The 121896-nt window shown below is 40.3% G+C and overlaps 1 protein-coding gene and 1 long non-coding RNA gene across 8 annotated transcripts; one reads left to right on the forward strand and one right to left on the reverse strand.

Moving 5' to 3' along the window:
• Positions 1-35880: 35880 nt before the first annotated feature.
• On the reverse strand, positions 35881-45253 carry LOC116591377. Of its 4 annotated transcripts, none has more exons than XR_004285984.1 (4): positions 44534-45253; positions 42649-42696; positions 39274-39450; positions 35881-38519 (listed from the first exon to the last, which is right to left on the reverse strand). It is a non-coding gene; the product is annotated as an uncharacterized LOC116591377 (long non-coding RNA). The 4 variants fall into 4 exon arrangements; XR_004285983.1 differs by having other exon boundaries at positions 39274-39434; positions 42621-42696; XR_004285981.1 differs by having other exon boundaries at positions 42621-42696; positions 44534-45252.
• A 64-nt stretch (positions 45254-45317) lies between these two features.
• FRMD6 (FERM domain containing 6) lies at positions 45318-119597 on the forward strand. Of its 4 annotated transcripts, none has more exons than XM_032344215.1 (14): positions 45318-45466; positions 83002-83246; positions 88261-88351; positions 91645-91748; positions 93195-93271; positions 95457-95643; positions 97616-97771; positions 100811-100876; positions 101725-101793; positions 104468-104642; positions 108710-109045; positions 110569-110700; positions 114592-114683; positions 116593-119597. In XM_032344215.1, the coding sequence occupies exons 2-14, from the start codon at positions 83148-83150 to the stop codon at positions 116875-116877; spliced, it is 1869 nt and encodes a 622-aa protein (XP_032200106.1). In that variant the 5' UTR covers positions 45318-45466; positions 83002-83147; the 3' UTR covers positions 116878-119597. The 4 variants fall into 4 exon arrangements, with proteins under 4 accessions (XP_032200106.1, XP_032200105.1, XP_032200108.1 ...); XM_032344214.1 differs by having other exon boundaries at positions 83046-83246; XM_032344217.1 differs by having other exon boundaries at positions 83046-83246; positions 91645-91724.
• Positions 119598-121896: the final 2299 nt, after the last annotated feature.

Raw genomic sequence — 121896 nt, forward strand, 5'->3', positions numbered from 1 at the left:
ACAACCATCTCGGCATCAAGTTCCCTACGTCTCCAGCCCGGCCCTGCCTTACCTTACCGCCATCTAATGCATTATACAGCCATTGCGTTTTCGATGATGCCGCTTAATTCTTCTCAGGTTCCTTTACATGTATTTGCATCATGTTATTTGTTCCAACTTTACCTAAGCAGGCCTTTGCTGCATCCAGCAAGAAAAATAAATCACTCCCTCTTAATGTGTTTTTGCGTGAAGTATTTAGAGTCTGTGTAATTACATGGCTCGTCTCTTACTCCAAAAGATATATGTTCTATTTAAATATATATTTTCTCTCTGGGTCTTTTGAGGATGCTGAGAGAGAATTTATGTCATCTCCTAAAAGGGACTCTGGTGAGACACCATACCCCCATCAGCAGGAAAGGTACTCGATAGACGGAGACTGTACAAGGTTTACTCTCTTCAGCAGCTGGAAGAAGCCTCTTCTATAGCAAGGCCGCCTCTAGAGTTAGAGGTAGTATGTGGGCCTTGCAAGGATTGGTAACAACATGCGGGTTATGTTATACGTTTTGAGACATATTGATAAGGAGAGCACCTAGAATCACAAAATAGTTTATTCATCTATAAAGGCAGTTAAAGTGGGTATGTTGGAAGGAGCGAGAACTTCTGAGTCCCAGAACTTGTGTCCTTCCCACTGCTGATGCTGGCTATTCTGAGCTACTCTAGAGTGACTGTTAATTACCCATTTTCCACACTGCTGTCTCCAGAGGGTCAGAGAAACCAGTGTCTTCGCTGAAAATTAGTAGTAGAGCCCGAAGTGAGATGGGTCAGTTTCCAGAGGCTGGGGAAAGCATGTTCCCTCTGGGGTAAGACAGGGGCCATCCTCTACCACACCTTTGCCTCAGTGAGGGGCCCACAAGTCCTCTGTGGAAAGTCAAGAATGTGGCATTAGGTCTTTGAGCCCCTCGAAGCACCTCCTTCTGGTTTGGAGGAAGAAAGATCTTTCCATTCCACACACATACTTGTACTCTCTCACACACACAGGCTCACACACATTCAGTAATACATCTGAACCTTCACAAATGCTTGTGCACACCCATACACACCCTTATAAGCACGCATACGTACACACAGGCGGTCACACATACAAACACACACATGCACATACATTCGAACACACACTTACACACATGCCACACTGGCTGGCACTGAGCATGTCCTTTCCAAAGAACTATTTCTAGCCCCCAGCCCTCTCCCACCCCCTCTGCCCTAATGATACACTGGCCTGGGGCTAATATCTAGGGACCCTGGCTCTCCTGGGCTCAGTCCATAATTATTCCTATCCCAATAGCTTTAAGACTGAATCTCCGAAACCAGTGCTGGAAAGTGGGAAGGCTGAAGTTCTGGGGGGGTTGGGGGGGCGGACAGAAAAAGAGTGTGAGTCCCTTTCTTAATCCATAAAACCGTCAGAGTGGAGGAGCTCCTCTTCTCTTCTGGCTCAGAACGCACCATGAAATTATCGATGTTTGGTAGGCACCTTGTGGTGGAAAGTGTACTATGCATGCAACTGAACACAGAGGGGGCACCTGGGGCATCATCCCTCACGACAACCAAAGAAGGGATTGGCATTGATCCTGAAGGGCCCATTTTAATCTTGACTGACCACAGGGTTCATCTCTCACTTACTTGTTTTCCTTATAACTCTTACTACCTTTATTTATTTTACTATATTTCATTGCCCACGAATCCATGATTATTGTGGTATTGGGAACATTTCAAAAAAGGACAAGTCAGGCTAATGTCTCTCCCACATACGGGCCCCTCCTCAGAGACCACCCCTGTCAGCAGGTAGCGAATGGTCTTCCAGACGGCAGACTGTCTGGACTGAATCTTTTCCTGTCCTAAATGGTCCCCATTGTCTTACGGCTTGCCATTTTTTCCCACTTACTCATATGCCTTAAGGGGCTTTTTATTAAGTGATTTTTTAATATGCGACAAGTCCATAAACTCCAAGGGGGTGCCCTCACCCCCATTTCTGCCAAGTGCCACGCTGCGCTTGTGGTTCTGCCCAAGACTCCTGATCCTGGGCTCCTGCCTTTTCCCATCTTCCGGGGACAGCACTCACTTTGCAGTGTCTCCGGGCTCCCGCGTGTCTGCTGTGGCCACGTGAAGGAAGCAGAGTCATCTTACTGTAATTATTTGAGGTTCTGGGTAGTTTTCTGGGCATCAAATCCAGTAACACGAAACAGAAGAAAACCATTATGCCCCAAACCCAGCTATTGACTCTCTCCCACAGAGCATTTTCTGGGAAAGGGAGATGGTAGTGATCTGGGAAGAGGATTGGCCACGATCCTCAGCTGGGTCCCAGAGCCGTGAACTGCAGGGAGCATGCTGGGCTCCCAGCAGGGCCTTCCCAGGAGAATGGGAATTCTCACCAGGAACGCTAGCCCGGCGATTCAGCGACACAGACGTGACCAGACCTGCCCCCCTCTCAAATCCCAGTTCCATCTCTAGCTCTAGAAGCTGGGTCAGATATTTATTATCTACACACCTTATCCTTTTCATCAGAACCATGGATGTAGTAGAAATTATAGCCATCTTGTGAGGCTTTTGTGAAGCTGAAGTGCGAGAATTCACCAAAAGTGCACAGCGCCTGGCACATAGTAATTCCTCATGAAATGTTAAGTGCTGAGTGAGCTTTCCCTTTCATCTCTGAGAATTTCCTTGGTGGTTCCACCCGCTTGTGCCTGCCCCAGAGAGTCACTCTTTCTCTGTTCAGGCAAGCTTACAATAGCTGGCCCCCTGCCAGCCGGTCCCGGCCTGGCCCTTCCCTAGGGGGTGCTCCCGGGGATTTGCCCTCATTCACCTTTTCCACAAACTCAGAGCTGGTGACTCCAGTTTCCTCTCAGCCTCAAATCCAATGAAGCTCAGCTCTACTCATTCGTGTGCCTGTTATGCATTCTTTCAGGCCATGCGTATGTTAGCACCTCCCATGTGCCAAGCACTATGGTAGGTGGTAGTGGTAGAGACAGGTCCCAGCTCTGAGGGAAGCCCTGGATTTTGGGGGTCTAGAGAGCAGGAGGGACATTGGCTCTATTGTGTGGTGGCAAAGACGTACTCTGGTGAGAAGGCTCATACAAGACTCCTCAAGGAAGGCCGTGCCCATGGGCTTTGCAGCAGAGCTCTACTTCCTGGGAGATGTCTCCAGCTCTCTCTTCCAAACCTCCCTTTGCATGCTTGATGTCATCAATTGTATTTTCAATGATCAGGTCTTCTGCTTTTGTTCTGATTATTCTTTTATCCTAGGGGTTTTTAAATAGTGTATGAGAGTCAGCTAGGCATGACATTTGGACAAGGATAGATTCCAACAACTGGAACAGGAACCTGGTTCTGAGTGTACCAGCCTCTCAACTTTAGGTTCTCTGTAAGATCCAAGGAGACCATTGGCCAGGCTGATAAAGCAAGTCATTCACTTCTTTATTCATTGCATCAAAATGAGTGTGACTTGCTGTTGCAGATTATGGTTTGGGGTGGTGAGAGGCATGGTCGGTGCCTTCAAGATTTCACCAATGCGTGGAGGGAACCAACACATGAACAATGAAAACCCCCAGGGGAAGGCTCCACATATGTCAGTGTATAGACTGATCAGGAAACCACTGAGGAAGAAATAGGAAAGGAGGCAGGATAAGGGGGCACAGCAGTAGAGGTGATTTTATTGCTGAGTTTTAGAGGATAAAAGGTAATTCCCAGGTAGGGAAGGGGCCAAGGAAGTGGCAAGGGGGAATGGCATTCTGGGCAGAGAGAAAGGTGTGTATTAAATACAAGAGGTATTAACGAGCTTAGGGCCCATTTAAGACTGGTGAGAAATTCCATGACTGGGTCTTCCTTCACGGAGCGGTGGAGACTGAGAAGGACCTGGGACTCTGCAGAGGTCTGTCAGTCTGGGCTGTGCAGGACCTTGACTGCCATGTTAAGGATTAGGGCTTTTGGTTGGAGTTTCTTAAACACTTTTCTACCGACCCTTTGGAAACTATGATGAAAATTATGAACCTTCTCATCCCCCAAAATGTGCGTGCGCACACACACACACAAACACACAGAGTTTCAGAATTGAAAGGATCTGAAGCGCATTCCCATTCCTCTTTTGAGTTAGGCAGTGGGGAAGCTCCAGAAAGTTCTAAGCAGGAATGTCATATTCAGATGGAGGACTGAGTCCCTGCTTCTCCACCTCCAGGTGTACGTGGCTTCAGGGACAGCTTTATGCCAGCTTCACATCCCTACAGGCCACCTTGGAGTGCAGTGGCATGGAGGTGGACGGTTCTGGGCAAGCTCTGACATGTCCTTGCATTGGCAGCTATGCCTCCTGTGACTTGCACTCAGGCTTAGTCAGTCCCAGGGCAGCTTCCCAACCTACAGACCCAGGGCTGACGGGTGTCAGTGCGTAAAGGTCCCAGCCTCCCTTTTTCCAGTATACGATCCCTCCAACTACTTTCTGTGTTCCAAGAAATTTTTAAATCTCTAATAAACTGATAGCCCCCATCCCCTGCTCTTTTTATACCTTAAAAAAAAAAAATCTTTCATGTGTAGTGGCGGCTATCGAGAGGAAAAAGAAGTAAGTATACTCAGTTGGCAATTACCAGCAAGACATCTATCTGTTCAGAATTTTTTTTTATTCCTTAGAGTGAAAAGTTTTAAATATAAACATAAAATAAAGTTTAAAATTTTAGACAAATTCTAAATTGGGGCTGAGCATTGAAACAAATTAGAAGCAGAATGGTTAAAATCCCTAAAACTGGATTAAAGATGAAACAATTTAAAAATCACTTTTGATTGACCACTTTTGATTGACCAAATACAATGCCATGTGCCCAGTGTTCCATTATAACATCCTCTACAAAAGTCAAGATATTCAGAGTATGTGCTATGATCCTAGTTTGTGTAAAAAGGGAGTAATGCTGAGTCCTCCTTTTGAAAAGGTGTGTATTCCTCTTGGGCCCAGGGTTAAAAATGGTTAAACACTCCGCAGGACTAGGAGACCAAAGTCTTCCAACTTAACACAGGTGTTTGTTTTTTAAGTGGTCAGTTCATGGAAAAGAAAATTAGGAGAACAGGTTCATGGTTATGACCTTGACTTTCCCACTGACCTATGGTTGCGGCTTTGTGTAGATAGAGTCAGATTCTCAAAATCCACTGGCTTGCTTAAATACGGGCAGATAGGAGAAGGTGGATTTGGGGCTTGAGGGTAGGAGAATGTACGAGGACAATACACTTACTGAGAAGAAATTGAGTAGTCTTTTATTGCTTCTTGGCGCGGTGATACAGGAAACCCACATTTTGTGGTCTCTGAGCAGGATCCCCAGAGAAAATCATGGCCAGGAATCTCTTGGGAGAGGTGGAAAGGGAAAAGGACTCTATCAAGGTACAGAAAGGAAACACAAATGGGAAATAAAGAAATTTTTAAATTTAAATTTTCCTTTAAGTATCATGGGGTCTTGTTTTGTTTCCATTGTTGCTGCTCTGTTTTGTTTTGGTTGGTCTTGTTTTACCAGAATTTCCCATAGAAATTTATAGAATGACTTATGAAAACCTCTCCCAGCCTACAGAGAGAAGGCTACTGAATTATCTCATCGATTTGTGGCAGGGACTCAATTCTTCCTTTACGGCTTTCGAGGACATTGAAATCATCAGGGCAAGGTTTACAAAGACTGATGCTTGCCCACCTCCCCTCCCCCAGTTCAGATTCTGATTTAAACTCAAGTGCGACCTGGACATCGGGATTTTGAAGACCTTCCCAAGAGATTCTAAAGTGCTGCCCAGATTGACAACCACTGTTTTTAGTCACTACCCCTCCTGTATTAATGTGCACGCGAGTCACCGAATCACCGGGAGATGTCCTTAAGATGCAGATTTGAATTCAGTAGGTCGGGGTGGGGCTCCAGTATGCACTGATAATGAGCTCCCCCGTGTAGCTGACGTCCCTGGTCCAAGGACCCCATTTTGAGAAACAACAGACTAGAGCTCTCTGAGGTCTTTTTGTGCTGTTAATTTGATCGTTCTACCATGTTGTTGGTAGATTATAAAAATATAATCTTTGTGTCTGTTGAAGAACTCAAGCAGCCCCCCAAATTTTAAATAATCAGTGAGACAAGGGAAGGATGGCTAGGCCAAGTATAAGGAGACCTGAATTTTTGTCTCCTCTTGCCAGGCAACTAGCTGTGTGAACTTCGGCACGTTGTTTAAATTCACTGAGGTCTTATTTTCCTCTTTTGTAAAATGGGTATTAATGGAAATGGCTGCTTCAGAGGTTATCATGAAGATGAGATGAGGTAGCGGGCACTCAGTAAATAATGACTCACGCAACCTCTGAAGGTCTTGATGTGCCCCTCAGACAATGCCAGGGGAGATTAGAAGATCTCCAAGGATTCTTCAAACTCTACCTTGTGAGGGTAGAGAACTATACTTTTGGAAAATCCATAGAAACAAGATTACTTGACATTTGTCTAGGTGTCAAATACGTTCCTACAGTTCTTAGCACTGTACCAGGCAGCAAGGACAAGACAGTGACTCAGAGGAGCTCACAGTGAAATACTTCAGTACAACAGGAGATGTGCCATGATGGAGATGTGTGTGTGTGTGTGTGTGTGTTTGTTTGTGTAGAGAGAGAGAGAGAGAGAGTGCTTGAGGACCCCAAAATACATGTGGTAGGGATGCTGATAATGTGGGACTTGAAAGGGAAGCCAAGGAAAAGGCGTTCATGCAGCAGAAGCACATGGGCCAAGGCTTGGGAGTATGAAAGAAGATTACATTTGGTGGGGCTGGAGCGAACGTGGGGTGGGGGATAAATCGTAGATGAATCTGGGATTCGGACAGTTTATGGAGGGCCTTTTTGGCTACAATGAAAACGTTATGACATGATCTTTGTACCGGGAGTACTATAATCAGATCTGTCCCTTTAAAACGAACTCTAATGGGACACCTGGTTGGCTCAGTCCGTTAAGTGTCTTCCTTCTGCTCAGGGCATGATCCCTGGGGTCAAGTCCCGCATCAGGCTCCCTGCTCAGGGCAGAGCCTGCTTCTCCCTCTGCCTGCTGCTCCCCCTGCTTGTGCTCACACACACACACACACACACACACACACACACTCTCTCTCTCTCTCTCTCTCTCTCTAGCTGACAAATAAATAAGTAAAATCTTTTTTAAAAAATAAATAAATAAAATGAACTTTAACAACCATGGTGAGGAAGAAGATCCGGAGGAAGGGAGGTGAGGCGGAGGTTACGACAATAAGTCAGGCAGTGGGTGACAAAGAAACACAAAAGGGTATATTAGAAACACCAATAGGCCTTAATGACTGCTTGTGTGTCCTGGCGTGGGCAGGGAATGAGAGGAGGAATTCAGAGGTGCCCGTGACCAGACAAAAAGTGCAAGAGGAGCAGGACTGGTGTGAGAAGTCCTAATATATTCGGTGTTTACGTGGAGCGTCCAGGAAGACAGCCCAGATGTGTGGGTAGTTGTCCCGCCCAGACCAGAGGCAGAGAGATTCCAGAATCCGTGTACTCGTGGAGAGGTGATGGGTGGGTCAGTATTTGTCTCTGAAAACACTAGCAGTGTTAGGAGTTTCCAAGGCAGCACGTCTCTCATTGCAGGCCAAGGGGAGCCTTGCCTGCCTCAGAGCCCTTGCTGGCGGGCTTTACCCCAGGTCCACTGAAACTGGGTCTGGAAGATGAATGACAAGCGTGAGGATTTAGAACTCAGCAAGGCCCTCTTTGCCCTCAGCAAGCGGGCCCCCTGATGAACTCACGAAAGCTAAGACTCAGTACCATCCAATAGAAATGTAACATCCACTACATAGCTCCTGCTTTTCTAGTAACCATATTTTAAAAAGTAAAAAGAAACAGGTGAGACATTTTAATAACGTATTTTACATCACCTATTGCACACAAAATATTTTAACGTCCATGTTTGTCACTCTAATAATTGTTGAGATATTTCACGTTATCTGCAAAATCCAGTGGGAATTTTACCCTGACAACATACTTCAGTAGAGGCTACACTGTTATCAAGTGCTTAATAGCCACGTATGGTTACTGCATTGGACTGTGTTGCTATAGATCTGTCCCACTACTCCACCCTGAAAAACATACACACACAAAGAATTTTCCTAGAATTCCAGGCATTCCCATAGCTCCTGAAGTGTATATATGCTTGGTTAGGAACTCCTGATTTTAGAGATTCAGGGTTTCTGAACACTGATTCTAGAAATCCATGGCTTTCTTCGATAACATGTTTAATTCTAAATATTCTAGTTACACAGAATATAAAGTAATGTACACTTCAGAGTGGTAGGAATTCATTCTTGCAAATTAAAGAAAGGATTAAACAAAACTTTTTAGTTTGTAATTCTACAGTATACTGTCTGCTCCCCAAGATGGATTTTTACGTATTCATGGGACACTTTTGGTGGCAGATCTAGTGTTTACCCTGTGGATATTGTTTCTAGGCCAAAGTAGAGTTATGTGAACATTTTCTAAGTGGATAATTTTAAACACGATTTATAATTCTGTACATTTTTAAAAATAGGTTTTGGTGGTTTCTTTTCCCCCTTTTCACGTTTATGTACAAATTTCAAAGAAATGGCCTGAGGCACTATTTCCTTTCCAAATCCTATATGCATCCTTCCTTTAAAGCAGCACCCTCGGGGTACCTGAGTGGCTAAGTCGTTGAGCATCTGCCTTTGGTTCGGATCCTGATCCCAGTGTCATGGGTTTGAGTCCCGCTTCAGGCTCCCTGCTCAGTGGGAAAGCTGCTTCTTCCTCTCCCACTCCCCCTGCTTGTGTTCCCTCTCTCGCTGTGTCTCTCTCTGTTAAATAAATAAATAAAATCCTAAAGAAAGAAGGAAAGAAAAAATAAAGCAGCACCCTCATAAAAGCTGCTTCTTTCTAAATCTCAGGCAGAATTATTTTTAGAGGCAGCATCATGTTATATTTCAAAGAATGACCCTTCCTGTAAGTGGCCTGTCGGGATGATTTGGTTGTGGTCTCCCATAATTATAGACCTGTGCCAACAGTCTAGGGACCATCAGCATATTTCCAAGGCCTCTAAATCAAGGGCATTTGGTTAATTGCTCACAGGTGTTTTCTTGTGCTTACGCATATGTGCAGCCTATGAATTTTACAAAATTTGGTAGAGAGAAGGGTCGTAAGGCTGAGGAGTTTCTTCAATTTACTGAGCTAATTAATCAGGCAGGGTAGGGATTTGGCTCCCCTGTTGAGGGAGCTCTGCACTGGAAGGCTGACTGAGGAGTAACCTATACTTTTGAAGCAGAGTTTAAGCAGAAAACAAAAGGAAGCAGAGGAAAACTTTAGTAAGCTGCTGCCGCTTAAATCTCAGTGGCGTGGCCCAGCCTGTTCCAGCTGCTTTGCAGAGATAGGTCAGCTCTGCCCCTGCAAAGAGATGGTGCTAGATTCTAAAATAAAGCAGACCATGTTGGGGTATGAATTTTAATTTCTTAAAACCATACATGTAGTATGAGCCACAACTGTTCATTCTTATTTCAGCTGGCTACTAATGATCATTATTGTTGACTCAATGGCCTTGAAAAGAGTGAAAAGTGTGGCATGCTGATCAGAGGAATCCTATATTATATTTACTTAGAAGTTTATCCTAAACAGGTAAATATGATCTTATTGGCTTAACATTAAACCCCAAAGAATATCCAGATAATTGCCCTAGGTCATATGTATGGCAGTCACTCATGGGAATAAAGGCAAGGGGGCTGGGTTACATGAAATGTACTTACAGCTGGTTAGATCACTACCTTCTGCCCAAGAAGTTAGGTGGAAGAGGGTTTTCATCTCTGTTAACAACAGCACCTGGCTTTTTGTAGGCATTCACCTGTGCTTGTTGAACTGAACTATGAATCAGTTCGACAAACACAGGTGAATGCCTACAAAAAGCCAGGTGCTGATGTTAACAGAGATGAAAATCACATGGTTCCTGCCCTCAAAGAGCTTCAGGTTTGAGAGAGAAAAACAGAGAATGTCCATTGAAGGTACTAAATGCTTGCAGAAAAGTCTGGATTCAGCCGTTGAATCTGGCAACCTTTCATGGAGAGAGGAAAGCGACTGAGCCCGACTAGGGAAGGTTGGTAAGAACTGGTCCGGCTGAGAAAGCTTGGTTTTCAGGGAGATATTAGCAGAATATGAAGAACTGAGTGGAGAGTGGATGGATGTGAGGCTGGAGACAGAGGGATGAAAAGATGCAGGGCTCTTATCGGACATGGGGGTGACTTAAACTTGCTTATCCTCTGAAGGGAAAGACCCAGTAGAAAGGAAGAAATTAGAGACAAAAGCAGGTCTTGGAAGATTGTAGGCAACATGTACAAAGGATGGCGTTTGCCTCGAGCTCTGAGACTGGAAGGAAGGGCAACAGAGTGGGTATAGAAAAGCTTGTGACAGATTTGTGCTTTACAACCTCACATTTTCTGATGAAGTAGAAAGTGACATAATCTGCTGGAAAGCAGTGGGTCTAATCCTTGGTCGTACACTGGAATCATCTGTGGAGCTCTTCACACCATGGATGCTTGGACCCACTGTTAGAGAATGTGATATCATTGGCCTGGGATGCAGCTGAGGCACTGTGAGTTTTCGAAGGTTGTGGGGTGATTTTAATGACTTGTGCAGGTTGAGAACTACTGGCTCAGACTGGACTAAGGGGGTTGAGGAGTGGAGTGAATAGGTTGGGAATGGCTGCCGAGGGGAAAGGAAAAAGGAATTGAGGACAAGCAAAATCAGTGGGAGTCCCTCTTGAAGACGAGGGAAGTCTTCAGATCCTAGATTTACGAGAGCCCCAATCTGCAAAGGCTCATTTGTTTTTTCCCTCCCAGCTGCAGTGTTATACCAGCATGGGAGGCTGGCAGTGGGACTGGTCCTGAGGTGGAGTTTACACAGGCTTGAGGTACAAGAGAGGGGTTAGGTCATCTCCATGCAGTCTAGCCTGGGCTTAGAAGAAAGCGAGACAGGGAGCAGCCCAGCCTGGTTCCTCCGTTTCTCCCAGTGGAAGTTCCCACCAAAAGAAATCTGGACAAAAAAGAAAAAACAAACAAGTAAACAAGGGTCTGGGAGAATCAAGAGGACCAGAGGCTTCACCACTTACATTGCTAATTGCTGAATAACCTGGAGAGGGCTGAACATGCTTCCTCTATATACGTATGACATTACATGGCAAGAACACATTTCATGCCCATCCCTTTCTGACCCTTTCATGTCCATGAAATAAAAAGGCAGGACGTGGTTTATGAGGTGTATGTCTTTCCCGTCTGTCACAGGAGGCTTCTCCTAAATCCCAGGAGTGCTGTGGGCCTGCCCCCTTCTTTTCCACAGGGATGGGCCACATTTTTCTTGCTAAGGCAGTGGCCTATTATTGAACCATTTTGCATGTACACAGTGAGTCATTGTTCTGGCAGAATTCCCTGCTTTCCACACACATTTTTACCTACCTTTGGAATGTGGAAACACTGACCTTGTATATGATGGCCTGGCAGAAAAGTGGCTCTGTCAGAGGTTTTCCCACTGAAGAGCCCCAGGGAAGCAGGGAACAGAAGAGAAGAGAAGAGAGAGGTTAGGGAGGGCAGTGGCAGGGGATGTAGAGAGAAGAAAGAGAATGATGACCAAGAGGAACGGAAATCATTCTACTTGAAGTGTTCCTCAGTATGGAACCTAACCTGGCTGGGTAAAGCTCAGTATGTTAGAACTGTATTTCAGTAAGATGACCAACATAAACCTATACCTATTACGTTTAAAAAAAAAAAAAAAGACAAACAAACAAAAAACAACCCAACAAATATTTAATATTATGTGTGTATATATTTGAGACCTTAGACAAGTTGCCTAACTTCCATTTCCTTAAAAAAAAAAGGATAATAATATTACTCACCTCACAGGTTTGTTATAGGGATTAAATGAATTAATATAATGGGAACACTGCTGGGATATCATAAGAGAGCATTAAATGTTAATCATTATTATTGTTTTTCTATATTAGGCAACTCTGAACTCGAGGACCTTAAACCACTTTTCCTACCTGATTTTTTCTTTTTTTTCTTTAAACCTGATTTACTGGGGCACCTGGGTGGCTCATTTGGTTAAACAACTGCCTTCAGCTCGGGTCATGATCTCGGGGCCCTGGGATCAAGTCCCACATTGGGCTCCTTGCTCAGCTGGGAGCCTGCTTCCCCCTTTGCCTGCCACTCCCCCTGCTTGTGTGCTCTCTCTCTCTCTGACAAATAAATAAAATCTTAAAAAAAAAAAAACAAAACCTGCTAATATCTGTGAAAGGGGGATACAGTCATCTTGTCAATAGGTTAAATTTATTAATTTAGGGGTATATGATACCCCTGTATTTTAAACTGAAAAAATGCAATGTACAAATGCACTACCATAATGATCCATTTGTTCACACGTATTTATTGAATACATATTAATGTATTAAATGCCTCTCTGAACTAGGATATACATGGTATCTGCCCTCATAGAGTTTACAGTCTTCAGGAGAAGTTAGACATTATATATAGTACAATAAAAATATATCATTATGATACAATATAAATGCACAAATCCATAGTCAACTGCGGTGAGAGTATTGAAAGAGAAAAGCCAGTTATTATGTATAAGAATAACAATGGTAACTACATGAGTTCGGGTACCAAACTTTTCTGAGGATTGACATTCAGTTAAGACCAATCTGAGGATGAAAAGAGACTAGTGAGGCACGGAGTGGGGATAAAGGGAAGAAGGAGGAAATGTGGTATGTAGGCCAAAGGTGCTAGAGTTCAGGGAGCCAAGAGAAAAGGGGCAAGAGATTTAGACCTGTGTTAAGGAATTTGGAACAGCTTGCCCTTGTTCACTCATTTCAAGGGTTGTTGTGTTGCTGTGAGCAGAACGGATGGGAAGAGGCCAGTGTGGAGGAAGAGCAACCAGGTAGGAGGTTATGGGATGAGTGGTCCAGCAAAGAACCGATGGTGGCTTGGGCACAGCGGAGTTTATAGATGAGAAGCAAAATAGGCAGAGTCAAAATATAATGTGGGAGTGAAATTGACAAGACTTGGTGATGGACTGAACATGAAGGTAGATGGTGCAGCCAACAGAAATGAGGAAGTCTGTAGGAGGAACACGTTGGGTGGAGAAGATGATTACCTGTGATTTGTTTTCAGAATCGTTTAATTGAAATGCAAATTGTTAAGTTCATCACAATCAGTAAATAATTATTATGATATAATTATAAATGTATCTTTTATGAAGAACTGGTAAGGTTTCAACTGATGCAGATATACATAAAGTAATATTAAGGAAGCCCAGAGGATCCTTGGACTCCGTATATTTAAAGAGTTTCAAAAGACTGATTCTGCGGCCAAAAATATAATCAGTCATCTGGTGGTTTGGGACTGACTATTATTTTGACATCATTTAAATTTAACCATAGAAAGCTGCACTCAAAACAGAAGTTTCTCATGATAGAAGTTCTATACTAAGGGGTGCCTAGGTGGCTCAGTCTGTTAAGCGTCTGCATTCGGCTCAGGTCATGATCTCAGGGTCCTGGGATCGAGTGTCCCATCAGGCTCCCTGCTCAGTAGAGAGTCTGCTTCTCCCTCTCTCTCTGCCCCTCCTCCAGCTTCTGCTCTCTCGCTCACTCTCTCTCTCAAATAAATGAATAAAATCTTAAAAAAAAAAAAAAAGAAGTTCTGTACTGAAACTTCTTGGTCTTGACTCTGTAAAATGAAGTGTCATCTTATATTTTATATTAAAATGTGAATAATTCTAGTCTATATAAAAGCTGAGCAATATGAAGGAATGCTCATTTTTAATACATGCACAGGAGGCCAGGGCTCAACAGGTTACCAACTGATAACAGTCTCTCTTCCACAAACATTTATTGTGGGTGACTGTTAAATGGCAGAGTTGGGCTTTGGGGTGTGAAGAAGAAGGAAGAGGAGGAGAAAAAAAGAAAGAAGAGGACAAGAAGGACAAATAAAGAGATGGAGTTGGAAGGTTAGAGAAAGGAAAAAAAGAAGGGAGAAAGGGAAGGAAGGAATGAGGAGGGAAATGAGGAAGAAAAGAAAAGAAAAAAAAGAGAAAATTCTGATTCACTTCTAATATATCTGAGGCCAATATACAAAGAAAAAATGCCATTTGGAAGAGTTGTCCCAAATATGACCAGAAAGATTTCTTCTCAATTACCCCATAAAACAAATCTTTCTGCCATCACCACCTTCCCTAACTATTCCTGAAAGGTCAGAGACAGATGGGGAATCAGAGAATATTCCAGACTCAGAGCATAAAGGCTTATAGCTAATGGACAGTTTATGATGGGAGCCTACCACACAGGTCAGTCCAGATATTTGGGGAGCTTTGTACTTTCCAACAGCTGGTCCAGTGTACCTACCAAAATTACATCAGCTTCTTTGTATACTTTTTGGAATATCTAAAACATCAGCTGGATTCCATGTGTTTTCTTCGGGGATACAACATGACTCCATGGAAAAAAGTTAGAAGGTGAAAAGAAAGATGAACTTGAGAAAAACAGACCAGGCCTTTGCTTATGACAACTGTATTCAAGTTGTCTCAGAAGACAAGCAGGAATTTCCCCTGTAGTCCTAGTGTTACTCTTAGACTTTTCACTTTCTGAGGTGACTAGTAAGTAGCTGTGTGACAGGGCAAGTTCAGTCACTTTCTGAGCCCCAGGTCCTTCATTGTAAGAAGAAGTGACTAAAATAAAAGATCTCCCTAAGATTTCTTCCAGGTCTGTCATTGGACTTTGACTCGCATCCCTGAGAACGCTGTGTTCAGACCCCATGGGAACTGGCGTGACTTGCTCTGTGGAGGTCATCCAAACCTGATTTCCACTCAGCTTGTTCTGTGATTTCTACTTTAAAGTTGGCCTGGGAACGTCTGCTCTACTGGTTGAAATAAATCCATCAAGGGCAGCTAATTAGCACGAAAATAGTTGCCAGCAGTAACTTATGAAGGAAGTCTGTAAGGATAAAGGGAAATGATTCTTCCCAGACACAAGAAAAGTTCCACTGATTTGGCACACGGTTGGGAATTGATTGCCAAGATGCAGGGCAGAAAGGTGATTACTAGGTCTTTTTCTCGGAGAAAGGTATGATTCCAAAGTGGAAATGGATAAAAGAGCCCCTGTGTCCTTTTATTTAGGATGAAGTTAGACTACACCAGACATTTCATAAGCCATCAAGGCAGGGCTTCTAGAACCAGCATCGAGAGCCATCATCTCTTTGTTCCTCAGGATGTCACCCAACTCCCTACCAGGAAGCCTTGCCCCAAACCTACCAGCCTTTCTCCAGCTGGATTTCTCTGGCTGGCTGAGCAGTGGCTGCCCAGCCTAGCAGGATCTGGCAGACAGGGTAATGCAGAGACTAAGAGCCTCAGTATTTCCAAGGGCTCCCACTGAACATGAGCAACCACAGCTCCTACAGGTCAAGGCTCCCAAGCCATCTTGCAGACATATTGTCGGTTGCGAACTGGCACCAGCCTTAGAGATATGGGCAGTGCACCCACACTGGTCCTCGAGTTCTGACTTTTCCAGAGATAGCCCCCAAGTAGGAAGTAGTAAATTCGGGGAGAAGCAGCAACCGGGCCAGCTGACTTTCCAGAGTTTGCTGATAGAATCGACTTTGTTTGCAGCAGTGGGCCTTCCCCATCACCACATTCCAGGGCTGAAGTGTAATTACTTTAAACACAGAGTGGCATTCACCCAAGCCACTGTTTATGTGCCTAAATCAGCACTCAGAGGAAACTGCCTTTTAAATCAACTTTTTGATGTTACCTCAACATTGCATGTGACTTTGGCAGGGAAAATAAGCCTGGTTATTTGCGCTTGACGTATGACTCAAAGGCTCTGAAGTGGTGTGTTGGATCCAGTAGCCTGCCCACGATGAAGCTGTCTTGTTGTCCTGGCTGGTCCAGCCATGCAAAGCAGCTCCAGGTGCGGGTGGAGCCTTCTGCCTGCTCTTCCTGCTTGTGTTTCTCTAGTAGGGATAAATGGACACAGTGGGACCCACCAAGATGAAGTGATTGCATGGAAAGCATGTCCTTAGTCCACCAGCACATTCCGTCTCAGTGGACCACCCAAAGGACAGGCACCCAGTGATCTTTTGACCCAGGCCTTCCTGCTGCTCCACCCTGCAGGCTGTTTGAGAAGATGGGTGGGTCTTCAGGAAAGCAGAACAGAGAGGACTAATTCTACTGGACCAGATGGTATTACTTACAGATTCTTGGGTTTCTAAACCAAAGAAGACTTACATACCAATGACTATTTTTTTTAAGTTTTAATTTATATTATATCAGTGACTTAAGAAGATAAAAAAAAAAAAAAAGCCCACACAACAGGAGCTTTTCTTGCCATTCACCCTAAGTAGGTCAATGTGATTACCCCTACTTTAAGACTGAAACACAGAGACTCGCCTAGGTCCAGTTGGGGCAGAAAGGCAATGAAGATGCCAAAGGTAGAATGGAGAGCTTCCTACCTGGGCCTGGTTTGCGTGGTTCTAGAGGTGACTGACAAAAATAGGGTGAACACATAATTTAATGTGCCAACCAGTACTGGTTTGTTTGTTTGATTCAGGATGAAAAGAGAATTACTCAAATTTAAGTAAGAGTAACAGGCATAACCTGAGACTTTCTGGTAAACCAGGATGTGTAGCCAAGTCATCCTCCTGCAGCTTTCATCAGGTATACCATATCTGGGAGAACCATGAAGCCAATGAAACATAAGCTTCAGGTTCCTCACTTCCTCTGTCCCTGTGCATGCTGGGAATGACCAAGATGTGTAGAGTGTTGCAGGTGTGGAGGGAACACTAGAGTGTGATCAGGAAGCATTTCTATGTAAAGCATCACTGATAATGGCCCTGAAAATATTTGAGAAAAAGTTCCATATCTCCAAGCCTTCAATTATCTGTTGTGATTTCTTTCCTTAATAGTTGTTCATTTTTGTCCTTAATTTTACATACATAATTTATTATTATTATTATTATTTTAAAGAGCATCCATCTTCTCACCATCTACCTCCTACACAAATTGTATAAGCCTCAAGTTCCACACTTTGTAACAAGGGCACCTGCCCAGGAAGGGGGGAGGGGGCGTCTGGCAAGAGAAGTAGAAATCAGCATCATCCCAGTAAGGTGTAAATCAGAATTTCTTATCCTCGTCATATTTATATCAATGGGATCAGGACAAAATGATCACTAAAGGCAGCTCCAGAGAAGAAAATCAATCTCCCAGCTGGAACCGAGGGTCACAGACAAAAGAAAGGGGTCGCAGGGGTCCTGATTTCGAGTCCTTGGTTAGAGGAAGAAATGTAGGAGAAAATGGTTCATTGCATGTTTGTGAGCCTCAGGTACTGTTATAGTACTCACTGGAAGGGTTATTTCCTGCCCTCAATCTTCACTCGGAGTCAGTCCCTGACCCAGCTCTGATGCTGCCTGAACCCCAACGCTACATACTCTGCTCAGCTTCTAGAATATTTGCTTCTATTCACAGCACCCTAAAGATTCATCCAGACCAAGCTTTGGGAGTTCTTCTATCTAATTCTTTGTTGGCATTGAATTTTCTGGCTTTGTCATTTATCATAAGGCCTTCAGTTCTCTTGGCTGTATAGTGAAAATGAATTAATGCCTCAAGATACAGGAGATGAAATTTTGCTCCTCAAAAAAATAGGAGATCAGATTTTAAAATCAGCTGACCTCTACGCACATGTTAAAATACCTTTGCATTATGGAATATGAGAACAGGACAGCTGATTGTTAAAACAGAATAACACAGAAAATGATCTTGAAATTCCTGATCACACTTCGAGAAATGAAATGAGATGCTCTTGTTTTAACACCAACTGGATACACTGTAGAAATTCTGCCTCAGAGTTCTACCGTCATGTTTCCTCACTACCAATCGAGGAAATGGCTTTTAAATGGGCTTCTGAGGGGCACCTGGCTGGCTCACTTGGTTGAACATGTGACTCTTGGTTTCAGCTCAGGTCACAATCTCAGGGTCATGAGATTGTGCCCCAGGTGGGGCTCCATGCTCGGAGTCTGCTTGAGATTCTTTCCCTCTGTCCCTTCCCTGGCTTATGCTCTAAATAAATAAATAAATAAATAAATAAATAAATAAATAAAATTATAAAATAAAGTAAAAATAATAATGGGCTCCTGAATTCCACAGGTCCAAATAGTCGGATTCATTATATTGTGAAAAACAGAGCCCAGCTAATGATTTTGAAAGCTAAATTCTGCCAATCATCCCTCTTCCAGTTCTGCCACCTTTCATATTTTGGTGAAGGTCGTGCACATCTTCTCACGCCTCTGGACACGCTTTTCTCCTGTTAGAAAGCTGCTTTACCTCTTCTCCACCCGGACTGTACTTCCTAATCCTCCAGCGTTTCCGTAGCCATCACCATTTCCTGGAAGACTTCGCCATTGCTGTCCTGTCATCAGGAACAACTAGTTCATGATCATATCACATTTTTCTACACTGTCTCATCAAGTTTTATGGGCTGGCCTACGAAAAGTCTCAGGATAGGGACTACATGTACTGTAACTGTAGTAGACCTCCAATAAATGTGGAATAAACGAACAAACGTATGGAAGCAAGATGGCATTGTAGAGCACTTGTAAGGTAAAGGCTGTGGTTCAGAGCTTCTGAAAACAAAAATTCCAAGAATTTCCTGTGAACCTTATTCTGGTGTTTCCCAACTTAGAAACTGCAGCCCTTACTGGGAACGCCATATGGACAATACTATTTCCCAGCTGGGATGAAAGAAAATTTCAAGGGTCTGGGAGGCCCTGAGTGAGACATAAAAGAGTAAATTGGAATCTCCAATTTCTGAAGCTTCACCCTTGGTCCCTTTCATTCCTGGATTTTAATATTGCTGCCTCTGTAAAAGCAAGATGCATTTGTAGGATGGGTGTATACGGGTGTGTCATCCCTTTGTGGAGTATATATGTCTATCCCTTTACTCTGTCTTTCATAAAACGGGCTCTGCTAGGCTCAGCTTAGCCAGGGGCATGGGCATTGTCTAGATCTGCCTCCGTCCAGCTTCCAAAGCCCAGAGGGATGTTCTTCAGTTGCCCTTCTAAACTGTAGCGCTGAGACAGCTAAACATCAGCACCAAATCTTTTAAGCTCAGCAAGTTAGTAAAATGAATTTTTAAAATCCAAATTAGTACTCGGGAGCTTGGGAACATTTGTCTGGGAGGCTAACTTGCCTTCATAAAACTCACGAAAATAATTGCTCACCCCAGTCTTGCACAATTATAACTGTGTAATTAAACACATTGGAAAATTTTCAAGTTGTCCAGGTAGGAGGAAAATTATGACAGTAAAAAAAATTACACTGTATCTAGCAAGTGTGCTTGAAAACTATGCAGAGGGTTAGCACCATCTTTCTTGTAACCTAAAAAAAAATCCCAACAATGTTCTAATTTTAAAAGATCATTTGCCACCCAGCCTGTCTCCAGCATAGTACGTACTGGAAGGGGATGAAACAGGGTAGTTTGGGGGCACTTTCAGTACCTAAATCAGTAATTTGAATACTTGGGTATCTTCCAACAATCTGCATATTTTGAATGGGATGAATCTGTGTGTGTGGTGAGGGAGATGATGAATAGTTTTCTATGTTAGGAAAAACTTATTCAGAAGAGCTTCAATAATTTCTGCTGTTGCATTTTCAGAGAATAAATGACTGAAAATGAAAACAAAACCTGGAAATTCTGATTTCTAACCTTGTGTTTGTCCCCTGACCCTTCTGGGATTACAATTACTCTTTCCCTCTCTCTCTCTCTCTCTTTAAGATTTTATTTATTTATGTGACAGAGAGATAGAGTACAACTAGGCAGAGCGGCTGGCAGAGGCAGAGGGAGAAGCAGGCTCCCTGCCAGGCAGGGAGCACAATGCAGGGCTTAATCCCAGGACCCTGAGATTGTGATCGAAGGCAGCCACTCAACCGACTGAGCCATCCAGGCGGCCCACTCTCTTTCTTCTCTTAAATGCGGGCAAAAAATAGACATATTTTTACCCAGGACAGGAAGCCGCACCTGGATAACTATTCCCAGGGCCCTGCCTGACTGGATTGGAATTCCCTTAGGGCCACAAGCTGCCCTAGGACGAGTCACTGTCACATTCAAATCTTTTTGCTCCTTAGCAGAAACCCCATCCCCCTGAGCCCCACAGGGGAGTGTCCTCACTGTTCTTTGATGCATCCGGATCAGGCCTGTTCCTAGTTCCAGTCTTTGTAGCCTGCTCTTCCATCTCTTCTCTGCAAGCCAAACCATGCCTTCTGTTCTGGGCCTGGCTTCACTTGAGGAGGCTACCCTCAGTCTCATGAGCTTATAACTGTGCCTTCTCCAGGTTCCCCTGGCCCATGCTGTCTGAGTCACTCCTTGTATAACTTAATTCCGTCCTTTTCTCTTTACTAAATTATGAGCTCCTGAAGAAAAAAGGTCTGTGTCTTATTTGGGGGAGGTTGTCATATCCTAGGTTTATTTAGGCACGCAGTAAGGCCACTGATAATGTTTGTTTAAGTGGCCAAAACTACTCTAATGCTTGGTGAGACTCCAAGATTTAGTGAAGGGTAAAATAGTGGCAATGGAAAGCAGGTGAGTTTTTAGTCAGAATTTTCTAATCTCTCTTGTCCTCAGGTGTTTGGGTTTTTGTTCCCTGTGAGTAAGAATAAGAACCCCTAACTTGCCTAGTTATCAGGGTGAGAAATAATAAATGTGAAATGCCAAGGTGAGTGCCTCCTCTGTAGTAGGTTCTCAATAAATGGAAGTCATTGTCAGTTGTGAAACCAAGACCTGGAAATCATGATTCTATTTTGTATTCATTTACAAAATAAATTAAAGGATTTTGAGATTTCTGTTACTGAGGGAGAATAAATTTATTGAGGAGCCCAGTTGCCTGTGCAACTCCTTATCAGCGTCAAAATCAGGCCTGGGTTGTTCTGCACAGTTCATAGAGCAGCAGTCACATCTTCATAAGGAAAGTATTTTAAATTAACATATAACATATTATCTGTTTGGGGGGTACAGGTCTGTGATTCATCAGTCTTACACAATTCACAGCACTCACCATAGCACATACCCTCCCCAATGTCCATAACCCAGCCACCACATCCCTCCCCCCTCCCTCCACTCCAGCAACCCTCAATTTGTTTCCTAAGATTAAGTCTCTTATGGATTGTCTCCCTCTCTGGTGTCTTCTTGCTTCATTTTTTCTTCTCTTCCCCTATGATCCTCTGCCTTGTTTCTCATATTCCCCATATCAGTGATCATATGATAACTGCTTTTCTCTGATTGACTTATTTCACTTAGCATAATACCCTGTAGTTCCATCCCCATAATTGCAAATGGGAAAATTTTGTTTCTTTTGATGGCTGCATAGTATTTCATTGTATATACATACAGGACATCTTCTTCATCCATTCATCTGTTGGTGGACATCTGGGATTCTTCCATAGTTTGGTTATTGGAGACACTGCTGCTATAAACATTGGGATACAGGTGCCCCTTCAGATCACTACATTTGTATCTTTAGGGTAAATACCTGGTAGTGCATTTGCTGGGTCATAGGGTAGCTCTAGTTTCAACTTTTTGAGGAAGCTTTATAATGATTTCCAGAGTGGCTGCACCAGCATGCATTCCCACCATGTAGGAGGGTTCCCCTTTCTCCGTATCCTCACCAACATCTGTTGTTTAGTTTTTAAAGCATATTCCTCTGTAATTCATTCATTCCATTCTCAGGATTTCTCTTCTCTGCTACTCTTGCCTGATGTCAGATTAAGAAGATAAGCCTGAAACATACCAAAGAGAGATTTTTTAAGGAGATTTGATATGTAATGATGTACCTTGAGTAAAATGCCTAGTTTTTAGTAACTTAAAAGATATGCATATATCCACCATGTGATAATGTTATTGATCCATAACCTCGTGTCTTTTTCTCAGTGGGACCGATGCCAGAATCTATGCATTAAATGTAAACTGAACAAAACTGCTACTTAATTATCTCTAATGACCTGGTAAGCTAAACACAAATGGCCCTTTTTATTTTCAGCCACTCCAGTGATTTCCAGAAAATGAAGAGTCTGAATTGTTCTTGCTTTCTGGGACTTATAGCTAGAATTCAGGTAAGTACCCTATAAAAGAAGAGAGTCCTGTTCAAGAGAGTCTTATAGCCTGGTGAACAATTTATAAAGCACTGAAGAGGAGGCCCATATGGTTCAAAGACAAAAATCTACAGGGAACCAACTTGTTGGCTATTCTTGAATGAATCATACACTCTGTTCCCTGTGGCTTCTCCTTTTTTAAAAATGAGGATGACAGTTTTTGCAAGATGCCATCATGAGTTCTATTTAGATGTACAGTATAGTGATTGAAGATAATGGCTTTGGAGTCAGAAAGACATGGACTTGAATCCTGGTTATGTTACTTATCAACTGTCAGTCTGAGCTGAAAACCTCTTTGTCTATTTTTTTTCTCACTTGTAAAATGAGGGTAATTATTGTCTAGTGTGAAGATTAAATAAGGTGCCTAGAACATCACAATAAATCAATAATTATTAGCTATTATTTGTAAAATACTTAAAGCTTCTTATAGAAAATAAACCCATGTAATTCAGAATCCAAATTATTCAACTGGCAGATACAGGTTTGGGAGGATATTTTCAGTCTTAAGTAGATTTTAAACAGGCTATTACTTTAAACAAGCACTATATGACACATTATCTGATATTTAATTGATTCACACCAATCTGATTATTCTTTATGTGCCTGTAGAAGTGCAACCATCAGTATTAGGAGTATATCACATTTATCTGCATGATTACAGTGTTTCCTCTCTCGATAATTTTACTCTGAAATACTGGGACTGAATGAAATGAAAGGGAGAATTATTAAGCTATCAAGGTCCCAAATAGTCATGTTTCACTATTCTTTGAGGTTCTTACCCACATTCACTTTCTTCAGTAATACGAATTCCCAGTTCATAATCTTAGCTTCTTAAGTATATGCTTGTGAATGAGACCTAGAAAGAAGTTTTCTAGGTTTTGTAAGTATAAGAAAAATAATGATTGAAAGACAGGGTTTTCCTTGGTTTAAACTGTTGCCTATAGGGGTTAAGACACTTTAGAAGGTCTAGCCAGATAGGACACCCTGGTGCACAAAGGACAGAAAGACTGACAGATAGAAAAGGGCAGCCCAAGGAGGTTGGAAATCAAGAAAAAGGAGGAGTGGGAGAGGTGGGGCAAAGAGAAACTTCTGGCCAAGATGAAACATGGCAGGTTGGGCATATTGGGTCCAAGGTCCCAGAAGATCAGGTCATGCAGGTGTCCTACCATCTCCACTCCTGATGTGGATAAACAGAAGTAGCCCTGGCCTGCTCACCTTCTCTCTGTGTCCTCTCTTCTGTGGCTGACATCACCCAGTTCTGCTTCCCCCTTGCTCACTACCCCATGCCTTACTCAGTTGGAAAGCTGGAGCTTTGGAGTCATTTATAATCAGAGTCCTAGAATATTGGATATTTGAGCTAGAAGTCAGATGCATGACTATTACCAGGCATACAGCTTGATTATGATATTCTGCACAATCTCTGCTGCTTTTGATACAGAGAACTTCTCATGAATTGTGTAACAATAACCATTGTTTTTAAACACGTTTATGGAGGCAGGGATGCCTGGGTGGCTCAGTGGGTTAAAGCCTCTGCCTTTGGCTCAGGTCATGATCCCAGGGTTCTGGGATCAAGCCCCACATTAGGCTCTCTCTGCTCAGCTGGGAGCCTGCTTCCTCCTCTCTCTCTGCCTGCCTCTCTGCCTACTTGTGATCTCTGCCTGTCAAATAAATAAATAAAATCTTTAAAAATAAGTAAATAAATAAATACCTTTATGGAGGCATAACTGACATACTATAAAATCTATTTTAGATGTGTACTGTAATGACTTTTTAATAAATTTATAATTATCTAATTATCACCACAATCCAGTTTGAGAACATTTCCGACATCCCCCTCAAAATCTTTTGTGACTATTTTTAGTGAATCCCTATTTCTACCCTATACCCTAGGTGACCACCAATATGCTCTGTCTCTATAGATTTGTCTTTTCTAGACATTTAAATGGAATCATCCAATGACTTTTGCATCTGGCTTCTTTCATTCAGCATCATGTGTTTGTATCTTATCCTTGTTGCAGCACGTATCAGTCATTTGTTCCTTTTTATTCCTAAGTACTATTCCATTGTCTATGTACCAACTGATAAACATTTGAATTATTTCCGGTCTTTTGCTCTCATAAATAATGCTTCTGTGAATAATCACACATACACGTCTTTGTGTGGATATATATCTTCATTTTTCTTGGGTAGATTCCCAAGAGCAAAACTGCTGGATGAGATGAGAGGCCTTTTTGTTTGTTTGTTTGTTTGTTTTGTTTGTTTGTTTTTAAGATTTTTATTTATTTGACAGAAAGAGACCGCAAGAGAGGGAACACAAGCAGGGGGAGTGGGAGAGGGAGAAGCAGGCTTCCTGCCTAGCAGGGAGCCCGATGTGGGGCTCAATCCCAGGACCCTGGGATCATGACCTGAGTCAAAGGCAGATGCTTAATGACTGAGTCACCCAGGTGCCCTGAGATTGTAGGTTTAACTTCTTAAGATACCACCGAATTATTTTTCAAACTGAAAAATATGTTTTATCTATTTTGCATGAGGATCTCTGGTTCTCCTGAGGGAACCTTGTCAACCTCCTTGTCAACACTTACTATAGTCAGTCTTTTTAATTATGCCCATTCAGTAGGATCACAAGCATTTGCATGGGCCAGAGTCTCCTTCTGATTTGAAATAGCCCTTTGATGTCTATACAAGCAGAAAAAAAAAATGTTTAGTTTCCATTTCTTGTTTTGACCAATTAGAATAAGTTAAAAACAAAAATGAAAACCTAGCACTTGATGTGGGTGGAGGTAGAGGATCCCTGCTGAGCATGTTCTTCCTCCAGGCAAATAAGCAGCTGCTTCTCCTTCTCTCCTCCAACAAACTGAAGCTGAGATTTTTAGGATAAACCTTTCGCAGTGTTACATCATTGCGTCATGTCAAAGAAATGCCCACAGACTCAGTAAAGTCATTTATTCTTGATTTTCCTCCCAAAATGATGGGCTTGGGTGATAAACAAATCCTCTACAAGCAGAGAAGAAGAAAAGAAAGCAAAAAAGCCAACATCTGCCAATTGCCCATGTACTGGATATGAGATGAACCTTTTCATATTTTTCAGATCGTGAAATTCTCATAATCCTTGAGATAATTTTGTGATGAAAGCTCAGAGAAGGTTCGGTAAATTGTGTTAGGACACACACTTAATAAGTGAAGCTGGGTTTCAAGCCCAGGCCACCTAGTTGGAATCCAATTTTATTTCACGGCGCCCACTGAGAAGAAATAAATAAGGGAGGAAGATTCTGATGAGCAGGGGGGAAAGTTCATGCAACCGCTAACTAATGAGAAAATTTAGCAATGAGATTTATCATGGTCAATTATAATACCTGTATTATACACCCAACAATTCTCTGGCGGTGCTGGACTTCTTTATTGCCATAGTTGGGTGCCTTATACATAGACATAGTTCAAACCTTGGGGACAAAGAACCAAACTCACAGCTTTAGGAGGAATGGGGAGAAGTGGTATTCTTGTTTATTGAGTAGGCATTTGGATTTCTTCCCAGCTGAAAAAAGATTGTTCATTCAAACCCCTTGCCCAGAGAGTGCAGAGAAAATCCACAGACACATTTTTACCACCCAGGGTGAGAAACTAAGAAGTTCCAGAATTAAACTGGTACATCTTTTGAGTAATAGTTCTGCTTCCCTCGGGTGCCTGGAATTTCTTGTGATGTCACTGCCACCCACCGCCACCTGGCATCCCTGTATGGTGGCGGTCACAGCAGTACAGAGATGGAGAGCAACAGTTGCAAAAAGCTCCAGGGTGCTTGGAGGAACTCCCCCAAAAGACAAAAACGACAACACATTTACAGACTCCAGAGTGGAAGCCTCATTAATCCCCATCGTTAGGAATATTTGATTTATGGTCTCTTACCTCATTTATTTTTCATAAATGTTTATATGATCATCACCAAAGAAAAAAGTGAGAACTCATCTGTAGCATGTCTCATTTCAAGGGAAATGGCACTAGTTCCCTAAGTTCTTCAGTTCCTTAGAGCATCAAAATTCGAGGCTGTTCACAAGTAGCTTAGAAATGTGATCAAAGGGGCAGGGGATGGGGCGATGAGAATATGAGTAATAATTAGGAAATTACTTTTTCTCTGACAACAGCCAACCCAGTCAGGTAGCTGGGGATTATTTGGATTTTTACCAATTAAGTCTTCAAATGTAGGGTTTTAAGTTAAACCCTAACCCTGGCAGCATTTTGTTACCAGGCTCATATCGTGCACTTAATAGCACTTACCTTTCAATGGGAATAAAAATCCCAGTTTACAATACAGGATTTAAGAGTGAGAGGAAAAACTATCAAGTGTGATTATTAGGTGCTTTGCCAGAACAAACGGTCATTGGTGTACCTAAGAAAGGCAGGAATAGGGACACCTGGGTGGCTCAGTTGGTTAAGCAACTGCCCTCGGCTTAGGTCCTGATCCTGGAGTCCCAGAATCGAGTCCCACATCCGGCTCCCGCGCAGCAGGGAGTCTGCTTCTCCTTCTGACCCTCCCACTTCTCATGCTCCTTCTCTCTCTCACACACTCTCTCTCTCTCAAATAAATAAATAAAATCTTTAAAAGAAAAGAAAAGCAGAAATAATAGCAGCATAGATCAATGCACTCCGCAACTGGGGTTCCAAAAGATGTTAGTAAGTGATTTGCGGGGGGAAAAGAAGCCCAGCTGCATAATCAGATAAGCTTGGGAAACACTGAGTAAAATTTCTGCCACACCAAAGAGCCTTGAATGTATTAAATGTCCATTAGGAGCTTCCAAGAGGAGGATGCTGCCTGGGGGCAGATTTCCTGATCTGCTTGAAAAGGAAAACTTTTCCTTTTTGTTGATGCACGATGTTGGTTTCAGGTGTACAATGTGGCGCTCCCACAAGTTTATCCATTCGAAAGAGAAACTGTTAATTGCCGGAATATTCTCTAACACACTTCAGGGAAAGAGGGCACAGAAAATTTGCAGTTGCTTCAGGAGTAGGGTTTCGTGTCTCCCCAAGGTTCGCACATCCAGGCAGCTCTTGCCTTTTCACCCGCATTCTGTCTAATATCTGCCATAAAGACCCCTGCTGGTAAACTCCTGGAGCGCAGAAGTATGTTGAAAGAGAAATGCTATCTGTACCCCTCTCTAAATCTGAGCTTTCTTCCAGAAGCCTCAAGGGGCCAGCCTGACTGAGCACTCGTTCGTGGTAGTTATCACGTGAAAGGGGGATTCTTCATTGAAAAACAAAACTAACCTGTCTAATAACGAAATGCACTTCATGGCACTGGTTCGGATCTAGATTTCAGCAAACCAAAATCCTTCCCCCAAAAATAGATGAAGCGCATATACGGCGAACTAGGAAATAACTGTTCAATCTAAGTAATGGGATAGGTGGGGATTTTTCTTTTTTACACAGTATCTGTACCTATCTATAGATATAGATTTTTTTTTTAGTAGTTTTGAATTTTCTGATGTTGATGAGTAATTTTTTAAATGCAGCATAATCAGCCCCGAGCTACTAAATCAGACTCTGGAGGTTGTGCCTGGGAGTCTGCTCTTGCTTCCCTCCTCTTCTCTCTCCCTTGCTCTTTCTTAAAATCATAGTATCAGGTTTTCTTAGTTGGGAAAGCTAGGACGCTAGCTTCCTCTAGAATGTTGCAGCCTTCCCACCTCACCTAGCCTGGTGTTTTGTTCAAGAGTTTATGAAGCAGTGAGGGAGGTGGGGGAGAGGGTTTGAATATAGCAGAAAGCCCATTGCCCGGCTAGGCAGACTGAAGCTACAGATGCTAACTAGAAGCTCAACCAACTCAGTAAACAATTACGGTTAACGTGGCTTGTGTTTACTGGTTAGTTTTGACATTTACTGTTTATAGTATGAACGCACCTTTGAGTTAAAAATGAAAGAGTGAATTACTTGCCATAATTACGAGGTAACCATAAAATTACAAGAAAGGGTATTGTTACCTTTCACAAATAAAATAAGATAAATAATAATAATAAATAAATAATAAATAATAATAACTCTAATCAATTCTAATGTGTGTATCTAAAACTAAATTGCTTAGAGAATGGCATTATGCATGAGTAACATAAAAAAGTTACATAGTGGGGTGCCTGGGTGGCTCAGTGGATTAAGCCTCTGCCTTCAGCTCAGGTCATGATCCCAGGGTCCTGGGATAAAGCCCTGCATTGGGCTCTCTGCTCAGCAGGGAGCCTGCTTCCCCCCTCTCTCTCTGCCTGCCTCTCTGCCTACATCTGATCTCTCTCTCTGTGTCAAATAAATTAAAAAGATAAAAAATTTTTAAAAATTAAAAATGCAGTGATGAACATAGAAATTCGGTACATGCAGAATCTATGCCATTAAACCATATCATCTGTACTTTTCAAAAATCCATATTGTTGCAGAACATGCCTGAGCATCATGCCTGTAGGTCGTCTCGTCTGCATAGAGTGGATCGTGTGCATAAGTAGCTGCGTCCCAGGCTGTAACATCCATTAAATACTGGTTTCTGAGCTGTTTTCATTTTTCTAAAATACAGTAAGATAAACGTATAACTATATTTTGGAAATATTTGTCCCTTACCATCCAAAATGTAGCATACCACAAGTAATACTCTTCATATACCTTGGGGAGACATCAACCTAATTTGACAGCAGCAAGAATATATCAGATCCTTTGCTAATAGGAAAGAAAGTGAAAAAATATTCCTAAAGGGAAAGAACTATGTAATAATTATATTTGTATGACCTGTACTTAGCATAGTTCCTAAAACATAATAGGCATGCAATACAAGTCTGAGTAAATGAATGAATGCTTATCATATCTCTGAATTAGCCCTATCCCCTATTCTCAAAAACCAATTATTTGTCGAGGTGAAGGCTTTAATTAGAGCTCTTAGCCCATGAAAATTAAATTACCGAGCCAGGCCCCTTTGTAGAAAATGTAAAACTCATGAAATTCAAGTACTCTTGGGAAATCCAAACACATTTTCATTTACCAATGTATTTAATAGAGGCAAAAATAAATCTAGAAAAATGTACTTAAATACATGGATGTTAGCTTTTGACATTTCTTAAAACATTAGAAAAGGAAATGGAAATTTGAAAGGAAGCTTCGAGTAACTGAGAGAATGCAGATGGAATCCTGGGTCTGCTACTCTTTAGCGGGGTACAAGCTGGTAAAGTCACTTAATCTGAGCTTCGGTGTTCTCATTTATAAAATGAAAAAGTGAGATTAAATTATATGTTTCCTTCCAGCTCTAAAATTCTTTTTTTTTTTTTAAAGATTTTATTTATTTATTTGACAGAGAGAGACACAGCAAGAGAGGGAACACAAGCAGGGGGAGTGAGAGAGGGAGAAGCAAGCTTCCTGCTGAGCAGGGAGCCCGGTGAGGGGCTCGATCCCAGGACCCTGAGACCATGACCTGAGCTGAAGGCAGAGGCTTAACCCACTGAGCCACCCAGGCACCCCCTTATTATTTCTTTTTGAAATTCTTCTTCGCCAGAGGCCCCTGACCAGTGCCCAGTGTTAAGCTTCAGATCTTTTCTGTAATTAAGTACACAGTCTGGCATGGCCCTGGGCACAGTCGCAGTGCCGTTCTGAATTACATGAGCCCAGGTAGTGGCAAGCATTTCACATATAAATAAAGGCTCTTTGTCACTCAATTTTTTAACAAACATATTTAGAAACAATTTAAAATACTCTCATTTCTTTTTAATATTTGAAGTACATTTTATCAGGAGGCAGCCTGTCTAGCTGTTAAGACCATACTCTCTGTAGTCAGATTGTTTGGGTTGGAATCCTGGCTTTAGAACTTAGACAAGGATAGGCATGCTTGGGTGGCTCAGTCAGTTAAGAGTCTGCCTTTGGCTCAGGTCATGATCCTAGGGTCTTAGGATTGAGCCCTGCATCAGGCTCCCTGCTCAGTGAGGAGTCTGCTTTTCCCTCTGACTCATGCTCTCTCTCAAATAAATAATCAAATCTTTAAAAAAAAAAAAAAAAGAACGGACACAAGGATAGACGTGTTAACTAATCTTATTGTGGTAATCTCTTTGTTATTTCTGTGTGTATCAAATCAACACTGTATACCTTAAGTTCACACAATGTTATATGTCACTTAGATCTCAATAAAGCTGGGCAGAAAATAGATCTTAGGGCAAGGGACTTCTCTATGATTCAGTTACCTCATTTTCTACAAGTGATTACAAAAAGGAAAAAAAATGCTACTTACTCTACAGGTTTGTGGGAGGCATAAGAATTAAATGGACAAAATAAATAAATAAATAAACCCACGTACACAGCACTTGTAGCAGAGTGCCTGGCATGTAGTAATCACCCAATAAAGACCCACTGGTCTTTTTAAAATATTCTTTATCTAGAAAAACACTTTTTCCCTCCTAACTAGTAGAATACAATAAAAGTGTTCATTTGCTATGTACCTGTCTCTTGACTCTGACCTGTTTTGGTTCACCTCCGCAGAATAAATGAGGAGAGCAGGTCGGGATCGGTACTTGACTGCTCCTGTGCATTCATTCCTACCCTGGAGTCCTAGGCCTCTCTGCAACTAATTGAATTTCTTTGGTTGATTTATCAAATTTGCTTACAGTTGACCATTTTTCTGTCTGGCAATGTGCTGTCGGCTCATTCTGGGCAGCTGGAGAGAAGTAGTCCCATGAAATGTTGACCTGCTAAAGAGAGTTCACAAGTCCCCTACTGTTTTTGTGAGGCCAACGAGATGATGCTTGTGATTTAAGAAACTGCAAAATGGGGGCACCTGGGTGGCTCAGTGGTTAAAGCCTCTGCCTTCAGCTCAGGTCATGATCCCAGAGTCCTGGAATCAAGCCCCACATAGGGCTCTCTGCTCAGCAGCGAGCCTGCTTCCCCCTCTCTCTGTATGCCTCTCTGCATACTTGTGATCTCTCTCTCTCTGTCAAATAAATAAATAAAATCTTTAAAAAGAAAGAAAGAAAGAAACTGCAAAATGCTGTTCAAATAGAACGGTTTTTACATGTAAAGTCCAATGTGAAGATAAAATCTAGAGGGGAGAAGGCCAGAATATGGGATGTAACCTCTGAAAGGACTCTCATTGTTATGAGATATAGTGCTCATTTCCCAAGGGTCTGTCCTGATTCCCTGCCCTGAAGAGGAATGACCTGAGGGGTAGGAGAGCCCCTTCCCTCAGAAGGCAGACCAAGATTAAAGCAGGAAAAGGCCAGCTTTGTTCTGAACCATCTTCTCACATTCATTAAACATTTTAAGTAAACAGCAATTTGATCTTATTTTACATTTAAAAATAAATTTTTGTTTTTCTTTAAAATAATTAGCAGGAAAGTTTATTTCTATGAATATGTCTCCCATTTAAGGGAAAGAAAATGCCTTTTACATAACAACCATTAAATGAAAATCCTTTGAAACTGTTATTTACTCTAGAATTGATGTGTCCCCATTTAGTATGTAAATGATGCTAAATACATGTGCAATTCCCTAATTTTGGGAAGATACTTTTGCAAATTTTTTTTTTTTTTTTTTGGAACATAACACATAAAAGTGATACCATTGACTGGAAATAGTTGCTGGAGGGAAAAACTGACATAAAGCAAAAGGCATGTTATCAGCCCTGCAGAACAGCACAATTAGCAACAACATTTTATTCTACTCAACACAGTTGCAATGCTTGGTGTATCTAAAAACAAACCTAGAGGGTATTATGCTAAGTGAAATAAATCATTCTGAGAAAGGCAAATACCATATGATTCCACTCATAAGTGGAATCTAAAAAAAAAAAAAAAGAAAGAAACAAACAAAAACAAAACACCAAACAAACAAATGAATAAAGAAAAAGCAGAATCAGACCTAAAAACAGAGAACAAACGGATGGTTGCCAGAGGGGAGGGGAGAATGGGTTGGGCCAAATGGGTGAAGGGGAGAAGGAGATATAGGCTTCCAGTTATGCAATGAATAAGTCACGAAAATAAAAGGCACAGCCTAAGGAATACAGTCAATAATAGTGCAATAGCGACATAATGGACAGATGGTAGATACACTTGAGGTGACCATTAGCATAATGTATAAACTTGTCAAATCACTAAGTTGTACACCTGAAGCTAATATAACATTGTGTTATACCATATTCAAATGAAAAAATGTAAAGGGAATGAAGAACAAGAAAAATATTTTCCCCTGTTAATTAGTATAATAAGTCATAAAGCTAAAAGGATTTGTTTTAAGTAGGACTTACAAGTAGTAGGAGCAATTTTGATAAGGGAGGATAAAGATGAAATTCATAATACAAGTTGTTGATATGTTTATACCTTCATTAATGTAATCCACAAGTCCATCTAAAACAGTTTTTATTATTTTTTAAAAGTTGTATTTAAATTCCAGTTAGTAAACATACAGTGTAATTTTAGTTTCAGGCATACAATACAGCGAGTCAATACTTCCCTAAAATACCCAGTACTCATCACAGCAAGTGCCCTCCTTAATCCCCACCCCCTTTAACCCAACCCCTCACCCAGCTAAAACCGTTTTTAAAAATCATCCTCCAGTTTAAATCACCTCTCCCCAAATCCTCCCAACGATTTTAATGGCTGGTTTTTCTTGAAACTCAAGGACATTTTTTTCAAGAGTTCTCCAACTTGCTAAGAGTAAGAGGGCAACCTGTGATTTAAGGTATTAAAAGTTTGCCAAGTTCTTTCCACAGATAACGAGCTGAATGAGACAGGATAGCGCAGTGCCCAATCTTCAGTGCCAGGGGGAACAGTAATTTGCTCCCTACCACCCCATTCAGATGGAGAGCCTCCAGCTGTGGGTGGTTCCGCATTGTTTGAATTCCTCCTGGAGACTCAGGGTTGACTGCCACTGTTCTGGGAGCCACCGCTGACAGAAGAGGCTCTTGTGGCATGCTAGATTTTACACCTGGCCCTAACGAGGATAAAATCATAAGAGACTAAAGGCAGAGGTGATTCCAGGGACTGCCAGTCGGTTCCCCATAGGTTCCCCTGGACTGTTCACCTCTTTCCTTTATGCTCTCTCCTTTGTGGCTCCAGTGGAGTAACTGAAAACTTGAAGGGACAAAGCTGAGCTGCAGATGAATGCAAAGGGGTGTAGTAACTTACTGAGAGCTTTGGGCATTATTCCTTTAGCCTGATCAACTTATTTTATTTATTTATTTTTTAAAGATTTTATTTACTTTATTTGACAGACAGAGATTACAAGTAGGCAGAGAGGCAGGCAGAGAGAGAGGAGGAAGCAGGCTCCCTGCTGAGCAAAGAGCCCGAAGCGGGGCTCGATCCCAAGACCCTGGGATCATGACCTGAGCTGAAGGCAGAGGCTTTAACCCACTGAGCCACCCAGGCGCCCCTAGCCTGATCAATTTAAAACACAGACAGATTTAAGCTGTTGGAGTGGAAGGGTGTTATCAAGCGATGCCCTTGGTACGTTGCTGCCAGATGACCTCATGTAAATTTCTAGAATTACTTTTAATAGATTATTTAAATAATCTATTTAAATAGGTTAAATAGATTACCTACTGAAAATAGGGCTGATGATTTTGTTCCCAGCCCTTTCTGTCCCATATACAAATCTGGGTTGGAAACAGTCTGAGTGGGCACATATCTTGGGTCCTTCTTGACTTCTTCTGATACTATAGCTTGCTGTCTGAAAATCAGATACTCTGATAAAAAGGTGGACACTGGGGAGCCTAGGTGGCTCAGTTGGTTAAGGCGCTGCCTTTGGCTCAGGTCATGATCCCAGGGACCTGGGCTTGAGGCCCGCCTCAGGCTCCCAGCAACCCTGGGGGTTCTGCTTCCCTCCCATTCCTTCACCCCTCCCCTTGCTTGTGCTCTCCCTCTTTCTCTCTCTCAAATAAATGAATAAAAATTTTGAAAAAAAAGAAAGGTGGACAGTGTAGTGTTCGATTTTAAAAATTTTATCAAATCAAGGTGTTTCCATTTTCATGTGACTTTTTCTATTCCTTTTTTTTTTTTTTAATTATTTAGAAACTCCAGTACTAATGGGCTACTTAAATTTGGGGAAATTATCTGTGCCCTGATTTTCTTACTGCCCTGATTTCCTTACTTGTAAAAGGAAAAATTGCTATTTTACTTACTTGTAAAATAGAAACTGTGATGGTACATATCTCATTGGGTGGCTGTTACGATTAGATCATAAACTTAACAACATTTGGCACAATACCTAAAACACTGTAAAGGATCAATAAACACTCGCCTGTCATTATTTTAAATACATGGCATTCCTGTAAACCAGTCTTCTGAAGCTACTTGTCATTCATAGAACAAAACAGTATCTATCCACGCAACCTTCTATTTATCAGTGACGTGTCCCCTTTCAAAGTCCTGAGTTGAGTCAGTGTTGAGGGGATGAAACACGTCCATGTTTATTAGGCAGCATCAAAAAGAGGAAAACTGTGAAATGGGAAGAAATAGAAATTGGGATGCTTAAATATCCCGTTCAGTCCACATTCCTTTTTCTCAGAGCTGTCCTTCAGCGTATTTATTGGCAATGTTACTTAAGACTGTGATTCATTTGTACGCTATTAGGTTGATGTGGAAGTTTCTGGGGACTAGATGCAATTAGGTTATTCAGTAAGACTGGTAGGCTCTATTGCTTTATCTTGAGTTGAATGGCTTCTTATGGACCAAATTAAAAATCTCAGTTTTAGTTATTCCGTTCACGTCACAAAGAATCAGAAAAAGGGAACCTTTCCCTAATTTGAATTGGATGCACTGACATCACTGTCACTATTGTGATAAAACATTATTAAACACATCTTAATATATTTTCCTTCCCCCTCCCCTCCCACCTAATTTTATTCATTGGAAGGGGTTGGGAGAGTTACAATACCTAAAGAATTTGTGGGTATCAAACATTACCAAAGTATCTTTAATCTGGCCTCTTCATGTAAATCTTACTTTAGCATAAGCATGAATAGTGCAACTACACACAAGGTCACAAATAGGTGACAGAACTCTTTGCAGTTTGTTGCCATTATATTAATTTGAGATTCCCAGCCTTGTCACCCAATTCTTACACAGGTTCTGATACATTTACAGGTTTGGAAACAACAGTCTAAAATAAATCAGCTAATACGTCTAAGTGGCAATATTTGAAAATGTGTTTAATGATGTACTTTTTATAGCTATTCGTGGGTTTTGCTTTCCTGAGAATTTGAATATATTTGAATACATACATATACATTCTTTATTATAAATGCTAGTGATATGAAGAATAATGGAAGGAAGTATATAGATAGGAAATGGCTTTAAGCCATAAGAATGTGAAGAGTGTGATTCATGCAAAGCATTTTTAATAATCCTAGTGATCCTTTCAAAATTTATTTCTATATATTTGGCAGTAGCTCTTTGTTCAAAACACACATGGTTTATTATATGCATTTCTACTTAAAAATAAAATTTAGCAGAGGGGCGCCTGGGTGGCTCAGTGGTTAAGCCGCTGCCTTCGGCTCGGGTCATGATCTCAGGGTCCTGGGATCGAGTCCCGCATCGGGCTCTCTGCTCAGCAGGGAGCCTGCTTCCTCCTCTCTCTCTCTCTGCCTGCCTCTCTGCCTACTTGTGATTTCTCTCTGTCAGATAAATAAATAAAATCTTTAAATAAAATAAAATAAAATAAAATAAAATTTAGCAGATTATTTAATTATAATTATTCACTCTAAGTGTGAATAACTGGTCAGGTCTGTTAAATTATAAATTTTATTAAAAGGCCTTTAACACTAATTTAGTTCAAAAGTTGATTCTTCACTGATAGAAGTGAAAAGAATGTTTCCAGCTTTTTTCTTCTTTGACCTATCATTTAATTTGGATTGATATCAATCTTACTATGCCTCTGTTGGCAAACAGAATAGTGTTCTGGCCACATTAGAAATTTTATAGCCAGAGGTAGAAATTATACTTGCGTTAAAAAAAAAAAATTGCTTTGTCAGACACAGGGATTATCCCCCTTCGAAGTCATCACACACTAAATAGGTGATACAAGAAGAAATAAAATGTGTATCAGGTGTCTTGGGGCTAAGACCAAGATCCAGGTAGAGTTAGGGAGAGGAGATGGAGAAACTCGGCCCAAATACCTTACTCTGTAGGTCCCAAATGATTCTTCCCCTCTAGTAACTCTTCAACAGACCTTCAGCAGGCTCAGCCAGCACCCCCAAAGGCACCTGTCCCTCAAACCCAACTTACAGGGTAGCTAAATGCTCTAGTTGAGTTCACCTGTTAGATCCATGGTTCTCAACCAGGGGCAATAATTCTGTTGTGAGGTGCCCTGCATTATTGGATGCTTAGTAGCATCTGTAACCTCTGTCCACTAGACACTCCTCCCAACCCCGAGTTCCGACAACCAAGCACATCTCCAGACACTGCCAAATGTTCTTTGGGGACAAAATCACCCTCCAGTTGAGAACCACTAGGTTAAAAGTGGCAAAATGCAAGTTTAAAAAGTGTCTTGTCTCACAAATATCTATCTCCCCCCTTGCAAATGCTGAAATTCTTTTAATAAGATTGTATCTTTCTTTTCAGTCATAGATTACAAGGCTTAAGCCACAAGAACCAGTTTGAGGTCCCTTTGTTGGGACTATATTTCACCTAAAGTGCAACTAGTCAGTCAGTAATGGCAAACGGTTAGTTTTCCAAACCTTCTCAGAACTGTGGACAAAAAGGTATGAGCTGGAGGCCCACCTAAAGTGGGCTACTTTTCAGAAAGAGGACTAAGGACAAACCTCCAAACTAATATACTTTACCTGAAATCATTCATCCCTCTGTCAGCAATGCACCTGTCAGGGTCAATGCTAGATGTAGTGTGAAATGTCCAGTGATTTTCTTTCAATGCAAAGAATGGTCTAGGAGCTTGCCAGATGTTGAATACTTAAGAGGGAGAATGCATAATTAGCTAATCTCCCAGGTTGGAAGATTAGGCCTTGTTTACTTCTGTCCCCAAGACCTGGTATACAACAGGCACTTAATATGCATTTGCTAAATGAATAAACAAATGATGGAGAAGACCCTGAACAGCTAAGTGGGCTTGGGATATGGGGCTTTGGTAGGGGATTGACTGAGAGGGGTCAGGAGGGAATGGAGTCAGAGGAAGACACACAGAATTTTGGAGGTGGAGGGAACTAAATCCCTAAGGAGAAAAGCCTAGAGTCAGCTCTGCAGCAGAAGCGAAGCAGTTTAGGAAGAGTGTGTATGAGCTTTGAGACAGATGTCCTGAGTTCAGATCCAACAGTTACTTTCCTTAAGATCTTAGGCATCCATAAACCAGGGAAAATGAGTGTGCCTCCCTCAAAGGACTGTTGTGAGGATTCAATGAGGTAATACTTATAAGCCTTTCAGACCAGTGGCCAGACCCACCAGGAGATGGGCTAGGTTGAGCCTTGAGTGTGGCAGGGTTATAGACTGGGATGACAGACTTGAAGAAAGCCATTAAAATCTGATCACTGTGGTGCAGTTGGTGAAGTGTCCGACTCTTGGTTTCGGTTCAGGTCGTGATCTCAGGGTCATGGGATAGAGCCCTGCATGCGGCTCTGCGTTCAGCATGGAGTTTACTTAAGACTCTCTCTCCCTCTCCCTCTTCTCAAATAAATAAACAAATCCTTTAAAAAAAAAAAAAAATCTGAACACTGTGGTGAAAGGGAAAGGGAGCCAACTGGGAATGAATAAAAAATTGACCAAGCATCTGTAAGCGCTCCACTGCTCAAATGTTGTCTTAGTGATGTCACTAATCAACACAGTCATTAGATTTTCTTTGGTCTTCCTTGGTGACTTTAAAACAAAATGCAAGGAATGGGTGACTGAGTTCTCCTGACTATTAGGGTTGTTAGCAAAGCTGTATTAGAAGGTCAAGGAGAGATGAAGTATAGACTACAGGGGAGAATAAATTCAGAATGGTGAGTCTAGGCATTTAATTCAAAAGGAAAGAAGTGAGGCCAAAAATGGCTAATAAACTGGAAGAACTGGGTAGGTTTTGGTGACTGAAAGTCAAACAACATCTCTGGTGGGAGAGGTCGAAGGGCAGGCTCTGGTGGACAGAGAGGTTTCCGGTGTTCAGAGGAGGAGCAGCTCCAGATGACACAAGGAAAGCTTGACATGGACGTGCGCCATGAGCAAATGGAAGCAAGGTCACCAATTCTTCTCTTGCTCGACTCAAACCACTCTGTTCCCAAGTGTATCTCATCAAAACGTTTTGCTGGCAAGGAATTCAATGATCGATCAACTGCTCTAGTAAAATCCCTTTAACATTCTTCTTAATATTTCAAAAGTCTGTAGGGTCAGTACAGGTAGAGGGAAAGCTGCAAACAGAAATAAAACACACATTAAGGAATATCAATAGATGTAGAATATTGATGATTATATATTTAAACTTTAAATATAAACATTATATGAACTGGCTGATATATGGTATCCCATTCAAATCAACCAAAAATCTTTTTAAGGGATAGAGCCTTTCTCAGGTTACCTGGGATATTGTCCAAGAAGCTTCTCAAAAAATGTTAAATTTTTCCCATTCTCACCTCAGTGACTTCTCTTTTTTCCATCCACTCTTAACATGCATGCCTGTACATACACACACACACACACACACCCCAGACACTGTTCTAGATGTTGGGGCCACAGCAGTTAGTGAGATTAGGTCTGTGTTCATATGAGGCTTAAATTCTAAGGGGAAAGACAGTGACAAAAAGGCGAACATACTCATAAATAATTTCAGATAATGAGAAAAGTGCTAAAAAAAAAGTGATATGATCAAGTATTTTACATCTATTTGTATATTATATGAATTCTATATATACATATACATAAAGTTATATGTTGAGTAAATATCCCCCTATCTCTTAAGAAATTGGGGTGTAAAGGACAAAAATGATTATCCAACATAGAACTATGGGCAGAACAGAAAATCACTGATTTTCTGATTCTATTTTTCTGCCCAAGAAATCACATAAAATGTTTAATCATATGTGAATCGTAAATACATAAAAAGCTTTTTAAAGGAAAGCATGTTTCAGGCAGCCGAGCCCTAGCTCTTCACTCCAGAAGTCTTACCTACAAAGCCAGATCCAGTTACGAGTGCTATCCCCCCGCATTTTCTTCTCCAGACCTGACAACCAACTATCTGGATTAGAGGCCATTGGAGAACAAGTTCACAATGCTTCGCTTCTAATTCAAGCTCCATGCCAAATTACCAGTGTTTTTTCTTCAAGGAACTATAGTGTAAGAATTCTGTTTAGGTGAACAGAATAAAACATTAGGCTACCCTCGAAAAAAAAATAGACCCAGTACCCTGCGTATGAAGAATTTCTTAAGATTTTTTCGGCATTTGGTTCCATAGCCACACCAAATAAGGGTGAGTGTAGATTTTGTTTCTAACCTAGGATCAGGAGAGAGGAAAACAGGGATCCAACGTGGGTGTTCATAAATGTTTTTTTCCCTTGTATACAGCTGGGCAATAGAACCAGCACATGAGGACCCTGAGTTACAACCCGTACCCCACGTGCCATGGACGGACAGGGTGTTCCTTGGAGGCCCTGCTGGCAGAGACCTTTAGTTTCAGTGAACTTTCAGAGGAATCCAGAGCTAGCACATCTTACCTGTACTTTGATTCATCGTTCTTTTTCAAGCAGATAAAAAGAAGCTAAAAGGCACATTTGTTAGGCTTAAATTCTACACAAGGTGGCCAAATTAAAACTGAATGGGTAGATTTCATAAACTGTCTTCATAAATGAAACATTGGTTGGTATTCACAAGAAAGCCAGTATTGGCCCGGCTGTAAGCCTGTGTTCTGGAAGAGGGATGTTCTCATCTCCTCCTGTTCCAGTTCAGCATGTCTTAGGCACAAATTGATAAGATGTCAGAAAATACTGAAGAGAATTTCAATGACATCTGTAATGTTATCGTTTGGGTTTGAAAGTGACTCCTCTAGGAACAGCCCATCCGATATAGATAATCAGAGTGTGCCTGGGGCAAAATTTGGAGAAACCAGTCTGTCACCAGATTCCTACTTCTTTTCAGTGCACATCTATCTCCCACAATGGGGAGTGGAGGGAGCTGCCTTCGATCTCTGGGGGTGGGAAGGTTTTCTTTCAGCTTTTCAGAGAGTAATCAAGGAATGAGAGCTGAAGCACCTTTGGGTGCTTTGGGTGGACCTTTGGGGCCTACTGTATAAACACAAATGCTATGCATCCTGAAGCTTTACCCTCTAGGGAGCCTACCCCTTGTCTTGTCCCTTCGACTAGACAATTTTCTATACCTGTCCTCAGCCTCCTCTAGAATGTGAAGCCCTCAAACAAGCATGGCCTCCCTACACCATGCCTGTTTACCTCCAAAACCTCAGGGCTGGGGTATCCTACCTTTTGCAGCTAACACCTTTACTGCCCCCACTTAAAACTGCCTCTCCTCAAGAGTGAAGGGCCTGGCCTGGCCCACCCAGTCTTATCGAACTTTTTGTCTGGAGTATTTAAGTATTTAAGCCCTCAAGGAACAGTAATGCGATGTTCTGGTGAAACTAACATCATAATAGAATGGAAAGAAAGGTGGCTCTTCAAATATTTCTCCTGTAAAGTTTTACATGTTGCATTAAAACCAAACTTTGTCCCAGGATAATCAAATATCCTCTTTTTAAAATATTTTCTCAAAATTTGATGGCCATAAGGGCAGAATTCAATTAATTTAATTTTTTCAACTTTGTGTCTCTAAATTGGGTAAAGGTAAAATCTTTCTGCATTAGATTGCTCCATAATATATTAAGCCTTGTGCTGGTCTGCCTCTGCAGAATAATTATTTGTCCTGGTTAGGGGCTCCTGGTGCAAAATAATGAGATATTATTTGGTAATCTATTTTCCTGACTTGAATATTAGAATCTCTTTTGGTGTGTTTTTGTTTAAAAGAATATAGTGATATGCCACTGAGAATAATAATAAGATCATTTTAAATGCTAGGCAGCGCGAATCAGGACTACATCACTGTAAAGTTTCCAGATCTGATTAGTTTGTCTTTCAAAGAAATATACATGAGCTAAATGGACGTTTAAGACCATAGAGTAGGACTTATTTGAACGAATTTTGATTGCTTTCAAATGTATTTTGTTTTGCTTTAAAATGGAAATTCAGAAGTTACCAAAAAGAAAAATGAACTAATTTTTTTACTGTGAACTTCACCCAGAATGAAGAATAGTATTTAATTTTGGAAAGGTCTTCTTTAAAAGCCAGTAGGTCAAATTACTGACTTCTTTCTCTGTCTAGAACTTCTATTTCAGGGATGACTGGGTGGCTCAGTGGGTTAAGCGTCTGCCTTCAACTCTGGTAATGATCCCAGGGGCCTGGAATTGAGCCCTGTGTCAGGCTCCTAATTCCGCGGAGAGCGGGCTTCTTCCTCTCTCTCTGCCTGCCGCACTACATACTTGTGCTCTCTATTTCTCTCTCAAATAAATAAATAAATAAAATCTTAAAAAAAAAAAAAAAACAAACAACTTCTATTTCAGCACTGAAACATACTCTGAGTCTCAAATGACCCTGAATTATATATGGAAGATAAAGAAGTAAATCTTTTTCTTTTTAAAAAACTGAGCTGATCTTACTTCTTTTTTTTTTTTTTCTAAAGATTTTATTTATTTATTTGACAGAGATCACAAGTAGGCAAAGAGGCAGGCAGAGAGAGAGGAGGAAGCAGGCTCCCGGCTGAGTAGAGAGCCGGACGAGGGCCTCGATCCCAGCACAATGGGATCATGACCTGAGCCAAAGGCAGAGGCTTTAACCCACTGAGCCACCCAGGCACCCCTGATCTTACTTCTCATAATACTATTTGTATAATGTTTGGAAAATATTTGGAAAGGAATGTGAATTATAGCAGCTCACATCTCTTTGCTGTCCATATAAATGTGTTCTTTATGCCAAAAATGTGTAAATATCAACCACCAAAGCTTAAGCCTCTTCAATTACAAAACAAGGCTCTGGCCATCATGCTTTAAACACACACCCCAGTGTACATGCTCACTCTGTGCCCTCTACCCGGGATGCCATGACGCAAGGTTCCCACATGTGTCTCCACTTAGAATAATCTGGAGATTTTAAAACATACCGCAGGCCACGTCCCAGACCAATTAGATCACATGCTTAGGACAAAGTTTTTGAAAGTCCCCATGTGATTCCAACGTGCTTCCAAGTTTGAGACCCACCACCTCAAACAACTTGTTCCCAGGCAAACTGTTCATCCTTCCCATCTCAGTTCATCCTTCTCATCCAGACAGAGGATGTCCGATGCCCTCTCTGCAGGTCCTAAGCTTTTCCACTATTCCTCCTGCTTGGCCCTAAACTGGCAAGCATTAAAGTGTATTTTAACCGCTTACTCATATACCTGCTCCCTCAAACTACTATAAAATTCAGGAATATTTTTACCTTCGAATCCCAGAATCTAATCCTGTACCTGGCATTTGGAAGTACTCAATAAATTCATGGAATGAATATCTTCTTCCTTAAAAAAAAAAAAAAAGCAAAAATATAGAATTATGTTAGTATTTACGTGCCATGGAAAAAATAGTAATTTAAGATGTGCTTAAGGCAGTATTTCACTGATGGGCAGTCTCATGTTTAGGAAAACATCTCATCATATTGATGAAAATAGAACTATATCTCAACATCAAAAAGAATCATAAAATATAACTTTACCTTTGAATTTGTATTCATTGCTGTAATAAGTACAGGAAAATATTTCCACTGATAAGAAATATTTAAAACAACCCATCCTCTCTCAGCTCCATTTCCATCTTGAGTGGATTACTTGTTTTCCAAAGCAATCCTTTCAGAGTTTTACAATGTTTCAGGGGGTTATAAAACGGTTTTTAAGAGTTTTAAAGTACTTGGTTTACAAAATGTACTATGTAAGAGTCCATGTTTTTTTGTGGTACTCACTATTAATATGACCATTATGATTCAAAAAATATTCACATAGTAAATTTTGCTACAATCTAATTCTAGACCATAAACCCAATCTTAAACATATATTTTTTTAAGCTGTTTAAAATATTTTGCTCCTTGGGTTACCTAATTATTTTATATTGTAGCAATGTTTTACAATCTAACAATATGTTGTTCTTTTTTTTTTTTAAGATTTTATTTATTTATTTGACAGGGAGAGATCACAAGTAGGCAGAAAGGGAGGCAGAGCGAGAGAGAGAGAGAGAGAGAGAGAGAGGAGGGAGGAAGCAGGCTCCCCACTGAGCAGAGAGCCCGATGTGGGACTCTATCCCAGAACCCTGAGATCATGACCTGAGATGAAGGCAGAGGCTTAACCCACTGAGCCACCCAGGCGCCCCAATATGTTGTTCTTGATCTGCTAGATGGAGAAAGCCTAAAAAGAAATCAGATTTAGGAACTGTTTTCCAAGATGGTAAAGTATTACTCATTTATCTTTACCTATGAAATTCTGGACTATTTCATTAGACATCAAATTAATTTAAGACCTTACCAACTTGTGTTCACTGTGCACTCATTCCGAATGCATGTAAAAAGATAAAAATGAGAGAAAAGTGTAATTCTCCACTTTTAAATGCCTACATTGTCATCAACTACCATAAACCATTTTTAAATTTTAGTCTATTAATTAAATACAACTAATTTAGAAGGCAGTCGTTGAAATGTAGCTCTTCTTCTCTTTTCCATAACGAAGTCATGACTTTAAATTTTAAGTGCAATATCCTTAGACACTGCTGCTTTGCTTTATCAGAAATAAACTCTGAATGTATTATCAATTGTGAAAAAAGATCACAGCTTCTAATACTCAGTTCCAGTGTCATGGTTCCCAAATTGTAAAAGCTGTGAATGAGGCTACTATTCCAAGTTAGCTTCAGCCCTAATGAACACAAAACTGAATTTCTTCTGCCAAGTAAAGGAGGCACACAAACAGGCACACTGTCAAGCAGTCACAGCCAGCCTAACATACTGATGTTTGGATTAAAGAGTAGAGCCGTTAAGTTGGCTTCTGCAAGCATAAATCTGATTTTGGTAATGTCCTTTCTCAGGTCCTCCTGTATTTGTCTCCTCACCCATTTGTCACACCCGGAAACATACACCCTATTCCTCCTTTAGTGAGGGGCCCCGTGGGGCCAGGGGTCACAGGGTCAGCAGTTAGCATAAGGCCTCAGAGGGCAGAAGCCCACCAGGTGGGAGTACAGTGCGTCCGGGGCCTGGGGTCCAGGGGAGGCTGGGTCCTCCCCAGTGTCTCCAGTTCCCAGGAGCAGGTCCTAGCGGGCACACGCTGACCAAAGAGGCATAGCTCTTCCCCAGACCCAGCAACTAAATAGGAAACAAACCTCAATCTTCTGATTCGATTCGTAGTGCCATAAAAACAACTTCCAGCGGCCCTTGGCACCTTCCGCCAAGCCCTCCAGCCACCTTCGGGGGCGGACAAAAAGAATTTCTGAGGGGTCACATTCGCTACAATCACAGCAAATAGAGGCTGTGTCTACCTTTACAATTGCAGAAACAAGAGTTAGCGGGGGAGGCTTCCTGGCGGCGCCCCCTCCATCCAGTATAAAAACCCACGAGGGCGCGTCCCGAGTGGTGGGTGGGCCGGTGGGTGCGGGACAGGAGTAAGGGGGAGAAGCTAGGAGTCACGAAGCCTCCTCCGCTGGGATCGCCTCCTCTTTGAGTGGCCTCCACTCCGTCGTTCCGAATTAGTAAGACGAAGCCCAGGCCAAACAGCCACCCCCGCCCAGCCCGACTGGGCTCGGGAGGGAGCGTTCAAGGGGAGCGGGGGCCGAGCGTCGGAGAGGGCCATTCGGCCAGAAGGGGGAAGCTGACCGCGTCCCCTCCCGCCTCCGTCGCGTGGGGAAAGGCCTAGATCGCAGTGGTCCACACAGAGCGCCCTTCTGCCATTCTCCTCCTTTCTCAGGACCCGGGAGGTGTGGTGCCCTCCGCTGTCTCCCACCCCCGAGTCGGCGGCACCCCTCCGCGGGACGCTTGGTTGGGTCCGGGGCGGGGCCAGCAGGCGCTCCACGTGCGGCCGCAAGCTAGGCTCTCCGATCGCGCGGCTCCGCGGCCTCCCCCGCCACCTCGGGGCGGGCGTGTGGGCGGAGCCTCTGGGGGCGGGGCGGGAGGCGTGGGCGGGGGGCGGGGCGGACACGGAGCGCTCGTCTGGCTGCCAGGGCAGAGGGGCTGAGAAGAGCCGGGCTGGCGCGGTGCTAGCAGGAGGGGCTGGGGTGCTGACGAGAGTCCGACGCCGGGTGCTCCGGGCTTTCTGCGAGGTACGAGCGGGAACTCGGCGCCTGGGGTCCTCCCAGGGGGCCCCCTAGCCCGGCCACGGCGCCCCGGCTGCCCACTGTGCCCCCTGCCGGCCGGGCGGCGGCGACGGCGGCTGGACGGGACTTTGGGAAGGTTTCTGCGAGTGGAGAGCCCCAGCCAAAGCAGTGTCTCCTTCTCTGCGTCTTTCTTCGCCTTCTTTTTGCTTCTTCGGCTCTGGGCGTCGGGCACCGGGCTGGAAGGTCGCCGCTCCACCGGCAGAGCTCGCCCACACCGGGGCGGGAGGACAGGGCCCCGGGGCAGCCGAGCCAGGCAGCGGGGGAGGCGCGGAGCTCTGGGGCCGCTTGTGCGGCGAGGGCGGGAGGCCGACCGGGGCTGCGGGCTGCGCCGCGGGCTCACGGTGCCGCGCTCGGTTCCTCGGTGGTCTCCGGCGCCCTGTTCTGGAGGCGCCTGTCGGTTGCGCCCCATCGGTCGCGCCTTTGACGGGGCGCCGGGGCCAGCCCCTAAACCCTGGATTCCTGGGTGCCGTGCCGCCTGTTGTACGCGCGCCGGGGCCGGGCAGCCGGGCTGCGGGCAGAGACCCGAGCGCGGCGTCTGCCCCACGGTCCCTGAAGTGTCTGGTCGGGGAGCCGGAGATTGAGCTGGGGCTCGGCGGCGCCAGAAGGGGGCCTCGGTGGGATGCGAGTGGGGGGCGCGGCCTGCAGAATTTGGGTTCCTGGAGGTGCTTGCGGCGTGAAGGCTGGGCCCCGGGCAGAGGAGACCACCATCCTGTGTTCGAGGAGGGCCAGGAACTGTCAGGTATGGACCGCTGGGGGCCACCCTTGTGAGATCCACAGGGCTTTTAACAGCACCTCGAGTCCCGGGACAGCACAACCTAATGGGGAGGGTGTTTTCTTTAAGGGCACGAATAAATGGAAAGCTGTCAAAACAAGCGTATTTTAAAGTTGAATTGAAAGCTGGCAGATTTTCAGGCCGTGCAGTAGTGTAGTTAGTGTCCAAAGAAATATTAGCTCTTTTACACCCTTTTCGTTTTTATTTTTTGGCAAAATCTGTGTTGCCAGAATTTCCCTCAGGAGCTTTGCATTGCCCACAGCGGGGAAGGAAAACTTCAGCAAGCGTTCTCGGGTTGCTTTTGACTTCAAGCCCGTACTCTCCAGCTTTTTTTTTTTTTTTTGAGTGTGCAGAAAAAGTATTTGATTCTGTCCCTTCTTCTCTGAGATCCCACAATGTTTGTTTATTGGTTTTATAAGCATCTATTTAAATTTAGCTTTTGCACGAAATACTCCCTGTTGCCACAGGGTGTAGTTTAGGGATTAGAAAATACTGTTGGAGAAAGCTGCTAGTGGCTTCATTTTCCAAGAATGTAAGTCATTTCCTTTCTGTGATTTCAGGGAGTTGATATTTCACAGCATCAAAACTTTGTGGGGAAATTTTTCCGTAATACATCTGTCATTAAAAAGGCTTTTGACTTTTGGATTTTTTTCTTCTTAGAGCAGCGCATAAATTCAGGCCCAGCAATGTTAAAGGATAAGAAGTTTCTCAGAATTTACAGCATTATGAGAGTATTGTAGAAACTAATTTTAACCACCAAGATTTACAAACAGCGTGCTCCATAGAGAGTGGGGGAGGGGAGAAGACCAGAAAAGAGAGGGAGGAAAACAGATGCTTTTGCTGTTGTCCTTTGTAGTATAAAACTTGTAGAACTTAATCATTTTCCTTGGGTGTGGTTTTGAGAAATAAAAGTATTATGTGAAAAATGAAATTACTCCACAGTATGAGACAGCTGACATTTAAATGCTCTTTCAGTATGTTTATAAACATATTGGATTTATATTTCATATTAGAATGGACCTTTGGGATCATTAGATGAGAAGGGTCCCCCAGGGGATATCTCCTATCAAGTAAGTTATCTGCAGAATGTCTTCTCCAGAAAGCCGACTGACTGTAATATGAACTAATTTTCTCCCTTTTGAATTGCTTGTAAAAATACCGGAGATCTGACACTGATGGACCACAGTAATCAGCAGTTCTTGCAGAACTCAAAACATCTTAAGGGAAAGGAAATCTTTCTCTATTTCCATTCCCTTTTTGGGGGGGCAACCTAGGTAAGCTACCAGCTTCAAGTACGTAATTTGAACTTGCTGGTTTAAGATGCTCCTGGCTCTCCAGGAAAACAATAGGGGCTAGGCTGGAGACACTGTGGTTGAAAGCAGAGTGCATGTGCTAGATAATCATTTCTGGTAACCCGTCCTGTAAAAACTCATTCAGTTGGGCCAACTGAATCCAGGGAAGCGGGGGTTGTAGAGCTTTTCTAGTTTCTGGACTTTGTTTCCACTTTTAACTACAGTTATAAAGCCTTTGGCTTTCAGAACTTCTGACATAATAGACTTGTGTAGCCTTTTTGTGGCAGATGCTTGAAATGAAAGTTTTCAAACAGAATTGTTTTTGACTGAATTGTCAAGTTCAGAGTTTAGTGTAAATTAGTCCCGTCTCTCAACTTTTTTGATAAAGGAATTCTTTGTACTTTTCAGCTTGGATGCTGCACATTCTGATTTTGAGACTGAGGGTTTAAAAAAAAAAAATAAAACCTGCAAACAATTATTTTATTACATGAAAGCCAGTACTAAGAAAAGATTAATTCAGTCCAGATGTAAAAATGTATGTGAATTTTAGATTCGGATGATCTCAACAAGTTTTCCCTTTTGTTGATGAAACTGCCTGGATCCCAGATGGCATTCACAAATTATCCCTTAGGTGGTTTTCTGAGTTCAGAACTAGATTTCAGGGACCTTCTTTAAAGTCCTTTTAATATTGTTTTAAATGTTCTAAAGGACAGAAAGTTTTCTGTTTTTATGCAGAGATGGGTTTTTCCTACTCCACGTTAATACAAACCTTATAAATACCCTGGTTTGATAAATGAAGTCTCTGTAGGAAAGCCAGAAGTATTTAGTATTGTGTATTCTTATGGGCAAAGCATAGAATCTTTGGCTCTCATTTAGGAAATTCCAACGTTGTTTTAAAGAAAATAAAGAGTTTTGTGTGTTTGCAGTCTTCAGTAGAATCCTGTTGTAACACAGTTTCTGGTTTTCTATAAAGCAGTTAGTCCTTACATGATGATTCTTCTACCTGGCTCCCTCACCATTAAGAAACAGCAAACACAACCTCTAAGAAGTCTCCAGTAGTTTAAAAAAAATCTGTTGTTCCAGTACTTAAGTTATAAAGGGTGTGTGTTGCACACTTAAAATTATATACTTTTAAGGAGTCTTTGATTACATAATTACACATTTGGGAGTTTAATTACATTTTGATTGTATATTAAACAATTGAGTGTAGGTGGGGGGAATAGAAAAGATACAAAGATGGAATTTTATGAGTGGTGAAATTTTAGTTAAAATGTATCTCTCCTAGGGGCACCTGGGTGACTCAGTTGGTCACATCCTGGGGCTCCCTGCTCAGTGGGGAGTCTGCTTTTTTTTTCTCCCTCTCCACCTAACCCTGTGTTTGCTATCTCTGACTCTCTGAGATAGGTAAATAAAATCTTAAAAAAAAAAAAAAAATGTGTCTTTCCTAAACCCAAACAGGAAAAATAGTACTTGTTGACCTTTATAGTTAAACTTTGACATGGGGGATAGTAGAAAATACTTTTGAAATTTGCATGTTATCTGGAAAAAAAGGCTTTGTGGGCCTATAAATTTAAGTAGAAACAAGTCAAAGGAATAATTTGAGAGGAAGGAGGAAGTGGAGTACTGAGCATTGAGTTGCAAGGGAAATCTGAACTTGGGAAGATGAATATTTAAAACAAGGCTGAAGTAGGGGAAAAATTCTATTTAAAAGTGGAAGTTAAAAAGTAAGATCTTTTTAGCTGAGGAGAAAAAGTAATCGTATTAAGGTCCCCAGCACAGTCTATAGACAACATGACCTAGGTGCTGTTGAGTGGTATTTATCTTGGAAAGCTTGCCTGCATTTGTGTCAAACTGCGCTTTGGTGTTAAATAATGTTTGGGGACTGGATGCTTATCATCGTGTTCCGCGCCCCCAGCCTATAGCACTTCTCATTTCAAAGACTGGGAGCATTTTCTGTCTAAACTCTAAGGATTCTACAAATATCTAATTATTACCCCAAACGTTTGTGAGCCCTAGAGTCTGCCTGTCATGCCATGGGACCAGAGGGGCTCTACAGTAGTAATGGCCATAGTGATCCTAAAATTTTGAGTGAAAAGAAGCTACCTATGCTTCCAGGTTATCTGATATGATTTGGTGGTGTAATTACCTCTGATGCACATTTGTATCACATCACTTTTAATCTGTATGTAGTGCCACAATCATGTAGTATACCATACTGATCGAGAAGAGATTCTAGAACACTGGGAAGGGGAAAGAAATCACTGATCTGACAGGAAGAATTTTCTCAGGAGGAGAAAAATGGAGTGCTGCACCAAATTCACATGAGCCAGTTATAGGCCAGAGGAGAAGGCAGTGTTTACTGGAGCTTCCTTGGAGCTGCCTGAGCATAATGTTTTCTTGAATGCCTTTCCCCCACCTGTGTGGCCTTACCTAACAGTTTAACCTGTACAGGAGGAAAACTAAGTAGTGATTTGGGAATTATCCAGTGTGTTTCATTAATGTGATGACTGAGATAATTCTGACCAAAAAAAAAAAAAAAAAAAAAAAAAAAAACGATTTAGAACTGTCAGCATTCCTAATTGATTATCCAGGAATATTTTTAGAGGTTTTCTAATAACCCTGCCTTTATACATATTTATTATAAAGCATTGAGCAGTAAGGTTTTTCAGATATATGAACCCAGAAAAGCAATTATTTTATACTAACTTATAGCCATAGTTTCCTATGAAGGAGGAAATCATAAAAATCACACAAGTTCTGGATGAAGATTTTAGGAAATTAGGTAGTTCTTTGTGTGGTTTACATTAAATGAGTAGTTATTTTTCTCCCCACAAGTAGCAACACTTGTACTGTCCAGTTTCAGTAGATGGCTTGGGGAGTGGTGTCCCTGAGGCTTTATTTCTTTGAACTTGTTACTGAATAATTACATACAACCAGAAAAATGCACAGATCAGAAGTGTATACCATGAAGTGATTATATCCAGGCAGCCAGCATCCAAATCAGAAAAACAGATCAGTACCTCATTCCCCACCCCCAACCTCCCCCCAGCCAAGCCTCTCCTTACATTCGTAATCCCTGCCCCAGGGATAACCGCTATTCTGACGTTCATTGCCGTCGGTTAGCTTTAACCTGTTCTCAGACTGCATTTAAGTGCAATGAAATATAAGTTCTCTTTTGTGTCTTCTTCGGCTCAACATAGTGTCATGTCCAAATTGATGCAGATAGCAGTGCTTTTTTCTTTTATTTCTGTGGATGAATGTACCCGGTTTATTTATCCATTCTGTTGGTGGACATTTGGGGAGTTTGGGGCTGGTATGTGGGGTATGACCTTTTGATTGCTCAAGAAAATTTGAGCACTTTGGAGTTGAAAGGAGAGTGTAGTCTTAAGATGAAAAGAGAAGAGTACTTCAGAAATGTGAGAGAAAAAAAAATGCATCATTACAAAAACACGGAAGTCTCAACTCAGTCCACAGAATCCTAGTGTTTCAGGGACACTGGAATATACCAGCTGGATATTGCCAGATTTTAACTGAGGACTGAGAAGAGGGAGGAGCGCTTAGGTGGCAGCTAGCCTTACCATTTTTTAGAAGTGGAGGGACTGAGGCCCAGTCTAGCCTACATTAGTGCCGTCTAAGGGCTAAAACCTAGCCCCCAACTCTGCAGCCCAAGCAGAGAGTCCACTGGCATAAGGATGGGGTGCCCTTTTCTGATTGACACCAAGGTCTCCTGTGGCTCTGTTGAGATAGACTCAGACCTGCCCAGAGTAAACAGAGGAATAGCACAGTGAGGCAGAATTTAACCTCCTCAAGGCTTATCTACTTCTGCTCCCATACAGAAGTCTCTTGGAACGTCTCTTTCTCCCTTTTTTCCTTCTCCCTGTGTTCTAGGCCTTTCCAGTGAGATGTTGGGTATTGAATGATGGGTAGGTGACATCTCAAGGTCCCTCCTGATTCGGTGTTTCATAACAGTGATCCATAAATGATCTGGGCTGGACCCCAATTTCAAAGGACTGCTTTCTAAATATTTTCAGAATAGTTCACTCTTAAGAAGATAGTGTAAAAAATTCTTTTTTTGTTTTTTTGTTTTTTTGTTTTTTGTTTGCCTCTTCCTGCCATTATTTCCCCACCTTTTACACACTTTTCTCCTCCCCTGGAAACCCTTCCGCCTCCTTCAAGTTATCTTTTTGTAAACATCCCCGGAAACATCCTGTCTCTACCTACAACAACAGTGAAATTCAGTTGCTGAAGTCTACTGCAGCATCCAGGAAGCATTTACTGTAAAACATAGGATTATGAGAAACCTAATAGATAAAACAAAGTGCTTACGAAAGGAAACAAATGAGATATATACCCATCTTTCTCTCGTGTTTCCCTGAAGAGGAAAAGGGCGTTTTTTTTTTTTTTAATTTGTGGTTTAAGAAAAGGCTTAGAATTTTGACTTAGGCTCATTAGGAAGGTGAAAAACAGAATAACAGAAGTTTTACAAATGGGTAGTATATACATTTTGCTCAGATGAGATACTGCTTAGAACAGCAAAAGCTTAGCATGTATAATCTTAGGAAATAAAAAAATGTGCTTACCATAGGGTCACAACTCTGACAAGTTGCTCACTGAAATTACTGCAGAAAGAGTAGTGTGTTTTGGAGGCAGCATGGAAGAGAAGCAGGAAAGTACAATGGTAAGAACGAGGTATTTGAAATCAGTCTTCTAAGGTGGAGATCCAGGCTCCACGGTCTTCAGTGTGTAACCTTGAGGAAGTTCTTTACTTCTCTGAACCTCTTTTTCCTTATCTGTAAAACGAGGATAATGTTAGTAACTATAGCACCATGTTGTTTTGATTATTAAATGAAATAGTATACATAAAACAATGGCATGGTCTGACACACTAAATTGCCTAGTAATGTTAGCTCTTATTACTGAGGACAAAAGAAATGATGCTGTAGGACTTTTAGTTTTCTTGGAAGTGCCTGAACCTTTAATTTACAATCAACTTGAGATTTTATTATGTTTTGGTTTTGATGACATTCAGCAGGCAACAAAACCTAGAATTTCTCAGTTACAGATATCGGGCAGTCTATGTTGCTGCACTAAGAGTAGCTGCTGGCCTGTTCATTGATCACTAATTGATTGATCTTTCCTAATTCTCGTCTAATTTCCAGTAGTCTCACTCAGTCTCTCAGCTTCTGCTTGCCAGATAATTATTTCTTTTTTTTTTTTTAAGATTTTATTTATTTATTTGGCAGATAGAAATCACAAGTAGGCAGAGAGGCAGGCAGAGAGAGAGAGGAGGAAGCAGGCTCCCCGTGGAGCAGAGAGCCCGACATGGGGCTCAATCCCAGGACCCTGGGATCATGACCTGAGCCGAAGGCAGAGGCTTTAACCCACTGAGTCACCCACGAGCCCCTAGATAATAATTTCTTTCCAGATGCCAAAAGATAGATCTGAAGATTAAAAAATATTCTCTTTATGATAATTAAGTTTAAGCAAAGTATTTTTAAATGTAAAGAGTACCAAATGGCTGATGTCTTTGGCTCTACACAGATTTTATGTACTTTATAGAGAAAACCACGATTATTGGTATAAAGCAATTGTTTATTTCTCTCATCCCCACCCCCCAACCATTGGCACCATTTATATAATGTGGGCTAGACGCCTTTATAATTTTATTATAAAAGCTTACGATTTTAAGCCATTCATTCAATGGAAATTAATAGTCTGAAAGTTTGAAAGTTTCAAAAGGACCATTTAAGAAAAACAAACTTGAGCACATTAGAAAGACACATTTACATCTAAACAGTATAATTATAAATCCAGTGAAAATAGGCACAGGCTCCTTCAGAATAACCATGATGTATCGTTCTACTGTGTTCATTAAAAACAGGACATACTCTGTGTAACCCCATGCCCTGTTACACGTTGTGTAGTATCTTTTTTTTCTCTGTGTAGTATCTTGAACTCAGCAGGCGTTTTTTAAAATTATTCAGTTTAGTGGGCGCCTGGGTGGCTCAGTGAGTCATAATCTCAGGGTCCTGGGATCGAGTCCCGCATCGGGCTCTCTGCTCAGCGGGGAGCCTGCTTCCCCCCGCCCCCCACCCTGCCTCACTTTCTGCCTACTTGTGACCTCTGTCTGTCAAATAAATAAATAAAATGTTTAAAAAAATAAATAAAGCATTCAGTTTACTAAGACCATTGAAAAATGGATTTTATACCTCTATGAGATATCCAGGGCCAGGTTGAATACTTTGAGCAAGTCCTGCCAAAGTACCTCTTGTCTAGGTGGGGAAACAAAATACTTGTATGTCGAAAGGAGTTAGATGTTTCCAGATAAGTGCTAAATGGAGTCCTAGTTTTAGGGAGAATCACTAATGGCCAAAGGGAGGATGTCCCTTGCTTCCCTGGGACTTCCGAATTTGTGTTGGGCCCTGAGGTCAGGCTGGGATCTTTCTCTTCTTCAGGCACAACAACAAACAATAAGAAGGTTAGGATCTAGTAAAAGGCTCAAATATTAAGAGAAAACTATGAAATTGAAATTATTAAATGTTTATCCAACTTTATTCATTTACTATAATGTGTGCCTACTGTGTGCCAGGCACTGTTCTAGACCTTAGAGATATGTCAGTGAACAAAATAAAGACAAAAGGCCTGCCTTCATGGAGCGTATATCCTATTAGAAGACAAACAGTAAACACAACAAAGCAAATTTATAGTATTTTAGAAAATACTAACTGTAGTTGGAAAAAGAAAACTAGAATAGGGTAATGGATGGTGGTAGTGCTGGAGGTGGGTACTCGGGCCTTTGGTCAAGGTAGGACTCACTGAGAAGATGACTTGAAGGAGGAAGTTGGCCATACAGAGGTAATTGGGAGAAAGAACATTCCATCAGAAATTAACAAAGGCCTCAGGCAGAAGTGTGCTTGGTGTGTTTCAAGAACAGTGAGGTCACAGAATAGTAGTAGATGAGGTCAGAGAGATTTAGGTGGCAATCCTATAGGGTCTGACTGGTGGCCCATTTTAAGAACTTCAGCATTTACTGAGTGAAATGGGGAATCATTGGAGACCTTTGAGCAGGAGAGCAAGGGGATTTGATTTGCATTTTAATAGAATCATTGGCTGCTATGTTGAGACAAAAATGGAGTAGGGCGGTCAAGGGCAGAAGCCAGGATACAAGTTAGCAGCTGCTGATAATGATCCAAACTGAGAAATGTCAATAGCAGGAGAGGAAGTGGTGAGAAATGACCAGAGTTTATTTTGTAGATCAAACCACTGAGATTGCCTGGCCAACTGTTAGAGGAGTGTGAGAGAGATTGGAATAAGGATAACCTCAAGATTTTTGCATAATTGTTGAGTTGCTATGAACCAGGATGGGGATCTGATGGAGGAGACAACTACGAGCTGCTTTAAACATGTAATGTTTGACTTCCAAACGGAGAGGTTGAGTAGGTTGTTGGATATAGGAATCTGGAGTTAAAGACATCCAGGCTGGAGATTCAAATTTGGAAGATGCCAACAGAGTTTGGATAAGCTCCTTTAAGGAATGTTTTTAGACAGAGAAAGCAATCCATGGACCAAGCCTTGGGTTATACCAGTATTTACAGTTTGTTGAAGAATAGAAGAAATCTCCTAAGAAATTATCTTACAACATAAGAATTCTGCACATATTTCCAACATAGTGGACCTAAGTGTCTCCGTTCTCTCCATTTCCTATTGTTATTAGAAGATGCTGCTATTTCTGTTGACCCACAAGGTGGGAAGAATGAACTGTGAGTTGTTTTTCTGTGATGAGGCGCTTGGGCTGAGCCTGAGGTGTTTCAGCGTGTAGAGATTGAGTTGGTAAGAAGCAACCAGTAAAGGAGTAAAGGAGACTGAGGAGGAACAGCCAGAATGATAAGGGGGAAATTGGAAGAATATCCTTGAAGTCTAATAAAGACAGTGTCTGAAGGAAGAGAGAGTGAGTCAGTGGTGTCGTAGGCTGAGCGGTGTGAGAGGTCAAGTAAGATGAGGACTGAGTTGCTCATTGGGTTTAGCAAGAGAAGTCACTGGGACCTTGATCAGAGCTGTGTTGGTGGAGGGGTGGGGGGAAAACCCGATTGGAGTAGGCTCAAGAGGGAATAAAACACTTTTGAAAGAGAATTCTTATTTTCAGTTCAGTGATATTTCTTATAAATATCCAGTATTGAATTTGAGTAATCTTTAATATGTCTGATAGACTATGGGGTGGAACTTCAGAATACTAGAGGCCATGAAGGTCTTCCAACAGGTTCTGACAGGGATGTGTGGCACCTTTGAGCTTCCTTCAAGTTATGATTGGTAGAGCTCCTAGTGTTTAGACTGTAGTCAGTTTCTTTAGAAATAGGAAAAACAGTTCTAATGCGGTTTCTTTATTCTAAATTGCATCCCTTTGGTAAGAACTATATCCTGGAAGCAAAGTCGCTTGTGTTGAGCCTGTTTTGTTCTGCCTCTAGTAAAGACGTGTTCTTTACTTCAACTCGTTGATCCTTTCTATGAAAAGGATACAACAGAGCCCCAAGGAGACCTGTGCTTCGAGTTGGCTTCTTTTTCAGCAATCTTGATAGGTTTCAGCTTGACAGCCACATATCCTAGTGCCCCACGGACCTGGGAGCCTTTGTTCATGGAATGGATGGTTCAGGTTAGGGGTTCCCAAGAGCCAGAACAAATTTAGTAATAGAAACACTGCTCGTTTAATATTTCTTTTTATACCTTGCTGGTATCTTCCGTTGTGAATATTATTTCAAAGCATGTGATTATGCAATTTTCATAGTTCTGTATTGTATATCATAATTATGCACCAAGAATTTTCTCTTCTGGGAATTACCTTTCAATTATAATGCTAACTTTCTGTAATACTATCATCAAAATGAATCTGCAAGTCTCTGATACTAATTATCTTTTCTTTCCCTGAGCTTATTAAAATGTTAACATACAGGCCTTTAATGCTTAAAATATTGTTTTTGGGTAGTTAAAGGCTTACAGTAAATGGTAGAATTAAAACTTTGTTACATGTGTTTGAGTGTTGTTTGGTAATAAAAGAAAAGTATAACGATAGTCTTTAGAAGGTTGCTAATTATGGGAAAATGCTGGAAAGAACAGGGGCTTTTGTTTTGCAGGGGATTATGGTGCGTGTTTTTTGAGAAGTGGAGCTCCAGGGGCTATATGTGTTTCCAGTGGACTGTGGTATACACATAATGTCAGCATTCTCTTGGGTACTGCGCTGTCAACACTGCTTTATTAGTATCATTTTGAATGTTTTTTCAGTTGAAACTTATAAGTCACTCCACAGTTAGTTAAATGAGCGTAATTGGCTTGTAACAGAGAAATTCTGACACAAGGCCAATGTGAAATAATTTGGCAGCCCTAGGTGTTTTACATGGTAAATATTAGAGTGTGCAGAGGTATAAAACTAAGCAAATTTTGAAATAAATGTTAAGTATTTTAAGTCAGTGACTACAGGATGAAATCCAGAGCTCTTAAGCGTGGAACTCAACCTGCCAAACCAGAGCTGCACCCTGCGGCTCCCTGGGAAGACTGGATGTAGACATGTTTGGGTTTCTAACACAGTATTAGAACATTCTTTTACCAACATTTAAAAGCTAAAAATTTTTTTTTAAAGATTTTATTTATTTATTTGACAGAGAGAAATCACAAGTAGGCAGAGAGGCAGGCAGAGAGAGAGAGAGGAGGAAGCAGGCTCCCCGCTGAGCAGAGAGCCCGATGCGGGACTCGATCCCAGGACCCTGAGATCATGACCAGAGCCGAAGGCAGCGGCTTAACCACTGAGCCACCCAGGCGCCCCTAAAAGCTAAAATTTTTTAATTAAATAACTTTTTTTGAACCCTGCACCGCCTTTTGAAAAACCAGAAGGCGGGACAATGATTCTTTGTGGGCAACATAACAGCTTCCCCTTTTATATGGGGTTTATACTGTGCAGGCCACCATCGACCCCAGAAGAGATCGTCTTGCCCCCAACACTGAGACCAAGTGGCTGTTGACATTTTCATCCTGCAGGCTTCCCTCCTTTCTTGCCTGCTCCAGTAGGCACATGAAATGGCTGTCCTTATAGACCCTTGGATTATTTTCTAGTGTCATCTCACAGATCGTTAAGTCTAACCAACTGTGCTCTTCGTTGTCCCCCATTGTCTCCATTATCAGACTGACACTTAGTCTGGGTCCTCCTTGCTCTTCTGCTTGTACTGACCAGTGCTGCAGAATGTCTGTATCACTTCACTAGAACTTAGTACATCCTACTTTATGTAATCCCCTTTTTATCTGTATTTTCTAGCTCCCCAAACTATAAGTTTCTTGAGGGCAACAACCATATCTTATAATTTACTAGTGCCTAGCAAATTTATTTTAGATGTACTAGGTTAGTTATTGTTTGGATTTACCTACGGATGATAATATATGATTATAATGATGCTTTAGAAGAATTAGAAAATGCAAAACTTGGGACACGTGGGTGGCTCAGATGGTTAAGCGCCTACCTTTGGCTCAGATCATGATCTCAGGGTCCTGCAGTCAAGCCCCACATCTGGCTTTCTGCTTGGCCAGGATCCTGCTTCTCCCTCTCCTTCTACTGCTCCCCATGCTTGTGCTCTCTTACTCTGTCAAATAAATAAAATCTTTAAAAAAAAAAAAAAAGGCGAAAGAAAAAAAAATACCCCAAATTTATATAAAATGTGTTTCCTCAAATAGAGCTTTCTTAATTTACTATGCCCATTTCTTTGTAGCAGGATTTGTGTAATTTATTTGAGTATTAATTCATTAAACACCTCTTTTATTGCCCATTCTGATTCTGTTATGTAGATGGATGAATTTTCCAAATAAGTGGATCATTATTACATAGCATTTTCTTATTTTAGACATGCTTCCTTCTAAGGCTAATACTCTTTTAAATGTCTTATTTTTTCATTCTTTTGACAAGTAGTATGTACCCTATGCAGAAGGCCCTGGTGGTAGTGTGAGTTCAACAGGCATTGTGGTTCCTACTCTCCTGAAGCTTTAACCTGTTGGCTGGAAAGGCAGATATGAAATAACAGAGTATCTAATTGTTCAATTTTGATAAGTATTTTTTTAAAGATTCTGTTTATTTATTTGACAGAGAGAGATCACAAGTAGGCAGAGAGGCAGGCAGAGAGAGAGGGGGAAGCAGGCTCCCCGCTGAGCAGAGAGCCCAACGCAGGGCTCAATCTGAGGACCCTGAGACCATGACTTTGAGCCGAAGGCAGAGGCCCAACCCACTGAGCCACCCAGGTGTCCCAGTTTTGATAAGTACTACCAAGATGTAGGGTGTTCTGAGACCTTATAAGATGGCACTCTGGTAAGGGTGGGAATAACTTCATAGTTTGTTTTGTTTGATACCTAAGTTCAACTCGATTTAAATAAGTAAATGAGAGACAAAAGGGAAATTGGACTAGAAATTTCAGATATAGCTAACTTGGAAACCAACTTAAATTTTATGAAACTATAATTATTTTAAAGATGTTTGAAGTAAGGACTTTTCTTATAGCTTCCCAAAATAGGATATAAAAAAATAAACTGATTTTTCCCCCCTCAAGTGGTTAGTACCTTTACTTTCTATTTCTAAGTCCATGACAGAAAAATATTAATAGTTTATTGGTCTGATCTTGGAGTGATGTAATAACAGTGTTATGAAAAACCTTAGCAGTAAAGTTAGTGGCATATGTGAGCCAAAAAATAGAGTGGAATTTTGTGTGGTGCATATATTTTATCACAGCAATCAGAAATGTCTTAGGCTTTTTTTTTTTCCCAAAGAAAATAGAATTCTATACTTAACTAAACCCATCCAAATATAGTGGGAAAGTTAATTTTTTGCATAGTTTAGTGTCACACTGAAACAAAGGTCAGCTGCCGTGGTGCCATTTCTGAAATTTCTGTTGAGAAACTCATGTTACTGGTAATTATAGAAGGAGATTCAGAAAATTAACATATTTGAGGAAGTTTTAGTTCAAATAAACCCAGGCTTTTCAAATGTGAGCTTAAGGAAATTTAAGGAAATCAAATCAGGGCATAGTTTTTAAGAAATGTCAAATGTCATGTAAAATTTAAAATAAATGCCAGATAGATCTTTTTAATCCCAAATATGCATTAACTGAGCCCACATTAATTTTAAGTTACCAAGAGAATGTTTAACTGATTATTTGTAATTTACTAAATTACTTGCTTTTCCTGGTGCCTACAGAAATTAAAGAGACACTGTCATGAATTTTAGTTGTAGAGTAAAAACCAACAGGGAAAGCTAATGAAAGTTACCTAACTTATATAGTTTCCTTTAATGATTTTTTTTTTTTTTCTGGCTTATATATTCTGGAACTAGACTTGTATTTCTGACCAATAAGTTTTTGGGGAACTTGTAAGCTGCATTTCATAAACACAGGATCTAAGAGAATACATTTTAATTTATAAATTATTTTCAGTTGAGGAGACTGAAATAAATAATTGCCAAAGGGATGGGAAAGGCTATGAAATGTTGTTCAGGGGCCTGGTAGGCTGGCTAGTGGTCAGTTGAATTCCATTTTCTAGAGCTTGAATCCTAACCAGACCTGTTGTGGTGGAAATTTGTGTTTGTATTATCTTTTTCTTGATCTTATTGTCTGTGCTATGGACGTTAGTCGTGTCTTTTTAGGTAGGCAATAAGATGTTTTGAGGACACACGAGATGCTATATTTCTACTCTCTTGAATTCTTCCATAGCTCCTGGAAAACTGTTGGCTCTTGATGTAAACCAGTATTATGGTTTTATTCTCTGTGGTATGTATGAGGTGAGAGAACTGTCATCTGGATTTAAACCTTTTAGCAAGTCAGGGAAGCAAGCATTTGACCCATTAAAAAAATAAAAGGTAACAGAATTGTGTTTATGCGTACCTCCCAAGTCTGATGTGTAAATGATATGTATGTGTAAATTGTACAATAGTGATACATATTCATATTTTAGGTTGACATTGGAAATATACATTTTGTTGTTTAAATGCTCAAAAGACTGAAAAATACAAATTTTTTCCATAAACTTTCAAAAGACCATAAGTAAATATTGTGTTTTAAAAACCATCAACAGACTGCTGTGATAGAAATTATTTCTAATTTCTCAGTGCAAGAAGACAAGGTCTTTTTAGAAATACCTGAGTTTGGCGTTTCTTCCCAGCCTGCATCAGAACAGGTTTCTTGTGTGCTGGGGCTGACCCGAGACACAAAGCTTAATCCATTGGAAACACCCATTTAACCATTTCTGCAGTTTTTTCTCCTTGGTTTGACAAGTGGTTTGTCCACTCTTGTTCTGGTAATCAAGTTTTCTGTGAGGAAGTAGTCTTAAAAATGACATGGGCCTCTGACCATTTGAGTTGTTGTGCTTGGTCCAGTGGCCTAGGAGTGAGATGATAATGGTAGTTATTTTGTAAGTGTCTTTATGACTTTGAACCTTCCACAGGCCAGGAGCAGTTGACTCATAACACAAACTATAAACTATGTTTATGAAAATCCACATAATATATTTCCAAGTCTGATATATGAATAAAATATAACTTTCATAACAGTAATATGTAGTTAGATTTAATGTAGCATTGAAAAAATAAATTTTAAGTTTTCAAAAATTGTAAAGATAGTGTTTTGATTACCCATAGAATTTAGCTATACAATAGAACATTTTCTTCAAAGAAACAAATGAAGATGTCATTGATTTGCTTCTTCTGGTAATTAAAAAATGTGTGTGTATATATATATATATATATATATATATATATATATTTTTTTTTTTTAATGTTTGGTTATGGGAATAATTATGTAATTGTAAGAATAATTCCAAATGGTGTTCTTTCAATTCTCTGAGATGCCAAAATGTAAAATAAAATAATAGATCTTCAGAATGGTATATGTAGGTTAATTAATGAGGTTTTTCTACCTAAATGCAGATAGAAATATAGCCATATGGTATGATTGAGAGTTCTATCATTAGAGTTTGATATTATAATAGATGACTATTCAGAAGTTGAATTACATCTGATTTTGAGAAGTCCCAGATCTTAAAGTGTTGTTAGATTAGGGAAGATACTACTAAGATAAAACAGTATATTTGTAGGTGCTTTGTAAACATGATACCCTGTCATCTCAGGGTCTTAGATAGTTATCTGGATGGTCATGTACTACTGATAGTAGGTATCAACAAGAGAAAGAAGAGTGTAGAAAGTGCTGCAATGTTTACCCTGGGCTGCAGGTCATGAGAAGGAGACTGTGACACTCTCAGATGAAGCACAGATGTTGTATGTGTGTACATGGACACATACTTGTAGGGCAAGGATGCAGAGTATTCATCAGAGTAAGAACCATGAGTCACATATGTTACCTCTTTCCTAAAAATTGAAGGTGAGCATATATTTCCTTTAACTAGATAGTCTGGCATTATCATAATTATATCATAAATATGTGACATTTTGTAGTTTTAAAAGGAATTTTTACCATACTTTTTATTACTTTGATCTTCAGAGTAGTAGTCCCCTTATTTTACAGATGAGGAGGTTAAATAATTTGTATGATTTGACAGCTTTACCTGATACAGTTTGTGACAAAACCAGAACATGGTACTCTGTTTCTAACTCTGTCACCTGTGCTTTTTTCCTCTGCTACCAGTCACAGTCATCCTGTTGATAAAACATTTCTAGAGTATTTGTAAAAAAAGGTGTGACATTTTTATTTCTTTTCTTTTTTCAGTACCTTTTTAAGTCAATTTTAGTTTCTGCCAGATACTACATCAACTTGTGCTCCTTAAGTAGCTTATTGATTTTACCATAGAGAATTTTTGTGTCAGGCCAAACTAGATAGGGTAGTTTTTTCAAACATACTGCACTTCCTGTGATAGTGCATTTAACATGGCATGGAATTCATGATCATTGGATTTTATTAGAAGATAGCAAGTATACATAAAATTTTACCCTCTTAATCCTTTGTTCAGAACAGCTGTTACCTTGAAAAAAATCTCTAGTAATTTGTAGGATTGGTTAGTAAAGGAAAATTAGAATAAAGATGTTTTGAAATGATTGCACGTTGTACACTTAAAGGTGAAACACTAAATACATTTTGCTTGATTTATCTTTAGAACATTGTAATCTTTAAGTACTGATGTTTTATGGACACATACCACAGGCCTTTCTGTAGGAAGTTTAACTTACATGTGGATTTTGCAAATGAACCCAAGTTTAGCATGAGAACATCTGCAGTTCTTTCTGTCATTCAGCTATCCGTTTATATGCCAAGCATTTTGTTGGAAATTCCGTGATGCACAAGGCATGCACCTATCCTCTGGAAGTTAGAGACTGGATGATGAGGGGGGACGGACAAACAAGTGAACACTTACCCAGGTGACAAATGAAATGCAACCTGTTTAAAACTCTGCTGTGCAGCTTTTGTTTAACAAGAAATTTTCTTTGATCTCTCCAAAACTCTTACTAGGTGATACCGTTGGTATACCTAAAAGGCCGACCTCTGTTTTTACTTAGTAAAACATTTAAAATTATACTCTTTTTCCAAGTCACATGAAGCCTGTGTTTTAATTTTTAAGGTCTGGTTTAAACTTTCTGAAGCCATGGGTTTAGCCAGGTTAGCTAATATCATATGATACCACTTTGTTCATACCCTGTGTCATGCAGCAGGGGTTTGAGGTAATGTGGTATTACTTAACAAACATGGCACTTTAATGAATGTGTAGATTCATGAAATTTTTAAAAATCAGCCCTTTTTATTATAGATTTTATTTATTTATTCAACAGAGAGAGATGATAAGTAGAAAGAGGCAGACAAAGAGAGAGGGAAGCAGGCTCTCCGCTGTGCAGAAAGCCCAGTGTGGGGCTTGATCCCAGGACCCTGAGATGATGACCTGAGCAGAAGACAGAGTCTTAACCCCCTGAGCCACCCAGACGCCGCTAAAAATCAGCTTTTTAATGATATAAATTACATACAGTAAAGATAAAGTTCACACATTTTAAGTAGATAATTTGGTCACTTTTGAGAAATGTATATATCACATAACTAATGTCAAAATCAAGATACAGAATATTTTGTCGTGCCAAAAGTTTTCTACTCACCCCCTTTTAGTCGGTCGTCTTTTTTTCCCACCACTTCTTCTTTTTCCTCCTTTCTCCCTCACCCTCATTATCCACAACAATTGCTGGGTTTTAGTTTTATAGAATTTCTTGTAAATTGAATCATCTGACTTACAGATTTTGTGGCTTGCTTTTGTATCTGGTTTATGTCACTTAGCATAATAATTTTTTTTTATTCATTTTGCTGCATATATCTATAGTTCTTTTTTATTATTGGGTAATATTCTCTTGTCACAATTTGTTTATTCATTCACCTGTTATTAATAGATATTTGGATTGTTTCTAGTAGGGAATGGAACTTCATTATGAATGAAGGTTCGTGTGTAAATTTTTTTTAAATCTGAGGCACACCCGTCAATGCATTTATATTTTTTTAATTTTTATGCAAGTATAATTAACATACAGTATTATATTAGTTTCAGGTGTATGATATAATGATACAACAATTCTGTTTCTCAGTGCTCATCAAGATAAGTGCTCTCTTAATCCCCTCTATGTATTTCACCCATTCCCCCACCCACCTCCCCTCTGGCAAGTACAACTTTGTACTTTTCTTTGTACTTTGTACAACTAAATACTTTCTGTATTTAAAAGTCTGGTTCCTCTGTTTTGTTTCTTAAATTCCATATGAATGAAATTCTGTATGGGTGAAATCATACAGTTTTGTCTTGCTCCATCTGACTTATTTCATTTAGCATTATTATCCTCCAGGTCTTTTTTTTGTTAAAAAAAAGTTTATTCCCGGGGCGCCTTGGTGGCTCAGTGGGTTAAAGCCTCTGCCTTGGGCTCAGGTCATGATCCCAGGGTCCTGGGATCAAGCCCCACATTGGGCTCTCTGCTTAGCAGGGAGCCTGGTTCCCTTCCTCTCTCTGCCTGCCTTTCTGCCTACTTGTGATCTGTTAAATAAATAAATAAAATCTTTAAAAAAAAAAAAAGTTTATTCTCTCCCTAAATTACCTTAGAACCTTTACCAAAAATCATATGACTTTTTAGGATGCCTCTATTTCTGGACTCTCATTCCATTGACCAATATCTCTTTAGGCCAACATTATGCTGCTTTGATTAATGTGTATATTCTTTATAGTAAATCTGAAAATTAGATTGTAAGCCTTCCAACTTTGAATATGAGTAGTAAGAGCAGACATACTTGTTTTGTTCCCATCTTAGGGGAAAACCATTCAGTCTTTCACTATTAAGTACATTTTAGCTATAGATTTCTCATAAACTGTTATTACTTCTACTCTTAGAGCATGTAATTTCCAAATTCTAAACAAATTAATGCAATTGGAAGATATTTTTGAAAGACTCTTTAGAGGGAATTTCAGGACTTGGCTCTTCATTATTGAGAACTGTATCAAAGGTTACCAGTATATAATTTACAACTTTCTAACTCTTATCTGAAAAAATATTTTCATCCAGCTTTCCCTGGAAAGCCCATGATTAGTGCTAACACCATGTTCTCTTAATTCACTTTTCCAAATGTGAGGGTCATGAAGGAAAATAGGCACTCTTCTGTTAATGAGTATTTTTTGAACACTTGAATAGTTTTGCCCCTGGATCTGAGATGATAAGACTCCAAGGCATCTGTTGGCATTATACAACATTTTCTTGGATATGATTAAGGCAGTAAGATGACAGTGATGCACCATTGGTATTGGGCAGTGATCCTGCCTTGAGGAATGGTTGACTTTGGAATAGGCTGCACACCTGGTTTTTTCAGGATCAGAGTCTATATAGTTCAACCTCAGGACTCATTTCCTTTTCAGAATGATGAGAGCCGTATAGAAAAAGCATGCAAGTGGTGACCAGACATAGGTTGGTTTCTGTTTTTTGTTTGTTTGCATTGTTTGTCTTTAAGTTTGAGGTTGAGTTATGGTTCCATTTTTCATGGAGATTAACCCTGTCATTGTAGGGTAAAGTGTAATTCTGATTTCCTTCCTCCACACCCTTTTAAAACCAGAGTTTTAAGTCTCTCTCAAAGTATTAGCGGATGATTACTGTAAGAAGGAATGTTGTCTTTTGGCAGTGCACCAGGGGGATGCACATCACAAAGCCAGAAAAAAATGAGCAGGTAGGTCAAATGGAGACAACTTGACTGGGCTATTCAGTGACACACCGTTGGACTGTGTAAACTTGACACACCTGGGAGCCCAGAGGTTTACTGACAAATGGCTTCTACTTCTACTCTCTTCGGAATATACGGCTATTAATTGAGTTGGCTTTGGGTTTTTTTAATCTTATTTCAAAACCCCAGTTGAGAAGAGTTCTAGAAACAAGGCCTGTGAGTTGGTATAAGGGAAATGGAATATTACTATATAGGTAAATACTACTTGGAAATGAGATTTCACACTTGATGGAACTGGCATATTTATGGTAGTTATCTTCTAAAAGTAAGCTAAGGGAATTTAATGCTGGATGACAGGTAGAAGAGAGCCAGCTTCTGACTGAAGATTACCTTGGGGGGAGACCTAAGGGATGCAGCCTCTGCTCCCCAGTTCCCTATGGCCGCCTTCACAGTCTTGGATTTGTGTTTCTCCAGAATAACACAAATCACCTCAGTCTTCTTAGAGTAGATTGGCTAATGATTGGATGGTGCTCCTGGGTAATGGGGTAGCCAGAAGTAACAGGGAAGCCCTATATAAAATAAACATTCTTACCAGTTTTCTTAAATAAGGGCTTTTAAAACTGTAAATCAGAATTTCAGCCTTTTTTTTTCAATGATTAAAAAGAATCATTGTTTTCTCTGACAATATTTTCAGATGTATTTATAAGATTATGTGACAACTTTGTCTCTAACTTACTTATTCACTGCCAAACCCCCATTGGGGTGTTAAGAAGACCTTTTGTAGCAGTACAAAGCCTTGTTAGAATGTCCAGAAGAATCTTTTACTTTGAAGTCTGTAGGTTGTGATTTTGATCTTTTTCTACTGTAAAGAGAACCTGGACCTGATAGTTTTACTTTACACCATTCCACACATAGGGCAGGTGCATAGTATGTGTACATGCATGAGGGTGTGTCCTGCTGCAAATGCTACTTTCAGGTGTGTCTGGTTAACAAAATAATTGCAGCCCATAAAAGGGTAAAATTTGGATTCCTAACATCTCACACTCTTTTTCTGGCTTCATAAACTATTTTGCATATAATTCTACAACTTTATTAGCATTTGCATATTTTCACTTTAGTAAGTCATTTTAGCATGTTTCTTAACTTTATATAAAAAATGAACTTTGTGAAGAGACTAGATTAAATTGTCCCCAACTCATGGGAGCTTTTGGACAGACTTTAGAGAAGAAAAATCCTGAAAAGAAAAGCACCTAAGACTAACTGGTATTAACTTGGCAGGTCAATGTCTCACAGCATCAGCTTCATTACCAATAAAATTATGGAGTTGGAAGAGATCATCTCTAAAATTAGATAGAGTGGTGAAGTTTTCATTTGGTGGTTATTTTGTTGCATTATTTTTCTACTTAGTGGTAGATAGAATCCCAGAAATTAAAACATATGCATACTACCAGATTGTAAATACTCCTATAGGGATTCACTAACAAAACTAGAATATCTAAGGCTTTTCCCTATTTTTGGACCATGGAAACAATTGTGTAGTAAGCACAATAATATTTTACAAAGATTACTTTAGTTTGCTGTTGTCTAAGTGTTTGTATAGGATCCTCAATGGATGTATTAGCGGGCTATTATAACAGGATTGCATACTTGTCCTACCTTATGTATCTTTTCAAGTCTAATCACCAGTATGTATTCACAGCATTTTCAACAACATCTCTGATAAGTTTTATTTTTTAATTACGAAATACACAGAAAAGTGCCTATAATGTCTGCTTTTTATGTTTTCTATTTTTTTTAAATAAAGATTTATTTGAGAGAGCTAGAGAGAACATAAGTAGGCAGAGCAGCAGGCAGAAGGAGAGGGAAAAGCAGGATCTCTGCTGAGCAGGGAGCCTGATCTGGCTCAATCCCAGGACCCTGGGATCACGACCTAAGCTGAAGGCAGATACTTAACTGACTGAGCCACCCACACACCCCAATATATGTACATTTTAAACAATAATAGTAATCAACATTATTGTATCCACTGTCAAGCATAAGAAAAGTACTATTCCTCTAGCTCCTTTGTAGCTCCCGTCCCTTTCTGGAGACTTCGCTATTCCCAGACTATCCCATCCAGCACCATTTTGAGGTTAATCATTATATTGCCTTTCTTTATTGTCTTACTAATATATATTATGTAATTCTGAATGATTTATTGGTTAGTGACCTGTTTTTTTGTTTTGTTTTAAGATTTCATTTATTTATTTGTCAGAGATCATAAGTAGGCAGAGAGGTAGGCGGGGTGTGGAGGAGCAGACTCTCTGCTGCGCAGAGAGCCGGATGCGGGCTCGATCCTAGGACCCTAGGATCATGACCTGAGCCAAAGGCAGAGGCTTTAAACCACTGAGCCACCCAGGCACCCCTAGTCACCTGTTTCTGAACTTTGTATTCATAGGAAGGAATTGTATATATTCTTCTATAACTTTTTTTTTGCTAACTGTCTGAGATTCATAGCTGTTATCATCGTATGGCTGTGGATCATTAATGTTCATTGAATTGTTTCACATACCATGTTTTATTTCTTCTACTATTAATGGGCCTTTGCCTTTCCAGTTTTTACATTTATCTTGTTGTTGTTAATAATCTAGAAAATCCTTCTGCAGTGTTAAAATAAAGGTAGCAACTTCCCAAATGCTTTATTCAATCTTCTTACAAGCATTATACTCTTTTAGGAAAAAAAAAGTATTTCAGGGGAAAAAAATAAGTAAAGTTAATGTTAAAATTCCTATGTGATATTAGAATTTCTGTATTACTACCACATAATGAGAATTATTAGCAAAATCATTATCTAGAAAGCTGCAGTTCCAGTGTCAGAGGGAATTGTGTATAAGTCCCATGAATGAAGGAATCAAAGATTTCATTGTGGAAATTAGAAGCAGATGCTTCTAAGTTGGAGGATTTTCCGTGAGAACAGCACTTTTTGTTGGCAATGTCATGCTAGAAATTCATCTTGGTTGAAAGGAATTTTTGTGCCTGGTTGCTAAACCTGATATGACTTCTGAATACAGATGGCTATGAAATACTAAAGTTTATCTGGTTGAAAATTCATGAATTTTACCATTGCCTTTGTTCTTTTGTTGGTTGCCTATCTAACATCTCCCCTCATCTCCCAGCTTCCCAAAGGTACTCAGATTTTTTGATATCCATGTAGTTCAGGGGAAGTTGATCCTTTCTCTAGCTCTAGAGGTGGGCCTCACGTGACCTCAACTAGGCTAACTATTCCTTGTCCCTGCCCTATGATGGGGGTGCTGGTGACCTAAGACATCCAGTTCGGCCAAGTATCATTACTCTTGTTTACTTCCTCATTCTGATTTATTTGATCATTCTGAGAGATGCAAGCCTTAAAACACAGTGGTTCCAAGTTAACAGGAAGAAACTAGATTTTGCATGACATCTCAAACTACATCAAATTACCCACAAACCCTTTTAGCCTACTTGTAGTTTTCAAGTTACTTTGGTTTTTATAAATTTCCCTTATAGTATTTAACTAGTTTACTAGTAGTTAAGATTTCTGTAATTTCTACCGTATGCCTTATGTCATCCTTTAAAGTAGATGCTTTTGTTATTTCCATTTTACAGACATGGAAGCAGAGATGTAGAGAGGTGATAGAACTTGACCAAGGTCATATAGCTACAAAATAGCTGACTAATAGTCAAACCAGATAATTTGACTAACAGAGTTCAAGTTTGAGTTGGATAATTTTGGCACTTGTGATTTAATGCCTCCCAACCAATATATCTTTTTTTTTTTTTTAAGATTTTATTTATTTATTTATTGGACAGAGAGAGAGATCACAAGTAGGCAGAGAGGCAGGCAGAGAGTGGGGTTGGGGGGCGCACCTGGCTCCCTGCTGGGGAGAGAGCCCAATGCAGGGCTCAATTCCAGGACCCTGAGATCATGACCTGAGCCGAAGGCAGAGGCTTAACTCACTGAGCCACCCAGGCGCCCCCAATGTATCTTTTTATATATTTGCTTTCACATAAGCTGGGAGATGAGGGGAGATGTAAGATAGACAACCAATAAAAAGAACAAAGCTGGCTTAACTTGATACATAGGGAAACTTTCCTAGAAACTGTATTTTTGTTGACAATTTGGGGATTATTATTTTTTCATGTTTGTCTTCTACATTTAAAGACAAGGAACAATATGCACCTTTCCGCTGTAATTAACATGCAGAATATATTTAAGAAGCTGTGACCAATACTGACTCCCATTTCTGGAGTGGGGACAGGAGAGTGCTTCTTTAAAAATATAATTTTAATCTTTTTTTTTTTAAACAACTTATTTATTTATTTGTCAGAGAGACACAGAGAGAGAGAGAGAGAGAGAGAGAGAGAAAACACAAGCAGAGGTAGTGGCAGGCAGAGGAATAAGTAAGCTCCCCAGTGAGTAAGGAGCCTGATGCAGAACTTGATCCCAGGACCCTGGGATCATGACCTGAGCTGAAGGCAGACACTTAACTGACTAGGCGTCCTCATAGTTTTAATCTTAATTGCTAGAGAATTCGCATGTTTGGTGATTTTATAAATAATTTACTCCTCACATCCTACTGTGTGCCTATTATAGACCCAGTACTACTGCAGACATTAGAGACATTAGATGCATCAGCACATTCATCCTGTCCTGGAGGAGATTCCAGTTCTCCGTGGGGAGACAACCACAGAGGGTGAAACGAGCGCAAGGGGAATGACCCTCTATTGCCTACCTATGTGAAAGCAAGCTTCCGAGACAAGTATCTTGAATTTTGGGGGGAGAAAGAAGATATTTTGTTTTTATTCTTTTGAAGGTGGGTGGATAATATGCAAGGAAGGATATCTAGGCAGTCAAGCACAGGGGGGAGAAAGAAGATATTTTGTTTTTATTCTTTTGAAGGTGGGTGGATAATATGCAAGGAAGGATATCTAGGCAGTCAAGCACAGACATACGAGAGCAAGACTTGCTCAGAGGACTACAAGGAAAACAATTGTAGTAAATGTTAAGACATGAGTTAGAGAAAGCCACACAGAGGCTGGTTGGAAGCCGATGGTGAAAGATTCTGCCTTAGAGTTGAGGTGTTTTCCCATGAAAGTGCTGTAGCATGAAAAAGTGTGTGAGCTGGGATGTGAGAGATGGGTGTGCAGTGTAACAGAGTTGCCATGGCAGCATTTGGGGCGATGGCCGACTTCAAGAGTGAGACAAGACAGAACATCTAGAAATCCAGGTGAGAATTCAGTGAATATGTATGGTGGAGGAGAAAGGCACTAGAAGGATAGACTAGACAGAAGGAAGGATTTTGTTTATTTGTTTTTGTTTTTGTTTTTGTTTTTTTTTCACTAAGCTTTTTTTTTTTTTTTTTTTTTTTTTTTTTAGTGTATGTATAGCAACGAAATCCCAACCTTCTGACCACCGAGGTTCACTTTTGCTGTCCTTTTTCTCCCCCATCTTCCTCGGCTCTCATGTTTGAAAAGATTGTCTATTAAAATAAATTGTTTTGATTTTTTAAATCAGGCACGTAAAACTGTGTTATCAAAATAAGCACTTGAAAAACGGTATTAAAATTGCTTAAGTGAACACTCTCAGTTTTCCTTGAAATATTACCAAGGATAAACGTGCCAGGTTTTCTTTTTTTAATATACTGTACCAGTTTTATCAGCATATTTGAAATATTAAAAATAATTGCAAAGCTCTCATTACCTTTTTTTTTAAGTTAAAGTATGGTTGACACAAAGTGTACATTAGTTTCAGGTGTACAACATAGTGGTTTAACAAGGTTCTGTATTATGTTATGCTCACCACAAGTGTAGCTGTCATCTGTCACTATCTAATGCTATTACAGTGTCCTTGACTGCTCCTTATGTTGTACCTTTTAATACCCATGACCTCTTTATTCCATAACTAGCAGCCTGTATCCCCCACTCTCTTCACCCATAGCCCTCCACTCCCCTTTCCTCTAGCAACCACCAGTTCTTTGCATTTTTGGATCTCTTTCTGCTTTTTGTTTGTTTTGTTTCTTAGATTCTACATACAAGTGAATTCATATGGTACTTGTCTTTCTCTGACTTCACTTAGTGTGATACCCTCTAGGTCCATCCTTTTTTTTTCAAATGGCAAGATCTCGTCCTTCTCTGTGGCTGAGTGACATTCCATTTTATCTATATGCACCACATCTTCTTTATCCATTCATCTTATTGATGGACACTTGGGTTGCTTCCGTATCTTGGTTGTTGTAAATAATGTTGCAATAAGCATAGGGGTGCATATATCTTTCTGAATTCGTTTTTTTTTTTTTCCTTTGGGTAAATACCTAGTAGTGGAATTAGTGGGTCATATGGTAATTCTATTTTTAATTTTTTGAGAAACCTCCATACTGTTTTCCACAGTTGGCTGAACTAGTTTGCATTCCCACCAATAGCGCATGAGAATTCCTTTTTCTCCACTCATTGCCAACACTTGTTATCTCTTGTCTTTCTGATTTTACCCATTCTGACAGGTATAAGGTGATAGCTCACTATGGTTTTGATTTGTATTTCTCTGATAATTAGTGGTGTTGAACATCACTGTATGTCTTCTTTGGGAAAATATCTATTCAGGCCCTCTGCCCATATTTTTATTGGTTTATTTGGGGTTTTTTGGTGGTGAGTTGTGTAAATTCTTCGTATATGATATTAGCCCCTTATTGAATACATCATTTGCAGATATCTTCTCCCATTCATAGGATGCCTATCATTGCAAATGGCAAGATTTCTTTCTTTTTATGGCTGAATTATATTCCATTGTATATTTATACCACATCTTCTTTATCCATTCATCTATTAGTGGATGCTGACGCTACTTCCATTTCTTGACTACTGTAAATAATGCTGTGATAAGCAGAGGGGTGCATGTATCCCTTTGAATTAGTGTTTTTGTGTTTTGGGGGTAGATACCCAGTAGTGCTATTACTACATCATTTAGTGTAGTTCTGTTTTTTACATTTTGAGGAACCTTCATGATGTTTTCCGGAATGGCTGCGCTAGTTTGCATTCTCACCAACAGTGCAAGAGGGCTTTCCCTTTCTCCACATCCTCTCCAACACCTGTTGTTTCTTGTGTTGTTGATTATCTTATTGTAGTTTTAATTTATATTTACAAAAAAAAATGATGTACTTTGGTTGAATTATTTCCTTTTTATACATTCGCCAGAAGTCAGACTATTGGGTCAAAGGGCACAAACATTTGTAGGACCAGCAACGTAATTTTATTCCTTAGAGTATGATAAGCATTAGTTGGCACCAATTCAGATCCATTTTGATTGGAAGGTGCTTTGCCATTCCCAGCTCCAAGGTGCCTGTAGCAAATCTCATTAATAAATAGAGAAACAAAATAATCTATTAGCTACAAACAAGAGAAAAGCACTATTTCTTTTAGAGCTCAAGAGATGATTGACAGAATAGATTGATTTAACCACCATACCACTACCAAATAGCAGTTCTTCCCCTTACTTTCTATAACACAACATCAATAATGGTACTTGGTAGTAAAGAGTAGCTAATTTAATACTCTTCACAACAGTTTGATTTCAGAGGTGAGAAAAATAGACACAAAGAAATACAGAGCCTTGCCCAAGGACACCCAGGTTCCAAGCCTTTCAGCTTGGATCCAAATCCAGGCAGTCTGAATCCAGGCTCTTAAGCCGCACATTATATTGCCTCTCACTATGTTCCCACTTTCCAAACTTAACATTTCTCTTGATTCAATAACTGCATTTCAAGTGTAGTTATTACTTGTATTATATGTAGGTGCTTGCATGCACGTCATATATGTAAAATTTATAAATATACTCACATAGATAAAATATGTATATTTGCATACTACTTTACATATGCTAACTATATATCACAGCTGCATTTCAAGTAACATACACAGCCACTTATAGTGTGTAGTGTAAAAATGCTAGAGTCAGGTTATAGATTGCATTTGGTAGTTAGCAGATTTTCTCCTTGCCACATTTGTATAATAGACCCCAAATTAAAGATATTTTTACTAAAAAAAATAAAATAAATGCTTTTACTAAATTTGCTACATGTGGGATTGGAGAGGGGGCACTCCTGGTGGAAAGAAGGTGCCAAAGAGAGTTACACAGATGTCTTCGACATTGCATCTTTTGGTCAACCAGCATATTGGAACCTATGCATTCATATACACTTTCTCTTTTTCAATCATAAAATTTCAAAGGAATCACCACCTAGTATAATGTAACTGCCCCATTTATAATCAACATTACACTTACCTTCCCCACCCCAAAGTTTAGCCGACTTGTTGCATCTGGCTCTAAATTCCAGATCTCTAGGTGATATGTATTTTTGCTGATCAGTTGTAGATGTGCCTTTTTATGACCTGGCAGCACATGACTGTTGTTTCAATGAACCATCCACTCAGTAACCTGGTACCTAATACTTTATATTCATTATCTCAGTTGCACCTTTTTAATAGTTCTAGAAGGCCAAAATTACATATTTTACAGCTCAGAGATTAGGTTACTTGCCTGTGGCCATTGTAGAATCCATATTAGGACTCAGGTTTGACTCTTTGGAAAGGTTAAGTCCATCTTTTTAATCAGTATTCTTTCCCTGTGGTCTCTAAATAGCTGAGGTTCAACCATATGAAACGTGATGTTAAGCTTTTCACAGTCCTTCATTTATCTTGGAGAGCAATGGTTGGAACATGGCAAAGAGCAACGACGAGTGATGTTCTTTCTAGAGGGTTTGGCTCCAGATAGTTGATAGATAGCAACTACTTTCCTTTTCAGATAAAACAGTAACTGGAAAAAAAAAGGACATGAAATGAAAAGTGTTCAATTTACTTATTCTTCAAATTAAGTGAGAAAAATATTTCTATAGTCCCAAAATGACTCTTACAAGCAAATTACCCTTACTTAAGAAAAAAATAACTTCATAATGCCTAGCATACAAACTGAAACTCAGGTATTACTTGTTTCCATGTTTGTTTCTATATTTCCAGGTATAAAATCAAAATCTAGGACTCTTCAGGAATAAGTACCTGATAATAATGGAAGTGTACTTATGTGAGAAGTTTGGCAGTACACTCCATTAAAAATTTAAGTTTCAAGAAGGCTAAACATCAAAGTGGCCTCTGAAGCCAGAGGCTAGTAAAACATTCAAAAAGTTGAAAAAGTTGTCTTCAAGATTCAAGCCAGGTTTCTGAGTTTTGACTCAATTGCTGACATTTAGTTGGACAGTATGTGTTTAGTAAATGTTGTACTATTACAGACATACCTCAAGACATTGCAAGTTGGTTTCAGATCACAGCAGAGAGGTGAATATGGTAGTAAAGCAAGTCCAATGAACTTTTTGGTTTCCCAGTGCATACAAAAGGTAGTATTTGCACTATACTGTTATCTTTTAAGTACACAATAGTATTATGTCTTAAAAAAAAGTATGTACCTTGGGTTCCTGGGTGGCTCAGTGGGTTAAGCCGCTGCCTTTGGCTCAGGTCATGATCTCAGGGTCCTGGGATCGAGTCCCGCATCGAGCTCTCTGCTCAGCAGGGAGCCTGCTTCTCTCTCTCTCTCTCTGCCTGCCTCTCTGTCTACTTGTGATTTCTCTCTTTCTCTCTGTCAAAAAAATAAATAAAATCTTTAAAAAAAAATAAAATAAGTAAAACTTTAAAAAAAAAAAGTATGTACCTTAATTCAAAATACTATATTGCTAAAAAAAAAATGCTAACCATCATCTCATTTTTTATCAGGTCATAATTCTTTCGCTGGAAGGTCTTGCCTGTGCAGTGATGACTGCTGACTGATCAGGGTGGTGGTTGCTGAAGATTGGGGTGGCTGTGGCAATTTCTTAAAATAAGACAGTAATGAAGTTTCCCATATCAGTTGACTCTTCCTTTCATGAACAATTTCTCTGTCTCATGTGATGCCGTGTGATAGCATTTTACCTGCAGTAGAACTCACTTCACAAGTGGCTTCAATACTCAAACCCTTCTGCTGCTTTATCATCTAAACTTATGTTGTATTCTGCATACTTTGTTGTCATTTCCACAGTCTTCAGAACTTCTTCACCAGTAGTAGGTTACATTTCAAGAAATCACTTTCTTTGCTCATCTATAATAAAAGCAACTTCTTATTGATTCAAGTTTTATCTTGAGATTGTAGCAATTCAGTCCCGTCTTCAGGCTCCACTTTTAATTCTGGTTCTCTCACTGTTTCTACCACATCTGCAGTTATTCCCTCCACTGAAGTCTTGAATCCCTCAAAGTCATCCATGAAAGTTGGAATTCACGACTTCCAAACTCCTGTTCATGTTTATATTTTGACCTTTTCCCATGAATCATGATGTTCTTAATGGCATCTAGAATGGTGACTGTAGGTTTTCAATTGATTTTGCCTAGATCCATCAGAGGAATGGCTACCCATGGCAGCTAGAGCCTTATGAAAAGTATTTCTTAAATAATAAAACTAGAAAGTCAGGATGACTCCTTGATCCATTGGCTTCAGAAAGGATGTTGTGTTAGCAGGCTTGAAAACAACATTAATCTCGCTGTGTGTCTCCATCAGAGCTCTTGGGTGACCAGGTACATGAGCAATGAGCAGTAATATTTTGAAAAGAATCTTTTCCTGAATGTTGATCTCCATAGTGGACCTAAAATATCCAGTAAACCATGTTGTAAACAGATGAGCTATCGTCCAGGCTTTGTTGTGCCATTTACAGAGCACAGGCAGAGTAGACTTAGCATTATTCCTAAGGGCCCTGGGATTCTCAGATTGGTAAATGAGTGTTAGCTTCAACTTCAGGTCATTAGCTGCATTAGCCCCGAGCAAGGGAGTCAGCCTGTCCTTTGAAGCTTTGAAGCCAGGCATTGACTTCTCTCTAGTTATGAATTTTTTAGATGGCATCTTCTGACAGAAGGCTGTTTCACAACATTGAAAATCTGTTGTTGAGTGTAGCACCCTCATTTATTATTGGAGCTACATCTTCTGGGTAACTTGCAGATTCTACATCAGCACTTGCTGCTTCACCTTGCACTTGTACGTTATTGGGATGGCTTTTTTTTTTTTTTTTAAACTTCATGCTAGCTTCATAATTTTCTGTAGCTTCCTCAACTCTTTCAGCCTTCCTTCTCTCTTGGCATTTGTTCACTGACGTGGCACATTCCTTCAAGAATTTTTCCTTTGCATTCACAGTTTGGCTAAATGGTGCAAGAGGCCTACCTTTCAGCCTGTCTTGGCTTTTGCATTGCCTTCCTTACTAAGCTTAATCATTTCTAGCTTTTGATTTTAAGTAGAAGACATGGAACTCGTCCTTTAACATGAATGCTTAGAGACCATTGTAGGGTTACTAATTGTTCTTATTCCAGTATCATTGTTTTGCAGAGACTAGGAAGGCAAGGGAGACAGGGAACGGGTGGTTGGCAGAGCAGTCAGAGCACCCACATTTATTTATTAAGTTCACTGTTTTATATGGGCACCCCACACAATTCCAGTAGTAACACTAAAGATCACTGATCACACATCACCATTACAAATATAATAATAATGAAAAGGCTGAAATGTTATGAGGATTACCAAATGAAACAGAGACACAAAGTTAGCAAATGCTGTTGGGAAAATGTTGCCAGCAGGATTTCTACAAACCTTAAATTTGTTTAAAAACAAAACAAAACAAAACTGATAACCCCTCCTCCCCGCCAAACACATTATCTGTGAAATGCAATAAAACAAAGTTCAATAAAACAAGATATGCCTATATTTAAAAAAAAAAAAAAAGCTGATGGTGAAGAGTAATGAATTTAAGGAAACTTACTCTCAGTAGTTGGTTCTCAACAATGGGTGATTTTGCCCCAAAGGGGCATTCGACAATATCCAAAGAAATTTTGGGTTGTCACAACTGGGAAGTGGGGGGATTCTCCTGACATCTAGTGGGTAGAGGCCAGGAATGGTGCTGAACATCCCACAATGCCCCATATGTCCCACACTACAAAGATATTTGACCCATAATGTCAGTAATGTAGAGATTTGAAGTAACATACCAAGAGCATTTACACAAATGAGTTATCCATGATGCAGAATTTCTAACCAAACATGAGTTAGCCCAGATTCAAGGGAAGGGGATATAGAACCCATCTCTTAATGGGAAGCATGGCAAAGAGTCTACAGTTTTCTTTAATATACCATAAGTGCTCAACAGTAGCACCTGGCACATACTAAGTATGTACTAAATGTTAGCTATAATTAGTGCTATTATTCTGTCTTTTCTGAAGAGTAGGTGAACCTGGGCATTTACTGTTCCCTTTTGGAACACTTCCCCTGGGATGGATGGATCAATGGAAGGAAGGAAGGAAGGAAGGAGAGAAGGAAATGATATCCCTCTCTTAATTCTGTTACCAGCTCAAATATCAACTTGTAAAAGATGCTTCCCCTGATTGATTACCCTGTATGAAATAGCATCTACGCTACCACCTTATCTCCGTCAACTCTCTCATCTACTGGGTTTATTCTTCTTCACAGTAGATATCACCATCTACATTATACGTTTATTGTCTCTCTCCACCAGAGCAGTGGAGTTATATTTTTTTGTTCAGTGTTATATGCTCTGCACCTATGACAACACTTAGAATGTTGTAGGTGTTTAATGTGTATACGTGGAATGAATGAATAAATCAATGAGGGAAAAAAACCAAGCCATTTTACCAATGGTGTTTGGATATCACTTTTACGAATACCAGACACTAAAGAGGCTATATACTATTTATTCCAAAATGAAAAATGATACCACAGTACTCATATATTTCATGCTGTCAGATGTCTTCCCATGAGAGCCACCCATCAGAATACATGTGCTCTTGGGAAGCAAAGACAGTATCATTATCTTAAGTTTCTCCGCAAGAGGTATGTCCCTAACAAGATCCTGAGCTCAAAGGTGTAGGAGCACATCTTCTATTGCTATTGTATTCTGCTTATTAACAAATAAATATCATGGTACTGTGTATATGACGTGAGCTTCCTAAATGTATAATAATTAAATTAAAAGGGCTCTCTGTGATCCAGTTTTCCAAGGTAAATTTTGATCTTGTTTTTGTTAGGTAATAAAGACACCTTGTTGACTGTTGAAAAGTGGCTACTCACCATGCTTGCCTTATAGAAGTCATCATATCACAGTACCACCTGTTCATTTTTTTTAGGGTGACAGTCTAAGAATTGAGAATCCTCCTTTGCCTCCATTCAGAGTGAGATTATATCATGTGTTGGAGATATCTGGCAACCTGGTTCTTTTTTGTTAGTATACTTTATTATTTTAGAATACTTTTAGATATATAGGACTTGAGAAGAGCACAGGAGTTCGTAGAAACCCACATGCACCCACTTTCCCCCATTGTTAACATCTTACACGAGGGTGCTACATTTGTCATAACAGATAACCAGTGTTGATCTATTATCATAAACTAAAGTTCATACTTTTATGAACCAGTTTAAAGATTAATTCCTATAATTTCTATATAATATTATATATATTCTATATAATACTCCTATATTATATATTATTATATTTGTATATATAATTAGTTCCTATATAATTCCTATAATTTCTAAAAAATGAAAACTGGTATTCAGTGTACACACATCAGGTGGTGGCTTCCTGATTCTTAAAAGAAACAAAGTAACTTTGAACCAATGGGGCTTATCAGGAAATGAGGGACTTATAAAAATGTGGGTTTAAAATTCAACTGGGGGAATCTTCTAGCTTAACATATTTTATTTGTAAGTTAGATATTAATAAAGATGACCGGAGGTGGTTTGATCATTTTTTTTTTTTTAAAGATTGTATTTATTTATTTATTTGACAGACAGAGATCACAGGTAGGCAGAGAGGCAGGCAGAGAGAGAGAGAGGGGAGGAAGCAGGCTCCCCGCAGAGGGGAGAGCCCGATGTAGGGCTCGATCCCAGGACACTGGGATCATGACCTGAGCTGAAGGCAGAGGCCTTAACCCACTGAGCCACCCAGGCGCCCCTGGTTTGATCATTATTAAAGCTGTTTTGTTGTTACCTGAGAATATGACACTACAACATGATGTATTCTTCATAAATACCTATCCTAAAAACAATAATCCACCCTGAGATCCCTGGACAGAAAAGGGCTGCCTGGAGTAGGACATTTGCTCTCCTGGGGTTGAGTTGGGACTCAGCTGAGAACAGAGCATAGGTAGCCAGTGGCTCAGAGGCTACTTCCTGCAATTCAAATTGGTATAAATTGAGTCTGATTCTTTTCCCCAGGACTGTCTGCAATGTATGATTAAATTTTATACTGGAGCATATTAGAGATATAGACATTTTACTGTTTCATTGGAACCTTTTAACCAGCTTTCATGCAGTCTTGGATGAAGTAAAAATTTCATCCTATCTCTCTTTTAGGACTTTTTAGTTTGCCATCCTCAAAGCAGAAAAGGCATCCAAGGAGCAGTACTGCTTCTTAAAGACTCCACTTTTTATGAAATTTTCTTTAATAATCCCCCTCCAATCTTTTTTGTTTTTTAATGCATTATTTGAATCATAAAATAAGTAATTGTACTCAAATGAAATTTGAAAATTATCTTAATGAAGCTCTGGAAACATCTCAAGCCTCAGAAAATATTTTTTCCTTAGTTTATTTTTTTAATTCTAGAAAGTAGGTCAAGAGAAATACTCCCCCTTTAGTTGGTTTAATTAGAAATAGAAAATTATAGGAGTAACTCAATTTGAGGTGTAGATTTAAATAAGAATTACACTGGGATTAATATCATTTAAGATTTTGAATTTAAGTGAGATGCTTTTAATGATAGCCTGTAATTTCTTCTTGAAAATATTTTAATAGAGAGGAGACCTAAGTGTTAGAATAGATCAGTATATAAGAAAAAATCTGTCATTTTAGGATGTGACAAGGCAATTGCTTTATAGCCATACTTCTCAAATGGTATGTTTAAGAATTTATTCTACAGGACCTTAATAGAGAGGACTTAGAGGAGAGGGAAAGTATTCAGTGACCAAGTAAATTAAAGAAATTTAAGAAATTGCCTGCAGGACTCCTCAGAGCCTTTAATATTGAGGATTTTTTTTTCCAGTTACAGCAATGATATGAAGCAAAGTTACATATGTTGCTTATTCCTCGTTCTATACCTCATGATGATTTCCCAGTGTATGCTGTGAAGGTATTATAACCAACAATCTGCTTGGTACCTTCCTTCTGTTCATTCAAGTGTGGTTTTTATATCTATGTGTCAGAAATACCTGGGAGCTTTTTTAAAAGATTAAGATTCCTGAACCCTGACCTGGGAGATTCTAAGGGAGCTCAGGATTCTGTATTTATTACACATACCCAGGTGATTCTGAGGCAACCAGCCCCAGTCTTACAACTGGTGTTTTGGAACTGTTGAACTAAAAGTGGATTGGACTTGGGGTGCACTTAATTCATGGTTGGAGAAACATGGCCTAACCATCCCATACTGGAGATGAACTGCCATGCTGAACTTCGGTGATCCTATAGGGTAAGGTCCTGGCTACAACTTAATGTGAAACAATTGCTATTGATCCTTTAAGAAAAGCAGAATACTTCTAAGGGGGCTTCTGGTCACCTTTCTAATAAGGAAATACTGTATATAAGATTACCATTTGTTTTTACTCAGTTTGAATAGCTGCCTTGTGGATGATATTTTTATTCATACTTTAAGAATAAATAATAGTTTATGTTTACTCCTAATGCCATATAAGATCATATTCTCTCCCATTTCCTGCTGATAACAGGTGGACATTTAACCTTAAGCAAATAGGCCAGATTATATCTCATTTATGCTTTGATTTATGTGAGCTTTTTTGTTAAAACTGTGTGGTTATACTCTCTGATTGGTAAAACAATTTGTATTCATGGAAATTCTCTTTTGCTCTGTCTGCTGGAAAGAGACAATATAAATACTGTTGGAGAAAAATAATTACTGTTGGCTTGAGGGGCAACTAGCCTTAACATATCTTGGTTGAATAGTGTTATATTAGCAATAATATATGAAACAGTGTAGACACACTCATTTAAAAGTAGAAATTATCCCCCATTGTTTTAAAATTGTTCTCAAAAGTTTTGCCAGCAATAAGACATGAAATACAGAAATGATGTGAGTATTGAAGATTGGAGATAAATCTTCATTACTTGCAAAAAAAAAATGTATACATTGAAACCTCAGAGAAGTTAAAAAATAATGTGTTTAGGGGAGCCTGGGTGGCTCAGTGGGTTAAGCCTCTGCCTTCAGCTTGGGTCATGATCCCAGGGTCCTGGGATCGAGCCCTGCATTGGGTTCTCTGCTCAGTGGGGAGCCTGCCTCCCCCTCTCTCTCTGCCTGCCTCTCTGCCTACTTGTGATCTCTGTCTGACAAATAAATAAATAAAATCTAAAAAGAAATAATGTGTTTAATAAACTGATTAGATATCCACAGTTCTTTTGTATACAAACATGGTCGATATATACAGTTTTGTTATTTTTACATGTTAGTTGGTTGGTAAAGTACATAGAGGTATTGTTTGTGTCATCAGGTTAAAGGATCAGGAGAGAGAGAGCAATGCCGTAAAAACTCACGGAGAAAAAAGTTTTAAGTAGGGCTTAACCTCCTTAAGGGAGAGAGATCAACTGAATGAGTCCTAGAGATTCTGCTGATGGTCTGGAGATCCTGACTGCCTTTGGCAGAACCACATTGGCGAAGCAAAAGAGTAAAAGCCAGACCACAGTGGTTGAAGAAGGAATGTAATGAAAATGCCAAGACATTTAACTTGAGTTTGTAATGGAAAAAAAGAGCAAGATTGAGAATTTTGTTGTTGCGGCTGTTTTGTCATTGTGTTGGTTTATTTCTGGAAGCCTTCGTTTATCTCCCACGGGAGCTTGGAAGCTCCTCGAAGGCAGGTTCTCTGCCTTTGCAAGCCTTGCAGCACATAGCACTGCTTTGAATGTATGAGGCACTCACTGGCTTTATGTTTAATTCATGACTGTGAATGAAAGTTTTAAAGCAGTTGATAGTGGGCAAAATACAAAACACATTTCAGGGAGTTCTCATTTATTAAGCCAGACAACCCCAGCTCTGAGACTTGCTGTCCCGGTGCCAAGAGCAGTTGTGCGGCTGCTCATCTCCTGGCTCTCTCCTCGCCAGTCTCGCTGCCATTATTTATGGCTGGCTTTGGGGCTTTTCCTACAGCTATGAAACCTACGCAGTGGAACATCATGCTGCTTCTCCTGCAGGGCGTGTGATGAGGAGCGGAGTCTGGCTTTGGAGTGCTCGGAACCAGAGGAATTGCCGAGGACTCGGAACCCAGCCCTGACCACTAGAGAGCCCACAACACAATGAACAAATTGAACTTCCATAACAACAGAGTCATGCAAGACCGCCGGAGTGTGTGTATTTTCCTCCCCAATGATGAATCTTTGAACATCATCATAAATGTAAGTAGATCCAACTTTAGAAATGTTTGAATATTCTGTTCCCAGCGGTGACCACATTCAAGTTACTACCTGGTGAAGGACGAAAGCCTTACAGAATGCGACTGTGAGTAATGGAGCAGAACTGGGCTGTTAAAGTTATCTATACAAGGATAAACTGAATTATGGCTTAAGAGCAGCTGCTTTCAATGTTCTTTCACCTGGGGGCAAAATAGCAGAATTTTGGTGACCGTATTATAGAAAAACTAACACCTTACTATTTTACAACTTTTTACTGAAATATAAATTTTTATTAATATATAATGTGTTTGCTTTTTAAATGCTTTTGAGTTGACACACACATGAAATGGTAGTAATTGCTAGCTTCTTACTATGCGTCTTGATCGTTAATAGTAGCCTGAGTCTAGCCAGTTTCAGGAAAGGCTGTGCACTTGAGCACTAAGCTCTGGCTTTCAGTTTTTGAGTCAGAGTTAACTTTCTTAGTTAACCTGGACATTGAGGAATAGAGCTATATCTACAGCAAAGTGTAGGGATCTTAAGCGTGCAGCTCAGAGAATTTTTACAAGTGATTATACGCGTGTAATCATCATCCAGCTTGAGATATGCTGTATTTTCAGCACCCCATAAGGATCTTTTGTGACTCCACCTGGACAGTAGTCTCTACCCAAAGGGTAGTAACTGTTTCCTCCTCTGTAATTTGTTTCTGAACTTCATGCAGCTGAAATTATATGTTGTGTTCTTTTTTTGTATCTGACTCCGTTCAGTCAACATTTGGCCTGTGAAATTCATTTACACTATTGCACGTAACACTAATTCCTTTTGACTGTTGTGTAATATTCCGTTTTATGAATATGCCCTATTTGTTTGTCCTATTTGTTTATCCATTTATTGTTGATGAATATTAGGTTGTTGTAAGTATTGGGCTATTATGAATAAAACTGTTATGAGCATTTTGTGTGTATACCCGTATGTATACTTTTCTGGGGTTTATTCAAGAGTAGAGAATCTATGCATGTCTGTGTTAAGTTTTGGCAGAGGTTGCCAAACAGGTTTATAGTAATCAGAATCATGCCTAGCATTTTTCAGCCCCTCTCCCAGTTATCAGCTTTCATATTCTTCCTTTCACTGATTGTATTCAGGTGGAATTAGGGAGAAACTTGCCTCAGTGCATGCCTTAAATTGGTTTTCTTTGCTATATTCTAATATATCTTTAACTCAATTGCTATATAAAAGAATCTCTCTAAGTGTTATACTGAATATATATGACATTTAAGTAGCTTCATTAAAAAATTTAGACAAGAAAAGGTTCTACTTATTACCATAATTATTTTGGTTTTATTCTGACAATCGCCATAGTTTCTCAGTTTTAGTTTCTTGATTTACTAATGTAACCTCGTTTTTGCTCAGAGGGATTGTTCGAGCATCCAACCTACCTCTTGGATGAATTTTATCATCTGTTGGACAGAATTTCTTTTGATTAACAACATCATTATTCAGAGTAACTGAAGTTGTTTTTGAGTATGTGAAGTAATGGGCTATTATTTTTACACTTCGTTTGGTGGCTCAGTTGGTTGGACGACTGCCTTCGGCTCGGGTCATGATCCTGGAGTCCCGGGATCGAGTCCCACATCGGGCTCCCAGCTCCGTGGGGAGTCTGCTTCTCTCTCTGACCTTCTCCTCGCTCATGTTCTCGCTCACTGTCTCTCTCTCAAATAAATAAATAAAATCTTTAAAAAAAAAAAAACTAATGAAACTCGGCAGCTAATCTTTTTCTGTTTGGTCATGGGCAGAATACATTAACATGTAATTCTACTAATAAAGGTGAATATGCTATTTCAGTTTTTATATAATTATTTTATAAAAAGATACCCACTGAATTTTTTTAAAAAATTCAAAATCAATGCATATAGGCTAAGCACTTAAGAAACTTCTCTCAGGGGGCGCATGGGTGGCTCACTGGGTTAGGCCTCTGCCTTTGGCTTGGGTCATGATCTCGGGGTCCTGGGATCGAGTCCCAAGTCAGACTTTCTGCTCAGTGGGGAGCCTGATTCCTCCTCCTCTCTCTCTCTCTGACTGCCTCTCTGCCTACTTGTGATCTCTCTCTGTCAAATAAATAAATTTAAAAAAAGAAAGTAAAGAAACTTCTCTCAGTTCTGTTTATGTCTTTAAACATAATCCACTGATTGCATTGTATATCCGTTGTGTTCATGTAAACACTTATCCACACATATAGGATATGGAAGGAAACCTTCCTGACCTCAGGTAAGTGGAAGGCAGACTAATCTGTTTTCATGAGGAATTTTATTCATGAAAAATTTAGAATTTTCAAAGAAATTAATTTGTACTAAAATCTCAGCTGAGGAACGTTAGGAATAACACTTCTGTTACAATGTACTATGTGATTGTGAGAATTGAAGGTTAGCACGTAGCATCCTTTCTGACACAACATAGTAGCTGCTATTATTACTTTAATTCCTCATCAGAGATTAATTTTACGTGTCTTCACTTCCCTTATTTTGCAAAATTAGTGCAATATCCTCACAGGATGGTCAGGACTATGGATTGTATAGCCGTCTGTCATCATGATTAAGGAGGGTTTTTAGAGTCACAGGGACCTCACTTGAAATCCCTACTCCTTGACATACTCTATAGCCTTGGGCAAGTTAGTTGGTTTTCTTGTTTGTTTCATTGTTTGTTTTGTCTTTTTTTTTTTTTTTTTTTGCTTCTGTTTCCTCATCTATAAAGTAGAGATAATCTTCCTCTCCTCATCAGGGTCATTGTGAGGATTTAAAGATATAACATGAATAAACCGCTAATTGTAGTGCCTGGCAGCTGGGAATTGCTCAGTAAGTGAGCACTTAATAGAGTAGCACTTGTTTTAATTTCTTTGAGCTGTTTGTTCATTTCATTAGGGAGCTCTGTTAATGAAGCTCAAATGGAAAATCTGGACTCCCTCTAGGCCTATAAGATTTTCTTATTCCAGGGCACGTAGACTCCCCTGCCATGTCCAGACTCCTCTCTAGCAAGCTGTTGAACAAAGGAAGGAGGAGGGACCGAGTTAAGTAGTGTGGAGGCCCCTCATTGCTAGAAAACCAATTCAGGGCTGCCAAAGGTCTGTCTTTTTCCACAGTGTTATCTTTGTATTCATACGACTGCAGTTGATATTTGTGGTGTTGTTGTTTAACAAATTAACTGTAGCAAAAACAGTTTTATTAATGGTCTCATTTTGTCCTCATTTCTAAATATTTTTCAAACAAAGATAGTTTATTCCTTGACATGTGTGGTTGATATGATAGAGTGTTGTCTTTCTGCATGTGGGGTAAACTTTGTTTTGATCATTCTAGTTTCTCCATGAGTTTGAACTAGTAGGGGATGTTTTAAATGATTTTAATCATCAAGTAAATGTTAAATATGGAAACTTGGTAAATTTTGACAGTAAAATTATGGTAAATGTACAAAAAATTTTTGAGTAATATAAACAGTGGCCAAGAGTTTATACCTGTTCACTAAGACTAAAGGAACAAGTCTTCTTTTTGGGGGGTGGGGGATATATTTTAAACGTGCTTGCTCAGTAACAGTGACATTTATTTATTTATTTATTTCAAATCTTTATTTATTTTAGAGAGAGAATGAGCGGGGAGAGGGGCAGAAGGAGAAGGAGAGAATCTTGGGCAGACTCCCCACTGAGTGTGGAGCCTAACACAGGTCTCGATCTCAGGGTCCCAGGATCATGATGTGAGCTGAAACCAAGAGTCAGACCCTAAACCAACTGAGCCAGCCAGGCTCCCAAGCCACTGACATTTAGGACCAAATGCTGCTTTTATTACCACGTTCCATATGGAGTGTATTTTTAGATAATACTTTAATTCTTAATAGCTCATACTCTATATAGCACTTTTTAAAGCTCCATTGCCCCTGAAGATTATAGAACTTGAAAAATTTCACAATCCGCTAAAACGTAGCCTTAAAGACTCATAATATGCAAATACAAATAACTCAAGCTTGTTTTCACAGCAGGTAAGACTTCAGAGCCACAGCCTTACTTAATTACAGTTTTAAACAAGAATACTACTTACTTGGTAGTTGTTAGAGGTTTATCAGTAGGCTCCAAATACTTGATTTAAATTTAGCAGAGCAATAAAAAGTATGTGGGATATATATATACACATATATATACACACATATATGGAGGAAATGTACAGCATTATTTGAATAGCAATTACACAGAGTTACAGCATGGTTTGTTTGTGTACATAGTTTGTGGTTTGTAATTTTTCAGTTAACTTTTTATCATGTTTTATCCTAAGAGCTTTGTTTATGACATTTAAAAATACAGTCAAAACTAAGGATTAAAGTTTCCTTGGATGGTATGACATTTTAAATCTTAAATTTGTAGTATATTATCAAGAAGAAAAGCTTCCTTGTAAAGATACTTGTCTGACTCAGCTTTTGATAATCTGAGTAGCCTGTTTTGGATACCTTCTGAAATATTTATTGTGCACCATGGTTTTAGAATAAGGCCTTGTCCATGTGTCCTAAGATTTATGAGTCTTGTACAAGATAGTATTGGTACCTTACTACCATTTCATAAACATTTGTATTGTGATAATCTTTATTGAAACACAATACAGATTAAAGTAATTTCCGTGAACCAATGGTTGTTTCACTAGTGTTGCTTGTAGTTTTAAGATGTATATTTAGGGTGGATTAAATTGCCTGATTGTGGGGGTGCCTGATTGGCTAAGCATCTGATCCTGATCTCAGAGTCATGGGATCAAGCCGGCATCAGACTCCCAAGTTCAGCATGGAGTCTGCTGGAGATTCTTTCCCCCTGCCTCTCCCTCCCACTCGCTACTCCTCCCACTTGAAAGCTTGATCTCTCTCTCTCTCTCTCTAAAATAAAATCTTTTAAAAATAAAAATTAAAAAAATAAATTGCCTGATTGTGGCTCAGCGAGTGGGTTTGGTTTACTTGCTATCTCAAGTTGTGTTGTGTTGTTTTGTTTTTTTCTCTACAGGTTAAAATTTTGTGTCACCAGTTGCTGGTTCAGGTGTGTGACCTACTCAGGCTAAAGGACTGTCACCTGTTTGGACTCAGTGTCATACAAAGTAGGTCTTAGTCCCATCTGTGATAGAATTTAGCCAACTATCCCTGAGGAAATGATGTTTTATAGCTGTAACTTAATTTAGGCACATGGTGATAAGATTGTGATTATCAAAATACCCATAAGCTGGTCATTATTTTTAGTCTAGTATTCATGTTTTAAATCTCAACTGATCTATTTCTTTTAAGATTTAGTATTTTAGGCCATGTATTATAGTTTGAACTTAAAAATGGGTTCCTTTGTAGGAATCTAAATTTTGTGGTTTGTTCTTTTGTGTTTTAATGAACCAAGCTTGGTTTTTTGTTTCCTTGCACTCTGGGAGCAGCTGGAGCTAGTAGGCAATTTCTTGAGTGTTTTTATAATTTCTTTTATGATTTTTGACATTAAAGCATTAAAGCATAAGAAAAATAACTCTATTCAAGTTTTCTTACTCTTGACTATATAGTATAACAAAGTGATCTACTAATTTGCTCCTATTTTCTGTTTTTCCCTCTTCACACCTTCTCTTTTTTCCAATTAGACTATATGACATGGAGATAAGGGATCAGTTTTTTCTGTATATTTTCTGTGAAGGTTTTCTCCACATAAAAGGCTCAATACAAGTCTCTTCCCTACCCCACGCCCATAATATCTTGAGTTAAGTTACTAGGATTTACCTGCAACCATTCCTGATGAGCTTTTTTTTTTTTTTCCAAATCACGTTTTTAAATTTCTCTAGTCTCATGTCAAAAGACATATCTTTTATATCTTTGTTTAGTTTTTCAAGAATACTTTTTTATGAAATGTACTTAATTATATTTTATACTTCTTTATGGATCGTATTCTACTACTGGAATTGGTTTAAATTTAAAGGTTTATGACATGTTGAGAATCTGGTTAGTACCATAAAATGCTTAGATCTGCCAGGTGGGAAAGTGTGTCATGATCAGCTGATAAACAAGGCCGTTCTCCACCAAAATGTGAACCATTTTCAGTTGTCTTTTTAGGAGAGGCCAGAGAACATGGAGCAGGGGCAACTCAAGAACCAGTGAATCCACCATTTGCTCTTCAGTTTCTTCCTGTAATAGTTAAAGTGATAAAAATACAAATGCTTAGCCCCATCCTTCTATCAGTGCATCCTTCTAACAGTGTATCCTTCAGTTACTCTTTTGAGGAAGGGTCCAGGAGAAATAAGATGCCCTATAGATTCTAAAAAATTTTACTTTTATTCTAAACTCAAAGTTGATTCTTTTAATTCTATGACAACAGCCAGACTGTTGGTCTGTGTCGTTCAACAAGTCAGTCTAATAAAACCAGTTTACAGCTTCCTTAGATTTCAAAACGAGAGTCTTTAAGATACCTTTTTTTTAAAAGAGAGATTGTAGTGTGGCGAAAGAACATTGGAAAAGGAATCAGATGACCTGGTTCTAATTGTGGTTCTACTGCTAGCTAGCTGTGTGGCTTTAGAAATATCACTTGACTTCTCTTGACTTCACTTTTCTCACACGTCAACTGGATATTACTGCTTCACCTGCTTTGTCAGATTTTGATATGTGCTCTTGAATTCTTAAAATATAAGGCCATGCTCAAACTGTCAGATGGTAGAGATGTGGTGGTAGTTTAAAAGTATGTGCTATTACACAGTGAACAGTCTCAGTTCTGTTTATTATATTGCTTCCTCAGATGGCAGCTCAAGCCAAACTCAAATCCTATTCAATAGGAAGGTTGTCTGGTCTTGTTCATTTCATGTTAATTGGTGGCATATGAGAGATGGGAGATAATTTAGTTGATCTGATAAGTGGATTTAAGTAGCACCCTTTTTTGTCCCTGGGACCTTTTTCCCTATCCCTTTCATTCAAATTGATTGGATTAATATGTCATTTATAAACAGTAGCTCTACCCTTCCTATTGTCTTAGGGCTCTTTTTCCATCAACCCCCCTCCCTCCCCCCACCTCCAGCGTTCAGACAGGAGTGACAGTGTGGTCAGGCTTGTTATCCTGGGAGTAGTCAAACAGACACTACATTTTTATGCAGTGCTTTCCATGAGCATACTCCCTTAGTGGTGTTTAGAAAAAAGGAATAAACTTTTAAAAAAAGCTTAAAACTTTGGGGGCCTAGGTGGCTCAGTGAGTTAAGCTGCTGACTCTTAGTTTTGGCTCAAGTCATCATCTCATGGTTGTGGATTGAGCTCAGCAAGGAGTCTGCTTCAGATTCTCTCTCCTCTCTTCCCCTTCTGCCCCTCTCCCTGCACACACGTCTGCTCTCTCTCTAAAATAAATAAATAAAATCTTTTTTTTTTTAACAATTTTTATTTATTTATGACAGAGAGAGAGAGCGAGAGAGGGAACACAAGCACAGAGGAGCTGGAGAGGGAGAAGCAGACTCCCCTCTGAGCACAGAACCTGATAGATGGGGCTTGATGCCAGAATGCCGGGATCATGATCCTACCCAAAGGCAGACACTTAATGACTGAGCCACCCAGGTGCTCCAATAAATAAAATCTTTAAAAAAGAAGACTTAGAACTTTGAGATAGGAATGCTGAAAGGTTTTGTTGTGAAATATCTCTTTTAAAAGATTTTCTTTGGGAAATCTGAAAATTTTAATATTTTTACCAGCTTGTCTTCACATGTTTAGATCATTTTTACATGAGTTTTCAGCAATCATAGTTTGTGCTCATCTCAAGAACATCATCCCCTTGAGGAAACACTTTGGCATTCTTTTTTTGCATGAGATTCTTCTCATTCCACAGGATCAATCCCAAAGGCAGTGAGAGCAATGGCTTGCCATTTTAGCAGGCTGTGTTATAGTGGAGAATAGAGAAGCAATAGTCTTAAAGGCTGTTGTTCACAAATTGTGGGTCAGGCCCCTCACTTGGAAATAGGTAGTTATCCTCAATGTTCCCTAATTTCTTACATAGCAGTTAGGATGGTGTTTCTGCCCTGTTTCATTATTCTGCATCTCTGATGATAATACTCTGTGAACTCAACAACAAAAGCATGTTTCTCTAAGAGCAAGGAAGCCCACAGTGCTGGAAGTTTGTGCATTAGGATGACCATAGAAACTAAGTAAAAACAGGAGGGAGAAGCTATTGTTTCTTCTAAATATTACAGATTTTTAATAGTATGTGTTCTGTATTGAAAATGCAAAATAATTCATAAAAAAAGCTCAGTAATCTTGTTGAGTTTTTATGGTACTGTGTGACTTCAGAACACATTTACAAATCTTGAGGCTTAAAAAAAAAAAAAACCTGTCTTTGTATATATTCTTTTCTTTTAAACCTTTTCTTTGTCATCTTGTCTCCTTTTTTAATGTGCAGATAATGAACATGTCTATATGGAGTTGTCACAAAAGCTGTATAAGTATTGTCCAAAAGAATGGAAGAAAGAGGCCAGCAAGGTACGACAATACGAAGTCACTTGGGTGAGATTACATTTATAAGCAAAATTATTTTGATTTTTTAAAGGGTTTATTTTAGCTGTTATACACTAGAAAAAATATTAAATTTAAAAATTTTAATTCATAAAAATATTTTGTAGAGAATGGGAAAGGGAAATGAATAATTAAGTTCCACAATATCATGTTAATGAAGTGTTAGGAGCTTATAGCATATAACAGTAGATTTTAGATCTCTGCTTATAAATGAGTGCCTGGGTGGCTCAGCTACTTAAGTGTCTGCCTTAGGCTCAGGTGGTGATCCCAGGGTCCAAAGAGCCCCACTTTGGGCTCCTTGCTCAGCTGGGAGGCTGCTTCTCCCTCTCCCTCTTCCATTCACTCCCCCTGCTTGTGTGCTGCTCTCTCTCTCTCTCTCTCTCAAATAAATAAATAAAATTTTTTTTTAAAAAGATATCTTAGGGATACCTGGGTGGCTCAGTGGGTTAAAGCCTCTGCCTTCGGCTCAGGTCATGATCCCAGGGTCCTGGGATCAAGCCCCACATTGGGCTCTCTGCTCAGCAGGGAGCCTGCTTCCTCCTCTCTCTCTGCCTGCTTCTCTGCCTACTGTGATCTCTGTCAAATAAATAAATAAAATCTTAAAAAAAAAAAATCTCTTAAATAATGTTGGATAATAACTTTGTAGTAATTTTGGGATAATGCTTTGAAATGAAAACCATGGAAAACATGCTTACTCCTCGTTTGTGACTCTATTATTAGCTGTCAAAACTGATGTTCTAGAAGTTACTCATAATTTTTTAATCTACTTTTACTAACCTTTGATACTTTGTTTACTTTTTGTTTGGGTGATGTCTTTATTTAGTAAACATCAATTCCGTTTACATTGGGAGATCATTCACAGGGAGTTCACCTAGTGTTTCCAGGACCATCCTAGTAAATCAGGAATAAATCCCTAGTGTCTAATCCCAGATCCTCCAATTTGTATTTTAAGAATTCTTGGGATAAACGGGAAGGCTTCTTGAAAGCCAACTACAAAGTAAGGCACATTAAAGCCTAAATAAACAAACAGCATATTAGAATTTGGTATGTGGAATGTCAGAGGAACAAGAGAACATTTGTAATGAGGAGCAAATGGTCACCACAGGGGATAGAGCTGAGAGAGGAGCTGGATCTCAACTAGAAATTTCCACTGGTATTTATTTTTATCTTCCCTTGTGTTGTCATTGGCATTACGGTGAATGAGTATCAGATACGTGATGATGCTTTATAACTTCCCAGGTTTGCATGAACTTGGTATCCATCGATATGGGACAGTTATCTGTCCTCTGCCTGCCTCTACTGCCCTCCCCCACATTAGAAGTAGATAAAACCTTTCAAGACTTTAAAACTGTCCTGTAAATAACGGTATTTTGTTGATTTGGAAACCCCTTGTAGTAACTAAAAATATCTTGCTTTTTATATGTGTCTTTGTTTTAGGGTATTGACCAATTTGGACCTCCCATGATCATTCACTTCCGTGTGCAGTACTATGTGGAAAATGGCAGACTGATCAGGTATGAGGACAGGAATTCTATACCTTTACTCTCCTGCAACACTCACCTTCTAACATACTGAATAAAGTCCCTGCATGTGTTTGTCTCCAGCTGCTATGATAAAAATTCCAAAGGGGAGGAATAAAAAAAAAAAATCTTTTTATACACTCATGTATCCTCAGTTCCTAGAACAGAGGTTCAGTAGACACTAAATAAATATTTGTTGAATGAATGAATGATAAACTATCGATAAAAATGTTAATAATATCACTGCCACACATTTTCCATACTCCACGTTTTTTATAACAAATCAGTCAACAAAAAGATACTTCGTTCAAGAAGGAACTAGCATTTTTGTGAAGAATAGAAAAACTAAAGGATTATATTATTTTCTGGGGGTAGGGAGGGGAGTAGTAGGGCAAGCAAGCAAGAACTCTGCCCTATAAAAATGCATGGTGTTTATACAGCCTGGTTTTCTTTTCACTTTTGGGGTCTTGCTTCTGTTGTTGGCAGTAGCTTTAAAGCTAAGATTACACCCACTGGAGCTTTCCTGTGAGAATCCTAGATGCAGTTTGGCAAGGGCAGGTGACTGATTCTTTTTCCGGAAGTGGGTGCGTGAACAATACTATGCTCACGATACAGACCCAGAATTTACCATCTCAGAAGCTCAGTTTATCACTTTTATAGGAGGGTTCAGTGCCAGAAACTTTCAGAGGTGGTGGTTTTGTTGACCCATAGAAAATACTGGAAATGTGGACTCTGTTTTACTTCTTTACTTTTAAACTCTGAGAAACGCCATGTAAAAGAGACAGATACATTTGGCTAATGAGTTATATGTGAAGTTCACTCTTAATATTTGTATTTTGTAATACCAATATTTTAAATTTAACAGTAAAAAATATATGAACCCATAAATAATTTTTTTAAAAGGCTAAGAAACTTTTTTAGTTATTACAAGTTTATGTAAAGTTTTTACTCATTTTACCTACTAAGTGTGGAATGTGCTGAAAAGAAGCAAAATATGTTATGTAGCCACTAATTAACCCTCTGGGACTAATGAATGTTTAATTCTCCACGTTTTTCTGTCCTTTTCCCCAGGGATGAACTAGTCCAAACACTGTGTGGTCAGCATTATAAAAAGAAGTGTTCTGGAGAGTATTCTGTCCCAAGGGGGAAAAAAGTTACATAAATGCCTTATTTTTAAACTTTTCATACTTAAACACCATCTTAGTTGAAGTCAACCCATGTTTTTATTGTCATCAGCTAATGAGCTATGAATCTCAGGTAAACATTCGACCTAAAATAATAGGAAGGCAAATAAACTCCTTAAACACACACACACACACACTTTTTTTTCCCCTTGCATTTTTACTTTGATCACAAAGGCATCCCATTTGCCTGTGACATTTTTTGGAGCTTGACCATGTTTTCCCCCGGTCAGCACTTCTTACTGTATGTATTTAATGGGAACTATATTTATTTCTGACCTCAACAGATTGTAATGAGTGCATTATTAGTATTTCCATTGGTGAGGAGCATCATGATTGTCATAACATGTGCTTATAAAACCACACCCATAAGGTAACATCTGCTTAAAAAATAGATTTAAGGCACACTTTTTTTTCCCAGTTCATTCATTCTGAGAAAGAAAAAAAATGTAGAGTTAAGTTTTTTTTAATGGGCACATAAACAGAAATATTTTTAAAAGGGCCTTAGAGTACTTGTAAACCAAACCAAAAGAGAACAGCAAAACATTAGAGCCAGGATTGTCCCTTCAGATTTGTCCTTGTTTATGAAATATGTGTAGCATTATCACAGCAAAATGATTTTAATGTGGACAACAAATGCCTAGGCTTCTATACTAATCCTTGTTCAATGAAATGTTTACCATATTGGAGTGGAATGATTCAGACCTTGTTTCTATTCTCTGAATGAATCAAATGTTATAGGCCTCTGGAAATGGTATGTTTGCTGTTGGGTAGTCTAACTTGGAGTTCTGCCTCCCTGTGACCTGTGTGAGGCAGCAATCAGGTATTAGATATAACCCTCCCCCCTTTTTTTCATGGAGTTGATTTGGGGGAGGGAAGAAGAGGGAGCAGAAACAGAAGAGCTCTTGTCACCAGATGGATAGCAGGATTTGGGTTCTGTTTACATGCCATCAGATTGTTCCATCAAATGTGAGTTCTGTTTTCTTTTATTTTCCCAGTGACAGAACAGCAAGATACTATTATTACTGGCACCTGAGAAAACAAGTGCTTCATTCTCAGTGTGTGCTCCGAGAAGAGGCCTATTTCCTGCTGGCAGCCTTTGCCCTGCAGGCTGATCTTGGGAACTTCAAAAGGAATAAGCACTATGGAAAATACTTTGAGCCAGAGGCTTACTTCCCATCTTGGGTAGGCACTGTTTTCAAATTTTAAAGTGTTTTCTCTAGCACATTTCTAGTTCATTATGCTGCTACTCGTGTTGCTTCAAGAAATGGGAACCCAGATGTTTGTGGCCAGGAAAACCTTTCATGATGCCCAAATATAAATTTAACACTTGAGAGCACTGTACACATGATCTCTCGATACAGCTCATCTGCTCCTTAGAGTTAACAGGCAAGAAGATTGCTATCCGTACTAACTAGGGTGCAACTTGGAGTTGCTGGCCTGCTTTTGGCATTTGCATTGTCTTTGCTTTCTTCTTATTCAAGCTTCCATCTTCTTCCCTTTGGAGGGAGAAAAACATAACTCTAAAAAGTCAGATCGTGGGTGCCTGGGTGGCTCAGTGGGTTAAGCCGCTGCCTTCGGCTCAGGTCATGATCTCAGGGTCCTGGGATCGAGTCCCGTATTGGGCTCTCTGCTCAGCAGGGGGCCTGCTTCCCTTCCTCTCTCTCTGCCTGCCTCTCTGCCTACTTGTGATCTCTCTCTGTCAAATAAATAAATAAAATCTTTAAAAACAAAAAAAAAACAGATCGTACTCACCCCCACCCCCCCACCTCTGGGCTCTGTAAGACTCTCGACAGAACATTTTGCATCTCCTTTTCAAATGATCTGTTTATCTTTTTCCTCGAGTAAACTGTTGTTTAGTATCTTCTGAAGGACAGGCACAAACGTCACCTTTACTGTTTGTTCAGCATTTCAGAGTGAGGTGCTCCACGTAAGTTTTTGTGGACAGATTAACAGTGCTCCAGTTGTTGAAGAGAAACCACAAAAGGTGTCAGGCTTTTACATATCAGTGTCTCTGATTAGCCCATATTTTCATTGCCTGGTTGTTGTCAGGTACTCACTGAATCTTGGTCCTTTAAAAATCCGAGCTCCCTGTCAGGGCACCACAGCCTCCAGTATGCTGAGATCTGAGTTCCTTCAATCTTTGGGATCACCAAAGCCACCTACTTTAGTGCCCTTACAAATACTATTTTCTGTGAGTTCTTTGACTGAAGAAAGTTTGACAAATGCTCACTTAGGTGATCTCCATGTAAAAGGAGGCTAGAAGGAAAAAATCTGTAACTCTGAGTTCTCAGCAAAACCTCTTAAATGGCCCAGTAATTGATCATGTATAATTCAGTAGGAAGAAACATAATGTCAGTATCTGTAAAAACATTTTCAATCTAAAAATTATTTAATTTTGTTATTCTGATCATTTTAAGCACTAATCTTTTTGCTGCCTTCACATAATTCTTTCCATATTTTATAATCCTCATTGAACTAATCAGCACCTTTCTTAGTCTGAAGCTGCTGGCTACTGTATATTTGGGGCATTTAAAGGCTCAGGCTACTGTCCCATGAAAACCTGAGCCATGGTGAATTATAATGAATGCTTGAATGAACTTGTTTTCTCACAAGTATTCAAATTGAGCGTTCATAACAGCGTTTTATGCAAAAACCAGAAATGTTTCGGAGAATTCCTCTCAGTCCCCTGCCTTCTTTGGATTAACATTTAGAACCTCCCACTCTGGCTGTAATTTTAGAAGAGTTAAGTAGGATCCAGAACCTGAAGATAATGTTGACAGTCAGTGTATTTCATGGTACCAGTCATTTTGCAAGTATAAACAGTGATGTGTACCAAATTTCGCAAGTTTGCATGTTTTTTTTCTCTCCATGAGTTTAAAGCCAAGAGAACATATTTTTCTCATTTCTTGTGATTTTTCTTCTCAGATATGCAGTATTACAGCTAAATCGTCTTTGTAGCTTCTAGTATTAGCTGATTCAGCCTAGTAAGATAACAGATGGTGAAAATGGAATGAAAGTGGTAAATTTCCTACTGGAAATTAGCCAGTTTACATGGCCTATTTTAGGTTCTTGTCCTTTCTTCATTTTGGGGGTGAGAGTAGGACTTCCATCCTTCCAACAAATGTCGCATTGCATGCCCATTGTATTCCAACAGGTTGTTTCCAAGAGAGGGAAGGACTACATCCTGAAGCACATTCCAAACATGCACAAAGATCAGTTCGCACTGACAGCTTCTGAGGCTCATCTTAAATACATCAAAGAGGCTGTCCGACTGGATGACGTTGCCGTGCATTACTACAGATTGTATAAGGTACTGAACTGTAGTGTGTCTACAGCTTCTGAGCAAAAAATACCTTCTCGATTAGAAGAAGCTTTTATTAAAATTTGTCATTTCGTTTTTTAATGGTCTTTTTATATGTAATTTTTAAAAAAATTTATTTGAGAGAGAGACAGCACACAGGCCCACAGGCGAGGGTGGGGGAAGGGACAGAGGGGAGGGAGAGAGAGAATTTTGAGCAGACTCCACACTGAATGTGGAGCCCTACACAGGGCCCGATCTCCTGACCCTGAGATCACAACCTGAGCTGAAACCAACAGTTGGACACTTAATCAACTCTGACACCCACGTGCCCCATTAAAGGGCTTTAAAAAAAAAAAGTTTCAGGTGAACTCTTGTCGTAGCTCAGTCTTGGAGTTAATGATGCTTTTTCTCAGGCCTGGAAGCACAATGGAATCTTTCTTCCTCAGTGGTTCTAATATTGAGATAAAAAGTGGCTTCAGATCATGAATGTGGCTTTTCAGTGATTATGAAATAGTTATTTTTCTCTTTTCCAAATCTGCATGTCTGCCTTGGGGACTAACATTTGCAACTTATTTGATTAGTAATTTTTAATATTCCTCAGAGTGAAGCCATACTTCATTGTATCCACAAATAAGAACCACCACAACAGCTAATGTTTATTGAGTATTATTTCCTTGGGGCACACTTTATTTATTTATTTTTTTAATTCTCACAATTCTGTAAGATAGAAACTGTGATACTCATTTTGCAGAAGAGGAAACAGACCAAAGAGCACAAAGCTAGCAAGTGGCAGAGCCAGGATTCAACCCGGGTCTGCCTGACTAGAAGAATTTACGGATAAAAAGTGTTGAAAACAGTGCCCAGCACTTGTTAAGCCTGATGTTCAGCTGTTAGCATCATCACTGTTACTGTCAGGCTTTTTCTTACTACTACACCCTTTGTGGTAAGATTAGCATAACCGGACCAATGGAGGCTGGAGTATAGTTTGGATGTGTTACTGAATAATCGCCCTGGCTGGGTCAGAAAACTTAATACGGTACCAAAAAAAATTTTTTTTCTTGATTCCATGCCCACGAGATGCATCGTTAATGTCCTGTCACCCTCGAGAGGCATAATTGAGTTCCATAAGATCTCTTTGGCCAAATTCCTGAAGGATTGTGTGTTGTTATTTCTTTTTTTCCTTAAGAGACTTCATTTGTGACACCTCAGTGTATGAGAAAATGACATTTGATGATCAGTTTGTATTTTAAAATGTAATGGAAGCATGAATGGTGTATAAGGAAAAATGTGGCTTTAGAGTCAGATATTAGAAACCCTACATTACCACTGTTATGGGATCCTAGGCAAATACAACTCTAATCCTTGGCCATCTGGGGTTCTATACATTTCACAAGGTTGGGAAAATTCTGTGAGATAGTGAATCTGAAATGACCAGGTGGAATGTGTGGCACATTAATTAGTGCTCAGTAAATACCAACTGCTGCTGCTTTGATAGGGGAACTTAGTATTTTAAAGAATTAAGAATTCTTTAGTAAAGTAAATCTCCTCAACTTATTTTTTGTGTAAAAGTTAATCTTTTACTGGCATACGGTGTGGTACTTCTGTATGGCATGGAAAATGACCCTCTCACCTGCTTAAAACAAGATAATTAATAGTAATATAACTGAATGAAGTGGGGAAACAGATATTGGGCAGAGTTCTCATTCTTTAGAGAAATCAAGTGGCTATTTAAAATGCTTCATTTTTAAGACCTGCTTGTAAAGTGGAAATTATAAAATAGAGAGAGGACAGGCAACATTCTGGGAAAAGAAACTCCTGAGTCCTTTTCACAGTAACACACACCTTGTGCCCACCCAGCCAGAGTTTTTATGAGCACAGTCTTATTTCAGGAAGCAATCAGAGTAGCCTTGAAGAGGAAATTGACCTAAACTCACAGTAATAGATTGGTTTCTCCTGTTAAACCTATACTGTATGTGCCTTTCTTGATGTAAAAACATACACGTTAGAAAAAACAGCCCAAATAGTGAAAATAGGCCACGTCTTGTCTTTACTATGCCAGACAAGGATGCATTTTCTAAACACATTTCTTCCCATGTTCATGGGAAAACAGGCCCTAAACAGACTCATTTATTTTTATTGAAGAATCTCATATGAAAATATTTTGGTTACTGAGTAATTTTATTTATATTCTGTTTAGAACTTCATACCTTATATCCCATTATTACAGATAAGCACTTAAAAGACGTGGCCCAATTTCAGAATACATTTAAAATTCAGAGACCATTTCAGGAATTTTTTCCCATATGCTCATTGTAGTTTATTTTTTATACTTTATGGTTTAGCTGATAGAATGGATATCTTATTATATGCAAGTGATGAATCACTGAACTCTGCCTCTGAAACTAATAATACAATATATATTAATTAAATGAATTTAAATAAAGCTAAAAAAAGAATGTATATTGTATTGGCAAGTGATAATTGAATTTCTTAGATATAAGTATTTTCTTTCCAAACTAAGTATAAAGCCTTTACATACAGCCTTTTCTCCTCATGAAATGACAACCTTAAGTATTAGGCTGCCTCTGATTTTGGCTTCAGAGCTGGAAGGTTACACAGTTTGAAACCTATAAAATCTAGTGCATCTCAGAATATAGTTATAACATTGTATTCAATATTCTAATACCTGAGAAAAGGTAGAAAACTTAAAAATAAAGATAAGGGGCAAAAATAGTCTTGTTTATCAGAGTTTCATTAATGTAAATATTTAGAATATTATCAGATATGAGAGTGTTATATGATATAGTGACAGTACTAATGTTCTGAAATCTCAGTGGCTTAAAAAGTAGAATATATCATTATTGATTTAGTATGTACTCAAGACTTTCTTAAATCTTATAGTAAAGTAGGGATGCAGAAAAATGAGCAAAGTTATTTTAGTCAAAAACTTTCTAATCCTGGGATTTCTCCTTCTGTTTCTCTTCTTTGGTGCTTAATAGTCCATTATACAAGAAAAACGTACTTTTTCATGTGATCTTATTTCTATAGGATAAAAGGGAAATTGAAGCTTCTCTGACCCTTGGATTGACCATGCGGGGAATACAGATTTTTCAGGTTCGTAAATGAGGAATTAGTGTCATACGGTACCTACTATGCCTTATGTTGACAAATGCTCTTGTCTGGTCCTTTGATAGGTTCACTGGTTCATTTCTGGCCATTGCTTCCTATTTTTCTTCCAGATGTGGATGAGGTAGGATAGATAAAGTGATACAGTCCAAACCTCGACAGTAGTAAGTCCTCCAGAACAGAAAAGAATAAGCCAAAGATTGACCCAATTTCATCACTAATAGATCATTAATATACAGACATTCTTCTTTGTGGTTATGGATTTCAAATATTCTCTTTTATCCTCTGGAGCATTATAACTGTGTAAAGAAAAAAATGACATTTTAATACAGTGCCAGACCAGACATTTTAATTTCCATTACACTTTTCTGATAAAGCCTGTCACTTGAATAAATAATACCTGTCACGTTCTTGCAAGTGGGGTAGTGTTATACTGCAGCCGTCAGCAGGGGAGAGAGAATGCCTCTTTCTATGAGACCAAGGAGACTATAAGGTTCTCTTATCTTTGATTTAGGCAAATATCCAGTTATGAAAGTCTAAGTGCCTTATCTCATCTCTTGAATGCCTGAGTCTTGGACTTTTTATTTAAATTTAAGGATAGGCTCAAAGGGAAAAGATTGCCTTAAAAGACCAGATAATGACTCACTCAGGAACCCAGAGCTACAGTTTTGTGTCACTAATCTTTTCATTATTATCTGAACATCTCCAAAGAGAGTTGAGGACCCCTATCAGAGTTTAATTACTGTATTTTAGTTTTCCGGGAGAGAAGTTAGAGCCATTGTAGAGCGTCCGGCATTTTCCCCTGTAACTCTGTATGCATTATAATTTTCCCACAGAATTTAGATGAAGAGAAGCAATTGCTTTATGATTTCCCCTGGACAAATGTTGGAAAGTTGGTGTTTGTGGTAAGTTTAAAATAACCGAGTAAAGAAAAATTGCCCCGTTGTTTGTTTTTGTGGATTTTTGTTGTTCCCTCTTTTGTTTTGTTTTTAAAAATAATACTGTCCCAGGCAAAAAAAGTTTGTATTTTTAAAAAGTTGTCAAAGAAGACAACTAGCTTTCTTATTTTCTTACTGTATGTGCTTTAATCCTTGCCACTCACCAAGAGTGAACTTAAAATTAAAGAATCTTACAGCAAAGGAATTACTAATTTTAACTTGTGGGTTTGGTCCCCACTGTGCTTTCCTAAGTTACTCTAGTTACAGAAGAAATGTAGTAGGGGGAGTGTACAAGATGAGTTTATCAGACAGAATTGTTTTTAAAAGCAAAGGGATCAGAAAACAGAGCCATAATCACAGGATAAATTACTCATAGCATGGGGGTTCACCAGTTCTTTTGGAGGTTGCTTCTTTTGAGCAGAGAATAAAGAATGATAACAAGATGTTTCTATTCATATCTATCTCTTTGAAACTCATCATTACAAAGAAAGGTCTACAGTTCTTAATAGCAGAAATGCTGTTATTTTTAGAATATCGAGAATAGTATTCTTTTTTCGTTGTAAGAGCAAATTCATGATTTTTCCCAGCTGTTTCTCTACCTTGCCAGCTATATCTGGTTTTTGGTAGGGTTCAAAGAATTACAGTTAATAATATGTATGTCTAGTGGTCATTAAAATCCATATTTTTTTCTTTGTTCAGAAATTGTTGGAAAAAATGCCCAAAGAAAGTAGGACAATAAGGATTTGTACACGTGTGCTTCTCTCCCATAAGGAAGATGGCCTATATAAACAAAGGGCTGTATTGCCAAATAGCATTTGAGCACTGACTCCACACTGCCCTGTGAAGTCAAAAGATCTGTTCCTGACTCTACATTATTTTAATTACTTGGGCATACTTCAGTCTGATTCCACTTTACTCATACATCAAATGGGGCCTGACCTCCTCCTCACTTGGTCTCTCTCATCCAGGCCCTTTGTGAAAGGATCTGAGCAATATGAAAATGAGGATATTATTACCCCAGTTGTCCCTGTCATGTCCCAAATTGAGTAGTAATAAAATGCATTTATGAAATTGAGTGCTTTAAGGGTCCTGGACTCCGTGGTTCCTGAATTGAGTTGTGCATCAGCGTTATGTGAGGAGCTTAAGATAAAGATTTCTAGGTCTCGTCCTCCTCCTCTGAAATTTTTGATTCAGTGGATGTGGGTTGGGAACAAGGCATCTGTTCTGATGAATGTCGCAGTTGATTCTTCTCGTGGCCAGCCCATTCCTGTCCAAGTTGTAGGACCTTGAGTAAGTTACTTACCCTGTGTGCCTTGGTTTCTTTGTTCCCAATTGGGGATAATTTGTCTTCCCCCATAGGCTTATTGTGAGGATTAAATGAGTTAATACCTTCCTAGTGCTCATTAAGTGACAGTTATTACCATTCTAGCATTGGGATCCACCAGTGATTCCTTTAAAATGAAAAGTCGAGGGGTGAAAACTCCATCCCCAACTGAGAGACACAAAGCCATATTGTTTTGTATTAACTTGAAGTGTATAGTTGGAAGATGCCTCCCGCTTTGCTTTACTTTTCCCCTCTGGCTGAGAATTGTTTGGAATATTCCTTTGCAGGCCTGCTGCCGTATTCATTAATAGAAGAGGTGAAGGAATTTGTAATATCCAATGACTATAAGAAACTTTGCCAAACTCTCCTTCTTAACTTAACGTTAATGAACTTTATGTTAATGATCCCAGGCTTAAAGAACAAGAGATTCCTTATATCTCTACTGATAGAGATACTTACACTACTTCTATCTCTTCTTTTCTTATCCCTCTAACTGTCCCTCTAGCTTCCAGCTCCCTCTTTTTTTCCTTTTTTTTTTTTTTTTCTTTTTTTTAAGACTCTATGCCCAGTGGGGCTTGGGGCTTGAACTCACAATCCTGAGATCAGGAGTTCCACAGTTTACTGACTGAGTCAGCCAGGTGCTCCCCACGCCCCCCACCCCCGCCCCAGCCTCCCTCTTTGATCCAGCTAAAGAAGTTTTTCCATTTTTTTTTTCTTAACCCTAAATAGGAATTTGTGGTGTTTGCTCTCATAACTTTTTATTTCCTCCCCAGAGTTTATGACAAACTATAGTTATTTTATGTGTTTATGTATGTCTCTCCCACCAGAACATATCTCTATGAAGGTAGGCACCTTTTCTGTCCTACCCACTGTCATTTTCTCAGTGACTAGCACAGTGTTTGGTACATAGTGTTTAACTAATATGTGACTGCATTATGCTTCTAGAATTTGTCAACTTGTTTGCTGAACTAGGGTGTTGGAATTGCATTAGAAGATGCTTCCATGATGGGCCCCTCTTTTCTCCATCATATAAACGGCCCCTTTAGCCAGAGAAACTAAAGATACTCCTTGACTATCATTCCCAGTCAGTGTTTACCAGAAGACCCTGGCTAGACACTTCCTGAATTTTTTTGGTAAATGTAGTCCTGTGGCATTTTTGAATAAAAAAATAATAATTTGTCTCTGAGTGAATTTTGGATGGAGCTTTCTACATCTATTTCTGAGTCTGGAGTCTTCCTTAGTAAGAAGACAATGAAGGGGACCTTGGCAAACGAGAGACTTCTCTTCCCGAATCCAACGTGTGCTTTCGCTCCACAGGGTAAGAAATTTGAGATCTTGCCAGATGGCCTCCCCTCAGCCAGGAAGCTCATCTACTACACGGGATGCCCCATGCGCTCCCGACACCTGCTACAGCTCCTGAGCAACAGCCACCGTCTCTACATGAATCTGCAACCCGTGTTGCGCCACATCCGGAAGCTGGAGGAAAATGAAGGTATGGCGGGGTCTTGGGCAGGGCAGCCAGTGGTGCCTTTGCCACATGGGGCCCTTTACTATCTAGAGCCCTGAAGAATAGGATGCAGGGGTTGGGCCTCTCAGATTCAGAGCAACATTCCTGTTCGCCTCTCCTCACTGTCCTGGAAGACCAGGGGTAGCCTTGAGGCCCACCAGCTGCAGCACCTGTGTGGAAGACCTGAGGCTGTCCCTGTCATTCAGCTGTCCCTGGGTACGGGTCTCTCAAGTTTCCCCACACTTGCCTTGAAGATGGTACAGAAAGCCATGTCTTAAAGGTGCAGGCCAAGGTTTATTGGCAGCTCGGAGCACCTTGGGATCTGGAATTTTTTCCAGTGCAATTATTCCTTAGATTAGAGTGACAATAAAGGTGGGTGACAGAATGTCTCCAGTCTCTCTCATAGACTGCCAGGAGGCTCCTAGTATAAGTGAGCAGGAATGACAAAGGAAAAAGGATTTCTTACTTGAGGATTTTATCAGCCAGTCCCGCAGGGGCTTTGCTGAGACGCAGAAGAGAGCAAATCTTTTGGGGCCCCTTAAACAGGGTAAGGAAGAGCTCTGTAATATTAACTGGATGGTTAACCCTTCATCTTGAGCTCTGGCACCCCAGGGTGTCTCCACTTAACACACTTCAGCTTCTAATCCCCCCAAATATTAGTTTGCACATTTGCCTATTTTAATGTCTTCAATTTGTTTTGCAAATTCACATTGTGGTAATTCTTACAATTCAATTAGATTAGATCTAGGATATCTGCATGAACATTTGGATGCAGATTCATATTCAGGGTCATGTATGTGGAAATAAATTTTGACCTCTCAGACCCCACCTTTCCTACAGAAACTCAACAGATACCTGTCCTCTTAACAAAAAAACCTTATAGTGGTTTGCATATCTGAGCGATTTCTCCCAAAAGCTATCTCTAACTGAATGAGACACAGTTTGGAGATGTCATTGCTTTGTAAGCAGCCATTAGAACATGAATCATTCCCCACCGTCTGCCACCAAACTGCTTCTGTCTTTGGAGAGAACTGGCGTCACTGCCAGGTGTCCCGGCTTCCTCCGCGGCCACACAGCCAGTTCCTCCCCACCGTGACTCATCGGTAGAGCAGATCACATCTCTCCAGTGCTGACATGAATCTCAGGAGGAAGGAAGATGGGACAGAAAGAAGCACCAAGGAAACTTGTAAGAGTAGGTGACCTCCATGTGGAGCCCATCATTTGTCAAGTTGGCCACATTCCTAAATGGCCAGCTTGTAGGGCATTGAGAGTTATTCCATGAGCTTTGCCATCAGCATTTTAGTACATTCTTGTTTAGATGACCTTAAGGGGAGCCCTTTAGAGCCTGAGAATTCGCGAACCTCCCTTATAGGTTCTAAGGTAAAATTACAAAGAATTTTCAGTTCTTAGAGGGCAGGGTTTCTCTCTTACCATATATAGTACCAAGTGCCTGTTTGGGGGCTTACATGAGGCGGGCAATGAAGAAATGATAAAGGTGTAAATTGGATTTTTTATTTGGATAAATGCAGATAGATTTGGGGGGACATCTTTCTTTATTTTTCTAAACCAGATTTAGTTTCTTAGTTTCTTCTACTTAGAGATTCGTCTAGGTCTAAAGAAAGCCTGAACTAAGTTTCTCTGGGCCAGCCTTGGCCTGACTCCATTTATCTCATTCATACTTAAGGGCTTCATCATTTTTACAAGAAAGCTCTTTTCCCAGTCTTAGTTTAGTAAAACAAACAAACAAAAAGCTCAGCACAAAAAGAGACTGTTTTTCTTTAGAGTCACCTTGTCTGAAACACTCTTTTAGCATTTTATAATAGGAAATGATCGCAAGAATTCTTCCATAGCATTAAAAGAGAAGTAAAAAAAAAAAAAAAAAAAACGCTTTTGTCATGAAAAAGATTTTTTAACCCAACTTTATTCAGCAGTTAAGAGCTTAGTTTTTAGGTCTTATGTCAAGATGTCACACTGACTGCAATCTGTTCGAAAATCATGTATCAAAAGCTTTGTGGTCTCTGGGCTTTTACAACAAAGGGAATACAAAGAAGGCCAACACATCGATGATCTGTGCTGTTGACACCATTGATTACTAGGGAGGCGAGAGGTTGCATTTTTGCAATAAATAAATTTCAGAATTATGTAAACATATTCTTCAGTTAGTAACCGAGCGGTATGATACTTCTTAAATGTCTGCACTGGGTCTAAGTGCTTCAGCCCTAAGAAAGGAACACTGGCCAGCCACATAGAACACCGAGGCTGCTCCTATAAGTTGACAGGAAGTAGATTAACGCTAGGCTCCTATGAGGTAGAGGACAGGTTGACAAGAGCTTATCTTCTGCTATCCTAATGAATATAGAGTAACTGTGATTGACTGTGAACGTGCTGGGAAGTGTCGAGAGTAAAAGGGCTATTTGTAAAAAGGTAGAAAAGCTTTTAAGTTATTAGAACCATAGTTCCCAATTGTCTTAGAACTCCAGCACCCTAAAGAAGTTTTTAGAAAGCTATTTTCTCTTTGCTTTCCACCTTCCCAGTGCCCCGTGGCTATGATTTTGAAACAACTGCGAACAGAAATTGTATGATAATTTTGTATACTCCTTTAGCTCTCCATCTTCCTCTCAACCGTGGTTGCCTTCAGGAAATAGGAATCTTTGGAACCCGGTCTAATTCTAGAAGATGGGTTGTAGATGATGCACGTGAGACTTGTCTCAGATGTATGTGTGTGTTGGGCTCTGGTCTCCAGTCCCGGTCTGCTTCCTGTATGGCTACATGTACTCACTGTTGTGGTGTAGCTGGACCCCTTAGAATTGATATGAATGGCCGGAGCGCAGAAATGTACACATAGCCTTCTGCAAGCATTTTTGCACTTTGCTTCCTGGAAAGAACATCTTCTCTTTCTGCTGATGCTCCTTCCTCTCTGGGGAGCCCATGGTGATTATACTTCATAGTTGAATTTAGACGTCAGGAGTACAAGTGTTTTCACTTACCAAGAAACAAGACAATTAAATCCATTAGTAGGCCCCCTGAGAACCCAGTTAGTCTACAAGTTACCAATTTCTGAAATAATACCAATTTAACCGTCCTCATGTGCATTTGCCATCTTTAACATTGTTCTAATGTGTTATTTCTCATCTGCATTAAGAAGACAAAGAATCTGTCTTCCCTGTTTTAAAATTCTGACCTGTAACACAAGGGTATAAATGTATACCTGCAACTCAGTTGTGATTTGGTGCTTTAATGTAATGGTTAGTTAAGCATTTGACAAAGGGACTTTCTAATACGTCTTTGTGTTAAAGAATGGCACTAACCTGTGAAAGAACAGTTTTATCAGTCAGAGGTCACCCCGGTATAATCTCCAAACCAGTAGCGATTCCTGTATTTTCCAAATAGATAATAAAGTCTCACTAGTTCACCCAAAATGGAGAAAAGGAGTCTTCATTAATGAGAAACTAAATTTTAGAATTCTTTGGAAGAAATTTGCAGAAGAGTAGTTTTATTTTAAATTATATTCAGCAGTCAGAACTAAACTAATAATGGGCCAAACTGAATAAATAAAATCAGTGGCAATTAGTATAATTATATTTCTTAAACAGTCTTCTATAGCAGTGCTTCTGAAATTATCTTAAAATGTCTAATCCGTTGTGGAACTGATACTTCTGCATAATACAAAATCACAATAGTGGCTGTCATGGCAATGTCCCACGGCTCTAAACATTTCTGAGTATTTATTCGCACTTATTGAACCCATGTCACTGTGGACCCATGGCGGTTTGAGGAGCAGAGGTGGCCTGGCGACTCTCTTCGGAAGAGCACTTTTCCAGTTTTAAAGCCTTAAAACTGTTGGAGTGGTGTGAATACTACTTCAGGTCTGTTGTCCTGGTTTCTGTTCATTTGCAGTCTTCTTAAGTTGTGCTCCTGTCACAAACCCCAGCAGCCTCCAACCCCTCCATTCTGGGTACGCAGGTGCCCTGGTTCTTAGCCTCATGTAAGCCAGCCGGCCATTCCTTCTGTCTTGGTGCCTGTAACGACGCGCTGTGCTCCTCCCCCTGCAGAGAAGAAGCAGTACCGGGAGTCTTATATTAGCGACAGCCTGGACCTCGACGTGGACCAGCTGGAGAAGCGCTCCCGGGCCAGCGGGAGCAGCGCGGGCAGCGTCCGGCACAAGCGCCTGTCCCGCCACTCCACCGCCAGCCACAGCAGTTCCCACACCTCGGGCATCGAGGCGGACACCAAGCCCCGAGACGCGGGGCCGGAGGACAGCTACTCCGGCAGCGCCATCCACCGCAAGCTGAAAACCTGCAGCTCCATGACCAGCCACGGCAGCTCGCACACCTCCGGAGTGGAGAGCAGCGGCAAGGACCGGCTGGAGGAGGACTCACAGGATGACGGTAAGGGCTCCCCGGGGCTCTCCCCACTCGCGGTGCTGCCCCGCCAGCTCTGGCCCCCTCCTTCCTCCTGCCTAGTATTGTTTTCAACTACCAGTTCTGGAGAGAGACATGCTGTGTAAGCACCACTCGGAAGTACTGGTAGAGAAGAGGGGTCTTACATGCCCCCTCCCTGCCCCGTGATTTGGTGGACTTGCTTGTGTGGTAAAGAAAGCATCCCTCTGGGGGTGATCCGTTGTGGCCACAGGCTGGGGTGCTAGTGGCTTCTGAGTCCCAGTGGTTTCTATGAAGTAGAGCAGAAGTCAGCCTGCAGTGCTCAGGTCTGCGTTTCTGATTCCCAGATTAAATAGACATTGATTCCGACAGCAGAGTAGATGCAACAATGGTGACAGAAATGTCTTCAACTTTTTGCAGGGGAAAAAAAAAAAGATTTGAGTCCAGGCCATTGGTTATTTAGTAAGTATTACTTAAATTCCTCCTATGCAACTGGAATTCTGGGACTATAATAGAAAGTTAGCACCTGGCTGCTTAACTCTGTGTTAAGGAGAGAAAACCAGACCTCCAGCCTGTATCAGACAAACGTAGCCTATGTGTGCATCTTTCTTTCTTTCTTTTGTTTTGTTTTGTTTTTAAGATTTTACTTATTCGTGAGAGACAGAGGGAGAAACAGGCTCCCCTCAGAGCAGGAAGCCTCATGTAGGGCTCGATCCCAGGACCTAGGATTATGACCTGAGCGAAAGGCAGATCCTTAACCGACTTAGCCACCCAGGCGCCCTTGTATGCTTCTCTTGTTTTAATTTTCTGCCTCAAGTGCTGTAACATTCACGTTTGGGAAAAAGATACTGACTTCATTAAGGAAAACTGCAGCACATTTGCTTGGTGTGGTTACTGTAGAATTCATGTGGATCTCAAATGAAGTCCCTTCAGTGCCTTGCGAGTAGGCAGCTATGGGAAAGGGGGCCCCTCGTGAACAACTCTTTATGCTCTGGCCTCAGGCAAACAGCCCATCAGTCTTAGTTTTCCCTCTGTCATCTCAGCAAGGTGGTAGAGCTCTTTCCTTCTTTTTTTATTTTTAAGAGTTTATTTATGATTTATTTTAGAGTGTGCGAGCATGAGCATGTATAAAGGGTGGGGCAGAGGGAGAGCGACAAGCAGACTCTGTGCTGAGTGAGGAGCTTGACGCAGGCTCGATCTCACAGCCCCGAGACCATGACCTGAGCAGAAATCAAGAGTCAGTTAACCGACTGAGCCCCGCAGGCACCCCTTTCTCTTTCCTGCTTTCTTAAAAAGTAAAGAAAAATTGACAAATCGTGGCACGAGAAGACATGTCGATAACACACCAATCTTGTGAAAAAAGAGAATACATCTAGCTGAGAATTGTCCCTTGAATTTCCTAGTGTAGATTCTCATCAGCAAATCTATTTTAAAATACAGGGAATCACATAGCCTCCTTCACAGTATGGCTGTGCATTCTGGTGTCCATTTCCCTTCTTATCCCCAAATGCCTTTTCCTTCTTCTGTGTCAGAGATAGAGATGCTGGTCGACGACCCCCGGGACCTGGAGCGGATGAATGAAGAGTCCCTGGAAGTCAGCCCAGACATGTGCATCTATATCACCGAGGACATGCTCCTGTCGCGGAAGCTGAATGGACACTCTGGTGAGCTCTTACGGGAAGTTCTTCTTCAGGAGTGCACCGTCCCAGGCTGAGAAGCAGGGGTCTCAGAAAACAGGAGGTTTGGGGTGGGGCTCTAGGTCCGACTGGACTGGAATCAGAAGTTTCCAGATCAGCACCACAGACTGCCGGCTTGAGGATCTTCCCAGGGAGAATGGGAAAGGAAGGGGAAGAAGCACCCTCCACCCCAAGCTCTGGGCAAAGCACAGTTTCCTCTTATTGTTGATTTGTTTTGTTGTTTTAAATGATAATCAGAGGCTCCTGTAATACTTCTAGAAGGGGCCTCAGAAACCTTTCTACAGATGGGAAACCCTGTCCATGAGGGGGACAAATGCTTGCACCTAGAAACAGGGTTTCTAGAAACAGGTCTCTGGGTTTGTTTTGTTTTCCCCCACTCTAGATCATCCTGGCTGTAGGATTCTGGAGGAAAAAGTGTCAAAAAAGGTAGACATAAAAAGACACTTACTAAATTCCGTATTCAATTAATTCTGTTAGAGAGCACACATTCACTGGAACCCTAATCTAGGTTTATATAAAAACTATTTCTATGAAGTAAAAGATGTTACCCTAAAAAGACACCAGCACTGTGGGTTTTGTTTTTAAGCATCAGTCTACCCTAATTGCTCTTGTCACATTTCATGCCTTGGTTTCCGATCCATACAAAACCACGCGTTCGGAATCAGCAGTGGGGACACAGCGTGGGGGCTTATGGCTCAGCCGTGTCAAGCTTTGAGTGAGATACCCTGTTGACAACAGGGATGACCTGCGATTGCTCGGTCAAGACCCATGGTCCCCGATAGTGGGTCTCCCTGCTGCAACAGGTGCTGGGAATCAGAGATGAACAAGGCCAGCATGCAGGGCCCCCTCATCCTGGCATTTAATCAAAAGAGCATGAGGCTCCTTTATTGCAGAATTTTACCTGCTGACCTAGCAGAACCGTGGCCTCCTGATGTTCCGCCAGGATAAGGCCTGACAGCGGTTACAGAGAATCCCTCTGCCGAACCAACACAGAATCATCAGGCTGCTTGCCCTAGTCCTGTAATTAGACTTCTTGTGCCACACTTGACCCTTTTTGGCTTTTTTGCCCATTTGCTTTATTAAATAGATATTTTCCCTTATAAATACATTTTAATGTACATTAAATATAAACTTAAAATTTTATGCATATTATAGGTGCATGCTCTCGGTTTGTGCATGTGTGTTTGTGTGGAAAGAAAACTCTCTAAACAATAGACACCAAAGTGTCGGTGGGAAGAAGCGGTGGGAGGGAAACAGTTTTTTGCTTTTTATTTATATATTTCTACGTTTAACTTTTATGATAACATTTTGTAATTATTGTATTTTTTTCAAGATTTTATTTATTTATTCATGAGAGACACAGAGAGATCTAGAGGCAGAGGGAGAAGCAGGTTCCCCGTGGAGCAGGGAGCCTGATGTGGGACTCGATCCCAGGACTCTGGGTTCATGATCTGAGCCGAAGGCAGATGCTTAACTGACTAAGCCACCCAGGCACCCAGGTTTTGTTATTTTAAATAGAAATAAAGTATAGATTAGATAGTTGTTTAAAAAGGTTTATATATGAAAGCACTTCTCGAAATATTATTTATAATAGTAAAGAAAAGGAGAAAACCTCAACAGGTAACAGTGAAAAGTTTATTCTATCCATATGGTGGAATATTGTACAACTATTAACTAATGAGATTTTCAAAGGATATTTAATCATATGAGAAAGGCAAGAAAAACAACACAAATTGTTTTAACAGTAAGATCTCAAACTATAAAAATGTGTGTATATATATGAAAAAATACATAAAAATAGCCTTTTCTCTGGATGATGGGGTTACAGAGGATCTTATTTTATTTCTTGGGTCATCCTACTTTTCCAAATTCTCTACAATTTGAGCATTTAAACGTTGTTTTTAAAATGTGGAGCTCACATTGAGTAGTGGTGGAAGTCTGGGCAACGTCAGTTTAGTGTTCTGAGCCCCAGACTTGATGCTGATTTATCTAACGCAGAGTCTGGGTTTAGAAGCAGATTATTTACAGGCATAAGGGCCAAGAGCACATTTACCAGGAAATCCAGAAGGATCCATTCCAGGTCCTAGTGTACCAGTCTACATCTTTCTGTGAGGATTTATTAAAAGTTTAAAGCTTTGGGGTGCCTGGGTGGCTCAGATGGTCTGCCTTTGGCTCAGGTCGTGATCCCCAGGTCCTGGGACCAAGCCCAACTTCGGGTGCCCGGCTTATCAAGGAGTGTGCTTCTGCCTCTGTCTCCGCTTGTGCTCTCTCTGGCTGTCTCTCAAATGAATAAGTAAAAATTTTTTTAAAAGTTGAAGCTTTTTAAAATATAAGGATATTCTAGAGAAAGACCCCCTACAAAGCAGTCTGTATCACCCTCAAGATGTAACTATCCACCTGAGAGTTTCTGTCTACATGTAAACCAAGAATGTCTTCCTTTCATGTTTCAGTTGAACTAATTATCAAACACTTAATATATGCAAGACCTATACTAGTCACTTATGAGTCATTTCTAAAGAATTAAGAGATAGAACACAAAAGGCCATTTCTGAGGTAATTAACAGTAGCTAAATAAAAATCACATTACTCAAGGTTCTTTTTTTATAAGGTGGAAACGTACTTTACCTAAGAAATCATTCACCTTTGAGGACCTGGGGTTTGACTGACTTGCTTCATTGATCTGCAGGAAAAATGTCAGTGATCATCTTCACTCCCATCTCCAGTTCTTGTTAGCAGCTTTATCTTCTGAAGCATTAATTTCTGACGTTTCACTCACATACCACAGCCACAGAGGGAAGTTTCAGCTTTGAATTTCTGCTTCCAAATATTAGCAGATTAGGAGCCCTATTGCTCTCAGAGATCCAGAACCAAGTGTTCAGGACGACCTCCCATTTGTGGCCCCTGCCAGTTGGATCTGCTGCAGGAAGCAAGTGCCACAGGGCCCCTATCAGCCCAAGAAGGTCCCGTGAGTTGAGTGTGTCCCGCAGGCAGGTCCAACCCTTTACCCTTTCCATGCATTTGCTCTTCAGTCATTGTTAAACTCTGTGGGTTAAATGCTGCTTTCAGCCCTTTATAGGAGGAGACTACGACACAGGGAGGCCATGTCACTGGCCAGCAGACACAGTAATCACAGTAATGACTCATCTGGGCCAAGTTCCATCCCAGATCCGTGTGGTCAGAGCCCCCACAAAACTGCCGCACATCTAAGGGGAAGCAAACATAGAAGGCCATGTCGTGGTTCAGCTGGGGTTAAGTTCAGACTTCGTGCTCTTTGGAACATGAGGGAATTTTAGGCAATAAACTGCTTTTTCACCTACGGTCTTTCTTTTTGTCACTGACTTCATAAATACCTTAATTAGAAGTTGTTGTTTAGAAAATTCAGGCTCTAGTCATGCCTGGGTGGCTTAGTTGTTAAGCAACTGCCTTCAGCTCAGGTCATGATCTCAGGGTCCTGACATCGAGCCCCACATCAGGCTCCCTGCTTGCTTCTCCCTTTCGCACTCCCTCTGCTTGTGTTCCCTCTCTCCCTGTGTCTCTCTCTGTCAAATAAATAAATAAAATACTTAAAAAAAAAAAAAAAAAGAAGAAGAAGAAAGAAAGAAAGAAAATTCAGGCTCTAAACTCCTCCCTGTCCTCTAACCCCACATTGACCCTTCTCCTCCCTGTTTGCTGTAAGACAAGAGACAGAATGTGTTCCATCCTGGTCGCCCACCACGGAAGAGTAACAGATTGTTCAGTCACAGCCAATATTTGACCTTTTGATCTTGATGGTCGTATATGTCAGATATGTGGCAAGAGGTATGACTAATAAGAAGTCTTCATTGGTTTTACTATTTTTTTCCCTGTGTTTTACTTTAGGGTTGATTGTGAAAGAAATCGGTTCTTCCACCTCCAGCTCCTCAGAAACCGTCGTCAAGCTTCGCGGCCAGAGCACTGATTCTCTTCCGCAGGTACAGAAGGAATTGGAAAATTTAAATTGGGTACTGAAGTTATAGAAAACTTGAAAGAGAACTCACTGTTCTATTTATATAAATGAGCAAAAATTAAAAACTTTCAGGAAATGATTCTTAATAGGGATATTCCAGTTTTGTTGAAAACTATGTCCATTTTATTTGCTTGTTCCATTCATCTTTGAGTTGATTTTCATTCAGATAAATTAGGTACTTTGTTTCACACTTCTTATAGCTGGGAAGCCTCTATAGACTTCTGGTTAACTGTGTGTATGTGTGTGTGTGTGTGTGTGTGTGTATTTATTGACCTCAACAACTGGGAGAAGGATTTTCTCGTGAGGAGTGTTGTGGCAGAAGTGTTTCCATACCCTGATTTTTCCATCCAGATTGGATTTTCAAAGTATGCTGAGTGAGGCGGTTTGATACCCTGTGGTCACTGGCTACACTGTTAACATATCAGAAGATAAAGCACTCTGAAACTCGTGGTTGCAGTATCCGGGTTTATTCTATAACTGATCCTCACATCTTCTTCCTGAGCATTCTCTTGCTCTCCTCTTTATGCCTCTCTCTCTCGGACTGTCTCCGTCTTTTTTTAATTTCTTTCTTTCTTTTTTTTTTTTTGTCTTCTGTGTATGTTTCTCTCTTCCCTTTTCTCCATCTGTCTCATTTAAGTAACCTTAATGCGCACCTGCTGTCTTATTAAATGTTTTTGAGTCATTTCTATAGCAGTATGTGTAGCATGATGATTATGAGCTCCAGGGTCACGCTGCCTGGGTTCGTCCCCCAGTTCTGCCCCTGGTGTTAGGTCTGACGGTACAGAAATGTCCATGGGGCCCAGCTCGGGCTCCACAGCTACAAGGCAGGAGCACCCCTGTGTGCCTGCCGAGAGGACCTAACACATTCTGTGTGGGAGACCCTGGCGGCCCCCAGGAGGCCTGCCTGAGTACACCGATTGGCATCTTCAGAGGGTGCCCGGAGGTGGTAGTTCCTAATAAAATGTTTTTGGGTTCATACCCTGTTCTTTTTCCCAGCACTTTAGCCTTTAGTAAAACGTGAGCACTTATTCTGACAAGGTTGGCTTGTGCATTTTCAAGCAGCTCTTGAGTTGAGAGGAATGATGCCTTGTTTCCTTCCATCACCCATTAAGCATCTTCCATTCATGTAATTATCTGAACCACTTTTTAACCTACTTATATTTTCAGCCAGTAGCACTTGTTAGGATAATGAGTTCTAGAAGTCTGCTGCCTGCTGTATGAAGTATTTGGCAGAACACCGCTGACAGTGTTCGGGACCCGACTCCTGCCTCCCAGACTTCTCCGTACTTTGTATTATTTTTCTATCCAAGAATTCTAGTTTAAAAAAAAAAAAAACACTTCTTTAAGTTGTGTTTCTTGAATAATAATGGGTTCATTTCCCCACTTCTTATTAAAATAATAACAGGCCTCAGCATGAAAATATTACCATGCTGAATTGTCATATTCTAGTGGGAAAAAACAATTGGGCCCTATCTTTACCTATCCAGCCCTATTTCAAGACCGTTGCTTGACTTCTGAGATACAGAGACAGTTGGTTCCTGTTGGATTTACTTCCTTTGCCTTAGATTATTCATCTGTAAAACAGGGAGAATAATGGCACTGACCTCAGGCCATTGGCTGATGGGAAGACTGAACAGTCAGGGCCTTGCACCTAAGGGCTTGGTGAATGTTTGTTGCTGTTACTAGTGGCTGTGACATTTTCCCCACAGGGCCTCAGCGGCCCTGAAACCTCAGACTGGAAATCACTTTCCAACATACAAAGATTCCATAACCTTCTAAGACTTTGCAGCTCTCTCTTTACAAGGGCAAATATTGCTAACCTTTCACTTTGGTCTGTACTCTTAAAGTTGTTCTCACCTTCCCTTATTCTGCAGACTATATGTCGGAAACCAAAGACCTCCACAGATCGACATAGCTTGAGCCTGGATGACATCCGACTTTATCAGAAAGACTTCCTGCGCATTGCAGGTCTGTGTCAAGACACTGCTCAGAGCTACACTTTTGGGTGCGGCCACGAACTGGATGAGGAAGGCCTGTACTGCAATAGCTGCTTGGCTCAGCAGTGTGTCAACATCCAAGATGCTTTTCCAGTCAAAAGAACCAGCAAGTACTTTTCTCTGGATCTCACTCATGATGAAGTTCCAGAGTTCGTTGTATAGAGTATGTCGGCATGCAGCTGGCTCCACGGGCAGCCTGCTGTTTGCTGGAGGCTGGAAAGCCATGGAATTGTGCCAGATTTTCTTCACCCCAGAACATATAGCTCTTTCTTGATGATACTTGCGATGGAAATAAAAGCCTTGGGACAACTGCACTTTAAGTATCACACAGAGATAAAAGAACTACAGAGAATGTACACCAAGACCAGTGCCCAGAAGTTCATGATCCTTTGGAAGGAAATGTGCTTTACTGGTTACCAGGCCTTCAGAACATTGAGTCGTGGTGTTTGTTCCTCGTTTTTGTTTCTTCGTTTGATTACACGACATCACATTTTTTTAAATCATGTGGAAGATGTTGTTAGGTTTATTTGTTTGCTTGTAATTTTTTTTTTTTTTTTTTTTTTTTGGTCAGTCCCTCACACACGTGGTTTGAGGGAGGAGAGAAGAGTCTCTCCTTTTAACGGAGAGACCGTTGCCTAGTACGTAGCCATTGCCGCCTCTCCGGGGCTGACCCAAAGTGAACACTAACAAAGTGGTCAAAATCCTGTAGTTCTAGCAAGCCAAAGACATGGATGTAACAGAAGCACAGCCTAGGTCCAGAAGACGGGAATGAAGCAATAACCAGAAGGCTCTGTGTGCTTTGATGCCTTGTGACCCCTTCACGCCTGCTCGGTGCCATTGTCCTCTTCCTGCTCTCCCAGAAAGCTCTAGGACCCAGCAGAGTTTCTCCTCAGAAAAACTGATTAGTGGTGTTCATGTCTGTGTGCATTTTGTGGCGTTTACAAACCGAGTTTCTGTTAAAACTATGGAAATGTCTTAGAAAATGTTTGTGCTTGGTGTTTTGTTTGTTTTGTTTTAATCAAGAACCAATTATGGTAATGCTAGTTTCTGCTTAACCAAAATACCATAACTGTACGTATATGTTATACATATATAAATACCGGAGATTGCGTGTGTTTATATGTGTTTAAAGCTTACTAACTCTTCTTGGCTTCCAGGACTGTTTTAGTGTACATGGTCTTTCTTGTTGACCATGGAGAATGTGTTGCTGAATGAATGATACCTACAGACAATCAGTTAATATATGTCAAGTTAAGAATGACTGTTTTCTCACGGGTCTTTTGCTGTGATCCTCAGCCCTGGTTGCACAATAGAATTATTTGGGGAGCTTTAAAAAAAAGTGACAATGTCTGGGTCCCACTTCAGGCCAATAAACTCAGTCTGTTGCGGCAAGTTCCAGGCGCCCTTGCCTTTTCCTTTAAAGCTCTCCAAATGGAGCTAATACGCATTGGGGTTTAAAACCACAGCTGCAGAGGGTGTCTGTTAATTTCGAAGTTTAAGTGTACAGATAATGTTAGTGTTTGAGAGAGGGCCATTTCTAAGACAGTTACTGCCACTGCTGTTAAGATAGAGAATGAAACCAGGTCCAGGAGAGTGAATCTGTTAATAACCTTTAGATGTATAGTAACAATGTTGTTCGCACTTCGGGAGAGAACTTTAGCACAACGTGTCTTTCTATGAGATGTTTGTAATGATTTCGTATTTTACAACATTTGTTTACCATATTTTGATATACCATTTTTTCTATCTGCCAGGTTTTCTTAAAAAAAAAAACCATATTATTTTCTAAAGAAACAGTCATATTTTTATACAAGATTAAGTTTTCAGGTAACAAAGAAATAGATTTCGGGTACAGCAGAAAATGCAGTGTTCCGCATGGGTGGGAGTTGGTATGATGAACGTGTGGAGAACACGGGCCAGCCCCGCCTTTGTGCCGCCCCTTGCACACCCCCACGTGCGTGTACACCCACTGGGCAGTGTGTGCCCTCCAAGCCCAGGCAGATCAGTTTTACCCAACACTGAGAAAGGAACACAAGTTCTGTAGAGTTCTATAGTCATGAAATTATTTTGTGTTTATCAAAAGTTCTAAAAGAACCAAAGTTTCAGATATCTGAATGTACAAAAGGGTCTCAGTCTTCTGTACGAAAGGGTAGAAGGATCAGCTACTGACTGCTTCACTCACAAGTAAGTCATTGAATAATCCACCATTTCGTATAGATGCGTCAGAGACACATCCTGGGAGGTTTAACTGAAAAGAACCCAGATCATAATGTGGTGCATTTCCTTAGCTCATAGCATTTCTTGCAAACATCAAGACAAAAGCATCTTCAATTAAGTATGTAGTGCTTTTTTTTTCTCTGTACTTCAACCAGAATCAGGTCTTCAGGGTTTTGCCAGCATCGTTGGTGGTTTTGCACACCCTCTTTCTAATTGGGTTTATGAATAGTCTTGTGGGTTTTCAAAAATGAAACATGCTAAGGAACTTTTTTGCTTTTTGATCCACTGTTTGCAGCAGAATTATATATATGTATATGAAAATCCATTTTGGTTACTGACATTTTGTATTTGGAAATTGTTTTAAACAATAAAAAAAAAAAGGAAAAGAAACATATGAAGCTGTAATTTATTCTGCATTTGTTAATAGTATTGCTGGTTGGTATACCTGTTTGGTACATATGGCCTCTCTACGTCTACATTTGTATTTGCAACAATGAGCTTTATATCTACATAAACTGTAAATAATCCTTTCTGTGAAAGGATCATCATATCAGGATGATACCAAAAGTATGTAAAAGAAAACTGCAGTATTTTGTAATGATTTCTTATAGGCATTTCATGGTAAGATTAGCAGTCAATAAAGTTACTTTTTATTTGTCTTTAAAGTGCCTTTTTTTTTTTTTTAATTAGAGTTCTCAAGTTAACCAAGAGGCATTAAGAAGTGAATGTTTTCTTTGTGTTCTTCTTTCCTGTAACAGAGCACCTGGAGGGACTTCCTAAAGGCCCGGTGTGGTAGGTAGGGCTCCGGCCGGATGGCCCCCGTGGCGGAGATGCTCGTGAGGACAGAGGCTGAGCCCCGCCACACGCTGTGCCCGTCCCACGCATGCTAGGAGCTCACAGATCAACTCCTTTAATCCTCATACGCATATAAGGCAGGTGCCAGTCTTATTCCCGAGTTAGAAAGGAAGGAACCAAGGCTCCAAGAGGCCGTGGCAGCCAGCTGCTGGGCACGCCCATGCTGAGAGGCTGAAAGCACTCAGTAAAGAATGGTTTTCATTTTTTAAATGAAAATAATACCTTAGTTTTGCCCACAAAATAATCATCTTTGGAGTGTTGAATTTCCAGTTGTAAAAAGTAAGGGGTTAAATTTCAAAGCAGGCAGTCCCCAGGCTGAAGGTGAGAGCCATGTGGAATCAAGGTTCAAGCCTGGACCTGCACTTAAGGTCAATAGACGGGTCTGAAGAGCCCGGGCAGCCTTGTGAAAGGATGGCCGTGAACTTCCCATTACTCCAGTTTTCTTGCCTTCAGTGGGAGTAATAATTCTGAGGGCCATTTTGAGGGGATTCAATAAGGTCATGGTTATAATATGCCCCTGAGAACGAAGGTGGGAGAGGAGTGTTTTCAGATCTTCTAACCAACATGTAACTTGCATAGAATCGTGACCATTTGGAAGCATATAATCCAAAAGACAAGCTTTGTGGATTTTGCAGTGCACCTGGTAAATTGTGAGTTAAGTTTCTGGTCAGCTGCTGTGTAGCTGTCACAACACACGCCATGTCTAATCTTCACAACCCTTCAGGGAATCAACTCATTTTATAGCCAAGGAAACAGACTTCCCCAACACCCTACAGCTCTTAAATCTCGGGCAGCATTTGCAACCCAAATCCACCTCCAAAAGCTTTGCTTTCTCTACTACATATACCGTGTTACCCACTGCACTTAGAGAGAGCTCACAATCTAATACAGAAGACAGACTTACAATTTTGCTACTGCAAGAAATGAAATTTATTCACTTGCACACTGTTTTTTTGAGCTCCCCTATACCAGACCTGTGGTAGGATTATTTGGGTTTTGCTCTGGTGCAAAAACAGTGAAGAGCTGGAGGTGGGTAGGAAGTGGAAGGTGGAAAGAACAAAGGTTTTACTCAGAGGAAGAGCCTTGAGAGGGAACTTCCGGCATGTTGGGGTGAGGTGCAAACCGACCGCTCAAAGATGAGAAGCCAGAGACAACAGTGCTCACTCAGGGACATTTGGTTGAGGAACGACTCTCTCCAGAGTAGTCATGAAAGGCCCTTGGTGCCCAGAGGAGGATGCTGAGTTTTCCTCTGGACAGGGTGCCACTAAAGGGGATGATGAAAGGAGGGACACCTTCGAGAGGAAGACTGGGATCAGAGCTGCTAGAAGGTAGGGAGAGGGGAGCAGGACTGGAGAGATGATGACCTGAGAAAGGATGCGGCCACAGGGAGAAGACAAATTCAGACATTACGGAGCTATGCTGCTCTCCCCGTCTCTCTCATTCTCTCTCCCCTCTCCTCCCTCTCCTTTCTGTCTCACAGACACATCACCTTATAAGCTAAATAAGAGAGAGGCAAGTTTTCCATACTTAGCAACATCCTTGGGAAGACCAAAAAGTTCACTACCGCTTTATATAATGAATTAAAATCTACTCTGCATGAATGCTTCGAGTGTTAACTATTGGCTCCATGGCCACCACCACTCTCATGTGGAGGCAGCGGCTCTCAAGCTGGGCATCACATAAAGGTGACCAGCAGAACTTAAAACAGCAGTGTCCGGGGCCCAGACCACAGCTCCTGATTTACTCCGTCTGAGTGGGGATGGCTCTACCAAGAAGCTCGGCCAGTGATGCCAGTGTGCATCAGGGTGCCGACCCGTCGTTCTGCAGGTGAGCCCGAGCAGCTGAGCCAGCATCCACACTTGGGCTGAGTTGCCTCGCCAGAGTGTCTTGGTTTATTGCGTTTTATGAGAGTGACATTGTTTTTACCAATGCAGAGAGAGGTCAGAGCATGGACCAGTGTTCAAGTCCATGGAACTCATTGCTTCGGGAAGTCTGAGTACACCCACATTCTAGAAAGCTGGGTGGTACATACGTATAATTGTTTTGCCAAGTATAAGAGTGGAAGTGATGTGAGTTCTGTGAAATACTCGAAGATCTCCTCCCTGTCAC

This window comes from Mustela erminea, chromosome 5 (assembly GCF_009829155.1).
Source record: "Mustela erminea isolate mMusErm1 chromosome 5, mMusErm1.Pri, whole genome shotgun sequence".
Classification (NCBI taxonomy): domain Eukaryota; kingdom Metazoa; phylum Chordata; class Mammalia; order Carnivora; family Mustelidae; genus Mustela; species Mustela erminea.

Bases quoted from the DNA above. Each gene is read 5' to 3' on its own strand.
- FRMD6 (XM_032344215.1), top strand. From the start codon at position 83,148: ATGAACAAATTGAACTTCCATAACAACAGAGTCATGCAAGACCGCCGG. The intron at 97,772-100,810 runs GTACTGAACTGT...TTATTTCTATAG, and splicing joins ATTACTACAGATTGTATAAG to GATAAAAGGGAAATTGAAGC. The intron at 109,046-110,568 runs GTAAGGGCTCCC...CTTCTGTGTCAG, and splicing joins GGAGGACTCACAGGATGACG to AGATAGAGATGCTGGTCGAC.